We start from the raw sequence: 144179 nt of genomic DNA on the forward strand, positions 1-144179 counted from the left end.
CCGTTCTTCAGATTTTGCTCTTACTTTTTTTTTGCTTTTTTTTTTTTTTGCTCTTATTTTTTACCTAGCCGCTCCATTTCTGTGCATTTGCACATTCCACAAGGCTGGTGAAAATATTCCCGTTGACTAAATTGTCTGTTGTGGTTTACAATAAGACTTACAGCCTGATTGATGTGGGTGAGCTCCATTTTCCCTGGTTTGCACAAATCAGGCCTGGACCACACATCATATCAGCCCCTGTGGTCCCCGCTTGTGTTGATCTTTGCATTCAGTCCTCACTGACCATCAGTGTCAAAGGTAAATATGTAGACCCCACCCAAGAGGCACGGGGTCATTGACCTCTCTGGCAACTTCTCTTTGGTCTTGTTGACAACCATGGCTATGCCAGCAAGTAACCACACAGAGCTGTCTGTTCTCATGGCCAGTGTGGGCCTTGTCTTGTCCACCACTACTCTGACTTTGAGACTCACTGATCTCTCTGTTTTCCCCTGAAAGGGATTATTTATCCTATTCCAATGGGTTTGAGTGAGAAGAATAAACTTGCAAGCAAGAGACAGCTAGAAACACAATATGCCAGAAAACAATCAACTATTTTGTTTGTAGTTGTATGTTTCTCCAAAACTTTTTAAATTATCCTATGATTATCAGTCAAAAGATAAAAAATAATATGAAAAAATGTGCCTCGCATGTGCCATGAAGCTGCTGACTCTCCAGGAAGTCCTAAGAATAAATTCAAGTAGAATTTAAATTCAAATAAATAAGACAGAAATGTACTGACCTTAAATAGAAAATATCTACAGGGTGGGGCAAAAGTAGGTTTATAGTTGTGAGGACATGAAAGTTTACTCATGAATTATTATTTATTAATTATTGTATTATTTTCCATATGAACAACTGAAAACCTACTTTTGCCCCACCCTGTATATAATATCACTGAAGGACATAAAACCACATTGAAAAGCATACCATCTTCTTGAATGCAAAGAGCTTAATATTCTAAAAATGCCAATTTTCCCCAAATTAATATACCAATGCAATGCAATTTCAATTACACTCTCCACAGACGTGGCAGACGCGCAAATTCTGCATCGCTCTTCTTATACATGTACTCCATTGTCCCATTAAACTCCACTTAAAAAACAAGAGTTCAAAGGTAAAATCACTAAGAACTCAAGATGATGTCCGCGGAGTATTAAACCACGGAGGGCGCCCGCTGAGCGCGGGCCTCGTGCAGCTGCGCACATTGCACACACACAAAGCTGACCCTGCACCCTCTCCTCCGCATTTAAGAAGGAAGTGTTCCCCTGCCGTCTCTCCTTTTTCTCGATGTCCCGGTCTGTAATATTCTCCCCCAAAGCATTTATCTTCTAATTTATTGTACAGTTCGTTTACTAATTATATGGATTGGCTTCTGCTGCCAGAACAATATCTGGGACTTTGTTCACTGATGTGTCCCCTGTGCCTGTCACAGCGCCTAGAACATTCTAGGTGTTCAGGGAACACTTACTGAACTGAGTGAATGATGAAACGAACCCTCAAGTGCTGACAGGCCTCTCTTCCACCCAATAAAACTCTCTGAGGGAGACCACTGATTTTTAACTGGTGTGCCACAAGAATTTTTAAAACATGCAATACTTATTTAATCAAGGGCACTGACCTTTTTTCCCGTTAGATTGGCAAATTAAAAAAAAATGACTATAGCCAACACAATAGCCATCTGGTGTGAATGAGTAAAAATTATACCTTTTTTTGTCAGATCTGCAAATAATACATATTTTGGTGTGCCACAGAATATTAGTAATTTTGGGGTTGGCCAAAAAGTTTTAGTAGCACTTAGTTGTCTTTAACTTCATTTGAAACAATTTTGTTAGATGGTATTGTGACAGCTGTCATATTAGTGTGTGTTAAAAAAAACTTATCAAAAGTGGTGAATTTTTAGATAGCCATTTTAATACTGAATATGGAAGAAAATACGTGACATTTTTGGCATATTATGCTTTTTTATTTCAAGAAAGGTAAAAGTACAATGGAAACACACACAATAAGATTTGTGCAGTGTATGGAGAAGGTGCTGTGACTGATCGAATGTGTCCAAAGTGGTTTGTGAGGTTTCATGCTGAAGATTTCTCACTGGATGATGTTCTATGGTTGGATAGACAAGTTGAAGTTGATAGCAATCAAATTGAGACACTCACTGAGAACCACCAATGTTCTACCATGTGAGAGATAGCTGACGTACTCAAAATACCCAAGTTAGTAGTCACTGGTGAAAATGAAAAACGTGTCTTTTATTTTACAGGAAAAACCAGATGGACTTTGTGACCAACCCAACAGTCAGTGTGTGCCATGAGAAGGAAAAGGTTGAAAACTGCCGAGGTAGAGTTTTGTGGTGATTCCTCACTGGAAATGCATGGCATTGACTTCTGAACTTTGGACACCATTCCATGAAGAGCAAAGGGGACACTGGGCCTTTCCACTCACATGTTCATATTGCAGCTCATTTGCAGGTTTGTTAATTGAGTAAAAAAACCCTTAAAATGGGTCCAGGTTGTCTTTATTGCCCATCTTTGAACCTGGACCAAGCTCCGGGTCTATCTTTGCCTCATATTTAGGAAACATTAATATCAACTGGTCTATTCTTACCACTGGCTCTAAATAACAAAGCAAAGGCTCACTCCCTCAATTCTTTATGTTGGCTCAGGTATTTCCCCTCTGCTCATGCTATGAAGAGCCACATCAATATTCAACATGCTGCATATTTAAGTATGAAAAATGTGGATTTCTTTAAGTGTAAGAACAAGTTTGAGAAGCTACACCAATCAAAACCCACAGTATAACTATTGAGTTGAGTTCTGACAGTATTGGGATTTTTCACTTTGTAAGTGTTCTGTTTTGTTTTGTGAAATGACCTGGCTTTGGGGGGTTGCCGGGTAGTTTGGATTTCTGGTAGACAAATCCATTATATTCTGAGACATGCCCTTCATTTGCAGAAAATGATCCAGAATAGGCTCTTCTATTACACAAAATTAAGAGTTCATCAGCTGATCTTGGAGAAACATGTGAAGTTGTCATAAATCCAAATGCAGATATTATAATCTGAGCAGCTGATTTTCCAAGAAATGTCACACAGTAGTTAAGAGTACAGGTACTAATGTCTCACTGCCCATGCTCAATCCTCTCTCTCTACCTGCCCCCACCTGGGTGGATTTGCATTGCTTTCTCCACGCCTCAACTCTTTCATCCATAAAAAGTTGTTGACAATATATCATCTACCTCATAAAGTTTTTGTGTTGACTGACTGTGCCAATTAAAATAGCATCTGGCACAAAGTAAATGCTCCATGAGTGTGAGCTATCTTCATTAGGAGTTATTCAGTAACTGGATAATGGTGTTGGCTGTGCTGTGCTCTTGAAGAACTGGAGAAATGCTTTTCCTAAATGTAGATTTACTTAGGACTCTCAGTGTTCCTGTGTGGTGTTATTAAAATGAACTAATCTGGGCTTTGAGAAGTCTATGACTGGCCTTCTAGTCCCTCTCTCAATCACTTTAAAGCAGAAAACTAAATGGGCCTTGGAATTAGGAATGTGGGAGTGGGGCAGAAAGAGCCTCTTTGAGACTGGATTTGGAGGGTGAAAGTTCTTGGAGTTTTGTTGATGGGCATTAAATTGGCCTCAACATCTGGGAGCCTGATAGAAACTCCACAGGGTCCCTGACTTTGAATTTCAGGCTCATGAACCTGAGAAAAAACTCACTCCCAATGGCAGACTAAATCACTTTTGGAGCTGTTCTTTGGTTATCCCCCAACAGGCAGTAAAGCTTGATTAACCACTAGGGCCTTAGTTGGGAGTTCAAGGTGTTGGACTGAAGTCATAAGATTTTAATATTTTTTGAAAGTTGACCTTTTGTAGACCAGGCCAGTAAGGCACTGCATTATAGATTTCTGTCTATACTACATTGTATATTTCTGTAACATTTGAAGTATTTATAGCATGTATACATTACTTTAGAAAAGAGAAAATGTGTGTGTGTGTGTGTGTGTGTGTGTGTGTGTTTCAATCCATCTACACAGAAATTCCTATAGTGGGGTCTTATTATTTGAGGTCAGATGATGTTAATATTCAACAAACAGGACAAGCCAGAGCTGTAGTATGTCCAGAAAGTTCTAGAAAATGTGCCTCCGAATTCTACAGTATTTTAACAGCACCATTAAAGGTTATGAATACAAAAGTAAAGTAGTTCTGTTACATTCAATTACTTTCTTTCAAATAACCTTTTTATTAAAATATAACAAATTCAGAAAAGTGCAAATTATTAAGTGTACTGCTCTATGGATTATTACAAAGTGAACACATTCATGTAACTGTACCCAAGAAAGAAAACAGCACCCCAGAAACTACGCTCTTGAGACACAACCCTCCTTTCCTTCTCCTTAAGGGAAAAGAGTAGACTTGCTGGTATGCATATGCAATAGAAAATAGCAAATAATTATTCAAAGAGCAGTACATCCGTTCCCATTACAAATGTATATGAATTTCACCTGCTTCACATTTGCCAACACGTGGAACTGTCAAGGCTTCTTAATTTTTGCCATTCTGGGGAATGTGTAAGGGTATCTTATTGTGGTTCTAATTTGTAGTTCCCTGATAACCAGTATAGTTGAGCATGTTTTCGTATGTCTATTGAGCATTGGATAACCTCTTTTGTAAAGCATTTCAAATCTTTTGCCAATTTTTCTATTAGAGTATCTTTTTCTTAATGATTTGTAGATGTTTCTCATGTTTTGAATATGAATCTTTTCAATTATGCAGATTGCAAATATCTTTCTTACTCCTTTGCCTTTTCAATTTAACTCCCACCAATAAATTTCTTCAAGAATCTTCATTCCTTTAAATCTAGTTTCACAAATTCTAGGCCCCAGAGATTCAGAGGCATTCTGTCCTAACCCCCTGACTCTAAATTGCAAAATCCATTCATTTTCAAGAGTTAGCATGATTGGAAGTTCCTAGTTTTAATGTAATCCAACTTAAAGTTAATTCTTTTTGTCATTTGCAAAGATATTTTGGACAATCATGAAGACATTTGCCTATTATCTTCCAGAAGCTTTATTTTCTAACATTCGGGTGCATAATCCACTTGGAATTTATTTTAATGTATGGTATTATGTAGGGGGAATCATGAGTCATGTATACATCTACTCCTCAGCACTAATTTTATCACAAATCAAGTACCCATGCGTGTCAGTCTATTTCTGTATCATCTCTTCTGCTCGGATGGTCTGTTTTTCTATTCTTTTGTCAATATTGCACTGTTTTAATTATGGTAACTTTGTAATAAGTATTGGTATCTAGTGATGAAAGTTCTCAATTTTTCTTCTCTGGGAATATCTTGGTTATTATTGGGCCATGAAATTTCCATATAAATTTTAGAATCAGCCTACCAGTTTCCACAAGCCAGCTGAAATTTTGATTAGGATTTTGTTAAATCTGTACTTTGTGGAAAATTGATTTATAATACTGAGCTTTCTGACCCATGAATATAGCACTTCACTGCCTTTCTGTCAATGTTTTATAGTCTTATGCATAGTTATCTTGCGTGTGTTTCACTAATGTTATCCTTAGGCATTCGATGTTTTTGTAATAGGTATCATTTAAAAGTTTTTATTTTCAAATTGCTTATTCATGTAAAGAATAATTTGTGTAATTTGTAGTATGTTGAATTTTGAATCCAACAATCTTGCTGAAGTCACTATGAAAATATTTGCAAACCCTTTGGACTATGTACACAATCACATCATGTTCAACGTTTTATTTCTTCCTGTCTACCTTAAGAATCCCTTTTCTTACATTATTGCATTGCCTAGAATCTCCATTGCAATATTAAACAGAAGTGGTAATAGCAAGCATCTTTGCCTCATTACTGATCTCAGGAATGTTGATTTCAGTATTTCTTCATTGTTTGCTATATATAGGGATGGGTAAAATTAGGTTTACAGTTCTGAGTATGAGTTAATTCTTGTATTGTCTTAACTATTTTATTTACAACTGTAAGCCTACTTTTTTTCACCCGTATACTTTTTTGTAGATAGTCAGGTTAAGGAAATTCTTTTGATTCCTAATTTGCAAAGTGGTATTATTTTTATCAATGGGTATTGAATTTAATGTTTTTCTGCTTTGAGATTTTTGTTATTATAGTAAACTTCATGATTTTCAAATATTTGATCAACTTCATATTCTTAAACCTAATATGGCTATGATATATTTTCCTTCTTATATATCACTGGGTTAGGATTTTTAATATTTTGTTTAGGATTTTTAGCATCCATGCTCGTGAAAGAGACTGCTGTATAATTTTCCTTTGTTATAACATCTTAGTTTTTGGCATCGATTATATTGGCGTCACAAAAGTGTTGAAAATTTATTCTTCCTTTTCTATTCTGTATTTGTGAAAGTTGGTATAACTTCTTCCTTTAATGTTTGGGGGAATTAATCAAGGAAGTAATCTGAACCAAAGTTTTCTTCACAGTCAAGTCTTTAATTATGGACTATTTTAATAAATATAAAATAGCTAATGTTTTCTATTTTATATCATTGTTATTATTTTAATATTGTTTGAAGCACTTAATCTAATTTTTAAAGTGTTGGCAAACAGTTGGTCATGTTAAGCTTTTGTTTTCTTTTTAATGTCGGTAGACAAATACAGAAGTTTCCCTCTTCTTTTCTGACACTGGTTGTTTATGTTTTTTTCTGATCAGTTCTTGCAGAGGTCCATCAGTTTCATTAGTCTTTTCAGAAAACCAACTTTTTCATTGCTAAATTTATTAGGATATTATATGTTAATTACACAGGTTTTAAGTGTACAACTCTATGTATGGTATACATGTGAATATTACATTGTATGTTCACCACCCAAAGTCAAATCTTGTCCCATCACCATATCTGACCCCCTTTATCGTTTGCTGCCCCCATCACCTTCCCACTGGTCATCACCATAATGTTGTCTGTGTCTGTGAATTTTACTTGTCTGTCTTGTTTGTTCACTTGTCGCTTTCAGCTGTATATACTACTCAGCCATAAGATAAAATACTGCCATTTGCAACAACGTGGATGGATTTTGAGAATGTATCATGCTAAGCAAGACAAGTCGGAGAGAAAAAGTCAAGAACCATATTATTTCACTCATATGTGGGATATGAAACTTTTGCTTTTACTAAGCCTCTACCCTGTATGTTTTATATTTCATTCTTTTCCTTCTTTCCTTTCTATGTGTTTGATACTTTATTCTAACCTTTTAAAATGAATATTTAAATAATTGTTTTCACCTTTTCTTCTTTTCCAAAATATTTAAGGCTTTAAATTTTTCTCTATGCATTACTTTACTTGCAGCCCACCAGTTTTGATAAGCTATATTTTCACCATTCAGTTCAAATATTTTCTAATTTCTATTGTAATTTTTTTTACTTCTGAGTTACTTAGAAATTGTTTATTTCCGATTGTAAGAAAACATTTTAGTAAACTTTTATTAAGCTGGAATTCCAGCTTAATTCCACTAGTCACTTACACACTCTGAATAATTTCTAATTTTTGAAAACTGTTAAGACATTACAGTCTAGCACATAATCAGTTTTGTAAATTTCTACATGCACTTGAAGTAAATGTGTATCCTGTAGCCACATGTCACTACCACTTACTTTTCTTTTTAATTCTAATTGTTGTTCAAGTAGTTTTCTGCCTTTTACCCCCAACCCAGCCCACCCCCCAGCCCTCCCCACCTCCCTCCCGTTCCCACCCCCCCTTGTTTTTGTCCATGTGTCCTTTATACTTTTATATAATATCCTTTACAGAAAAATCAAAATATTAAAATGTTTTGAGGATACATGTCTTCACTGATTAAAGTTAAATATGTATTAATATTAAAGTATTTACTAAATATTTCAGAATTTTAATAAAATTTATATCCACAAATTTCATATTCAATATTCTATAAATGTTCTTTTGATCAAAGCCACTAGTAGTCACAACAAAAATAATTTGACTTCATTGTTAGTAAAACTGCTAAAGCAGAACAGGAAGCATTTGAAATATAAGGATAACAATGTGTGGGGTTCTTTTCTATCAGATTTAGAAATGAATTACATCTAGAGGATATTGCTAATCCTTTAGCTAACTAGTAGCCTGCTCTAGACCACCCAGTTATATCAAACTTCTAAAAGATCCAAAAAATATGCTTTCAAAACACCTGTCTGAAATCCATCAAATATAAGAAAATTAGTTTGTGGTATATCCGCAATATGTAACTACACTTTCCCCATACTATTACCAAGGGGTCATTTTTGTTAACCTCATTGAGATAACTATAATTTCCTTGGGATTACAGTTAAATATAATGGCTAAGAACTATGTTCTAGATCTGCAGTATCTCAAGCTCTGCAGTGTCTTCCCAGAAGAAGCTACCTGACATCCTCAGAATCAAAGCAGAAAATTCTGGCTCACAATTGGGAATCAAGGTGTAAAGCATTCCAAGCATGTAAACAGTCCAGCTATAGAGGGTCATCTATATACTTTCCAATTTAAACTTTCTAAAGGACTGACTTTGGGGAACAGGTGTCATTCCATTTGAGTCTGCCTATTATATCCAGACACTAAAGTGCTAGAAAGCCTTTTTCTTTTTTAAGAAAACTCAACAATTATAAATTTATCTAATGTATGAGTCAAATTTCAAAACCATCCCTGTGTTCCCAAGACATAAAATAACATGGATTTTTCTTCTGCCACATTTCTGGTATTACTGAGAAAAATGCAGATTTTAAAAATAGCTTAAATTCTTTTACATGACCTTAACAATGTTCTTCTGGTAAGAGAATAGATGTTCTTCCAGCATTCACTGACATTGCTCCTAAATCTACTTCTGCTAATGTATAATGTAGGTCAACAATTAGTATTCACCAAGATACGTAAGCTAAGAATCTTAGAAACTTCTTTGGCTCCTTTTCTTCTTTGCCCTCCACATCCAATAAGCAACGCAGTAAGTACTATTGGTTAAATCTTCCAAGTATTCCCCAAACCCATCAACTCTTCTAATGCAGGACTTCAACATCCAGATTAATGCAATGGCCCCTCCCATTCAACGTGCACACATTCCTATCAGTCATCTTTTTAAACAGCTGTTCATGTCATTCACCTTCTTAATCATTAATGGCTGGTTCTGTTATCTGTATGATAGTACTAAAGATTTTTAATAAGCTAACCCACCCAAGTATTCTAGCTTCACATGCCTGTTTTGATAGACCGTACACCCTGATCTCTACTCACAGGGGTCTAGGGCTCCTCCCATTAGTGAATATGCCAGTGACTCGTGCACCATACCTTTGTAAGTGTGACTCTCTTCAACCTGGAATGCCCCCTTTGCCTGCCTTATTCCCTGAATCGTTCCTTGCTTTTGTAAAGTTCAGCTGAAATGTAACCTCCTTTTGTGAAAACTTCTTAGAGGCAACAGAACAAAATAGTTAATGCACTGGTTCTGGAAATGTGCAAGTACAGTTTCAATTCTGACTCCATTACTTTTTAGATATGTAACCTTGGCCAAGTTATCCAATGCCTCTGTGCCTAAGTTCCCTCACTTGCAAAATGGGGATAATAATAGTACTTAAGTCCCAGAGTGAGGATTAAGTGCAGTATGTTCTTAGCAAGATGCCTGACACTTAGTAGGTGTCTAATAAAAAGTAACTTGAACAGCTTTAATTACTTACCCAACCCCCTACTTCCCCACAAATTGTAACACCTGTTCCCTTTGGGCTCTTACAGCACCTGGTCCCATGCTACTATTATAGCACTTATAGAGGACTATAATTTGTTGCATACATTAACTGTCACTAGACTAGAGTCTTGAGGGCAGGACCTTTGTATTTATCTTAACATCCTAACTTCTAGTGCAGTACCTGACAAAAAACAGAATTTCAATGTTTGTCACATGAATAATGACCAAATGAGTGATCCCACATAGGACTGAAAACACCTTAAAAAAAACTAATAAAAGTGGTATGATTAAAAATCATCACAAATGTCTTTTCTCCCCACTTTACAACAGTTGTGCAAAGTCAAGATGCACATTGTCATTTGTATGATTCAACAGCTTCAGCTCTTGATCACAATGGTATGTACATGAGGTCTGCCTAGAAAAAGTCCAGCCATTAATGAGAATGATTTGCACAACATCGACGTAAACTGGCAGCCAAGGAGAGTGGACTGGAAAGCATATGCGTAAAAAAGACTTCACTGTACTAGTCAGTGAAAGTAGACTCCATAGACTGAGCTTGTGTGCTGCTGCCACTGCATTCAAGATGACTGAGCAGAGCAATAAATCTGCATCAAATTTTGCGTTAAGCTTGAACATTCCTCTGCAGAAAACATTTGGATGATTCAGAAGGCCATAGCTCTAGGCAACTAGCAACTGGCAGCTTCATCACGACAATGCTCCTACTTGTGCATCACGTGAAGTTTTTTTATGAAACATCAAATCACCCAGGTGACTCAGCCCCCTACAGCCTACATTTGGTGCCCTGCAACTTCTGGCTTTTCCCAAAACTAATTATCCCCTTTGAAAGGAAAAGATTTCAGACCATTGATGAGATTCAGGAAAAGATGACAGAGCAGCTGATGGTGATTGGGAGAACTGTGTGAGATCCCAAGGTGCTGCTTTGAAGGGGACTGAGGTGTCATTGTCCTATGCATAGTTTCTTATATCTTGTATCTTCTTCAATAAATGTCCCTATTTTTCCTATTATGTGGCTGGATACCTTCTGGATAAACCTTGTATGGTCACTGCATGCTGGTGGTAATGTGGAAGGATTTGACTCTCAGATATTCTTAGCAGAATCAGATATGACTTTTCCGGCTAATCTATTGCTGACATCACTATAAGCTGTTAATAGGAAGCCTGCATTTTCTTGCATTTAGAATGACATAATTTTAGCTCTAGCAGTGATTATTAGAGACCTAACAAGGAAACAGAGAATCGAGTAATCTGTCCATGTATATAGACTTCTAGTTCACATAAAGTTTATTTTAACATGTATGAAATATAATCCAGATACAGACCCCTTTCTCACATAAAGTCTATCCTACCTACTGCAATGTATTTTTATTTTGTGGCCTACAAAACAACATCATCCTTTTTTGTTTGAATCTTATTAGTAAAAATATTCTATTCAGTCCTTAATGGGCAGATTTCCACTCACGCAATCAAGTTTCTCTGATGTTCTCTATCAATACTTAGCAACTATTCACAGTAGCAAGGAGATGTACTATACAAAAACATATGGTATTCATTTGAAATTTAATTCCTTCAAAATACAAGTTCCATGTTTTGGGCATAAACACTTTACCCTTCTCAATTCAGCTTTACTATTTTGCTCACTACAGTAAAAGGAAAACACACCAAAAAAGAGTTGTTTGTGAATGATTAAATTATAAATAATTTTTATTTAGACTTTTAAAATTTTTACATGTTTCCTGTAATGACCATTTTCATCCCAACTCTGTGCCACAGCCAAAGTCTTGGTGGCTGCATGGGGTGAGGAAGCCCTCCTCCTGAGTGGAGAGGGAAAACCCAGTATGAGGAGTTCAAGTGGGGCTAGAAGGGTATCACACAAAGAAAGGAATGCATGTATGTGTGCGTACATTTAAAATATATACATGTATGTGCCGCATGCACACATAAAGCTCCCTAGCACTGTCCACTGGGGAGGAGTGGAGGCAGTGGCATCCCAATCATAATAAGCACATCTCACACACAAATAGTGGCTTCTAAATACCAATTTCTACTAAAATGTGTAAAAATGGCTGATTCCAGTACTGAAGCAACAAGGCAAGTACAAAGTAAGATTGGAAAATCTGTGTGCTCAAAAGTAAAAAGTGCAAAAAATGATGACAACATGTCAAAAGGACACATAAGCCAGGTTGAAGGGAGTTCCCACTGGCCAACTGTGGGACAATCAGAGTCAAAAGAATTAACAGATAATCCGTTAACTAGAAAACCACAAATCACTAATATTAATAAATTAAAATTCTGATTAGTAGCAAGATATATACATAGCTTCTAATTACCTCCCCACAAAATACTCAAAGAGTGAAAAACAGTTAATTTATAGTAAAGGAGCCCGAAAGGAAGTGCCTTAAGCAACTGATCAGCCTGAACCTCATCAGAAATGAGGCAAACTGAAACTGTACACTACCTGATAGGAGGCAATGAGAACACAAAACTGCTTCTCTAATACCCCTGCCAAAAAAGTATGACTGGAATTTAATCAAGAGTAAACAGATAAATCCAAATTTAAGGACAGATGCTTTACAAAGTAACTGTCCTCCAGCCTACAAAAATGCTGAGGATGACTGAAGTCAAGGAAAAACTGAGGAACTGTTGCAGGGTGCAAAAGCACGGGAGCCTACCACCTAAGCTCACGTGTGATTTCAAACTAGTCCTCATTGGGACAATTAGTGAAACTCAAACATTGTCTGAGGATTAGATGGGAGGAACAAATCAATGTTAACTTCCTGATTTTGAAGCTGTATGTGGTTCTGTAGGAGAATTCCTTCTTTTTGGAAATACAAAAGCACTGAAGGGTGATGTGTCATCATGACAGCGACTTACTGTTTATTTGTACAATATTTACAACATTTCTGTAAGTTTGAGATTGTATCAAAAAGTTTTTTTAAGGATAATGGAGAAAACCAATCCATAAATTATTCTTCTTAGAGTTGATAGAGTAATTCATGATATATTAACTCTAAAAAAACCATAACTTTAATTACTATGGACTTTGGACAATTCCTGTGTACACATATGTTCTTCAAAACTGTATTAATTTTGTGTCATTGATTCACTCAGAAATTTTTCTCACAAATAACCTTCAGAATCTCATTTAAATATCTGCATTCACGCACACAAACACGCTCTCTCTCTTTTCCTGTTAGCATAGTGACATGTTCATAGGTGCTGTTTGGTAAAGAGAAGCTATGTGAGTTCTGTTTTTAAAACCAAACAAAAATGTAGGTATTACTATAAAAATAACATCTCCCCCATGTGGCAAAAATTAAGAATACATCCCACTGGAGAATCCTAATATAAAGGCACTTAGTAGTATACCTTATCAAGTATTTTCACATAATCCCATGTGAATCCTCTAAATAGCACACAGCATCTACAAACAATATACTTAGAGGTAGTTTCAGTTTTCTTTAGGTCAGCATTTTCCAGATTCTATTTGGATAATATTCTCTATAGCAAAAGGCTGCAGATTTGATAGAACTGCCCTAAGAAAACATCATAGTTCAAAGGAACCAAATTTACCCACAGTATAAAGATTAAAATGATAGGCAGGTAAAAAGAGACGGCCTCATTCAAAAGCACCTGCCTATTTAAGATAACAGGGACATCAAGAAAGCTTCCTACCTCTCCAAGTTAAATCTAAAAAATTTGAAAGTCCACCACTGGAGATTAATTTCTTGGAGTTGGTTCCATCCAATCTTCAGGCTTAGTTTGTTAATATGAAGATACTCTGGAAGGAATAAGACATTTTCCTTCACTTAAAACTGCCAAAGGTGAAAACAAGAGGAAGTCACTCATCTGAGCTGTAAATGAAACAACTTATCCCATATTTCTACCCCTATTCTTAACCCTCTATATTTCTTCCTGTTAAGTCACTAGTCAGTGATAATTCTGTTTTACTGACTTTCCAATGATTATAAAGTCAGTGGTTTCTGAAAGTAAACTTAATAACCAATTTGACTTTTAAATTAAAAGTGGCTCAGTTGGATACTGTCTCTTTGACACAGTAATATAAATATTAGTATCATGACTAAAATGAATTATTGACAATTTTAATACATGTTGCACAGTACATATTAATATAGAAAAATACATGTTATCAGCAGCATAATGTTGATCATGTTCTAATCCATTCCACCTGCTCAAATATTAGTGCAAATAATTATATATTTGTAATGCATCACTGCTGTCTAGCACAAATCTATGCCTTCTGAATAAATGACTTTCCTCTGAGACTGTTTGCTGTTTGGAGTATGATGTGATATATTCATATTTAAATTGGCTTTGTATGGTGAGGCAGACTGCAACCTTCTAAACCACTTAGAAAACGAGTAAGTATGGTTAATTACCTGTCTCTCCCTCCAAAAGTGATAGTGTTCATAAGAACTGGTTTACTGTTACCTCCCAAATAATAGTGTTAAAGTGTATAGGACCGCATTTAAAAATATCAATCTTGTTAAGCCCAGGGTTATCAGCCTAGCTGCTTCAAATCACCAAATAAATTTCTTACTCTCTAATGTATCAGGTCTCTATCTCAAACACACTTGAGGGGTTGTTTCTCCTCTAAATTTGAAAGAGAAAGAACTGATCAGTGGTAAGAATAAAAGTTAGAAGTTAAGGCAACTTTTAAAAAGATTAAACATGCAATTTTTGATACATAAAAATGCTCACTTATTGTTAATAAACTGAGTACATTTTCCCTCACATTTACACTCCTACATTTGCCATTTAAAAACTACCAATGTGCTAAATAATTAAATTAATTTTGACAAACTTATGACATTAGAATATTCTGTTTTTGAAGGCAGAAATACTGATTTCTTCTTATCTTCCAAAGAGTTGTCATTTGTTCCCATGTTACAAGATATGGTACAAAATACCTGGACTCCTGTTATAAAATTAAGTAGAAACAATATTATGATTATGTAAAATAATACTAAAGAGAACTCTTTGATGGAAATAGTTCTATTAGGTACAAATTTAATATTCAATTAAAATTTCATAGCCACTTATAAAATTTTAAAAACCAAATTTAAAAATTATTGATCACACATTAGACACACTAAAAAAATCCAATAGCAAATTAGATACTGAAATTGTGTATCAACTTCATAACCTAAACACTACAATGAGAACTAAACATTTGATGAAAAGAAAATTAGATTAAGCAAAATTAATAAGTCTATAAAAAAAAAAGGACCTTTTCAATGTTACATAAGAATTGTGCATTGAATAGTGTGTGCAAGAGTTAGGTTTCAAGCTCAGCCTTTTACTGGCTATAGACCTTGAACAGTCCTACTTAACATTTATTTGCTTTAGGTATTTCATCTGTCAAATGGATATAATAGTACCCAACCCCCAGGGCTGTTTTGGAATCAAATGAGATAATACCTGCAAAAGGCTTAGCATAGTGCATGGAACTTAAGTCAATAAATGTAGCTGTAATTATCTTTATTATGCATCAAAATTTAAAATTTCCTCTTTTTACTTTATGTAGAATTATTTACTCTAACAATATGGACTGGTCTTTTCCTCCAAAGTACACGTGTATTCAGGAGAGACTTTCTCAAACAAAAAGAAGTACTACAGGAACTGAATACGATTGAACTTAGTGGATGAAAGCACAGAATGTTTGTGTATCGAATGCTCCATTAAAAATCTAAGTCAAAATGGGCACTATATGGGTAATATGCAGAGTATTTTTACATTAAAAAAATTAAATTCCCAGATGTGAGCTTTTTAAGTCACTAACAAATTATGCTGAGTGAACCTTATTGTCACATACAGTTCAAGCATGCCTCAGGCACTGACTTATAAACACATAACTACCTTAAGGGGTTTTGTGGCATTTCATGAACCAAAATTTCTTTATTTGGTTACTTGTAAGTATTCAACATCACAGATGAGAAAAGGGAATGTTAAGGAAGTAGTATATTCTCCACTTTGAATCAATCTAGTGGCTGGTAATTCAATTATTTTACTAAGAGCCAGAAGGCTGACATTCAGATAGTGAAATATTTCTAATAAGAGAAATGGCCTAAAATATACCACAAATTAACCTACTTGCAAAAAATTAACCTTCTAATTAACCTATTAGTAGCTCTTTTTTAAAACAAGAAAAATGCTAGGGATTTGCAACCATGGTGATGCCCATAAAATGAGGCTAATAAGTAAGTTTCTTAGAATAGTCACATAGTCCACTGTTCCATCCAGCTGTTATTTAATAGTTCTTCATAAGGACTATTTAACTATTCTGGCTGAGTGTCTTTCTCCAATGTCATAAAAGCTAAATTTCCTTCTTAAACCTGTGTTCTGTATTTCACTTTCTGTACCACTTATGCAAACATAATATACTCGAGTTTTAGAAAAGTAATTAATTTACAGCGTTTTAGAGCACATTTTCAACTTCAACACATTACCTAAATATTGTTGTTAGCTCATGTGGAACTGCAGGAAATTGCCAAGATTATCTTTATTCAAATGTTGGCTAAAGTTACTAATATATAAAGTTCCATTATTGCTACCTAAAATTATCATGTACATATGAAACATTTCCCTTATTAATCATCTCTTTTGAGCCATAAATTTCAGGCAAAATTTTTTAGTGGCTGTGAATATCAAAAATATTTTAAAAATCAGAATATTTCTGCTAAAAAAGGAAGTGAGAAGACCTATGATAACAAAAAGAAACATCTTAAAAATTTAAAGAAAAATAATTTATAAAATTCAGTATGGATGTCCTTAAATGTAAAAAATAAAGTGAAATAAAAAAAAAAACAATTGCAGGGAATTTGTTTATTGAGCATTAATATTGACACTTCTAAATTAAGTTATCACTTATGAGTTTTCTTTGTCGCTGCCCTGTCAATGGACATAATGGAAAATATTGCACGGAACTCAAGCATGTAAATAATAATTAACAAAATATCTATGCAACAAGTATATGTCATACATTTTTAAAATTAATCTAAACAAAATAATTTGAAGTGCTTCTTTGTTTTGGAAGTCTCAAAATGTTTTCTCATGTTTTATTTGAGATCCGTCCCCCACCCATTTTTACAAATTGACACTGTATACAAAGAATTCAAATGGCCAGTAAAACTACTGGGTTCATATTGTTGGCTTTTAGTAACAGAGGTATAATGTGAATTCACATCAGAGCTTTCTAAAATGGCAATAGTACAAGCATATGACTTTCCCTAGTATCCAAAACCTCTTCTGGTTCTCTCTTGGCTAAGGAATAGAAAACTAGACAGCCTTCTAAAGCTGCTACAATCTCCTTAAATGCTTTAATCAATGTTGGCATAGTTCATTTGTCTTGATCACCTTGATAACACTGGGCTAAACAGAAAATAAAGAGAATTCAGTCAACAGTAACTTAAATAGTAGCTAGCTTTAGACCTGAAAAAGTTTTGGTAAAGTGGACGACCATTCAGAAACATTCTTCAAAAAAAAAGTAGTTTTCCAAAATTAGGCCAAAAAACCTACACAAGAGAAAATAATGCCAAGAATGACTTGAACATTAGAATTTATCTGTTCCCATAAGGTGAACAGCACAATGGGAACTGAAACACTACACAGAGTTAAGAATGCATTCTCACAGAGCAAGTTTATAGAGCTATGGCCTTTCTAAATTTCCACTTGATGTTTAAAATTTTATAAGTGATTTACTGTGTCACCATATCAAGCCAATTCAATTAACTACATTCAATAGAAACTGCTTCAGAAACGCCCTGAAAAGATAATGACAGAAACTATAGATATGAAAAGCAACTAACTTTGTGAAGCTCATCTCCAGACTTAGAATATGAATTCCCAATTCCCATTAAAACAGAAGACTATCTGCATGTTTAGCCACCCCATATTATTCCAATTTGACTTCAAGATTGAAATATTAAAGGACTACATTATTGCTAAACATTGTCAATATTTCTCATATGCACTATTTAGAGTATACCTCACTTTACTTCCCTTATAATATTAAAATAATGAATAAATATGGTCTTTCTGTTAAGGTCCTCCACCTTATCTTAACTGAAATATAAAACAAGGTAGTTTTATTAATTTCTTGCTAGCAATGACTTAAAATCTGTTTACCAAGAAACAGTAAACTTTAAATTGTGTTTTTTTACCCAGAAAGCAGATATATTCTAATCCATTCCTAATATCTACATAAAACATTTCATCATTTTAGTTTAGTATATAACATTTTTCTTGAAATAGTACTATGGTTGTACCTCAGAAAAAATCCAATCAACCAAGGAAATTATGCTCAATTTTTAACCTTTTGAAAGAGGCAAAAAGTTCTTTAGGAATACCTAAAATAACTTGATTAACAATTACTGGTGCTACAAGGTCATTAAAACTGATAAAATAGGATGGTGAAATTTCCCAATGGAATATGTTAAAGAACATGAACTGGAAAACTGGTAACACCTATTTGCCTTCTGATACTAAGATTTTCCAGGATGAAAACTGTGGCATATAGTTTCACAGAATTTGAAACTTATATGTTCAAAAATGGTATTAAAAATCAACTTAAGAGTAAAAAAACAAAATATGGCTACTAGTGTCCAAATTTAAAAACAAAAATCTCAAGGGTAAGTATGGCTGCTGCTTTTCCAAACAGTCATTTTTCCATAAAGTGTTGGCTATGTCGTAAGAAATCTCCTGTGCTTTCTATCAACCAAGGCCTGCTGAAGTACAACACACTTCCCTTCCAAATGCAACCTCAGCTGAAATGTCGAGCAAGACGGGCAGATCTATAGTCAGCACGAAGTTGTACGAAGGAGTGAAGAATGTTCTTGTCCAGGTTGGCAAGTTGTTCTCCTGAGCAGACTTGCTTTAAATTATCTGGGGCAACTACCAGAAGATTGCAAAGTGCATGCAGAGTATCAAAAAGCTGTAATACCAGTGGAATCTAAATTGAGATAAGAAAAAAAACAAAACATTGAAACAGTGATTTCTAGTTTTATGATTAGTAAATTCTTCTCATATACATAGTACTGGTCAGGGTTTACTAATGTGGGAGGGTTCAATATATTAGAACTTTTGAAAGCTCCTGAAGCATTAAAACTCAAATATTTCAGTCATTACATAAACTTGGCTATAATCTTTCTGGAAAGATACATATTTTGTGAATTTTTTTCAACAGTAATAATCATTTATATTTTTGTGGACTAGAACTAGTTATCTTTCATTTAGCACTTTTCTTAAATAATTTAAACCTTAGAAAAAGTGATTTCAGAGAGAGATACATAAGGAAAGGACATATTCTGCCAATGTGTGACATATACAGTATTAGTGATACTAGTGAACAAGTTTATTTGGACTAGGGGAAAGCAATATGGCTTTGTCTAAAAATAAAGCATGAAGCAAAAATGTGTCAATATGGAAATATCATTAGAACCATACTTTTTCAGTTAGTAAATGTTATTCTCATTAGGCATCAATAAAACGTATGAACTTTTTCACAAATGGTAAGTCAGTACAGATTTTTAATGGTCTGACATGTTCTTGAGCCTATTTATAAGTTTGATATTTGTGAATACATACCTTGAAGTCTTTGGCACACTTCCTATATTCAGCTACATCACAAATTGCTAACATGCCACCCATACAACTGTAGGAATATTGTTGAAGGTGCTCATAAATAAGTCGATGAAAACGTACTCCAAATTCCATCAAAACTGTATCCACATTCTTCCCATCCATGGAATTTTTAATCTTCTCCACTTGTTTTCTTACATAAGCACAGACTTTGACACATGCCTGTAAAATTTTTTCTACACTTATTACATAGAAATGTGTATCATGTTAGCTAAGGAGAAAATATATATTGTTTTTCATTAATCTCTAAGTATAAAAAGAAAAAAAAACTTAAGACTACAATAAGAAAAACCAATGAAAATGATAACAAATGCATTAAGAAAGCAGATATTTCTTACTAGCATATCAAACCATTCTACTCACATTAGTATACTGAATCAAAACATTGTTTTCATCTTCTGGCTTAAAATCTGTTTTCTTTTGTTCTGCAGCCAAGATATGCTTCATTTGTCCAATCATACAATTTAATGTTCTAAAGAATTGAGAATAGCAGATATTTGATCCATTTATTTTTATTATTTATACTAAATTAAATTAAAATTATTAAATGCAATATCACCATAAAACTGTTTTGCTATTGTTAGACTTTAGATTTCAGAAAAAATAAAATCTAGGTCTTGATGTCAAAGAACTCATGGTTCTATTAGCTTCCTGCTCAAAACGGGATAAAACTTCATTTGCCAAATACTTCATTTAAATCTTTAAAATATTAGAAGCCTGTCACTTATTTACTTACTTAACAACTACATATAAAGAATACTTAGGAAAGGGAAAAGAGAGGGCTTACGAAGAATGGCTAAAGTCTGGAAAATCAGGTGAGAAGAACGTGCGTTTCGTAGTCTAGAGACAAGCAGGAGGCTGGGGACAAGTGATACTGAAGACCCAGCTTAGAAATGAAAGAATGGGTTTATAATAGCAAACAATGTTTGAGTTTTATGTTGTCATCCAATAGCAATCAGCCACCCAGTTATGGGAATAAAAAAGACTGCACTGATCCACAGTTTAGGATCTTTAAGACAGTTATGGTTAAAGAAAATGGACTTTAGGGTAATTATGAGTAATTCAAGGGTGGAGCAAGCAATCAAAGCACAATAATGAAGTAAAACTAGGAAAAGAAAAACAGATTAGCAAAAGATGAAGAATTCCTGCTGAGGTCAGAAAACAGAATAGGAGATTATGAGCACTGAGTGGGATTATTCAGGTTCATGGGTTTTGTTACCAATCATAACAAGGTATAACAGCACATGAAAGTAGGTAGCTAAAGTGGAGGTGATTAAGAAAAAGACTTGTGTCACACACATGGAGGTGGAAATAAACCAAGATTTAAAGAAAAACTTTGTGAGCCAGATGCCCAAATCCTCAATAAATTTAGGAAGCTGACATAAATGAGTGAGACACAGCAGCAAAAGGAAAGGGAAGATGATGTGAGCTTCAAAGGCAAAGGAATCTGGCCTAACAGCAGATCGATGCTGGTCTGAGAGTATCAGGAGGAACACAGATGGATGCTGAGTTCACCCCTTGGCTTCGCTGTACATGGGTATAAAGAAGAACTGGAAGTTCGCATTCAAGAGACCACCAGAGACAACTGTGCCTTCAATTACACAACTAATACAGACTTTGAGACAAAGGCTCACATGCAAAGATGAAAAGAAATTACCTAATACATATATTAAAAAGGCAACTAGGATAACTGTATTTCCTATACTTTTGAAGGTTTAACATATTCAACTTCCCTACCTCCCAAATATGATTTTCAGGTATTCTGAGGCAAAGCCAAAAGAAACAAGTTAGTACAAGGGATTTATGTTATAAAAATACATACTTTCTTGAAGTAATGATTATAATGTATACATATACACTTTAATTTTATTTTAAAAAGTTTTGTATATGTATATCATGTGGTCCTAACTAAAAACAAAGGGAGAGATCAGTTTTTAGGATTCTTCTAAGCATTTAATTCTTCAATAAACTAGTCTCAGTAATTAATTCTATAACATCCTTATTTTTCCAATTTTATTCTTCCATTTTATTTTTCTTTCCCTTATTAGCACATACTCTATGGTAGTTCTTGGTCTTAGTAGGAAGTTAACTGAGAGGTGAGGTACAAGTTTGTCACTACTAATAAAGTAAAAATTATTTCTTTGTAATTTTCTATAAATTTTATGTAATTTTAGAGAGAGAGAAACAGAGGGAGAGAAACATCAATGTGTGAGACAAATATTGATTCGTTGCCTCTTGTATGCCCCCAGCTGGGGACCTGGCCCACAAACCAGGCATGTGCCCTGACCAGGAATTGAAGGTGACCTTTCGGTTTGCAGGCTAATGCCGAATCCACTGAGCCATGCCAGCCAGGGTTATTTACTTTTTAATAAAACAGAGTGGATTCCAAGTTTTCTTTATAACAGCACAGTAACTAACCTGCATTCAAATATGCTTTCTTAAATGGAAAAGAAGAATTACAGCAAATAAGAAAGATATGCCCAGACCTAGTAAAAGGGGCATCAGAATGAGCCTCAGCTCTACCAACATTAACTGAGTGATCTTGAGCAAATCGCTTACTTTTTTAAGCTTCCATTTCCTCATCTGTAAAATGGAAAGATATTTCCTACCTAATAAATAAAATAATACAAGCAAAGATCTTTTCACTATGCCTGGCCTAAAGCAAATACTTCATACATGGTAGCCATCATAATCATCAACAAATACATGACCACTATCACCTCAAAAGAAAAAAGAGAACCACTGCTTTACAGTATAAATAGGTAATTACACTATTACAAAATTATTTTGAATGTAGAGTTTGCCTTCACTTAAAAAAGTTACCTTCAGAAAATGTGTGTGTTTATTTACTTATTTATATTGATTACAGAAAGAGAGGAAGGGGATGAGAAAGAGAGGGAGAGAAACATTAGTACAAGAGACAAACATCAATCAGCTGCCACCTGCATGTGCCTTGACCAGGGACCAAACTCACAACTCAGGCACCTGCCCTGACTGGGAATCAATCCTGCAAACTTTTGGTTCATGGGAGGACGCCCAACCAAGCCACACCAGCCAGAGCAGAAAATTAGTGTATTTACTTAAAGCATTTCAGATGTAAGCCTAAAAATTCTAAATGAAAATAAAACCCTCTGTTACATACCATTTTTAAGGAGTTTGAAGAGAGAGTGTGTATGTGCAAGTGGAGGAGGGGATGATTACAAAAAAATGTTTTTTTAAACTAAATCTGGTTTAAAAGTAAATCTAAACACACTGACTTCTAAAAATAAGCTTACAAATCCAATAAAAATAACATTCTAATAAGGATGAAATCAACAGGTAAAAATAAAGTCAAATGGTGAAATGAAAACAGACGTTTTTCTTCCCTGAAAACCATTTTTATGGTGCTATAATTGTTTTTATAATTTTTAAAAATGTAAGAGGAAAAGTAAAACCAACAACTTGCCTATCAATGCCAGTATCCAATTTCATCTCCATTTGTTCAATTATTTCTTTTTTCTTCTGAAGGCATTCAGATAACTTAGGAGAAGAGCTATTGAATGTTTAAAGAAAAAAAATCCCATTAGTAGTCTTACAATTCTAAGTTTTTCATATTCATGTGTGTATTGCTATATACATTTATATAAACACACACATTATTTTAATATGCTCACAAATGGAACAAAACACAAGTAGTTAAGTAATCATAGTTGACCTTGAACAACATAGGTTTGAAATGTGTGGGTCCACTAAGTGGACTTTTTTTTCCCCCAGTAAATACTATATATGTGTTTTCTCTTCCTTATGATTTTAATAACATTTTCTTTAGCTTACTGTAATGTAAGTATATAGTATATAATACATATAACATACAAAATGTGTTAATCTACTATTTATCTTATCAGCAAGGCTTCCAGTCAATAGTAGGCTATTAGTAAAGCTTTTGGAGAGTCAAAAGTTATCCACAGATTTTCGACTGCAGTGGTGGGTGGGGCAGAGTGGGGATAGCGTCCCTAACCCTCTCATTATTCAAGGGTCAACTGTACTTAGTATTCATTATAATGGTCACACTAGTAAAACTTAACCAGTTAATGAAGAAAAGGAAGATTTAGATATGTTACTTTCATCTCTGAGAAGATATCCCTTAAGAATATAAAAATGTGATTTTGAAATTTTGGAGTTGGTTTCTTTGTTAATTAAATTTCTGGTATAATAGTAAGAAAAGTCACAGACTATCACCAGAGACTTAAGACCACAGTAAATTACACTAATTAAAATCTGGAGACTGAAAGTTGTATTTAGCTTTCTTATATTAAAAAACAAACAAAATACCTGACAGTCCTATTTGCCTTCTGATGCTACCTAAATGTCAAAAACACCCAAAATAATAAGGAATGTGCTAATAGTATATGAATTCTTTGCCATGTGGCATTATAGCTCTTTAAAAAGCAAATTTCCTTTCAAAGTGATTCTGAGATCACAAGTAATCTTTATCTTTGAGACTATTTTTGGACTAATTTCTTAGCATATCAATGTTATTAGCAAAATGTCTGAAATTTTACTTTACATACATTCTTCTTAATAACAACAGTACTACACATATAGTTTTATAAAGCAAGTTAACATATACACTACTTAATTTAATCCTCATGTGGTTTAAAAGTTCATATAAATTGATAGGAACATATAAACCAAACCTTACTTAATGCCTCATCAAAACCTATCCTATTAATCTCATAAAAATTTGTATTGATGTCCTTATATGACAAAAAGTGGTTATAAGCTAGAGGTCCTCTTTCACATCAGATGTAGGTTGATGACAGATTCAGTCTTTTCAAATAAACCAAAATTAATACCACAGAAATGAGAGAAAATAGGAGGCAAGGAAGTAGGAAAAGAATCTTTACTTTTTATTTCACACTTTCCTGTCCTGTTTTATGTTATTATTAATATGTATTACTTTTTTAAAAATTTATTTATTTATTTATTTTTATTGTTGTTCAGGTACAGTTGTCTCCATTTCCCCCTGCTGTTCCCCCAATCCCAGCCATCCCCACCTTCCACCCTCGATCCTACCTTCTTTTGGCTTTGTCCATGTGTCCTTCATACATGTTCCTTGACAACCCTTCCCCCTTTTAATATTTAACAAAAAGGTATGTAGAATATTATAATAGTTATTAAAATACCAATAAAAATTTGACTAACCTTATTAGTGGCATAAGGTGGTCATTAAACTGCTTGTCAAAAAGATGGAAAATCGTATTGGCCTGTTGCACAACATCCAGAAAATAGAGATTTGCGTTCCGAGAATCTGAAGAGGGAATTCCTAAAGTTGGAAGGCATGTAATATGTTAGAGTCATACTTGAAGAAGTTCACCTTGGCAACAGAAAAATGAGTGTAGTTTTATGTATACAACATGAACAGAAGTAACTGCTGTTTTAATAAATTAGCAATGATTTCTGTATGTAGAAGAGTAAAATTAAACTTGTTCATCAGGTAACAAAATGTACCCAAAGTTTTCATGCCCAGATTTTCACCACTTACTCAGTCTTCATTATTTGCTGAGATAAACTGAAAAGTAGATCAATAAATGTAACATCTTAAACTATACCTTCTCCTTCCTCTTCCCACTCTCTTGTGCCCAATGATTCACTTGAGCCATGAACATATATCTACCATTTTTCTAATAGCCAGGCCTCTTTATTTCTGAGAACAGTTAAAATAGTTTTCTTACTAGCTTCCTGGTTCAAATCTCTTTATCTGTTATGCCGTAACAACATACTTACATTTATTCATTTCACTCACCATGTTCCCCACTACTACCTCAAAAATATTCGTGCATTTCACTGTCTAGAGAATAAATTCTTAATTTTCAGTATGGTATTTAAGCCACTCCACATTCTGGTCCCCCCAAAATAGAGCTGACCATCCCAAATTTCAATTCTGTCTTTTGTGTAACAGAGTAATAGTAAACTCTTAAGGTCCCCCTAATCCTAGATACTTATGTTTCTAGTTAAAACTAAAAGGTATAAAAGACTAAGAAAAACAGTCACAGCAAATGAGGAAAAAAAAATTTAACACTCAGAATTTTTTATAGGATAATGACTTTTTTCAGTTTTAAAAATGAAAATCAAAGGTGTTTTATTTTCCCACAAAATACAAAATTACCCATCTACAACAAAATTAAAGGCTCCAACACAAACATGCAAGAGAAAAAAGTAAGTCAACACACATGTAGGAAAAATACTAATCTGTGTTAATAACGAAAGACATGAAAATTAAGGTAATAAGTATATATATTTTAATCACTAAAGTATTAAATTTTAAAAAGTAATATTCAATAATATGCAGAAACACTGGTACAGTCATACCTGACTATAACAGTGTAAAATAGTGGGGGAAAAACAGTTTGTATGTATAAAGATTTTAAAAATTTGTACATGCTTTGATCTGGTTATTTCATTTCTGGGATTTTTATCCAGAGAAAATAATTTAAAATAAGGAAAGCACATTAAGTACTACAATTTCATTGTTGCATTATTTATATTAATAAACTGCTGAAGAGGTTCAATATGTCTAATAATTAGAGATGGTTAGTTTTATAATATATACATGTGACAGAATTTTAGATAATCACTAGAAATAATATCAGTAAGTAGTAACTAAATAGATGCATGGAAAATATTTATGAATATAAGGGACATTCTTATTCTACCAGGAAATTTTCTCAGCCCTTCCAAATTGTGAATACTGCTTTTAAAATGAAGAGGCTAGTTTTCCATACTAGCTAAATAACAAATCATTCCTACTATCTGGATTTTAGTTCATGTTACTTTTTTCATTACCTTTTTAAATCTTTATACCTCTAAGGTATTATTATCCTAATACAAATTACCACATTTTAAAGTCATTTGCAAAAGGTAAATATTAAAATACTTGATGTCAAGAGACAGCTGTAATTAAACAAACAAAAAGAATGCAAATGCTTATCCATATCATGAGAGCAACTATACAAAAAATGGGTAACAATAAAGCACACAGTTACTAAATTATAGGTAGTTTTGCTTCAGTGTTAGAAACTTTATGGAATAATGTTATAAACAGTCAATAAATATTTTTGAGTGTCTGCTATGTGCTTTCTAGGTGCTAGACTATAATGGTGAATAACACATATAAGATTCCCATCCACAAGAGCTTATATGCTGTTCTCTGTACTTAAAATACTCTTTCTCCAAATACTCAGTTTCCTCCTCAACTTCATTTAGCTCTCTGGTATATGTCTCCTCAGAGAGACATCCTTCCTAAAAAAGCCCTCTGCCCTTGAATATCCCTTCCCACCTCCCCATTACTACTCTCTATCTATCCCTTATTCAATTTTATTTTTCTTAGTCATTTGGCTACCTTTTCCATAAGAATGTAAGCTCCTTGAGTACAGAAGTAGGCACTTAAGTATGTACTGAATGAATTCTGGTGAATGGAGGTATACATTAAAAGATGAAAATGTCCCTGTGATAAGTGCTATGAAAAAAGCTAACCCAGTGATGAAATGATGAGTAGGCTAGGAGAAGAGGGCTACTTTAGCTAGGGTGATCAGCAAAGGCCTCTCTGAGAAGGTGAGATCTTAGTTGAGATAAGAAAATTGAAAAGCCAGACATGAGAAGAGCTGAAGGAAAAGGACTGGGGATGTGGAAAAGCCAAGTGCCAAGAGCCTGAGTGAAGAAAGAGAATGAAGGCCAGAAACACTAGGGTAACAAGGGGAAATGCCTATAAGGATGAATACGTATGAGGAAACTGGATCAAAAAGCCATGCTTCTATAAAGAGTTTGTTGTTATTTTCCCCGTAAGAGTAATAGGGAGCCACTAAAGGGTCTTAAACAGAAAGATAACTGTTACATGGAGTCAGTAATTTGGAGAGGCAAGAATACAGGGAGACCAGTTAGGAGCAGACAGAGATGGTGTTTAAATTAGAGTGGCATCAGTGGGGATGAAGAAAAGGAGATGAATTTGAGTTATGTTTGGAAGTGTGTATCAGGGTTGAAGAAAAGGAGGAACTGTGGCAAATCCACACTGAATTCAGGACTTGAACAACTGGTAAATAGCAATGCCCTTTAAAGATGTCGGGAAGAATAGGAGAGAAATAAGTTTAGGTGGAAGGTAAAGTGTTTCATTTGGGATATGTTAAATTTGAGATGCACAGTGAACAGGCGGAGAGGTCAAGGAGGCAACTGGATTAATAGGCCTAGAATATAGGGAAGAAGTCATTAATACCCTATTAATGTACAGCTTTCAGCATCTGACAAACCCTTGCATTACAAAAGCTCAGAATACATTCATTGCACTGAACTGAATTTGACATGTAGCGTTGAATATATATAAAACATTACACATTCACATTTAACCACACAGGATCAAAGGAATTTAACACAAATTATAACACAGATAAATATACTTACCAGCAAGTCCTGTTTCCAAAGCATAATCAATATGCTCAATACATAAAAATTCCACAAGAATGGTAAAAATTCTAAAGGCATTCCGTGGTAGATCAGACGGATCAGAGAGCTTTAAAACAAAAACCAAATATATCACATCACAAGTCTACCTTAAAAAAAAGGGCAACTCTTTTTCTTAAGCAATCAACTTTGTATAAGTGGTAGTGAATATTAAGGTACCAAAATAACAACTTAGACTTCTTCCTCCCCATTTCCAGTGCCTCTCTCACATTCATATAATGCTCCATATTCACCTAAAACTCTCCTGGCTTAAACTAGATCAGTGTTTTTTTGACCTGAGAGAGATAACCAACAGAAAATAAAGTGTAATAAAAATCCCTTTTAACAGTAAAACCAAATATAGTTTCATGAAATATACATGAACACATATACATATAACAAAAGTACACTGGGCTGCCCTGACTGGTGTGGCTCAGTGGGATGGGCGCCAACCCACAAAGCAAAAGGTCGCCAGTTCAATTCCCAGTCAGGGCACATGCCTTGGCTTACAGACCAGGTCCTGGTTGGGTGTGTGCGAGAGGTAACTGATCAGTGTTTCTCTTGCACATGGATGTTTCTCTCCCTCTCATTCTCCCTCCCTTCCCCTCTCTCAAAAATAAACAAAATCTCAAAAATAAAACGTACACTGGGCTGCCACATAAAGTGCATTTCTTATTGTGGGGCATAGTCAAAGAAGTTTGAGAACTACCAACTGAACAAAAGCTATTCTAGCAATACTCAAAATAAAAAAAAATACTCTTTATTTTACTGGGGGTGGATTAGAGAAATCAGTAAACTGATGCACTATAAAATATGAAAGGCTCAAATCCCAGCTTCATCACTTCCTGGTTGAGTGAAACACCTGAGATGTTATTTAACTCCACAAAGCCTCAATTTCTTCATTTGTAAGGTGGGAATAATATGAATTATACTTATATCCTAGCCTTGAGGTGAGAATAAAATATGAAAATGGATTTAAAGTACCTTCAGCAGTGTTTAGCACATAGTAAGCAAATAATAATAAATGTTCATTTTTATGTTGATGCTGGTTAACTATTCAGTAAAAGAATTATTAGTAGATAGCTGAAAAAATTAAATCCCTCTTAAAAAGTAAGAAAGTTACCTCTCAACTTCTTATAAATGCTTCCTTCATTATTTATCAATTGATCGTTACCTACTTGTAGTCTCTATTAATGCACCCTGTCAGAGGAATGCTTATTACCTGATATCTACAGCTGGGAGTGAAGTATATAACCCACCTTAAATCTCCTAAGTCTCCATTGGTTATAAATACAGATTTGGTATTACTCAATTCCACTCAGGGTCTTCTTTAATACCATCCAACTTTTACCCTCCATACCACAACCCTCTCTACCACAGCTCCCACCTCCCTTATTTGCTCACAGATGCTCTACAACAGATACCCTTAATAAGCCACAAAGAATACAGAACTATTAAAACATAGTGACAACCCAATTTCAAAAATGTACAAAAACATACCAAAGAATATATATATGGATGGAAAGATGTCAACATCATTAGTTATTAAGAAATTCAAAATAAAACCACAATGAGGTATCACTACACACCCTATTAGAGTATCTAAAAGTAAAAAGACTCATCATACTAAATGCTGCAGATCATGTGGAACAAATGGAACACTCACACACCACTTGTAGGAATGTTGAATGAAACAACAACTTTGGAAAATAGGTAGTATCTGAATGAGTACTACCATATTGTTACTAAGTATATACCAAAGAGCAACTAAAGCATTATCTGCACAGAGACATATGAATGAATTTTCATAGCAAATTCATCCATAATAGTCAAAACACTGGGACCAATCTAAACCATCAATAGGTAAATGGATAAAATGTGGTATATTCATGCAATAAAATAGTACTCAGCAATGAAAAAGAACACACTAATTAATACACACAACATGGATGAACCTCAAAATAACTATACTGGGTGAAAGAAGCGATAATCACATGTATATACTAGAATATACTACAATTGCTCCTATAAAAATAATTCTAGAAAATTAATCAACTCCTTGAAGACATCCTATTTAGCTTCTAAGACTTAGTCATCAAATGTTGCCCTTCTTTTACAAATCTAATCTATAGTGACATATAGCAAATCTGAGGTTGCCTGAGGACAGAAGTGGAGAGAGGGGAACAAGAGCTTATATCAATAAAAGGGCAACAGTGAACTTTTTGGTGTGATGAATCTTTTTATTATCCTGACTGCAGTTATAGCTTCAAAAATGTACACATAATTTATCAAAGTTAAATTGTTTTAATATAGTTTACTGAATGTCAATTATTAATATATCTCAAAGTTATTTTTAAATAAGGAAATAAAAATCAATCTGCTTATTCATTACACTGCCCTTGTTTAATATCCTTTAAAGCTGCCATCATCAACTACGAGGTCAAGTCCAAGTTTCTAAGCTCAGTATACAAAGAGTTTTTCCCTACCTTTTCAACCTCCTTGTATTACTCTTCCCATGTACATTTTAATTTCAAGCATTTTATGCTGCATGACTGATCTTTTATGTCTTTGTACTATTTTCTCTGCCTGAAACAGCCTGCCAGAATCATTTTCTTAAAGATATCCTATTTAGCTTTGAAGATCCAGGCCTCACTACTTTTGCCCCACCCTGTATAATGTTGACAGCTACATGTAGGATGGCCCAAGGCTTTAGAAATGTTTTAACATACTTCAGCATTCATCAAATTAGAGATATTACTGTATCAAATATGTCCATCCACCCACCCTGGCATATGATACCTTAACATTTTTACAAATGTACTTCTAAATCATTTCAAAGTAATTTAGTCCTCTAAAACAAAAGTCCTGTATATTTTTATTATAAAAAGTTGTTCCTAACCAGAGAGCAGATCTGTATGTTAGTATAAACAAGGCAAAACTTAAAATATACAATTATATATAAATAAAATAAATTTATAATTACTCTTACCCTATGACATCTTTCAAAGGCTTGTTTGGTTTCTTGTAGAAGATTAACCACCACTTCTTGGGATAGAAAGGTTTCCCCATGAGTATCGATACTTGGCCCCAATGGTAAGTTGGTACGTTGTCTAATTCTCTCTTTCAAATCTTGAATACTAGAGCATCATATCAATAAATTAAAAAAAGAACACTTCAGTATACACAGATTTCCACTTTAAATACTCAAGCTTAGTACATATCAACAACAAAACTGACCAATAGCCAGGAGACCTAAAAGTTCTAATTCCAATAATTAGTTCTATAAAGAAAGGTAAGCTTTAAATCTCTAAACAGAAGACTGTCCTCTGAAAAATTAGGAGATCTGGAGTCATGATCTCTATTTAAGCTCTACGATTCTGACTCAGTAACCAAAAACTCTGTTCAGTTTTATAGGAAGTAGGCTATTACAAATAAGGTAATATTCCACATAACTAAATGGTCCTGCTTAAAATAAGCTTTAAAATTTTTCTTTTTAAAATATATTTAACCATTTAAACACAACAGTTATAATAATCTCAACAAATATATTGCACATTTCTTCATTATTAAACAGGATATATTAAACATGATTTAGCTTCTCTTAATGACTAAGGATCACTTTAAACATTATATGGTGGTATCATCAGAAGGTTAGACTTCTTTTTTTTTTTGCTCCTAGAACATATAACTCCAGATACTCTTCTTTAATTTTTATGACTGTTCTTTAGTTTTTCTCTTCCTTTATTTGCTACTTCTTTCAGATGTCAATTTTTATTCCTAATTTTAACCTCTCCCTGATCATTATTTAACATACAACAAACTGGGAAATAAGAAACTGAATAGGGTGTGTACACAATTGGACTCTGAACCCTGATTATAAGATTCCAGAGAAGTCATTCTGCTTCCTCCTAGAATCAACTGGGGTTCTAGACAGTTGCAGTCTGGATTAGTGAGGTGCCAGCCCTATAAATCACAAAGTGATTTATAGCAAATCACTTTCTTCAAGTGTGTGAACAATCACAAGTTTTAAGGTACCAATTAATTTTATGCACAAGTCATTAAATAGTTTAGGGTTTCTTTGTTTTTCACACCTACAACAATCAACAACAACAAAAAAATATGTGCCTCCTAGTTAACAGCCTGGAACACTTTACTGAGTTTGAAAATAAAACAGAACCTATAGAGCTCTAGATAGTACTGGTATTATGCTTTACATTTTAATCATATTATGTTAGGTCATTTTCAGCAGGTGGTTCAAGAGACAGGATTTGATCAATAGTATAAACAAACTGGGTTGAAAGAGTTTTTCATAGAAAATTCCAATGGCTCAATATTTGACAAGTTTGTGCAAATATAATAAAGTTCTTAATATATTTAGTCTTATTATATAATATTTAACAGAAACACTCACCCTCCTGTTCCAATGGATCTCTTTTGATGGTTTTTTGAATCATAATAGCGCTGTAGGATCATAGCACTTCTGCTTTTCAAATATCCAGTCTCCACCTCAATATAGTTCTCCAAATAGGAAATGAAAATGGATTTGATAAGCTTCGTCAAGAAAGTCTGTTTATCAGTACCTAAGTTAAACTCCATCAACTTGCTGGAAAGATTGGTGGTTCTTTTCATGGAAGAGGAGGAAAAAAGATCAATATATATTTTAGGTATAGTAACAATAATAAGGAATATATATTTTAACAATGTGACTTTAATAACTTATGTTAAACCACCATTCTTAAAATTTGGTAAGGTACTTATCAGGAAGCAGAGAAGAACTGTATAGGGTTATATAAGGTAGAATGAACATTACAAACAACATTATGGGGTTTTTTTGTTCGTTTCATTTTCTTTTTTTGCAGTTTTTATTAAATTATTGAAGTTAAACTGGTTAATGTGATGATAGGTTTCAAGTGAACATTACGGCTTTGAAAGCTGCCATGAACTCCTAGGGGTGACTAGCAGAAGAAACTGAGGAAACCAGAAGTCTAGAAACGGCAACCAGTGGCACATGGCTTCAAGTGTGCTCTAATGCCATTCGTGCATGGCATGGTACACAAGCCAGAATACTGAGAGGTCTACTCTCTGATCATTCTATTTTACATTTATCCATGTGAACTTTACTCTAATTTTGTTTCTCATTGTTGAAGATAGGCTCATAATAATGTTGTTACTGATAGAAACTTTCAGTTAGATTATGAATACTTTTTAAAACTCGCCTCCCAAAAGGATGACACTGAAGAATAAGCAATAGGGTTGGGTAAAAACTCTCTATGAAGCTTCTGATATAACATGTCTAAGTTTTTAACATTGCCGTTTACAAAAATAAGGACAAATTCTCACATGAGACTTAAGGTGGAAATTGTCATTTTTAAAGAATTTGTCACTTTCTCAATTTCTAAAGTTTTAACTACAGATAAATGTAATTATACTACTTCTTGGAGAAAAAATTAAAGAATAAACTAGCTTACAATTCAAATCAGAAACAAAATTCTCAAGTCTTAGTTTAAAGAATGTAAACAAAGCTTTGTTTCATTCAAGTACATTAATATAAAGCATAATATCCAATCACTTAAATTAATATACTAAGAATACTACAGAACACCAGTCTATATAGCCAAGCATTTAATGCTAAAAGGCATGTTATGTTGCTATCAGTTATTCAAAAATACCTGAAAACTCCCCCATTTTCCAAAAAACAAAATCTAAGGTCTGCTATTATTTTCTAATAATTAAAAATATACCTTGTATATAAATCATAGAGATTTTTGAGATACTGCTCTGCATCAGACTTCCTACATTCTTCTAACTGGTCTTTCACAAAACTCTAAAAAAAAAAAGTCAACATTTTGTCAATTAGGTAAATACTAAATTACATAGCCAAGGTGTATTTTTGTCTGAAATTAACTTCACATTCTTCAAATGTTTTGACTTACAATTCAATGGAAAAGACAACGCACAGAAAACAAGCTTGTAAAAATGTAAGAAAATAGGTTTAAAATTTTACCACTATATTTACGAGCCCACCTATATCAGTCTTGGGAATAAGTATTAAGAATTTCAAAATATCCTTTTTTAAAAATAAATGGCCTGACTCATTAAGTACATTTTTAAAAAATAACAACAAAAACCCCAGAACAAAACCCCATTATACCAATGCAGTCAATTCCTGAAAGCAACATTTACCAACCTACGGTCTTGGTAGCATTAGTGTCCACTGAGACATCGACAGGCATTACTCTGAAGTTGGGAAATGTTATACATTACTCCACCACTTTCAGAGAACCACATACACATTAGTACCTTTAAAGGCTATTTAAGAACCTGATTTGTGTTTTAAAAACACTTATTTAATGTTTCTTAATCCAGTGGTAAACATAGTTTAAGAAATGTTGCTTTAAAGTATAGTGCTGAGAGTAAAAGCTGCAAATTAAATTCCTGTGTTTCTTTCCTTTCAGTTAGTACCCTATTACAAAAATTTTACAGACTGCATTTGTAATTCTTGTTCAATTTCACAAATGCCATCTATTGGTCAAGGTGAGGACCCCCCAAAAATAAAAATCTAAGGGTACCCTTCTATAACCTGTTGCTACTGCTACTGCTACTACTGGTAAAGAAAATTAAAACATGTGCTCTGATGGCACGTAGTGTTTAGCATATTTTTTCCAACAAAATATTTTTTAAAAAGCATGAGGCTATCTTTCCTTTCCCCTTCACTGAATAGGCAGATTACTACTTATGGGCATTAGATAGTAAGATAATTTTTAAAAAACTTTTAAAACATAGAGAAATCATGCATTGCTTTAAGAACTACTTAGTCATTATTTAAAATTACCTGTAGTTTGATTTCAAATACATTTTGAATAAGTTTAGCCAGTACTGTCTCTGGATTACTAAAGATATCTCCAACTTGTTTGTTCACCCGTTGACAGAGTATTGCTGCATCTTCAAATATATCATTTCTCAAATAAGCACCCTAAATAGCAGAGGCATTTTACATAGTGAATACATAATTTTTAAATGGCTTTTAAAACACAAATTAACATAAAATAAAGCGAAATCCAATAAAGTGTGCTGTTATGTTACCTCCTGGCACTGCTTTATATAAACATCAACACAATGGGAATAACCCTATGAAGAAGAAAGAAATACGTTATCACTGTTCTGGTTAAATCATAATAATAATCTCAATAAAACAGGTATTATACAGGGTGGGGCAAAAGTTGTTTATGCTGTGAGTACATGAAACAGAGTTTATTCTTGTATTATTTGTTAGTATTTTCCATACGAAAGACTGCAAATCTACTTTTGTCCCAACCTGTATGTAATAAAGCTATGACTATGTCCTAAGGAGTGACCAATAGTTATTGGGCTTGAAAGAAGAAATGGAGGTATAACTGGTTCTTTATAGTCATTTTACCCAGTCACCACCTAGTTCTTCAAATCTAAAACATGCACACGAGCACACACACTCACAGACTGAAGGTCTTGAGAAGGTTTTATGTATCTACCTTTCCTGTCTTGAATTCAAAGCAGACAGAGTTGTATTTAACTGGCATTCTGGAAATTTACTTTAAATACATTTTTTCCTTCTTACCCGAGGACATATATTTTTTCATTGCTTTTAGAGAGAGAGAAGTGGGGAGTGAGGGGGGCAGAGAGAGAAAGAGAGAGAGAGAGAGAAACACTGATTGGTTGCCTTCCCATACACACCCTAACTGGATATGAGACCTTTTGGCCCACAGAATGGTCCGACCAACTGAGCCACACTAGCCAGGGCATGAATAAAATGTGTTTAAATAAAACAATTTGTCATATTAAGCTCAGTATGAGATTTTTGCTTTTTAGTGAATCATACATATAAACAAGTAAGGTAAGCAATAGAAAGGATTGTCTCAGGAGCCATTCTTTCTTTTTTAATTGAATTATTGGGGTGACACTGGGGTAATAAAATTCTGTAGGTTTCAGATGTACAATTCTATCATCTCCCTAAGTCAAGTCTCCTTCCATCACCATTTATCCCCCTATAACTTCTTCTACCTCCCCCTACCTCCCTTCTCTCTGGTAATCACCATCTGTTGTCTGTGTCTATGAGTTTTTTTAATTTTTTTTATTTTTGCTTTTTGCTTAATCCCTTCACCTTTTCCTACCAGTTCTGCAAAATCAAGAGTCATTCTTAATACTTAGATATAGTACTTAAATGAAAAGTCCAACAAATGGCTTATATTTCCCTAATCTGATATGAATGTAAAGAAACAGACTGAAGGAAGCACTATTTATTTAAGCATTTTGTTTACAGAAATGCATTCCCATATAGGAAATCTCTTCCTAATTCAAATTATAGGAAGACAGTTCCATAATAGAATATTCCTTTGTATTATCACCTGAGATCCTCTGATTTAATTTAAGTCTTTTACTAGTCATATTCTATCTATTCCATGGTTCCTATACTCCACCAGATACTTAAGGTCAAGTCTTCTTGCTTTTGACCTATTTCATATCATGCCTGACTGAAAAAAAATACATTATAAACCAAGAAGGCAAACAATATGATTTTCTATGTCGAACTATATAAAAATTCATATATAGCTTGATATATACTGATATCAAATATATACATTAATGTTTGATAAAATATTGTTATAAACTATAAAATACCTATTTAAATATTGAATACCTAAAATTCAATGTCACTTAAGGAAAGAGATAATGACATGCATATTCACATTATTCAAAACAATAAAAGTGATCATTGTGAAGTCATACAATAGGGGAAAATCAGAGACTATAATATATAGAATTTATATAATCTCCACAGTTTCAAAGACTAATCTTCATTTTTAATTTTTACTATTTACCTTAAAATGAAGTAAAACTGCTGCTACTTCTCTCATTCTGGAGATTTCACCTCTTCTTTGAGCACTAGTAAACTCCTGAATCAGTTGGCATTCTAAATCATGGTATTTACCTAAAAATAAAAAAGAAAGTCACTCAGCTACAATGAGATAGACACAGTATCTAAGTTATTTGCCAGTATATGAATTATTTATAAATATAATGACTACAGATCTATCATTTTTTTTGAAAGAATTAGAAAATAATATGAGATTACAGGCAGCAGAATCTAGACCCTACAATATACTTTGGTATATAAATCTATATTTTTAAGGCACAAAATCTTCCTAAGCTAATAAAACAGCTGAGTTCTCATAGTTTGACTGTTATTTACCACTATTACTTTAAAAAGCATCTGACTGAGAAATACCTCCCAGATGGAATCTCTGAGAGCAAGAGATAGGGAAAATCTTAAAAACCACAGGAAGGGAGAAGACGACTTTGGAAATGTTTACTTGAGTTCAGATGCCTTTACTCTGAACAATGGTGGATTCAACACCAAATTTCACCTTAAGATAAAATGTGATATTTGATTCACTACATTCCTGAGGTTATTATGGTTTTGAATAACTGAACTTTGGACTAATCTATAGTGATCACAAACACTGCAGGTAAGTCCAAGTGCCAACCTTTTTCTAACAACACTTTTTGGGAAAATAGCTCTTTGCACCTTCTATGCAAAATGGCCTCTTAAACAGTGATTCAGGCTATCATGAGAGCCTGCAAATACAGTGGCTGTTCCAGAAACCTAGAATGATCTACCCAAAATATAATCCAAAGATTGGTAAGAATCAAAACTAGTCATATAAGGAATTAAATAGGTACCACAATGCTCATATGAGCTTAGCTTTTTAAAAAAGAACCCACTTTAGAGATATATGTATGAATATAAAACAATCTCCAAAATACATTGTTAAAGTAAAAAAGGAAGGTACAAGTTATTTGTATAGTATGCTACTAATTATTTTAAAATAAATGGGGACAGTAGAACTAAATTTTACACATGTATACATGATTTATGTTCTATGCTTATACACTCAAATGCTCTGGGAGAATACCAAAGAAACTGGAAATGGTTGTTTCAAGGAAGAGCAATCAAACTCAGGAACACGGGGGAAGGGTGACATTGTTTCCACTACCCGTCCTTTTACTAATTTTTTCTCTTATACAATAATTTATTACTTGTTCAAAACAGTTAAATAAATAGAACCCCACTTACTTGCAATTTTGGATTTTACATCTGAAAATCTGAAAGATAAAAACCAATGATGAAATCTGTTAGTTGTGACAAATGTACCAGAGTAATATAAAGTATAAATAAAAGGGGAAACTGAGTTTAGAAATATATGGGAATGCTTTGTATTAAATGTCATCATAAAAAAAAAGGAAAAAAAAAGCCAAAACCAGAAGGCAGAGAGTATTGACAGAAAGCATACCAGGTGACAAAACTAAATTTCAGCAATTCAGATAGGGTAGCTGGTTCTCATTTAGGAAATTCACATTGAATAACCAATTCCCTTTTTAAGCAGGAAGAATTATATGAGGCATTAACAATTCAGTCAGCCCCAAAACTGAGCTATTGTCCCTAGTCATATTCACTTGCATTTTAAATTCACTTTTTATTTGCCTATTTCCTCCCTCTGTTAGGATATTTTCATATAAAGTTCAATTATTATTATTATTTAAAAGAAAAACAATAAACGGTATATACAAATTAATTCTTTTAAAACTAGTACAGAAGCTATAAAAAAGGACCCAGAAATGTGCAGAGTAATCATTCAATCTTTGCAAATTCAGAAACTAAATATCACACAAACCAGACTAGAATTTTTTCAAATCTTAAATATCAAGAGGGATGCATATCATGCAAAATTGATGCTGAGAGATCCTACACAATCAGTATGAAGAGAAAAGAACGTGGCTGGCAGAAGAGATGCCAAAGACAGATGAAAAAAGTAATAAAAATTTAGAATTATCCAAAACTAATATAGAGTCATGTGCCACTTAACAGGAATATATTCTGAAAAATGGTCCATTAGGCAATTTCATTGTTGTGTGAACATCACAGAGTGCACTTACACAAGCCTAGATAGTATGGCCTACTACATGCCTATGCTATATTGTATAGCCTACAGCTTAGCAGAGGCTAAAACAAAACTGTAAGAAGTATATGATTGTATAACTGAGAAGTGGGAGAAGATGAGTATATGCATGTGTGTTTTATAGAGGAAACAGGGGAGAGAGAGGAGTGGAAGGGGTAGCCAACAACTATTATGCACCTATCATGAGTCACACATTTTACCACTTAAGTAAATGGCCCAACTATGAAATGCCATAAAGTTAAAAGAGAGGTTTTTGTGGGTCACTTTAAAAACAATTACTCAACATGCTAGGCAAGTATGAGATTATTAGTAACAGCTAAGTAATAGATGACTATTATTGCTAACACTTTATGAAGACACAGAGTTGAGAGTAAAATAAGATGTATTTTGGGGGTATGTTTGGGGTATTCAATCTCTATGTTTGGGGTATAACAGTCAGGCTTTAAGTATAGTAATAAATTTACATTTTATCTGTACTACAGGATCTTCTAACATTACCAGTAACAGATAAATTGTCTGTCATGTGGGAAGGCATATTTCTTTCAAGATATTCACATGAGGAAACCACTACTACCAATATTTTATTAAAGTATGTGACATTCCATGGACTAAAGGAAATCATGCAAAAATTTTTTGTCTCAGTGAAGTTTTTTTAGGCTAAAACCGTTAATACCTGACTTAGCAATGGCCCCAGGACCTGGTAACTAAAGCAAGGGTTCTTAACCTGAAGTCCCTAGAGAGGAGTTTGCAAATAAGCTAGTGAGTATAAAATTCCATGAAACTGTATACAACAATCTGTGTATCTGGATTTTTTGAAGAAACTTTAGAGCTTTCAATTCACTTTTCTTTTTTCTTTCAAAGAACCCTCACATTTAATTTTCTCCTCACCCAAGGATATGTTTAATGATTTTTAGAGAGAGAGGAAGAGAGGAGTAGAGAGAGAGAGAAACATCAATGTGAGGAACATCGCTCAGCTGTCTCTCTCATATGTGCCCCAACAGGGGATTGAACCCTGAACCTAGGTATGCACACCCTGACCAGGGATCAAACCTACAACCTTTTAGTGCACAGAATGTTCAACCAACTGAGTCACCTGACCAGGGCGCATCAGCTTCCAAAGGTACCTTAGGTCTTTAAAAACTTAAGAACTTTCATCTAGAGATTAGAAAAAAGCAGCTGAATGGTCCTATGCTTAACCTCTCCCTATCTCCTCCCATCTTGGTTGTCAAAGTCCACAAAATTAAAATTCAAACTCTCACTTGAGTAAATTTCAAAACTCTCCCATCATTTTTTCCCCAGAAGGAAAACAAAGGATTGAAACTATTTCAAGGTATATTACTAGGTTTAGAAACTGGAACCATAGTTTTTCATTCAACTACAATATACTATACTTTGTACAAAGGATTTATAAATCCTTGTTGAATTAATGAGCAAAATCATACAGGGAAAAATATAAGTTTATTCTATTCATTGTACCATATATTCAAATTAGCTCTTGAAAAATAAACTTGCCTATCAAAAGGTAACTCTTGGGCGATTAGGTGCAACTTCTGAATGATGTCTGCTGCCTCCTTTATCTGTGAAAAAATAAAAGCAGTCATTTTTAAAAACCCTTATATATAAATAAGTTTATATTTGAAAATAATAATATTCTCCTATATATGCCCACAAACCCTCACCCAAACAATTTTCTTTTAAAATCCACAACAAATAAAAATTTTGAGCAACAGGAATACATCCAGGGTATCACCAATGAGTTAATAAAGCATATATTTGTCATTCTGGCACCAAAATCTTATGATTTTATAATGGTACAATCACCTTCCCAATGAAACCTTCCCTGCAGTTCATTTACTCTGAAAATTTTCAACTCACTGCTTACTGAAAGCAGAATTGTAAGTTTCTTCTGAGTTTATGAATCCAAAAAGGGTAAACAAGATTTAAGAAAATTACTCAGATCATACTGCTGCATATATCCACTTTAAGCTAAGTGAATAAAACAACAAAAATGCCACTTCAACTTATCAATGATTTAGGTCAGACAACCCTCATCCAGCCAAATGTAACTATTCAAAAACTACAGAACTTCTGTTAATATTAAAAATCAGTTACAGAAAATGTTCAACAGCTCAGCATTTCTAAACCACACATAATTTCATAAAGAAAAATGCCAAGCAATCCAATTAATAATTAGAATAAAAATACTTCATCAGCAATCTGTAGGCAAATAACACTAACTTACATTTTAGAACAATAACAACTTTTAAGAAGTCAGCTACCCAGTGATTGAAATTCTTCTCTGGAAAGTAATAATTGCAGTTTAAATTAGGACATTGTTATTAATGCTGTAGTTTGCTTTTATCCTTCTGACAGTGCTTACCTTTTCAGAATTTGTAAAAACATCAGACTTCAATTCTCCATCCAGAAACTCATTAAAGTATTTCATCAATTTCTGAGCCTCTACTGCTCGCTGTCTGGGTGTGTTTACCCCTTCCAACTGGTCTCCAAGGTGACAGACCTTGGTTGCTACATAGCTAATGTGTTCATCTAGTTCTTGGAAATGTTGGAAGGCAACCTAGGAATAAAATGTGCATATGCATAAAATACAATGGCATAACCCAATTTTTATTTATAATACAATGACAGCACCCATAATTAGCTTATAATTTGTATCAAAACTAACACACCAACTCATCACTACTCTCAAACTTATGTAGCTAAAGATAACACAGAAGTTATATAGGAGATGATCTACAAAAACAATTCATGCTCATTTAGATCAGTACATAATCTAAAAACTTAAAAGTTGCAGACTTTTATACTTTTATGTATAAAAGTATATTTTATAGTCTATTAAAATCATATTTTATCATGAATACATTTGTTAATCAACAAGATAGCAAACCAAAGTTCCCAGTACCACTAACTTGGAAACAATTCTGATAACAATGAACTAAGTATCAAAGAGACCAGTTAACTGAACAACTCACTTGCTACTACACTAACATGAGTCATAAAAATGTTAGAAGAGACACTGATTAAAAAGAATATTTAATATATCTTTACTTTAAATATCTTAAGAGCAATGTTAGTATCATAAACAAGGTAAAATATTTTTTGCCCAGTTTTGAAACCAGAAAAGATAATTATTCTACTTATGCTAAGGTACATTACTTCCTAGAATATCCCTTTTCCCAGGGTACACTGACTGTGGAAGATAAAAACTATGTAGCATGAATGCCTTAGAACTGCCAATAACAAAATTGCTGATCATTCAGTATGATACTTTTGTTCTAACCTTAAATTGAGGGAGGAAAGCAGCAAACATGTACGAAGGACTTCCTCTGTGCGAGACACTGTTCTAAGCATGTTACGTGTGTTTATTGTAATTAATTCTTACAACAACCTATTTCATATGTAGATGAAAAAGCTGAGGCAAAGAAAGATTGAGTTGCTTGAGTTTATACAGCTAACATTTGGCAGAGCACATTAGCTTTAGAACTTGTTAGATTAACTATTAATACTATTATTATTACCAAGGGAAAACTGCCTTAGAAGTATTTGGAATCTATCACCTTAACTATTTAAAAAAATTTTATATCTTATGCAATTTACTGACTTTTTAATTAAATATTTTCTTGCAACTATCCTTATGTGAAGGACTCTAAATTAATGAAATCAGAGCAGAGATCAGTTTGTTAATTTCTAACATCAAAGAACAGTCTCCGAGAGACAGCAGAGCTAAACAACGTCCCTCAAACTAATACACTAATAAAGGGAAATCAATTTCTAGATCAGGCCCAGGTTGTGAAAGGCATTTGGAGGTTCCAGATTAAGTGTAGGACCTAAGAAGATTGGTCTATTTAGCCCTAGGACCAGTCCAGTAATTTGTTTGTAATCCAACATGGACTGAGGAAGAATTCTGCACCTACTTTTCCCATAGTTACATTATAATTCTTATTAGGATACACCTGATGACTTTGGTGAAACTTCCCCCACTAGGGTCCCCCTAGAGAAAAACCTCATCCAGGTAACAGTTAGTCTGGTACTACATTGATGATTAAATAAGAATGTAAATCACTACCTAAATGTCCAACCTAACAATGAACCCCCAAAGATACAGGTCTGCTGAAACATCATTCCCAAAACACTGCACTGTTAGAGGGGAAGCAAAGACCACACTGTACTGGATAGCACCCCATCCTAGAAGGGAGTGCTGTGATCCCAAACCAACACTCAGTAGTTAGCCACTGCCAAGAGTGTCTAATAACAATTCACTAAAATTTTATCCAATGGCATGGGAGCACTAGAGAAAAATTCAATAGTTGTTATAATTTGACTAGATTTTTATTAAGAACTTAAAGCTAGAAGGAAATAAAGATATTATAGCTATATAAACTATTCATTGGTTAGCTAAACATTTACCTGATTGCTTTTCTGGAGCTCTTGCACCTTCTTGGCAAATTCCTTGGCTTCTTTCTGACACTGTTGTTCTAGTTTCTCTACTTTCCTTTGAATTCTTTCATCCATTATCTGTAGTTCTTGAATATGATTTACAAATTCTTCTAATAACCTAATAGAGAAAAAGGAGAATATGTATAAACCCATCTGTGATTAATTTTAGGAACTAACCAGTTCATTTATAGTTGTAAATTAAGTATTAATAGAATGATCATGTTAATCTTCTCTATAGCATCTTGTTGGGATCATCTCAGACAAATAAAAACCTCACCTAGAATCTCCATTAACCTCCAAAACAAAACCAGTTTCAAAGAAACAGTCAAAAGGTAAATGTACTATATAAAAATAATATTGTGCATTCCAGGATACATTGACTTTCTGTTCCCCCAATTTATAGCTAAAAACAATACATTTGACGTGTTTTTATTACCAACTCTAATTTATTACTAATTGAAGAAAATATTAAATTATTACATTGTAACAAAATCCCTTCTCTCATACCAGTTAAAATCCTCTAAAATAAAAAGGAATGTAAAGGGGGAAAAAAAATCAGTGCCCAACTTCTAATGTTTATGTCTTTTAATGACCAACAATTAACTGATATCCCTTTACATGAACGTTAAAAGAAATTCTAACAGTCACATTTATCTCAAACACAAATTTGTACTAGATCAGGTCTATGAAAAAAATTTACTTCACCTTTTAGGATCAAAGGCTTCAGATCCCCCTCTAGAGCCTCCTCCTGGGGTTCTCCATACAAGACGTTCAATATACTCATCTGCCACAAAAGGCTCCTAGTTTACAAAATAAATGTTCTTTTAAAAATTTTTATAGAAGATAATACCACTTACAAAAATGAAATAGGTTCTACTATGCGAGAACTTAAAATTAAAGTACTAATACCAATTAAAACATCCTAACAGAAAAGTATGTGAAGGACACAATTTACAGAAGGAATACAAATGATCAAGAAACATGAAAAATAAGATGCAATTTCACTAATAATCAAATAAGTAACATTATCACATTTTTATCTCACAGTGACAAAGTCTTTTTTAATTATATGTAGTGCAGGAAAGGGTAAGCTGAAATTCACACTCTCATTACTGCTAGGAATGTTAATAGGCACAGTATTTTTGTGACTTTTGGAGGGCAATAAGTAATACTTCAGTAACATCAACAGTATTACAAATGTTCTTATACCTTAACCCAGTAATTCTACTTTTAAAATTTTAAGGGAAAAGCAGATATGAACACATAATTTTTTGCAGAATGCTCACTGAATACTACACACATTAAAAAATTTTCTACAGAAATTTTCAACAAAATCATTATTGAAAAATCATGGTAAACTTATAAGGTAAAAAGCTATGTTGCTATTAAAATCATGTTATAAAAAATTTAATGAGAAAAAAGTTCACATAATATCGGATGAAAAGGGCAGTATACAAAATTTTCTAAATGTTCTCAGAAAAAAAAGCAATAATTAAAAAACAAAAAAGAATAGAAGGACCAATCAAAAAATGTTGAAATGTTCAACATCAGTTTAATAATTCATTTTTATATTAATATATGCTAATTTACCTATTTCCCATACTACCAAATTGCAAATGAACATCATATATTGCCTCCCACTTAGCATGTAACTTCAGCTGATAGCATTTCCTGGTGATTCCAGTTTAAATTCTTATACCTGTAAAACTTTCCATTTGTTAATCATACTTTTAAAACATTTTCACTGATAAGCATTCATTGAACAAAATTTCCAGTGTCAAGCACTCTGTTAGGCTTTGGAATAAAATAAGATGTATAAAACATAAATTGTACCTCTGAGAAACTCAGTCTAATAGAAAAAAAAATATATATAAGTGCAATAGTACTTATAAGTAATAATAAGTAAAATTAGTAATAAGTAAAATTAGTAATAAGTAAATAATAAGTAAAATAAAAAATGTGTTCATAAATCTCAGTATTAAAGTTGCTGAATGAGTTGTAACTCAGTAACTAGTTGGGAAATGAAAACAGGGTACTCATTAAGTCAGCAAATGTTCACTGATGACCTACTATGTGCTGGAGAAGGTGGCAGGTGCTAAGAATACAGATGTAAATTCAACAGATAGGATCACTGCAAGGCCTCATAGAAATGATCTTCTAAGAATGCCAATATTAAGCAAGTAATTACAGAAATAACAAATTTCAGTTGTGATAAATGTGGGGGACTTCCAGTCAAGATGGAGGCATAGGTAGACATTGTTTGCTTCCATGTACAACCATAAGAAGAATCACACCTAACCTCAAAACAAAGTAACACCCAGAACTGCCAGAAAATTGAACTGTATGGAAGTCTGACAACCAAGGATTTGAAGAAGACATAGTCATCCAGACAGGTAGGAGGGGGCAGAGACGGGGAGCCAGGGCAGTATGGTAGCAGTGAGGTAACAGTGGCATTGGTGGAACAGGTGGTCTCACATTCACCTGTGGTGGATAAAAATTGGGAGGGATATCTTGGGAGGGAGGGATCCCAGCCCCAGGCGAGACTGCCCAGCCCCAGGCCAGACTGCCCAGCTTTATTTCCAGAACTAGGAAATAAAGCCTCATAACTTCTGGCCTCATAACTTCTAGTGGGGGTTGAGGCAGCGGAAGAAACTGCCAGTCTCTCAGGAGAGTCCATTAAAGGGCCCACACAGTCCTAAAAAGTAGGCAGGCCCACACACTATGGGATCCACCAACAGGGCAGCAGCAGGAGGGGCGGCAGTCTCATACAAGAAGGGGGTGAAGAGAGTGGAAATGGGGTGAGTGCCAAGCAAGCTTCCAGCAGCCAGACAGTAGCACTGTTGCCTCTCTAACCCTTTCCTGACATACAGAGCCACAAAGTAGAGAAACAGGTTGCCCTACCCTGGAGAATACCTAAGGCTCCACCCAATACAACTTAACTGGTACCCTAAGACAACAAATCAAAATTCTACCTAATACATGGAAACAAACACAAGGAGGCTGCCAAATAGAGGAGACAAAGAAATATTGCTCAAATGAAAAAAGAGGACAAAACCCCAGAAAAGAACTAACTGAAATGGAGACAGTCAACCTATCAGATGCAGAGTTCAAAACACTTATGATAAGAATGCTGAGAGAACTGATTGAACACAGTAAACATATAAAAGAAGAAATGAAGGCTACACTAAGTGAAATAAAGAAAAATCCACAGGGAACCAACAGTGAACATAAGGAAGTCAGGGTTCAAATCAACAATTTGGATCATAAAGAAGAAATAAACAATCAGCCAGAACAGAATGAAGAAACAAGAATTCAAAAACACAGGAAGAGAATAAAAAGACTCTAGGACATCTCCAAAAGTGGCAACTTCCAAGTCACGGGGCTGCCAGAACAAGAAGAATAGCTAGAAGTTGAAACTTTATTTCAAAAAATAATGAAGGAAAACTTCCCTAACTTGGCAAAGGAAATCAAAATAGAAGTCCAGGAAGCACAGAGAGTTCCAAATAAGTTGGAGGCAAAGAGGACCACATGAAGACACATCATACTTAAAATGCCAACAGTTAAAGAGAGAATCTTAAAAACAACAAGAGAAAAGCAGAGAGTTACCTACGAAGGAGTGCCCATAAGACTGTCAGCTGATTTCTCAAAAGAAACTTTGCAGGCAAGAAGGGACTGGCAAGAAGTATTTAAAGTGATGAAAAGCGAGGACTTACAACCAAGATTACTCTATCCAGAAAAGCTATCATTTAGAATGTCAGGGCAGATAAAGTACTTCCCAGACAAGGTAAAGCTAAAGGAGTTCACCATCACCATGCCCTTATTATATGAAATGTTAAAGGCATTTATTTAAGAAAAAGATCAAAATACAAACATTAAAATGACAACAAACTCACAGCTATCCACAACTGAATCTAAAAAACAAAAACAAACTAAGCAAACAACTAGAACAGGAACAGAATCATAGATATGGAGATCGTTTGGAGGGCTATTAGTGGAGAGGGGGACGGGGAGAATAGGGAAAAGGTACAGGGATTAAAAAGCATAATTGGTAGCTAAAAATAGACAGGGGGAGGTTAAGAATAGTACAAAAAATGCAGAAGCCAAAGACCTTATATGCACAACCCATGGGAATGAACTAAGGGGGATGATTGTGGAGGGAAGGAGAGTACTGGGCAGAGGTGGGCAAAGGGGGAAAAAACTGGGACGACTGTAATAGCCCAATCAATAAAATATACTTAAAAAACTATGATAAATGTAAGGGAAAGAAAAGTCTTGTATATTTTAAGAGTATACAGAAGTGGGCAAAAGTAGGTGTGCAATTCTAAGTACATGAAACCGTTTAATATATAATAATATATATTATTATAATATATAATATTACAAGTTTATTCTTGTATTATTAATTATTATTAACATACTTTGCCCACCCCTGTGTAAGAGAAACAGAAAGGACAGGAAGATGGTGAGGGACAGAAGAAGAACAGCCAGAAGTGGTACTGCAACAAGTAAACTTTCTGTAAAGGTGATACTAAGCTGACACCAGAGGAAAGAAGAAAATTCAGCCAGGCATAAATGGAATAAATAGTATTCCAGACCATTATGGAAGGGAAGATAGAGCTGAACCCATTAGAGGACTGAGACATAAGCATGGACTAGATGACAGAAACCACATGTGAAAAGGATCCAGTTAAGACCAATGGATGATAACCTTGTACTTTTTATCATCACCATTATTATCATATTGGGCACTTGGTCTATAAAATAAGGGCTATTACAGTGAGGAAATCTAAATAGAAGTCTTTAAAATTGCCCCTCTCTAACTCAATATAGTTAGTAAATCAAGTGGGATGGCGAAAATTAGGGCTATTCTTAAAGCTCTAAAGCAAAGATCAGCAAATTTTTCCTTAAAGGGCCAGACAGTAAGTATTTTAGGTTTATAGGCCAGTCTCTGTTACAACCATTCAGCCCTGCCACTATAGTACAAATGCAGCAATAGATAATATATAAATAAATGGGCATGGCTGTGTATCAATTAAACTTTAAAAACAGGTCTCTATCCCATGAGCTATAAGTTTACTGACTCCACATCGAAAGAATGCAGGGGTGGTTTTACCCATCATTTTCATCAGTCTGGATTTTTTCAGAAACCAGACAAATCTGGAGAATAACTACCTCAAAATCAACCAATGTAACATCTCCCAACATCATGGTACATGGCCAATGATTTGGCAATACATACTTTTCTATCCCTATCAGCAAAGAGGATCAGACAATTCACAGTCACACAGAACTGACAACAGTATACATTTAGTTTTGCTTCAAGGCAGTGCGAACTCTCCTACACTGTATTATAGCATTATCTGTACCATAAGACATTCTCAGAACATCTTATTAATCCACCATGCTAACTGACATCACAATAATTGGGCTGGGTTAAGCAAGCAAGTGGCTACCACACTGGAGGAGCCTTGATATAATAATTATACTCCAGAGAGTGGGACATAATATTGTACAAAGATTCAATGGCAAAGTGAATCAGTAATATTTTTAAGGTTGTCAGGGGCGTGCTGGAGATCTCATCCAAAGTAAAGAACAAATTTTTGCACCTCCCATAACAAGGAAGGACACACAACACCTGGTAGATTTTTTCGAGTTCTAGAGGAAGCCTATTCCACACCTGCTCTGGCACACATATCAGGCATTACAGAAGCAGAAAAGTGTTCTGTAAAAGTGGGGGCCATAAAACCAACCCTGGCTGCCTGAGCCATACAACCTAGCAGACCCTACAGTGTTAAAGTAATCAGTATTTACTAAAGTATTAAAGGTATCAGTGTTAAGAAACAGTGTCATATGGAGTTATGGCAAGGTCCAACGGGATAATCACAGCACAGACCCCTGGATGTGAAACAAGATCACACCAGCAGCAGCAGCAGAAAATTATACATCTTTTGAGAAACAACTCCTGGTGGGCTACTGGACCCCGGTAGATGGCACACCTGACCACAGATGACAAAGTGACCATGCATCTGGAACTATACAGCATTACCTGGGTTCTAATACACTTAGACAAGTGGACAAGTGTAAATGACAAGTGGACTCAGGAACTATCCATCATAAAATGGAAGTGGTAAACGCAGAATCAAACACTCGAACAGGACCAGAAAGCAAACTGCCTGAGCAGGTAGCCCAAACTTCCCTGTCTTCCACCACTATCGCACTAGCATCCCTCTCTCAATTTACACCTATGGCCTTATGAGGCGATCTTTTACAACCAGCTGATGGACAAGGAAAAAGCCTGAACTTGGTTCATGGAGAGCTGGCCAGGCCTGTGAGTGCTTACTAAAACTGGACAGCAGCTGCAGTCACAACCTCACTCAGGGGTGGCCATGAAATTCAGTGGCAAGAAAAGTATCTTCCCAAGAGGCAAAGGTTCAGAAATATACCTGGTCATCCTCTTCAGTGGACAGAGAACACATCTGAGGTTAGAATATACACAGACTCATAGACAATGGCAAAGGGCCTGGCTATCAGAGGACCAAGGTTAGAAGACTGAAGACAGCCCCGGCTGGTATGGCTCAGTGTACTGAATGCCAGCCTATGAACCAAAGGGTCACTGGTTTGATTCCCAGTCTAGGGCACATGTCCAGGTTGCAGGCCAGGTCCCCAGTAGGGGGTGCACAAGAGGCAACCACACATCCATGTTTCTCTTCCTCTTTCTCCCTCCCTTCCTCTCTGCCTAAAAATAAATAAATAAAATCTTAAAAAAAAAAAAAAGGGAAGACCGAAGACAGGGAACCGGGGGTAGAGTCACGTGAATGGATACATGAGAATGGGCATGAAGTATAAAGATCTTTGTATCACATGTTAACACCCCCAGAGGACAGACATCCACCACAAAAGAAGAATTAAACAACCTAGAAGACAAAATTCCTCTGCCAGCCAACATCAGCCAGCCTCTTCCCAGCATTATTAGCACCCCAAACAGAGCAAACACAGTATAGACACTACATGGCCCCAACAGCATGAGGTCCTACTTACCTAGGCTGACCCATCTATTGTGAAAACCAAACATCTAGGCTAACAGCGACAGAGACCAACTCCGAGCCCTTACACAATCCCATCCTTCATGTAGACTAATCAGCCATGTGGTGGCAAGATGACTACATTGAGCCCTTTCCAGTCTGAAAAAGTAATTCATTCTGATGAAAATTAAAAACATTTCAAGTTGGGTTTGTCTCTCCTAAGAGGGAGTGTTTGTTTTCTGGCATGAGATCCCACATATCATATCAGACCAAGAGACCCATTTTACAGCAAAGGTGGTGACCATGGGATCCACTGGTCATATTACAAACATTACCACCCAGAAGCTACCAGTCTGACAGAGCACTGAACAGCCCGCTGAAGGCACAGCTGAAGCACCAGTTCAAGGACAATACTCTAACAATGGAGCACTATCCTCCAAGATGTAGTATACATTCTGAACTAAAAACCTTTATATGATGCTGTGTCCTCAAAGGTGGAAAAACACAAATCTAGGAACAAGGAGTAAAAGCAGAAGTGGCCCTGCTTATAATGATCCCTAATTTGTGCTTGCTATTCCTGCATTTCTGGCATCTTCAGGGTTAGAGGACTTACACTCCCAACAGGAAACACTTTTGCCTGGGAATGTAATAAGAAGTCCCTTTAAACTCTAACTACAGATACTACTTGTACATTTTGACTGCTTATATTCGGGGGGGGGGTGGGGGGAAGGTGAAGAGTGGCCATCTTTGTCAGGGGCATTCAACACTAATCATTATAAGCAGGGCTGCTATTACACAATGGGTACAGAAAATATGTTTGACACATAGATCTCCTCATGGGAATATCTTGATATTCCATTGACCAATTCTAAAGTACATGGACAAATGTAGCTGCTCTGGCCTAAGAAGGGTATGGTAACCAGTTAAACCACCAAGAATAGCAGAAGAACTAACTGAAGGGGGGGCAGAAGCAGGTGGTTAGAATGAAGAGTAGAGGAGGGAAACAGTGTATGTCAGTTGCAACCCAAGAGCTGCAGTTCATCCCACTAAATTTCTAATTTTCCTCTAAGATAAGAACCCCAAGTAGAAAGCTAAAGGAACTGTTCCTCAAATGTATATGAAGAAGTGGAGTCTAGTGGTATCAGGTTGGTCTGTGGTGGATACAATGATGTGTCACCCAGGTCACCTTTCAAGAAGGGATGTGCTCCAGGTCTTAGCAGTGCTATCCTCAGAGAGCCTTCATCTGACAGTATTTTCAGAGATCTCCTAGGCTGCAAAGAGACACTTCACTCAATGTTATACCTTTACTAATGCAGTCTATATCCAATGACTGACCAAGATGGGGATTATAAATGTCTGACCACTTTGGTCCAAAGCAGGACAACTCTGATAGGTCATTTTAGTTCCAGAACTCCCAAAAGGGGCCACCAACACTGTCACTGGACCAGCATTGTAGCTCTACTTTTCCATAGGCCCAATTGTGCATCCTTACTCTGCTTCTTCACAGTTGTTCATCCCAACGGTACTTCCTAATAAATATTCTGCACACTAAACTCTGTCTCAAAGTCTTCTCAGAGAATTCAACTTGCAACACAGCAGTAGTCCAGTTGGAGACACTAATGACTCAGCTATAAGTGGAAGTGGAGGGGTGCTGAAAAATGATCAGGTATGTGACATTTTAAAGGATGTACTCATACAAATTACTTAAGGATTAATGTGGGGAGAAATTTAAAAAAGGAATTGTGATTACTCATAGAGGTTTGCAGCTTGAACAACTGTGTGAACGGTGGGTGTGCCATTTCCTGAGACTGGGGAGAGATGGAAGAGAGATTAAGGGAACAAGAGTTTTATTCAGTATTTATGTTGTAGATGCCTATTAGATATAAATGAAAGCACACAGTCAGAAAAATAAGTTTGTATTACAGGGAAAAAACTGAAACTAGGTATAATTTTAAAAATACCGTTTAAAACCTCTGAATTGGATGAGATCACCTATAAGGAAGAAGAGCGCGCCAAACTTTAGAGATAGGGGAGGAAAAAGATTGAACAAAAGAAACAAAGCAGGAGAAACCAGTGATGGAAGAGGGAAAATTAGGAAAGAACAATGTCCTGGAAACAAAGTGCAGTTTTATCTTCAGAGGCAATCAAATCACCACAAAAGTTTAAGATAAATGAACCTAATGTAACCAAAGTTCCAACAAAGCAGAAAACAAATAATTCTCCACAACTTGCTTTCTGCATTTAAAACCAAATAAATCTCCATAACTTGCTTTCTAATACTCAATATTGCTACAAAGGCATTTACAATGAGAAAAAGCCAGATTAAAAAGTTCTGTGACCTCCAAATGACCAAGTCCTGCCAAGAGGATTCTCGAGGACACTTGCAAACAAGTACCACCTCCAAAAATCTTTCAGAATTTCGTGAACCTGACAAAGGTATATCTTTCACCTTCTATTTTACTATAGTAATTAAAAGCAAAAATGGCCAAAACAAAAACAAAAATTGAAGTATACACTACAGACTAAGATACTATCATATTAAATTCAACTTTACATAATTGGTTACTGTGTTGCTCTATTAAACTGATTTCATTTATATTCCTTACATATGCTACCAACTGTTAGGAAAACTTGGAGTTTGGGATCATTTCTATTAAAAATTAAGACATTAAGCTCTTGGACAAGAATATAAATCCCTAATTTAACACTGTTTCTTTGAGATACCCAAATAAACTTTTATATTTTCTTATAGCATCTTCCCCACAATAGATCCAATACAATGTGTTACAACCACCCATATCTGTCTCTTCACTCCCCCTCACACACACACACAAAAAAGTCACATCAGATCCCTTAGACATGATCTTATAAAGCCTTCTCAAAGCTTCTCCCATCTGCCCCTGTGGTCACAATGCCTTACTATGAGCCACCACTCCCACACCTAATGCTTATACAGATCCTCTGTCTTCACACTATTTCCTGAATACTCTTCACCTTACGAACTGGAGTCATCTTCTATCTATGCCTTGGAATCATCTATCAACATGCAATATATATGTCATTACTATATGAAACCTTCCCTAATTATGCCAGAAAGAAATTCTGTACTCCCACTGCACTGCATTATCTCTTAACCAATATCCCCTGTAATGGTGTAATATAAGAAATACACATTTTGTTCTTTGTACTCAGTTCCTGACCAGAGCTCCTAAAACCTTTGGAATTACCTGAATGATAAAGGTGCTAGAAGCATCTTTTATTCTAATATTTAATCTTTGACCCCTGTTCCTGACACAGAGCTCCTAAATCCCTTGGAATTTTCTGGATGATAGGAGTGTGTCTTTTGTTCTACTGAAAAAACTCTTGCTGGGCTCCTGGATGGTGCCTCATCATCAGAAAGATCAAACATGATTAGAAGACTGGAACTTTCAGCCTCACACCTCATATTCCAGGGAGGGGAGATGGTCTAGACATTGAGTTAATAATCGATTATTTCTACATGATGAAGACTCCACAAAAATGCCTAAAGCAGAGTTCAGAGAGCTTCCAGGTTGGTAAACACATCAAGATGCTGGTAGGGTGGCCCACCCAAAGAGGGCATGGAAGCACTGCACTCCTTCTATACGTTGCCCTATGCAGCTCTTTCATCTGGTTGTCCCCAAGTTGTATCCTTTTATTATAAACCAGTAACCTAGTAGTTTTCCTGAGTCCTGTGAGCCCTTCTGGCAAATTATCAAATCTCAAGAGGGGGTCATGAAAACCCCCAATACACAGACAGTCAGTAGGAAGCACAGGTAACAACCTGGACTGTAACTGGTATCTGAAGTAGAGGTGTCTTGTAGGACTTGAGCTCTTAACTTGTGGGATGTGATGCTAACTCTAGGCAGGGTATGTCAGAATTAAATTGAATTGTAGGACATCCAGTCAATGTCTACTGGAAAGCTGAACTGTGGGGAAAATCCCCACACATCTGGTGTCAGAGGTGAAGTATTGAGATCAGTGGCAGAGTGTTGAGGGAAGAAAGTGTTCTTTTCCTTTCATTCCAACTAGATTTTCAACTCAAAACACCTTTTGACTCCAGTACTTGGAATGACTTCTGGACTAGGGTAGGTAAGGTATTCAATAAAATGTTTGTTGAATGAATACATTTTCTCACATACATGGTACTCACATACATGATAGCCAGGTTCCACAAACATTTATTTAACAGCTAATACGGCTGAAAACAAGTGCATTTCAGCACCTTAAAGGTAAAGGAGTGGTCCTTACTTGAATATCTCATATTTGTTAATATATTTTAGCTAGTTAACACTATAAGAGATAAATCTGTTTAAACAGCTTTTGTAACTTAGTTTGAAAATTTAAGACACAGAAATTTGTTTGTATGAGAAAATGCATTCTTGACTACTCAAATTCTAATCTGGAAGTCAATGAGCCATTGTCAAATTACACGACCTCAAACACTATCATGAGCAAGGCTCCTGCATTTACAGTAGAGAGAAAAAAACTATTTCCTAATTCTGGCACTCAGGACATCTACAATTAAAATTCAATATACCTCACATGCCATTCCTCTTCTTCTGCACTCCAGCCAAAATGAACTCTTCTCCAGTTATCTTCTTTTATGTCTTAGATTTCACTGCCTGCTATATTAGAAAATCCCTCCACCCAGTTCCACAAACTCAAATCTAACTTATCCTTTGTATAGCATTTAAATACCATCTCCTAAATCTTCCGCACTTCTAGAAGTCTTCCCATTCTCCCAAGTCCTACAGGATTTTATCTAGACCTCTTTGACTCCATTTATAGCTTTATTTCAAGAGTATGTAGTTATATATCTATTTTCCTTTCTCTATTTAACAATAAGGGCAGGTTCTATATACAATTCAACATTTTCCAAAGTATGTTCATGGAATTCACAAAATTAATAAGCACTACAAAATAAAAGTATCATAATCAAAAAAGTTGGGAAAATGAACTTCTCAGAATTTTTAACATACTAAGGCATATTATAAAACTCTAATGAAACAAAGTATGTCCATTTCCAAAACCTACTTGGCCTTTAAACCATTCTGAATTTTTTGCAGCACATAGCATAGAATTAGTATTTCTATGGCATGCAGATTCATTAATCTTGGCACCTCATCTTGAACTCCGTAGGTACTTAACAAATATTTGCTGGATAAATGAGTAATTGACCCTAGTTAACAAAGAACTCTCCCATTAAGGTAACTTGTGCAGGGAGAAGTGAAGACTCCAAAAGAATAACAAGACAAAAAAAAAAAAAAAAAAAAAAAGCAAGTAAGGGAGTACGATGTCCTCAGTAGTGCAGTAAGAGAAAAGAATATTTGCAACAACAGAAAAGGAATTCAGTACCCTAGTCCCTTTTTATATATGGAGGAAACCGCAGAGACTTCCCGTTTAGAATGTCCATCCAAAGGTGATCATTTAGAAACACTGCACATAGATCCTTTTAGAAAGGTGTGCCCATGTGGGCTGAAACTAAGAAGGTATTCTCATGAATTTCTAGGATACTTCACTATTTTTAAAAAATATTTTATTTATTTATTGTTAGAGAGATGGAAATGGAGGGAGAAAGAAAGAGAGGGAAACATCAATGTGTGGTTGCCTCTCACAAGACCCCCACTGGGGACCTGGCCTACAGCCCAGGCATGTGCCCTGACTGGGAATAGAACCAGTGACCCTTTGGTTTGCAGGCTGGCACTCGATCTATTGAGCCACATCAGCCAGGGTGGATACTTCACTATTAAAATAACTGAATAATATATAACTAATCATTTCTGCAAACTGAGAAAATATCCTATAATTAATTTTGTGGTTCTAAGGTGTTTAAGTAAAAAAAAAAAGGCAGTCTCATGGGACTAATAAGATTTTAAAAGCAGCAGAGTTAACAAATGAGATTTCATGAATTCAAAGCAAAATTTGTATTGATTGGACCACTTTCAATGGGGAAAAATGAAAGCACAATTCAACTTAATAGTGCACTAAAACCAGGTTGCATAAAAACAAAATATCCTTGACTGTGTTCTAACCTCTACTTCCCACAATTCTCCAGCTGTCCAGTTGTGACTAAGAAAGGGAAGCAAGGGAAAAGACACTCCCTGACTTGCCCAGCAACCTAGGGCCTATCCAAGTAGCAACAGGAAACAGCAGCAAAGCCTGAGGTTTGGATTTTTATCTCTCCTCCCTCTTAAGCAAAGGGGCCAATTTTTCACTTAGGACTGAAAACTTATTCAAGCAGACAGAGCCCACTCTAGGGATGAAAAGGTAAATACATTTTAATCATTCTTAACATTTAACTTTAACAATATAATAATGCTTTTTCATATTAATGAAACAACAAACCACAAACATATGGTCAGGAAAAAGAAAGTCACATGAGTTAAGATCCATAAGAATGTTTAAAATTGCTCTATGAACCCTCTGGCCAAAGAACTAGTCTGTCTCTATCATTACCCTATCAGCAGCAATTTTCAACCTTTTTCATCTCATGGCACACATAAACTAATTACTAAAATTCTATGGCACATCAAAAAATGTATTTTTTGCTGATCTGACAAGAAATAGGTATAATTTTGATTCATTCACATCAGACAGCCACTGTTGTATTGGCTGTTGACATTTTTTTATTTGACAACCTCAGGGAAAAGAGGTATGTGCCCCTGACTAAAATAGTCAAACACTACAGGTTTTAAAAATTCTTGCAGCTCACCAGTTGAAAAATCGCTGCTCTCTCAGTAAGTGAATTATTACCAGCTATCACATAACTGGGGTCACTGAGTTAAGTTAAAGCCTAATTTGGTTTAACTACTTTACTAAATGATGAGACCCTAGAAAGCAAAATATATATTTCTGTACCTCCTCCCCTCCTCCCGGGGGGGGGGGGGGGCATAAATCAAATACACTTTCATGTAAGTTATGTGGAACTCATGTGATAAAATGGTTAAAGAAAAATAGACATAGTTTTGTCTGAAACACAACTGGGAATGACATGCCGTATTCATTAACTCAAAGATTAATGCCTTAGGAACTGTATGATAAAGTACGGTTTCTATTAAAAGCTAGCTAGCCAAGTATTTCATTAGGTATACTACCAATCACAACTTCAAAAATAGTTTTCTACCTTTATAAGATGTAAAATGAATACATAAATAAATAAAAAAGACAAAGAACTACAGAACTTCATACTTCAGTATCATGCCCAGCAACACACAGTAAAAGCTTTTAGCAAAAAGAATGTCTCCCTTCTCCTATGTCAATCAATATACAGATGGAATTAGGAAAATTAATGTACTCAATACTTAAATATGAGAAAATGTAATTAGTATTTCCAAATTCTTTCTCGTAACTATAAGCCTTTCACTCACAAATCACCATTTTATTACAAATTATTATAACAATAGCATGATATTCCTCTCAACAAAAACAGTATCTATCCAAAAGCTGACAGAAACCTGAAATATAGTAACGGTAACAAACGTGAAAAATTCCCAGCTGTAATAAAAACGGTGGAATTTACATTTTAAGCCAAAAAGAAAAGAAGTAATTGCTGAATCTAAAGCAGAAAAAATTCTCCAATTTTCATTTTTGGAGAAATTCTCTATTATCAACTGCGACCTTCTCAATTCTCACTTAGTTACTCAATATGAAACACAAACACGCACAGAACGGGTCTTCCTTTTTCTTCATATCTCGTTTCCATTTCTTTCACAAAAGGAGACGCTTTCTTCATACGTTTCATTGTTTTGTGGTCCAGTGAGAATTTCGCTATTCTGTTATCTCGAGCATTACAGCTTTCCACGCTGCATTCCACTACATTAAATGTTAACTTTTAGAGACTGGGAACTCGCAAGGAAACAAACACATCAGCACGCTCGCCGTCTCCGCGTTAAGGACCCCCTCGCTCGCCGCTAGGGGAGGTTTGGAACACACACCAACTCCCTGAGACCCGCACATAAATGTTCTTTTTAGCTTTGCCTCCAATGATTCTGAAGGGCTCAGCAGGCCTTTACTGTCCCAAAAAATACTTCGGCCTTTTCCATCATGAGGGTAAGCGGGCAAGAAGCGAGTGCCACTGCTACCCACAAACGTTGTGATTACAAAGAACGAGAAGCCCCCCATCGTCCGGATCTCTGGCGGCACCCTGGGAAAATTACGCGAGGATCCCAGCGACAGGACCGGGCTCGCCCAGCCTGGGGCTCCTGACTCCTCTTTCCGCGCCCCGGTCAGCCCTTCCCACCATTCACCCCGAGTACATCTTCCCAAGCCCCCACCTCCCAGGCCCCCTCCCTCCTTTCCGACTCCGCGTTCCCTCCCCTGCTAACCCCCGTCCCAGTGCCACCCCTCCCCCATGTCACGCTCCACTCGCGCCGACACCCGAGCCGCCGCCCCACCCCTCGGCTCCCGCACCATTCTTCCGAGGGCTGCTCCCGGGTCGCGGGTGACCACCCGCTCGCTCCTCAGCCCGCCCTTCTCGCTACCTGCACCCCGGGCCTGTCACTCCCTGAAAGCTGCCAGGACCCACCTCGAAGAGCTCGGCCGTCGTAGCCATCCCGGCCGGCTGAGAGGCTCGCCTCGCGCTGGACGCCGTCTCCTCTTCACATGCTGCGCCTCAGCGGCGCCACACACAGGTCCCCGCTCAGCTCGCCAGCTCCGGCGCCAGGACGCTGCGGGCTCCCCGACTTCCCACCGAGCCCAGGCGGGGCTGGAGAGCGGCCATGAAGCGAAGCCGCAGACGCCTGTCAGCTGCCTCCCGGCGCCGCCCGCGCTGCTCCCATTGTCACCGCCTCGCACGCCGGAAGTGGAGCTGCGCGCGCCCACAAGGCGGTCGGGAGGGGCAGACGAAGGAAGCAAACAGCGGGCAAACTGCAGAGGCTTGTCGTTCCGGCGAGTGGGGAACCTTGGTGCTTGCGGGCCACCATCCCGGAAGTGGAATTTGGAGGAAGCAACTCCTAAAGTGGTTGGGGTATAATAAGTTCTCTAGATTCTAGGTGAGGATTCACAGAACTTTTTGTCGTTTGGGTTGGCCTGGACGAACTCAGAGGTTTTATTTCTCTTCATTTGAAGGAACTAACTTCTCTGCTGAGCCTGACGTGTTTGTGGTGGGGCAGAAGGTGGTTCGGATGAATGAAAGTCCGTCTGAGGAAGTTGGTCTGCGCTCTTCCTCCCTGGCGGCTTTAGAAGTGATCTGATGCTTTAGCGGCTTATCATGGCCCAGCGAGCAGTGTGGCTCATAAGCCACGAACCGGGAACTCCACTCTGTGGCACCGTCAGATTCTCCAGGTAAATGCAAGTCTGAATCGTCAGGGGCGATCAGTCGGAGGGATGGATCCTGAAGCATAGTTTTGTGATGCAGTGTATCCCTGGTAGGCGAATCACTTAATCTCTGTTTCATCTGTCAAGTGAACGTTTTAATACACCTACTTCCTAGTGTTGTGAGAATTAAATGAGTTGATGTGTGGCACATATTCAGTATTATGTGTTTTCTAATACAGTGTTATTTAGTATCACGGTATCTTAAAATTAACTCCACCTGCTTGGCATTGATTTGGAGATGATGAAAGGGAGAAAACTTACTGAGCCCTATACGTTTTAAAATTTTTCTTTCATTAATAAAAATCAGTCAACAATGCTTTAACTCATTCTTGTGTAAAACCCTTGCTGAGCAATGCCAGGCTGTTATTTTCATCTTACCATGTTTCTTTTTTCATTCCTAGAAAATTTCAGATAGGTTAACGTTCCTGATTGTTGAATAAAGTTGAAAAACTACAAAAATTAAATTGTACTCACTTTTTCTTAGATAATGTAAGCTGATTTGGTTTCATTTTTAGAATTTGCTGCATTTGATCAGAAGAGCTCTGTGAAGAGTACTATACGATAACTCTTGGTAAAATGTGGATACGATTGAGTAATTTGTTTCACCTTTTATTCTCAGTGCCTTTGACAATTTGGTCTTGCCAACAAATTCTTCCCTGAGGAAAGCTCTATAGTGAAGTAGTGTAGCTCTGAATTGAGATTGAGACAGATAAAGATGAGTGCAATTTTAAGTGAAAAATGGTTGGCAATGTGAACATGAAAAATTCCCACTTTGCATCCTAAACAATTTTTGTTAGTAAGGGCATCACAGTTGGAGTTTACATTTTCCCCCAGGGTACCAGACTTATATTTGTTGTTTTACCTGAAGTGAGGGGGTTAGTAATATTCTTCAATATGGTTAATTAGCCTCACTGGTCTATAAGAAGTACACCTCATTTTACTTATATATTCCCTTGGGTATCTTTATTTCTGCCCTTCTCCCTGCCTCATAGGTAACTTGTATCTTTTTTTGCTATCCTTGTAATTGTGTGTCTGTGTATGCAGTTTTCAAATTACATAATTGTTCTATTGACTTCACTACTTTTCATATATTTGTTAGATTTCTCAGCATTATTTTAAAGAAATTTTCATGTTATTTTGTGATCATCTAGAGCAGCACTGTTCAATAGACTTTTCTGCAGTGATAGACATGGGAAATGTTCTAAATCCATGCTGTCTGATACTGTAACCACTAACCACATGCAGCCTCTGCAATGTGGCTATTGTAACTGAGGAACTCAATGTTGTTCATTTTAACTTTAAAAAGTAACATATGGTTAGTGGCCTCTACACTGGAGAGTGCAGGTCTAGGTCATTACTTCTGCTTGCTCTTTAGTACTCCATATTTCACTCTCCACACTTTGCTTATCCTCTTCCCCATTGAGGTATCCCAGGTTGCCTCCAGCTCTGCCATCAAAACAGGGCTGCAATAGATATCCTCAAAAGGTCCATGGGGCATATCTACGCTGATTTTGACTAAATATTGCCAAATAATTGGCTCTTCATAATACTTTCTCCAGTCTGCACTCTCATCATTAGCAGAGAGCAAAGGTTTCCCGTATCTCCTTTCTTTCCTAATACTGTTTTTGCCAGTATAGTATTTTATTTTCATTTAATTTTCTCTGCCCAAGGGCAAAGACTGTTAGCCCTTGGGTTTCTTCTTCTGTGAATTGCCTGTAGATACTCTTTGTTCATTTTTTCTTTCAGATTTGCTGGGGAGGGTGCAGTGTCTGTTAATGTGCAGGAGTTTACTGTGTATTCTTGACATTAGTCCCATGTTGTTTTTTTAGCTATTACAGGTACTTTATCATTGCCAGTTAACTTGATGTTGCCTTTGATTAAACAGAAATCACTGAGTTTATTGCAAGCAAAGTAGTTAGTGCTTTGGGAGATTTGTTGAAGTTTTTCCCTACCCCTGTCTCCCAAGGATATCTCCCTACCTTTTCCTAACTTCATCACTTTATCTGTTAAATTTAGTCCATCTTGGGATATGTTGTTAATACAGGAATCCCAGTTTGTTTTTCTCTGTACTGTGGGCCACTTTCCCAACATCACCTTCCAAACAATACATATTTTTTCATTGATTTATGGAGCCATTGGTAGTTTATTGTGTTTCCCATATAAACATTGATCTGTCTCACTTCTGTTACTTTATTTATCTTTTATTGTACCAATACCATACTGTATTTATATCTGTGGCTTCATAGCATATTTCAATATCCCACAGAGGTCAGATTTTTCCTGCTTACAGAAATAAGCTCCTTAAAGAAGTCATGCTTGTTTTCAGAATTTCTCTCCACTGTGCTCAGAATATTTCAAAAGAAAAAGATATGTTTGGTTGGGCACTTCAACATTTCTATGGAAACAGCATGTTGGGTTCAAATAAGTCATTTGTCATTTATTAATTCTGTATTATTGAATGAACTAGTTAAGTTTTCCTATTTCAGTTTTCTGACCTCTCAGGGCTGGGGGTAGGGCTAAACAGATATGCACTGGAATATTATCCACGTATATGCCAAAGGATAATGGCCATCACTTAAGATTTAAAAAGGCAAATGATCTTTCCTGTATCTATCTACTCCCCACTCCTCTCCCCCACAAAAAAATCTTGGTTTAGATTCTATTTTAGAGGTTTGCTGCCCAGATAGATAGTATCAAGTTAAGTCTGGCTGAGGTTAGTATTGTACCTCATAGTTGCAGGGCCATTTAAGGTGTGAGTCCTATTTTAGAAAAGGCTTTGAATAAATCTAAAATGACAGGTTGAGTCATCCAAAAAAAATATTTATTGATCACATATTGAACAATTGTAAAAGGTCCCAGATTAACTTCTTATGTTTACATTCAGTCATGAGATTCTTGCCCTTAAGAAGAAATTTAATTATTCTTTAGAGGATAAGACACTGTACTAGAGTTTAGTCCAAAGTTCTCAACAATTCTTATTCAGAGACTCAAAGAAAGAAATGGCATTTACCTGATACTACCTTACTGGAGTGCTAATTCTTTCCCCTTCTCAATTTAAAAAAAAAAAAGCATCAGAATGTAAATGAGTGAGCTTTACTAATATATTGATAACTTTGAATACATTCTTATTTTCTTTTTAAAGAATATTAGTAAACATCAGTATTTTATTAGTAGAGTTAGTGAAAAAATAATCTTGGCCAGGTATGTTCTTGATCCTTGATGAGAATTACTGGTATATTCTTTAGCCACCCCTTTATTTTACAAATAAGAAAAAAAGGCTTGGGGAAGTTAGGTGCTTTACAGAGAAGTTAACGGACAATAGGTGACTTTGTTCTGGACTGTGGAATAGAGAGGTGAGGAACAGGGAAAACACATGTTTTTTGAACTAGGAAAACACGATTGAACATTTCTGTAAATGAACAGAAGCACCTTTTATTCTGATTCCCCACGTGAAGGGGTGAATTAGAAACTTACCATCCACCCTAGAACATGCAAATCATAAAAAAATTATTCAGATTATATTCTTTTTTATGACCTTATACTATCTTCCAGGGCCAGAAAGGTAAACCATTATTACTGAAATGCTCATATATTTTTGTAGGGGTTGGCTAGAAAACTCAGGGTACCTATTATTCATTACAGGTTGAGTAGACTAGAAGATTCCTTTTACAATTGTGTCATCTCAACTAGTGAATTCAAAATTATTGAGAGTTAAATTGAACCACTGCTTTTGATCCTACTCTTCTAAGATGGAATGGGGGTGGGGGAGTTCTTGTAGATGCCCAAAATGTGTCCAGGTGTAAAATCCTTGCCTGCCAAGTGGGAATCTGAATGGCTGAGAGACTAAGATTTCGAATTAGAACCATGTGCTCTACCTGTTTTAAAAAATTAACTAAGTTGAGTTATTTTTAGAAATAGATAATGATACTTTATCATTTGAGATAATATACTAAGTATACAACAGTTAATTACTATAGTCAGAACTTAACATGTAATAAAATGTTTTTTAGGTTGTGGTTTTTTTGTGTGTGTAGCTATTTATTATTGTGTATTTCATTATTACTGTTTGCCTTCAGTTTTGAGGGGGGGCATTGGATTCTTTCATGTTTATTTTATTTGGAAGAATCATTTATAATGTTTTTTGTTTCCATACTGCAGGCGGTATCCAACTGTTGAAAAACGAGCCAAAGTCTTCAATGGAGCAAGTTATGTGCCTATTCCTGAAGATGGTCCCTTTCTTAAATCACTGCTCTTCGAACTTAGATTATTGGATGAAGATAAGGACTTCGAGGAGAGTCGTGATAGCTGTTCTCACATCAGTAAAACGTCCGTCTATGGACTTAAAGTAGGAGGGGAAGAACTCTGGCCAGTGGTTGCTTTTCTGAAGAATGGCATAGTATATGCTTGTGTTCCACTAGTTGAACAAACTTTATCCCCTCGTCCACCATTAATTAGCATTAGTGCAATTTCACAAGGCTTTGAATTTCTCTTTGGGATACAGGATTTTCTTCACTCAAGTTCAAAAAATGACACTGAGCTAAATACAAAATTGAGCCAGTTGCCTGACTTGCTTCTACAGGCTTGCCCATTTGGAACTTTGTTAGATGCCAACTTACAGAATTCGTTGGATAGTATTAATTTTGCCTCTGTGTCTCATCCACAAAAACAACCAGCCTGGAAAGCTGGAACATACAAAGGAAAACCACAAGTTTCTATTTCTATCACTGAAAAGGTGAACTCTATGCAATATGATAAACAGGATATAGCAGATACATGGCAAGTAATTGGAGCTGTCACTTGCAAGGTGAGATTTTTCTCTGGTACTTGTTTTATCATCTATGGAGAAAATAAAATTTGCTAACCTTAGTTTACATTGTTATGTGACATTGTCGATTTTTATCATAAACAGCAGTCATTAGATGTTAGGTTCATGTCAAATTTAGTAAAGTTACCTTTTGCATTCCTACTAACTGTATTAGTTAATATTGCTCTGTAATGAATTGCCCACTGTCCCAACAAAGAATATTTATTATCCTCAAACTTTCTGTGGGTCAGGATTTCAGGAACAGCTTAGCTGGAACTTCTAGTGTAGAGTCTGTCATGAGGTCACAGTCAAGGTATCAGCTGGAGCAACATCACCCAAAGGTTTGATTGGGGCTACAAGACAGACTTGCAAGGTGGCTCATTCACATGACTAGTTAATGATGGGAGGACTTAGTTCCTTTACACGTGGCCTTCTCAACAAGCTGCTAGAGATAGTCCTCACAGCTTGATGACTAGTCTTCTGTAGACCAAATGATTAAACAAGAGACAGATGCAGGGCACAGGTAGAAGCAATTTTTTATTACCAAGACTGAGAGGTTAGAGAGCATCACTTCCACCATTTTCTGTTTGTTAGCACAGGTCACTAACTCTGGTCCACACTCAAAGGGGCTGGACTTAGGCTCCACCTTTCAAAAAGAGTAAAAAATTCGTGGAAATATTTTAAAACCACTATACCTATTTTCCATTTTCTCTAGCAGATGTGAAATTGACAAACTTGATTTAATATCTAAAACCATTTTGAAGGGCTCTTGTTTTATTTAAACAAGTCAATGAGTTAATATAGGGTTATCTGGTTAGAAAATAGGAAAAGACAATAAAAATAATAATACAGTTAGCAGTGATCAGTACCATGTTGAATAATGATCCAAAATAAAACCTTCCAAGTACAATTTTTAAAAGTGTGTGTTAATATTCTCAAATATCTTTATTTTTCTGATACATTTCTTTATTCTCTGCATTATGAATAGAAATTTTTTATATCTCAAACTTAATATTGAGTAGCTATGTACAACTTCATAGATAAAAGTAGATTGCAAGAACAGAGAAGTAGAACAGTCCTGTCAGACAAATTGGGTCTTCCTTTTCCCTTTTAACCTAAATTGATCTAAAAGTTAGTATATTAAACTCAATTCCATCATGATCAAAAATATGTAGCTGTTACTGAGGTCACTAGAAATAAGGTGTCATGAAGAGCTTTGAAATTGCGGTGTCCATGGGTGGTTATTTGTAAGTCTTAAAACAGTTTAATCCTTTTTTTCTTATAAACTCTGTGAGATAAAAGTAGGAAAATCCATCAATTCTGTTTTTTTCATTCTGTGACTTATAGGCAATATGTTATATATCATTTACTACTAATTATCATGATGTTTAAATGTCTCAGTTCATTAATAAGCCGATCCTAGTTTATTGTGTGTGGGAATTTTGGATTGAGTCCTATTCTTTGTCTGATACAAATTATCATGATGGAAAACTTTCTTCTTTGAAAAATTTTATTCTAAAAATAAAAAGTGCAAGGGTGCACCTTAACCCACACACTAAATATTTCTTTAAACTTATATGTAAATAGTGTATCTGTTAGCCAAACATCTTTTAAGTACTTCAGGAAAATAGTATTTAAAGGAGTTTTATTGTGAAGCCTATTATAAATAGAAGTAATTGTCTTCATTTTGTCTTAGTCCTGGTAGTCAACGGAAAGCCAATGGACTGAAGTTCCAGTCCCCACTCCACCACTAAATCTCTGTGTGCCTTGGGAAGATTCATAATGTTTTTAAGTCTTTTCTGATTTTTAAAATCAGATAAACTCCTAGGTTCCTTCTGTTTTCATAATTCCTAGTTAAAAGTCTACATTTATATATGCTAGATTGATTTAAAAGGTAGTACATAGATTTCTTCTGGAATAGATGTCCTCATTCTATAGTAGATGACTGGTGATCTGGTATTTTAAATTCCTAGGAAGTGGATAATTTGTTGGTGGTTTCCATAATGGCTATAATTTTCTGATCCCTGTAAGTATGTTAGAAGCTAATTTAATAAGTATAAACTGAATATTTTAAAATTTTAATAGTATTTGCTGTTAATATTTGCTTATTTTATTATCCACAAATACCTGTCTAAAATCATAACTTTTCATTTTTCTTGCTAGCTCATGTGGAGAAAGTAAAGTAGCAGATGTTTAGAAGTTGAAACATTAAAATATTTTAAAGTTTTGTAGTAAGACTATTTGGCATTTTTATTTTCAAATGTGATAGATTTTATTGTAACTGTCACCAAAAGACCTTTATAAGACACTAAGTATACATGGTACTGTTAATATGCTTGCCTGCTCCCTATGTGCTTACATTTTATAGCATGTATATTCTTGAATTCACACATATGTCAAGCAGTAGATAAAGAGGTGAAATATTTCGTATTAGAATGGTAAACAAAGGTAGGCTTCTAAATTAGAAAACAGTGACCCATTCAGCAAACATATTTTGAGTGTCTCTTATGCATAGCCACGTGCTAGACACTAGAGGTACCAAGAAAAATAGAGGTCTGTAAAGCTGTCAAATTTGGCTTCCATGGCCTTCCTAGAATATTCCTTTTCCCTTCTACCTCCCAAGTCTCTCATGAGTACCTCTCATTGGCAAACTAACCCAGACCACACAGGAGAAAGATCCTGGGCTTCTCTCCATTGGAGGGGTAGGCTCTGGAGGTGACAATACAGAATGTAAGGCCTCACACAAAGCATCAAATAAGCTGAGGTTACAAAGAGAAAAGAAGATTGTAGCTGGAGGGAATAGCACATACAAAAGCATGGAGGTAAAACACTTTATAATTCATTCAGGAAAATTAAAGCATCCTATGTCTACAGCATTAGTTGCAGGGTAGACAAATGATTAAAGAAATGAAAAGCTTTAAAAGTAATACAAAACTGAGAGAAAACTACTGAAAGGTTTTGAATGTGGTCAAAATATAATGAGAATTATCTTTTTATTAAGATAACTTGATACTGATCAAGGGTGGATTGATTAGAAGAAAACAAATCCAAATACATTTAGAAGACTATGACAAAAATTGTAAGGGCCTGTACCAATGCGTTTGCAACAAGAATGGAGAGAAGTCAGTGGGTTTGAAATAGCTTTTTACGGGTTATAAATATAGGCAGAGGGCTCCAGGAAGGTTCTCCTGGTCTCTGGGTTGGATGTCTAGAGCATGATCAAACTGTTAACGAGAGCACAGAAAGCGCAGAGAACGATACTTTGAGAGAAAAGTGAGTTACATTGTGGAAAATGACTCAGATAAAGTCAGAAAAGCCTCACCCAGAAGATTTATGCTTCTAAGATCTTGGTAATGTGTTTCCTTTTGTATTACAGTGTGATTTAGAAGGAATCATGCCAAATGTTACCATCAGCTTGAGTCTCCCCACCAATGGATCTCCACTTCAGGATATTCTAGTTCATCCTTGTGTGACTTCTCTTGACTCTGCCATTCTGACTTCTAGTAGCATCGATGCAATGGATGACTCTGCATTTAGCGGACCTTACAAATTTCCATTCAGTCCACCTTTAGAGTCATTCAACTTATGCTACTACACCTCCCAGGTAAACAACCTTAGAAAAGTTGAGACTTTGCAAGTCATACATTCGGTCCAAAGGAAAACTTTTTATGAGTTATTTACCAGAGAGTGATTGATGATGATGAAGTTTCAATTCTTCGACCTGGATGCCTCTTAATCTCTGGTGCCTGTAACAGCACTGAATGGTTTTCAAAATCATGGGATTTTTTTTTTTAATGTTTTTGAATAAGGAATTCATGCTCATAAGAAAGAACTTGGTATGATTTAGTCATTGTTTGAACTGTGAACATTTAAAAATACCTCCCTAATCCTAGGCAACTGTGATTACAAATATATAATATTATTAATAGCTCTTTATTGCTTATTGAATAACTGCTGTGTGTCAGACCTTGTCCTAGGCATTCACTTGTATTTTCTCTAGTACTTTTAAAGCCCCTGAGAATAGGTATTATTTGCCCCATTTTACATGAGGAGAGTCTCAGAGAAGTTAAATGACTTGTACAAGGTCATATAACTGGTAAGTTGCAGAGCCTACATTTGAACCCCACATCTTTTCTACTGTACCATTTGTTTCTTGTAATTGTGAATCTGTAGTTTAGAAAAACATACTCAAGCTAGCTTAAGTAAAGAGAGTTAATTTTGAGAATACAGGAGGCGATCTCATTGTCATTCAAGGATAAGAAGTAGAAGACCCAGGCCATAATGGAACTAGAATCAGAAAATTAAAATCACTCTGTACTCAAGGTCTACACTGGCTGTCTCATCTCTGCTTCTCAGTCTGCTCTTCCGACTGGCTTTCTCTGCTCGCACGTGTCCTCGAGCTCTAGGATACATACTGTAAAATAGGTTCTTCCTGCTTTTTACTTCATGTGTACAGAAATAGTAATTGGCTATTCCACCCTACAGATTGTCTCCCTTTCAGTCAATTAGTGATAACCAATTAATTAAGTCACTGATGGGTAGTGGGTAATCACAATTTTCAAATAGGGCAGCAGGAACTATGGGCAGTGTGTTAGTGCATGTCCTGAATTGCAGGTCACAGAGAATCTGGAGGAGGGGAAGAGGGGAACCTAGACTAACAAGAGTAGGAAGAAGAATGTAAGAATGTACTGCACACCTTTGTAAGCACCTTTCTCATCTCTGAAGACAGAAAGAGATGGAAGAATCCATGTACTTATAACAAATGTAACTCCATCATCTATTATCCAAACAACTTGGAGTAACCCAGTAGTCATTAAAGACATGCCTGTATATATTGAGCATATACTGCGAGACTTTTTTTTGTAAATCACCATTGATATTTTAGACTTAATTAACCTTGGTATTATAGAAAAGTTTGTTTATGTTTATTTCCAGGTTCCTGTCCCCCCAATTTTGGGCTTTTATCAAATGAATGAGGAAGGAATACAACTAAAAATAACAGCTAATTTAAAACTTCATGAAAGTGTGAAAAACAATTTTGAATTCTGTGAAGCTCATATACCATTTTACAATAGGTAGGAATAAAGTAACATGATGCCATAATTTCTTCCTTCCTCAGTGCATTTTCACTGCCCCGCCATAAATTACCTGTCTTTGTTTTTCTACCTTATTTTTAAGATTTTTTATGTCTCTCAAATGAATGCTGATTCTGAACCAAAACGTAGTCAATAAAAATAATCTCTTTACCTTTACATGTGTCTTTATTTTTTGGTTAAACTTGCCAGTAAATATAAACTTACACCAGTGTAGCTTTCTCAGAGACTGTTTCACTCCTGGCTTTATTTCTAGCAATTTCTCTGCACTCTGCATACAAGTCAGGTCAAGCCCAACTATCAGCTACCTGGTGAATTAAGCCATTCGTATCATAAGATTACAGTTGACCCTTGAACAATCGAGGGTCTGGCCACTGACCCCTGCGCAGTGGAAAACTCCACCTATAACTTCTGAACCCTCAAAAGTTTAACTACAATTGCCCCTCCACACCTGTAGATCCCAACCATGGATGTGAAAGGTTGACCCTTGAACAACACAGGTTTGAACTAGGAAACCTGTGTTGGTCTAGGGTCAACTGTATCCTCATAATTCTCTTAAACTTGTTCTACAGCATGGTTCTTTTCAAAGGGTATCTAGTGTATAATAAAATAATAGTTTTAATGTTATGTCAATCCATATGACTATATATTCTTTATGATTTTTATAGATGTCTTTAGAACTAATAATAAAATGTAAATCACCACCAAAAATGTCTTCAGAATTAATAATGAATATATGTCATCACCAAAAATATTTATTGTTTCTGGTGTTTTTTTGAGATATAATAATTATTTGTTCTACTCTATTCTGTAAACTTGAATATTGAAATGCTTTTATCTTGTATTAAGTAACAGTAGCAAGATTTGACTTAGATTTCTTAAAATTATTGTATCTGTGATCATTTTTTTTTATTGTGTCCTTTTTTAAAGAGGTCCAATCACACATGTGGAATACAAAGTTAGTTTTGGCCAGCTCGAAGTATTTCGAGAGAAAAGCTTATTGATCTGGATTATTGGTGAGCTGGGTTTTGTTTATTGATTATTTCTCATTCACTAGCTGTAGAATCTGCTTAACTTAGGATATTGTGTATTTTTGTTTTTAGGACAGAAATTCCCAAAATCAATGGAAATTAGTCTTTCTGGAACTGTAACTTTTGGAGCCAAGAACCATGACAAGCAGCCATTTGACCACATTTGCACTGGGAATACAGCATATTTAAAGGTAAATATACTTCTATGACTCAATATATTAGAAACCTTTCCTTTGTTTCTAAATTGCATATATCTAATTAATTTTTAATGTTTTCTAGCCACTGTTTTATAAATTCTGGGTGTGTGGGTTTTGTCTGTGCTATTCTTTTTTTATTTTTGTGAGATTCTTTTTGTTTAGTATTAGTCAATTTCTATTTCACTTTATACTTTAAAACTTTTAACATGAAACAGGTAAACATGGCCTACCTACCTGAACGCAATCTAGTTCTGCCTAACTGCAATTATCATATTTGAGATTTGTATACGGAAAATGTAAGATGTAGTCCTTTTCCTCTAGGGATTTTTTTCAATGGTCCGTGTCAATAATTGATCAGAGCTAACTGTTTTTGGTGTTTCAAGGAAAGAGTGAGCACTTCTGACTGAAGTGGTCAAGGAAAGCATTACAGTAGAGATGGAATTTAAACAAAACTCTGAGGCCCAGCTAAGCATGAATATGAAAACATGAAGACTGACTAACATTTGTATAGGTTAAAGAGGTAACAATCACAGGAATGAAGGATAACAAAGCATGTAGGAACCAGTATCAGGAACAATAGTAACACATACAGCTGGATAAGATTTAGATCTGGATTATAGAGGGTTTGAATCTGACTTCTATTCCTTTGTTAGAAAATATTATTTTTTTGAGAGGGGAATGTTCTTTCAGAAAGTTATACTATATGAAGATTAATCTAGAATGTATGTGAGGAAGGCAAGAGAAATAATAACTATAAACAAACTATTTTTTAGCTCTAATAGTATTCTGGATGAAAGGTAATAAGTTAATCATGCTGAGCTCCTGTGGTATCACAGAAAGAGAAAGGAAGAGACTTCTATAGGAGTTGTAATAAAGGTAAAGCCTTGGTCACTAATTAAATATAGAGACAAGAGATAGTTTTAAATCAAAGATGGTGCTATTTAAAACACAGGTCCCCATTCCCCTAAGCTGTGGACCAGTACCACTCTCCACTGCCAGTCTGTGGGAAAACTGGTCCCTGGTGTCGAAAAGATTGGGGACCACTGATTTAAAAAGGGTGTAACTGAAACCAGACTTCAAGCGCCAAGAGAGCAGAGACCATGCGAGTCTCATTCATTCGTTGTTGTATTACCAACATCTAGACCAGTACCTGCCACATAACTATTTGATGAATGGATCGATAAAGTACTTAGAAGATAATATGGATATGGAGAAAGTTGAGAGGGAGTGCGTTTCATGTCATGTATGGTGCTGTTGGTAGCAACATGTCCCAGTGTAAGTGTCTAGTAGGTAGCTAACAACTTGGAACTTGATTCTCAAAAGAGAGCTCAACTGTACACAGGATTTAGGAGTTATCCATAGATAAGAAATACTGTAGTTGAGACTGTAGAAATAAGATCAAGAAAAAGATAAAATAAGGAGGAAGATTTGGAAGAACCGATGAAAGAACTTGAAGGGGTGATCAAAAAGGTAGCAGAAAAACCTAAACAGAGTGGTATCAAAGAAGAGAGATTGAAATCTATACATGAGAGCATTAGGGGAAATGGTAAAGTCCGAAGTATACTTGTGATACTTCTTCTGTCTTGGTTTCAGCTATGTCCACAAGCTTTGTTTCAAGGATTATTTTAAAAATTACTGCTTCCAGATATTTTTCAGAAAAAAATGTGGGGTGTCACTAAACTGTATGTCTTTCAAAGGTGGGGATTATGACTTTTCTATTCATTTCCATCACCTAACCACTTATAATTTAATCAGAAGTATGTACTACCTATCTGTGTTCACTAAACAGATTTATATAATATCTAGTTTTGTGGAAATCAATCTTGTAACTTTAAGCATCCAGAATTATATTAAACAAGCAAGCAAAAGCCCTTTAGTATTGAGATAATTTGAGGAAAAATGTCAAAGATCTGAAAATTACATTCTACGTAAGTGATCAGTTAGGTTGGTAATTGGGAGAAGAAAGTGAGGAAATAGGAGAAATTTGCAGAGAAGGGAGATGGGAGGGGAAAAGCATAGTAAAAGATATCAGGATATTGCAAAATCAGGCACTTTTCGCAGCAACAATGAAGAGAAGCACAGCAAAAGGAAACTGGAGCCGCGTAAGTTGCAGAACTTTCGTAGCTCCCGTGACTATCATTGTGATGCAGGCACCCAGCACTGCTTTCAGAGAAGGTACTAATGGCCCTTTCTATTACAGTGCAACATAATACTATTATACTATTATGCCATTTATTATACCGATGATACCACACTATTAATTAAACCTAGGAAGTAAGGATTACATTTTAGAAAGGTTTGTGAGAGAAAGGGTGATTTCTAAGCTTAGTTATATAAAAGTTGAATTTCAGTTTTCTAGACCATTAAGTACAGCATCTCGTTTCTTCCAAACACCAGAATAAACTGGTGTTTCTCTTTTAGTAATTGCATTCTTGTGTTTTGGTAGAATATGTATATGTCTCTGCCTATAGAAGAATTATGATCTAAATATACCACATAGCCTAGAGATAGAAAAGAATATACAGAGCATCAGCTTTTGTAATCAGTCAGGACTGAGTTCAAATGCCAGCTCTTAGCTTCAGTTCCCTTGTTTGTACAATAGGGATACTTTGCAGGATTAGAGTTCATGTTAGCAAAGTGCCTGGTACATGTGAAGGACTTCATAATGCCAGCCTTACAAAAAAAATGGCCCTAATGCAAAGGGGAAATGATGTGTGTATATTTGTAAATATGCACACACACAATATTCAAGTTTAATATTCTGTGATTTTAATTTTGTGAACTGTGTGAAGTAAATTCCTAAAATTATGCCAAAGGAAAAAGTGTGACCATTGTTTTTACCAAAGAATCACCTTAACTTTTGGTACATTTCTCTTTTTCTAGCTTCGTTTTAGGATCTTAGACTACACACTTACTGGGTGTTATGCAGATCAGCATTCTGTTCAAGTTTTTGCATCGGGAAAACCAAAAATAAGTACACGTAAGTTGTATAGATTCATACTGACTTGAGGGAATTAAAATGGTGTTATGCAGTTATTACCTAAGGTAAAATTAAAATGTAACAAAGAGATGAGGGAGCAATCCCAATTTATAAAAATTTTGGTGTGATTCTGTTCTGTGCAACATTTGATGTACTTTACATTGCCCTCTGTCATCTTCTATTTGTAAACTTGTCTAGATGAGCAAGGATTGACATAGAGTTGGGCTTTAGTATAAAGTTAGATTTATTTTACTCTGCTAATATACACTTTCATGTAGGGGTTGCTCACAGGGGCTTTGATGTTGAACAGACTAGAGGTTTAATTCTAGCTTAGACAGTTTGTTATCTGTGTGATTTTAGGCAAGTAAGCAAACTTCTCAAAGTTTTAGTTGCCTCATCTGTAAAATGGAAATAATAGTATTATTTACCTTGTGACTGTCATGAGGTTTAAATAAAATTATATTGGCCAGGCACTTAGCATGATGCTTAGCATGTAGCATGGATTCAATAAATGCTACATATGATTATTTAAAATTTTAACTTTCTAGCAAATGTTGTAGGCAATGAGCATTATTTAGTACCTTCTCTATTTTACAAATAGGAAGGCAATAGAAAGAAGGTTTCCTGCCTTTGGTGAATTTGTTGGTTGTAACAAAATATGTATACAATCTATATGAAAATTTAGGGAGACAAAAAGTAATTTATAAGTGAATTCAAAATTATTTAATCCAGAACAAATACACATATGCAATATAGAACAGAAATGTAGCTAGAATGAGGCAGAGTAAGCTAATGTAAGCAGAAATGGTTTACCTCATATATTAAGGAGAAAAGAACTACTGTATTTAGATAAGTTTTTTTAAGCTAAGGATTAGGGTCCTTAAAATAGAAAAGATAGGACAGGACTTCTTACTTGAAATTTTCAAAAGAATTCTGGAACTCAGAACTACAGTATTCTAAGCAATTACTTGTGAAGAGCAATAATAAATTTTATGTAATTCTGTGTCATATTCTTTACCTCCCTAAAGTTTTTCCTGTTTTCTACTATACCATTTATTTTTTGACAGCCTTTTAAAGAGATACATGTATACGGAATAGTCTTCATAATGTAAGTTGTATGTATGTGGAGGCATAATATAGTAATGTCAGTTTGGACAAACCAGTAGTTTTGTCTAAATTCAAACACCAATATTTTAGATTATATCCATGAGTTATTGAGTGCAAAATGTTAATTTAAATAATAATAGCTAACATTTATTGTTTACTGTATGCCGGGCACAGTTCTAAATATTTTATATGTGTTAACTCATTAATATTTACAACATCCTATTAAGTTATCTCCATTTTACAGATGAGGATGCTGACAGAACAGAGAGGTTAGGGTCACATGATTAGTAAGTGGCAGAACTGGCAACCAAACCCAAGTAGTCTGGCTCAGAGTCTGGCTGTTTAAGCTGTATGCTGTGTTGACTCTCAATGTTGTTGAGTTCCCAAACTGGAGGAAAAAAAAAAAAGGATAAAGTAATACATCCTAGCTATCCTACCTGTATTCTTTCATTAGGAAGAAGAAGAGTAAAAAAAGGCAGAATTGGATATTTAGTGATTCATATGATAATAAAAATTTATGGGGCAGAGGGAGGTGGTGGGGTAAAAATGGAGACAACTGTACTCGAACAACAATAAAAAAAGAACTTACCATATTTTGGACCATAAGACACACCTAGGTTATAGAGGAGGAAAATAGGGGGAAAATTTTTGAAGCAAAAAATGTAGTAAGATATTTAATAACATAAATAATATAAAATTTCAGCAGTGTAAATGTAAACAGAACTCAACAGCAGCATTAACAACCACTATTCGGGGGGCGGGGGGGGGGGGGGGGGGCGTCTTATAGTCCGAAATGTGCAGTACATATGTCTAGCTCAAATTAGCATTACCTTAATTTTGTATATCAGAAAACTTTAGTTCATTTGTCTAAAGCTACAAAGCTATTAAAGCAAAAAGCTTAAATTTGATCAAAACTATAAGAAATCATTGAAGCAGTCTTTTAAAAACATTGTTAGAAGGTTGTATATTTATATCTCTGAAACTTTGAATGAGTAGAGATTAATTACAAGATCAGAATTAGGACCTTGGTAAACAGGTTACAAAAAAGAGTATTTGTTCTCGAAATAATGGTCCATAAGAAATAGAAGTTAGGGAAAATGTGAGGGGGCAAATTAGCAGATTTGGCATAAGTAAGGCATATTGACATAAATTTGTCATAAATAAGCTTAAAAGTGGATTACTTAAATATTTTAATGAACTCATGTTTTTAAAGTGGTGAAAGTTAAGTATGCCTTGATAAAATCAAACAAATATTTCAGAGTGTTGCCTTACTTGAAATAATTGTGTTCCACAATTTACAATATCAGTCTCTTACTAAATTTTTGTTAATATAATATAGCCTTATCATTTCTTTCTTTTATTTTTCAGACCGGAAACTAATTTCTTCTGATTATTACATATGGAATTCTAAAGCTCCCGCTCCAGTAACATATGGATCATTATTACTGTAATTATCTCATATCTAAATGGGATTTATGCAATAGTAACATAGCCTACATTAAATTAGTCTTTAATTTTAATGTGTATGCATATAACCTGTAAGTGAGAAATCATTGAATGCTTTAATCATTAAAAATGCTCTTGTTTAATGTTTTTAGTCTGACATAGTTTGAAAAAATTTTTTAAAAGATTAATGTCTCCAACTTCGTTACCTTTTGATTTTACTCAAATATAATTCAGAGCATAAACCACTAGTGATTCATTTCAGGCTTATTTTAGAGTAGTCCTGGGTCAGCCTGCCACATGGTCCTTCCTGTACCTGTGGCAGACATGGCTAATCAATCACAGTCCCCTCTGTCTGTTGGGAACCGCCCTGACTGGTATCAGAAGCTGAAACCCCCCACCTAGGCTAAGGCTAAGGGAACGCCCTTGGAACCGTAAGCTAGCAAGGGGACAAGGGCTTGTCTCCCTGGCAGGAATGCCGCTTCTGCTGCTTTATTCATAACTGAACCCCAAAAAGCTTGGTCGGTTAGCCAAAGACGGGTAAGATTCCCCACGGGGGGAACGACCTAAGCCAGGCACGATCACTTTGGGAGGCCCCCCAAAAGAAGGACTTGGGGGGCTGCAGCAAAAAGGGGGTGATGGACCCTCACTCCTCGGCTTTGACATAGCCTGAGTCCTCATCATCTGGGAGAAAATCTCCTTATTGCCTTAGTTCCCGTGCTAAGCCTGAAACAATGACAGGGTGGTGCAGCTCTGTGCTGAAAAGAGCGGATTCCCCCGGTGATCAGGCCTAAGAAAGAACATGTAAATTACTGTGAAACCTTTGTTTAGAATGCTTTCAGTTGAATGAGAGGGGTCCAAGGAGGAAGTTTGTTCCTCAAAGTCTTACAGCTCTTTGACCCTGACTCAAAAATAGACCAGCAGAGTTCCTTGTTTTCTGTAGTTTCTTACTTCCCCCTAATGAGTACTGTACTTTGCCTGAATTATTATACAAAATGAGCCCAATAAAAGCATGTATGGATGGTAAATCAGGGCCCTCCCCACTAGGGGGGGTGGCTATTTCGTCCCTACTTCCCCACAAAAACTAGTTTGTCTCTTTGTATGTTTGTTTCTCGCGTGTTTTTCGGCGAGCCATCCACAGTGTTCCGTGGTCACTGCTGGCCGGTGACCCACGCGCAACATCTGTCCACTGAGCTTTCTGGATGCAGGCTCAGGCTCCTCTTCAGTGCAGAGCTACAGGCAGCCACCCCCGATGAATTGTAGATGACATGCAAGATAAAAAAAAGTATTTGTTCTTCCAAACCTGAGTACTAAGTACCTACTACATTGTGTTGATATAGAATACTAGAGACCATATTAGAAACAACTATAAATCTCTTGAAAAAATAGCCAATGAAAACAAAGGGAAATTGTCTAAATAGTAGCCTGTTCTTAATCAGAACTATCCAGTTGACTTATAAAGAATCTGCATAATTCTACTTAAGGTGTTTATTCTTACTCTCTTACTAGCATTCTTCTGTATTCCTCAGAATCTAGTCATGCTCTTTATTCTCTACCTGTCTTGACAATTATATGTCTCATTCTGTTTCCAAAGCAGTTCATTGTCAAGTTGGACTTGAAGTGACCCTTCAAGAAAAGGTGAAATCTCAAAATAAGCCAGGCAGTGAAAGACAAATACCATATGATCTCACCTTTAACAGGAACCTAAACAACAAAACAAAGAAACAAGCAAAATATAGTTAAAGACCTGAAATAGAGGACAGGCTGACAGTGACCAGAGGGGAGAGAAGAGGGGGGGATTTCAGGGGAGAATGGGAAGGGTTTACAGGAACAAATTTAAAGGACATGTGGGCAAAACCTAGGGGAGGGGTGGTAATGGGAGAGAAGTGGGGAGGGATGGGTGGGTAGGCTGAAATTGGAGTAAAAGGCAGAAAACTGTACTTGAACAATGATTAAAATAAAATTTAAAGAAAAAAAGAAAAGGTGAAATCTCAAGATTCTCAAAACTTAATTCATGTCAAGTTTCTTTTTACAGAATTAGAAGTGTTATGAAAAAATATACATTATAGATTAGTATTCAATTAAATTACATCTTGGTTTCTATTTTTTAATGAGTTTCCTAAGGAAAGGCTTAGAAAAAGCTGCTAAGTCCTTGAAAGAGAGTTTGAAGGAATATTGCATATAAATTTAGGATTTGAAATATGATTTTTAAAGTAAAGTCAATCCTACTCATTATAAACTCTCATTCTCTGCAAGGCATTATCATGGCATAATGTTCTCCATTCAAAATTATCCCAAGTAACAAAGGAAATAGAATAACTGCCTAACCAGGATTTTTAACTTGTTATTCTAGCTTAATCATAGATAATCAGTAGTAAAAACCTTTTTTTTTTGAAAGAATAAAAAAAATATTCCCCCTAAGTTATTTGATCTCTCTTAAACTCAAGGAAAGCTTAACATTTAACTTACATTAATATTAATGGAGCCATTGGGCATCGTGATTGTATAAATGTTTAGCAAAGCACACTAAAACAAGGCAAGAGGCATTTATCTAGTGAGTAGACAATGATTCGGTATAATAATCCTCTAGGGAAAACTTGCTTTGTAAACAATCAGAAAAACCAGTGAATGTTTGATTTGACGTTTCTAGAAACCTGAGGAAAATCTAGGGCGTCCTGGAAAAAGTGTGGGCCGTGGGCAAGCTGATGCCATCTGTCACCATCCCGCCCTAATGTTGCACTACAGAACTGAAACCAACTCATGTTTTCATCCTGTTAAGATCAGCTGGACACATTGTGATGCTTTTGATTTTGTCTAGAAACCTGTCACTTCAGGATAATTTCTGAAGACAAAGTCCGTTTCCCGTTTGGTAGGTGACCTGTTTAATGTTTTCCCTGTGTCTGGGAACTCCTTAGTGTAATTAGCGACCTTTGAACTCCACAACTAATCCTGAGCTATTTTGTATTCCTTACTCATCTTTAAGGCTGGACCTTTCTTTTCTTGAGAGTCTGCTGCCACAATTAAAGAAGAAACAGCTGCATTTCAAAGGGATTCCGATTCCAGAAGCTTAATCGTGATTGACATGCTCTTATTCTAAGCTATAAGACACTCTAAGAGTCCTTTCTTGGGTTAAAACTTCAATCATTTTCTAAAAAATTATCTCACTATGGATTTTATTCATTTTCTTTGATAACTATTCTTTGCATTTTTAACTTGAAAGATACTTTGCGTTTGCAGTGAATATGAGCACCTACTTCCACAGATTTGGATGGTATCACACCTACTCTAGATGCAAAATGGCTAAATTCCCTTTTAGTGCAAAAATATGATTATGAAATATAATATCTATCATATAAGTAATTATGCTTCAGTAGACTCAAAAGGTACAGAAAGTGTTACATTTCTGAAAAAAAGTGCTCCAGAAAAGATGGTTCATGATTTCGATATAACCCTTCTTTTCCAAACAGTGTTTTTAAAACTTTTTAAAGACAGTAATACACTTACAGGGGTGGGCATTTTTTTTACTTTTTTAAATAATTAATTTGAAGATCAGGTTTGAAGTAAACAATAGCTTTGTCAAAAGTTCTTTAAAAAAACTATTTGTTTAAAAATGGTTTCTTAATTAAACAGTCTGATAAAATTTAAGTTCTTTTTACATCAACTAAATATGAGTTAAATTATTGTGAGTTTATACACTGTATGAAAGCACAATTTTATACATAAGAACAACAACTAATATTTTTATTATAGTATTTCAGTATTATAGTATGTCACTTTAGAGCCACACATAGCTCCTGCTCCACCCCTGGGAGGTAGGTAGGTGGGGCTTTCATCCAGAGCCTGGGCCGGGACTGCTGCCGCAGCTGAACGGTTGTTTTAAGACAAAGGTCAGAAAAGGGATGTTAATAAACAGTCCTCAGGTTTAAGGGACTTTTTTAGGATTACATCTTAAATTCCAACAAATCAGATTTAGGAGTTACTGAAAGTGAAATTGATCCATCCCTCATCCAAACTTTGCAATACTTTCCTGTTCTGACATCATTTAGATAGTTAGCTGTATTATCAGATTAGAAACCATTGTACCACGCTGCTGAAAGGAAAAGGAGGCAAAAAGCTAAACATAGGATGAATTCTGAACCTTTTAACCTGGCTGAAGTGCGTTGGTCCCTGTTATGCAAATACCTTCAATCCTCTGCTAAGTTCAGTGGAAATAATTTTCTTGAATGACAGGTTTATTCAGCAAGGATTCAGTTGGTGATTAATCCCCCTTTGATCTAGGGTATTTCACTTAACTACCAGTTACCTCGTTCTGACAAAGTGCAACTGAGATTAGGGAGATCACTAGAACACTACCAGGGTGTGCATTTATTCTCTCTAACCTTTTAAAGCAAGGGCCAAGAATGTAATTTATTTTCAGTATTTGGAGATGTAAAGTCCTGTCTGCTAAGTTAGAAAGTCAATTGAATACCAAATGAAGTTTATTTCTTACGTAATAAAACAAACATTTCTTTTTGCTTTGCCTAAGAATGAGTTTAGAAAACAAGGTTTGAAGAAAGAAGAAACAAAGATTACATTTTAGGTATATTTTCTGGTTTTGTTTCATGTGCTGGAGTATACACTTATCGGCCCTGAGATAACTCAAAAATCAAAGCAGTGGCTACAACTTAGGTTGAGAAACATGCTTCTGTTTTCTTAAACTGCATGATTTCTTCCCACTCTCCTCCCGTTAAAAAATGCCCTGCTATGTGGTGAATCCAACTGGGGAAAACATGTAATACACAATTATTCATCTTAAGGCTTCTGGTTTCAAAGCTTTATTTGTTAACTTTGTTCTTTCTTGAGGAAAACAACTTATTTTCCCAACTTAAGAATAATTGCATCCATTTTCTTTTATTCTATTTTAATTGTTCATAAAGAAGATTTTTGTTCATTAAAGGTAAATGATGCCGTTACAGAAATACTTCTAAGAATTAAATTATCAAAATAGCCATTTTCCACAGTACTGTTTACCATTCTTCTACCTTCTTTTCATTTAACCGTGTATCTGTTCCATACCTTTAAAACTTTTAAATATTCTATGGAATTTTGCACAATATTTTAAGAATAAAATTTTAAGATGTATTTCATGCTAGGGCTTCTCAAAAAATTCCTGTTTAAAAGCTTACCAATGTCAATATTTATCTTGCAAGATATCAAATTTGAAAATCTATTCCTCACATATTTCAAGACCCTTAAAAAAGAAACAATGATTTTTAACAAAATTTGTTTTTAAATATTAAATTATTATTAGTGATTAATTTTATTATATACAAAGCATTTTTAAATACTTTATAATTGTTCATTATTCTAGTAGCATTTTGCAATACAAGGTATTTAAATAATTTTCTTACACATTTTTTTGGCTTAGGGTTTTTATGACCCAATTTCTAAATTGAAACAATGACTAAAAGAAGTAGGTTTCTAACTTACCTTGGTGTCAGCCTCTGGAGTTCCATTTAAGTAACCAAACTTTCCAAATATCTTTTGATAGTAAGTTACTTAATCACAGAAATTGAGGATCAAAATATAAGATGAAAGGCAAGATCCCCTTGCCAAGTTGCTAAGATACTAGTATTTTTAATAATTCATTATGCAGTAAATATTTAGTTAATAAAATGCTACAATGTATTTTGAAATATGCCATCAGAGAAGCTATATAAAATATGTATAAGGAGCTATATAAAATATGTAATATACATAATACATAGTGTGTGTGACTTGGTGGGTTTTCTAATGAAACATTTCAGTATCATGTCAGAGGAAGAACATTTAAAGTCAGATATTTAAATATCTCCCCTCCAAACACAATGTTAGCAGTAATGAAACAGTTCATTAAAATAAAAATTGCCAAAGAACTCATGAAATCACTCTTATAAAGCGATTGAAAACTCTTATGAACTTTCCCACTAGCTTCTAATTTTTTTCATCAGCCATTTTATGGTTATAGTATTGTTTATATGTACCCTGGAGCAGTGCGAGGCCTTACCTGTATTACTAGTGTACTGCCTTACGAGGGGGTTACTCTGAGGTCCATGTTGATTTCTCTAAGGCCCCGGCCAATCGGCATGACTGTGGGCAATGCGGTGAGTGTGGTGGTAACGTATGATGCACAGCATTTGCAGGCTGACACACCCTGGGATAGAAACCACCTGCTGAATTGTTTTTCCAATAGGACGTGAAAATTTGTATATTTTAATAATCTATTAAACATTTAAAGTCAATGTGTATGTTTCCTTTAAATGTATTTTTAAATTGTAGTTTTGTTTAAAAATGGTTTAGATAACACTTTTAATAATAAAAATGAAAAAAGTTATCCCTCTTAAAATTTTTACTTTTTCTTTCAAGGGGCTAGAGTGCCCTCTGCAGGTTATAAAGAGATAATTTATGGCTGTATTTACTTTGAAACCCTGTGATTTTTCTCTTTTAGAAGCATAACCTGCGTAAATGTGATCTATTTTTTTTAAATTATTAACTTTGTTAATTTTCCAGTGTCTGAGAGAGGAATTTCTTTTCCTGGCCTGTTCTGTAGTTTTTCTAGTTGTGTTTAGTGTGAAGAATGTAGTACCATTGAATTTTCCAAATCACCTAGCTAGGGCTCTTTGAATGTTGGAACTGTACACAATGGAACTAACTGTACAAGGTTCCTCACAGAAAAAGAGATTGGGAAAATTCACCTATTTTGAAATGTATGAAAGATGTGGAAGATAATGTGATTACTTCCCATTACATTTTTAGGATATTAATACATTTAAAATAAGCCTTACTTTTTTGCAATATGCATCACTCTTAGAATTTCTTTATTTAAACAGAATTAGGATTGAACAGATAATGCTCTGGCATTATTGTTGCATAAGTCTACTGACTACAAAGAGTATTTCTGTTTGATGAACAAAGGGCAGAGGTGTCACATCTGAGTCACTCATTTCTGTACCCACCTTTCCCAGTGGGTATGACAGATTCGTTTCTCAAGGATATAGGAGTTTGTTATATATATGAAATTACAGAACTTGAGCACTGGTGGCACTTCCGATTCACTCAAAGCTTTCAGGGGAACTGTATATGGTGAGGACAAGAAGAATGATTGAATCAAATTAATGGAAATAAGATCTTTTTGCAAGCAACATGGTGATCCTGATCATCAACCTTGAAAAGTAAATTAAAACAGGCCAATTGCTGTTGAAAAATTCTTTCAGCACTCTGCTGTTGCTACTCAGTCACAGCTCAGCCAGAGGCAAGGAAAAAATGCACTCAGCTTTGTATTAACAAAGGAAACATTATTAAAGTGAGTGTTTACATTGTGTTTGTTGAAGTGTTCAAAGAATATTTGTTGCTATTCTCCCTGCTATTATAGTGCATGAGTGATAATAAAAATAAGACATTTGTACATTTTAGAAAATAAATGACATTTAACTTAAGTGTTTGTGAACTATCTTCAAAATATTTAAGTATTGAACTTTATACTTTCCCTTTTAAAGATTTCTTTAAAGGAAATGTGTCCCATTACAAAAAACTCCTTTGCTTGAATATGACCTCGTTATTTTCACACTTGATCTTATTCCAAATGCCAAGACGCAATCCAATTATTTACAGGTGCTTTATGTAACTTTCCTCCCAGAAACTGCAAAGCATAAGAAATAATAAGCAAAAAAATCAAACAAAAGTAAAAAAAACAATTATGAAATTACTGATGTGTGTAATTGGATATATAATATGTTCATTAGAGAAATAATTTGGTAATTGAGAGATCTTTTGTGAGCAGTTATCTTGAGCTACTTTGTAAAAACTGAATTAAGAATAGACAACAATTGAAAACACATGCCAATCTGACATTTAAAAATTAGTAAGTACTAGTAAAACAGGGGAAAGTTAATTAAATATTCAGAATTTAAGCTTACGCCTATCTAAAATGAACAATTTAAATCACCTGCATTTTAGAATTAAGAGAAGTATAGAATTAAACAGGGATTAAGTACCATATTTTACTTGATCTCTTAGCAGGTGTTTATTGAATACAATTCAGTATTCTGTAATTTCTTATGAATTAATTTTGAAGAACTATTTTATTAGATTCACCAACAGTGAAGTCAGTCTTCTATGTTTCAGCCTAAAAATCTTGATTATTACAGCAAAGATTATTAGCTCATGCTATATATAGGCTCTTGGGAACCTTTTAGCCAGTTACTTTATTATTTACCCTTTCTGTAATATATTTACAGAGCATCATATTAAAATCTAGAAAGAATTTATAAAAATTATTTAAAAGTTACAAATTATTGTATATCAGTTTACATTTAAATATTTTACTTAACGTTTTTAAGGAACTTCAATTTTTGTACATAAGCTAAAACAAAATATTTTTGAATCTAAAATAAAGCAAATAGCAAGCCACTAAATCTCCTTTTGCTAGGGAAGTAACCAAAAGTGATTAGTGATGCTTATGGCTTATAACTAATAGTGCCAAGAGAACTTTTAACTAATGTAAATATCAGTGGCTTCATGCCCATAATACGTATTTCCCTTATACATAGTAAAATAGCACATGCCGCTTCATTTCATTTTAAAGGCCTAGACACAATTAAACATAAGGTATGACTTGGGATTTAAAACCGCTGAATAATCTAGTTGGAATGGAAACCTTAATTTGGCTAACAAAAACTTGTAAGTAATGTTAAACTTTTATTGTGCTCCTGTTGTATGCCACTCCAGAACTAGACAGAGACAACAACAACAGCAAAAATAGTACCTGATTTTCAGTGGTTTAACTTCTAGAGCCATGTCTAGTGTGGCTCAGGGGACTGAGTGCTAGCCTACAAACCAAAGGGTCATTGGTTCGGTTCCCAGTCAGGGTACATGCCTGGGTTGCAGGCCAGGTTCCTGGTGGGGGACATACGAGTGGCAACCACACATTGATGTTTCTCTCCCTCTCTTTCTCCCTCCCTTCTCTGAAAGTAACTAAATGAAATCTTTTTTAAAAAATGGAATGTATTAGCATTGTAATATTGGAGACTTACTGTAGACATTGTTAATTAGAAATTGTCCAAATGAGTGATGGTTAAGTTCACCAGGCGGACAAAGGAAAGAAGGGCATTCTAAGGGCAACATCGTATCTCTGCACATCTGTCTGACAAGCAGAATTCCAGAAACCTGAATATTCTATACTGTAAGAATAAGCATGCAAGATAACAGTTTTTTCTTCCAAATGTTTGAGATTTGAGTATTTAAATATATACAAATTTCTAAGGAATGTAATTGCCATATTTAATGTCCAGACTAATATACACAGAAACATGAAGGGACTCCTACATACTAAATGTACACTCCACCACTGTCTACCCCTTTGTTGCTGATTTTGAATGCATGTCCACATACACTAATATGAGTTTTCCCTCTGTTACAATGAAGAAAATATGTATAAATAGGATTAGGAGGAAACTATATAAGACAAGTGAACTGTTAAATAAATGAACTGTTTTATTCATATATGTGTATGTATAAAACAAGAAAAATGCAAACCTTTCCTCCATCTTTCACACCATTATTTTGAACTTTTTTGAAGGCAACATTCACCTTTGCATTGTATTCTCAGTGCCACCAGAAACACAAAGAAGCTTAGTCTTGATTCAGTAGTAAAATGTTTAATAGGTAATAAAATAGGTCGTTTTCCCACCAAAAATAAAATCAATTATGTTTGAGTGGTGGTTTCACACATTTGTAGAAAAAGTCCATTCTGCAAACAGTGGTAGAGTCTGCAGGATGCACAGGTGATTTCGGCCCTGTGACTGCCAGCTCTGGCACCAGCAGACCTGTGGCACCGTGGCGCTGCTCTGCAGACGCGCTGTGCAGGGCTTCAGCTCCACCTGTTAGACTAGCACCAGCAGAGGCCTGCCATTGCTCCTCGTCACAGGTCACATTCTTTGCAGTTATGCTCCAGTGAACCTTAAAGCGTTTGCACTCCGATCTTAGAAATGCCCTTCTGGCACTCACCGGACAACAGCTTTGTGAGCTCCCCACTGTTCCCAGAGTTGATCTTGACTTTAATACAATATGACCTGGTATGTTGGACTCTTCACACCCTGTAAAGCCACAGCTTTTCAGTGATTCCTGCATACGGATAAAATAAAGTTGCCAGTATCCAAGAATTGTGATTATATTGAATGTTTTCATTAACCATAAAGGCAGAGTGGTATAGAGAAAATATGCAGTCTTTGAAGTCATACAGGCTTGACTTCAAGTCCCAGCTCTGCCATTTACAAGCTGGGTGGTCCTGGATAAATTACCCTCTGTGGTCTTTGGTTTCTTCCTGGCTTCATAGGGTTATTGTGAGCAGTGAATGATGGTAGTAAGTTCTAAGTGCAAAGGTATTCAATCAATATTCACTCTCTTCTAATATCAAGGTTAAAAGATGGCCTTTTCATGCAACTGTTAATGCCTAGAATTAGTTATTCCTTAAAATTATCAAAGTTGTATGAATTATCCTTCTGACCTTAATTTTGAATGTTCAGCTATACGTTGTATTGCAAAAATGCCTACTCTGTTGTTTGAATGGGTCCTTGGAGTTAAAACAGCCATAAAATTAAGTGGGCTTGAGTGTTCTATAAAAGTTGCTGAAGTTTAACAATTCATTATTATACATGGGAAGACATTTACTCAAAATTCACGAGATTTGAAAAAAATAGCCATGTTCTAACAAAAGTAGGGTTGAACAAAACTGAAATTCATCAGAACATAGAACAAATGCAGTAATGACCCACAAACTATTAATAGAGCTCAACTTCTGGAAGGCTTTCTGTTGTCCAAGGTATGACCTGTGCAATTCATGACTAATTACTACAAGTGAACCACAAAATAAACCATATTAAACCTAGTTTGATGTCTGGTAAGGAAATTAATACATTCAGAATATTCTGACACAGACACTTATGTAATGTACTATGTTGGGCTCTAGGAAAAAAATGTAAACCCAGCTGTGTACCACTGGGTTTTCTTGAAAATTTTTTCCTAAATATAATACAAAAGTATTGATTTAATTGACCACATATTGAGTTGTCCAAAAGGTTTGTTTGTTTTTTCTTTTTTCCTTAACATGGCTCTAGTAGTGCTTAGTTGTCTTGAACTTCATTCAAAACAATTTTATTAGATTGTATTGTGACAGCTGTCATATCAGCATGCATTTAAAAAGACAAAAATCAGTGAATTTTTGTGTAGCCATTTTAATATTGAAGATGGAAGAAAATATGCAACATTTTTGGCATATGCTTTATTATTTCAAGAAAGGTAAAAACACTGAGTTAGGTAAAAGCACGTGAGTCCTCTGAGTTAGGACTCACGCAGACAGCTGGAAGGGCACCATGGCATATGGGGAGAAATTTTGATTGGCAACAAAGCAATTGCCAAAAACTCCAGAGCTCTCACCCCCAGACAGATTAACAGAGTGGTTACACAAGTTGCCCACCCTGGCAATTACCTAAGGCTCTGCCCCACACACCTTAGAGGTGCGCTTTTCTACAATAGTCCATGCTACTAAGGGAGTCAAAGCATCTCTACCTAGTACACAGAAACAAACATGGGGAAGGCGGCCAAAATGAGGAAACAGAAATATGGCCCAAATTGAAGAACAAAATAAAACACCAGAAAAAGAACTAAATGAAATGGAGATATGCACTCTATCAGACGGAGAGTTCAAAACACTGATTATCGGGATGCTCCAGGACTCACTGGGTACTTCAACAGCATGAAAAAGACCCAGGCAGAAATGAAGGTTACATGAAGTGAAATAAAGAAAAATCTACAATGGAGAGGATGAAGCCAAGAATCAAATCAATGATTTGGGCCACAAGGTGTGAAAAAGTATTCATTCAGAACAGCAAGAAGAAAAAAGAATTCAAGAAAAAGGACAGTATAAGGAGCCTCTGGAACATCTTCAAATGTACCAACATCCTAGTCATGGGGGTTGCCAGAAGAGGAAGAGCAAGAAATTGAAAACTTATTTGAAAAATAATGAAAATCTCTTTCTTAATTTGGTGAAGGAAATAGACATACAAATTCAGGAAGCACAGAGAGTCCCAAACAAGATGGACCTCAATAGGACCACACCAAGACTCACTGTAATTAAAATGCCAAAGGTTAAAAAATAAAGAGAAAATCTTAAAAGCAGCAAGAGAAAAGCAGAGAGATACCCTCAAAGGAGTTCCCATAAGACTGTCAGCTGATTTCTCAAAAGAAACTTTACAGGCTAGAAGGAACTGGCAAGAAGTTTTCAAAGTGATAAAAAGCAAGTACCTACAACCTAGATTACTCTATCCAGCAAAGCTATCATTTAGAATTGAAGGGCAGAGAAAGTGCATCTCAGATAAGGTAAAACTAAAGGAGTTCATCATCACTAAACCATTATTATACTAAATACTAAAGGAAATTCTATAAGAAAAAGATCAAAACTATGAACATTAAAAAGGCAATAAATTCACAACTATCAATAATTGAATTTAAATAACAAACTAAGCAAACAAGCAGAACAGGAACAGAATCATAGATATGGAGATCATTTGGAGGGTTACTGGTTGGGAGGGGAAGGGAGAGTGGGGGAAAAGGTGCAGGGATGAAGAAGCACAAATTGGTAGGTGCAAAATAGATGGGGAGGTTAAGAACAGTATAGGAAATGGAGAAGCCAAAGAACTTATATGCATGACCCATGGACATGAGCTAAAGGGGAGGGAGAATTGTTGGGGGGAATGAGGGTACCAGGTGGAGGGGAGTGAAGGGAGGAAAATTGGGACAATTGTAATAGCATAATCAATAAAATATATTTTTAAAAAATTAAAAAAGAAAAATATGTCTTATTTTACAGAAAAACTAAACAAACTTGTTTGCCAACCCAATATCTTTTAAGTGTCAGATTGCTTGATTTATTAATTTAAAGAAACATTTAAGTTGTCAAATTTACCTTCCTAGAAATGAGAAGTTTTAGAACAAGAGCACTTAAATCTTAGTAATGCTAAAACGATCTGAAAATAAGTTGTTCTCTTCTCATAGAATAGAGACATTTTGTTTTGGTTCATTCTATCAGCCCTTTTTGCCCAAACTAGCTTTATTGAATAAAGTAGTCTAAGCTGCAGCTGCAATTTTCTAATAGCAGTGGGCATATTCCTTCACCTTCCCTAGAGCTGAGTCTCTACCACAGTACCAAGCCTCTCGGACCCTCAGGAAGCTCCTGCTGAAGACCTGGACCCTAAACCCCAAGAGGAGAAGCGCTTACTAACTTCCCAGTTCTGCACCTGCCCAGTTGGTGGTGCCTGAGAGCTTTCTAAGGGCTGCACGGGTTCACACCTGTTGTTAGTTATTTCTCTTCATACTTCATTCTATTTCTAGCAAAGACAATGGTTGTACATTTTTAATAGTGACATAAAGTTTCCTTCTTAAATTGAAAAATAAATACACATTAAAATATTGAGTAAATAATAGTTCAGGTCCAAATGGCTAACAGATAGGTCTAGACTCAAGTGAGTGCACAAAAGTTATCTTGGGCTTTTTGAAAGTCAAAGATTGATTCTCAGAGAATCTGAAGTAGGAATAACTTTATTATGCTACTTAAGACACTTTTCTCAGTGAAGCCCTTGGAGGGATTAATAAGCAGTGTCATCAGTGGAAAATACACTCTGGATTTCAGGTTAGGCAGACACAGTTCAAATGCTACATCTGTTTAAGTGAACCTTGGACCCAGGATCCTCATTTGTAAAATAGGAATCTTACTTCATAAGATGTGCATGAATGAAATGACACAGCCCATCTAAAGTGAGTGGGACATAAGTGATGCTCCTTCATATCCTTTGATTCCCCCTCAAATAACATATCAGCTGTCTCTATTTTCTTAAAGACTTAGGAACTGCTAGTGGGTCCCAATTATTTACACTCCACTTTTTTTTTTAAATGTGCTAGCCAAATGGGGAAAAGAGAAATATTAAATTCCCACATTTACTGCAACACAGAGAAATTAAGAGTTTGTGTTAAAGGCAAAGTTGGGTTTAGATTTGTATCCAGTTATGCTAACCAGCCCTACTGCTTCTCTCTCTCTCTCCCTCCCCCTCTCTCTCTCATACACACACACACACACACACACACACACAGAAAATGAACTCTTGTAATGGGTAATTTTCCTCTCTGTTTTGGTAACTAAAAGCTGAGAGCTGAAATTTTGACCTTTATTTAATTTTTCCAGAGCATTTTTATATGCATTTTTGGTTATTACCTTTGTATTGCATTTATTTTACTATTCTATATTTTCCCTTTGCTTCAATTTATTTATTTTTATTCTGTTATATTCTACTGTCCTATACTATTCTATTATATTGATCTTTATTAATGTTATACTATTATATCTTTTATGGTTTCCTCACATTGTTTTTGGAATAAGGTTAAGCATAATAATTATATAAGCAAAATAGTGTTACTAGTCCACCACTGATAATGTTCTAGGCAAAATTTAAAAGACAAAGATTGGAGAAAACTTAATATGATCCTAAAACTGATCAAGTCAGACAGTTCCCTGGTGACTTCTAACTTGAAGCATTTCATTCTTGCTCAAACACAACTAACTTATGCTCCCAATCATTGCTTTACATCAAATGCCATTAGAATCTATTTCACTATTTTTTAAATGACACTGACATCATTTACAATTGTACCCATCAATGTATTCAAATAGATACAATCTTTCAAATTAGTCTCCCCTACAGAGGATTCTTGTGAAGCCATCCTAGCTAGGAAATATGTAGGGGACTTCCCTTTGCAGAAGCCTTCAAAACTAACGCAGAAGCTACAGAAGAAAAATGAACCTTATGATTGCCTCTTCTTTTTAAATAAAAACCACTTCACTGAGCTTAATCAACCATCTCAATAAGAAATCAAATATTTTGAAGACTATGCCACCTGGTTTGAAGGCCATTCACAAGAAAAAGGAATTCCCAGAAAAATAACGCAATGACTGAATCACGGAGTAAGTGTGTAGTTAGTCAAAGAGAATACTTGGAAGCTCAGTGGCAAGGTCTGGTGTGTTTACTTTCAAATGACTTGATAATAAGTGCAACTTATACAGCATAATCTTACATGTTCCTAAGAAGCCAAAATATTTTTGATATCTGGATTTACTTGGGTTATTCTGTATAAAGCATAAAGATAAAATTTTTAAGTAAAAATAATAATTTGGGGGTCCTTTATAAAAAAGGTCTACTCTGACAAGAAAATTATAGCAATTGTACCTGTGGTATACAGGTTTGGGGCTCCTTAAAATGAAAGGAAAGGAAAATGAAGGAGTATTTATTTGTGCTTGTGTTTTTATATTCTAACTTGGGTGCTCTAGCAAATGCAACAAAAACTGTGTTGGATAGATTGTTCTCATGCTTACGACAATCTTGTGATTATTTGTATTTAATGGTTAATATTTCCTGACATTTTTACTTCTATTATTTTTAGCCATTCACCCACAAATGCAATAAGACTGACATAATTACCCCCTTCTAATTCACAAAAGACATGTATTTACCTATTTGCTATAAGGCTTTTTTTGCTAGCGTGCTGTTACTGTGATAAGACTGCTTTGAACAACACGATAGGTAAAATAATATCACATATTGCACAGCAAACCCAATAGCTGAGTGTTAATTTAACCAGTAAAGACTGAGTAATTACAATCATAGGATTCTTACCTGCTGATGGAGTTAAAAATGGAACTCAAATTGTTCTTGTATAGCCCATTGCTGGCTTTGAAATCACTAAAAAAAAATCAACCAAAGTGCAAGTGTGTTTTCAACGTTGCAAATAGTTACTACAGATCCTAAGAGAAGACCTCAGTGTAGTGGACATTCGTGGCATACCAGGAGTATTTGACACCCTGCGTGGATTATTTTGAATGCCCATCACCTCCATGTGACAAAATTATTTGCAGTAATAATCATGAAAGGAATAAAAATGAGATTCAGAAAAGGAGCACTGACAGTGAAAACTGCCCTTCATGTATCGTAACAATCATGCCCATAAAGTGTAAAATTAAATTATTTATTACAGAGCAAATGAAGAATAATACACTAATACTTTTAAATTACATGAATATGTTTTTTAAAGGGGACAAATTTATACATACAAACTGGTGTGTCACAGTAATGCATAATGACATTATAGTAGCTGAGAGGCAAACTTTAATAAAACTAAAACATCTATGAAAGGTGCAATTTAGACAACAAATCATACCACTGGCCAAATGTTCTGTTTTCTTGAGCTACTCTTTAGTTTAAAACAAATAATTAACAGTAAAATATCAAATTTAGTAAAATATTTGAGGTTTGCTATAAAATTGACCTCTCTCAAACAAAAACGTCACAGCTCTAGGTTAGCATGCTGTTTCACTGTTGCAATAAGAACTGCATGGAATGACCAAGTCAAAGGGACTCAAGTTCTATCTCTTCATCTTTCAAATCACTGTGCTAAACGGTTAATCTCAAATACACTTTTTAAACATAGGACTATGTAGTACCCAAAGTTTGGAGATAGAAATCACTTCAAAGCAAGCAAGCTTCAACAATCTGCCATCATAATGACTCTGGAAAAAATGGGTGCAGCCAAGTCCAAGTGTAGGGGCTGACAGTGTGACTGGGAACTCCCCAAATTAACTTATATGCAGGATGCAAGGCTTATGAAAGGATAGGTTATCAATATGTGCTAATTTGAAACTTTCATGTATTTTATTTCAACTCAACTAAAGCCACAGTAATTGCTTAGAATTTAGACTGATAAGAGATAGTATGGAAGAGGATTGATTCATCAGTAACATTGTTTAGAATTGCTGGCACATGACACTAATGAAAAGAGACCCACTTTTGGTCAGTTTCATTCCTGTGGCTCAGCTTCTCCACAGACTGTGCATCCCCTCATTGCCTCCATCAGGAGGGACCACACTGCCCCTAACACATCCCCACCTACTCTAATTTCATCCCTACCCACAAAACCCGCTTTGTTCTGTGCGAGCTACAACTGCAGAAAACTTCCAGAGCTGTCCCTCATGCATCCCAAAGTTCACTTTATGTATTCATCAGTATTCACTGAGGAGATCCGGGCATGCTATCTTTTAGTAAAGTTACAACTGTTAAGTAACCCTGTCACTGCATCCCAGTGCTGTTATACAACATGATTAGTTCTGCATTATATCCCACTATTTACACTTTCAAGATTTTTTTTTAAGTCATTTAACTGGGAGGGAACACAGAGTTGGGTGTAAGTGAGCAATTCACCCTCAACCTTTTGCTTCACCTTTGAGCAGATTCCTAGTTCCCATTCTGTTCCCTCCCCAAACCTACAATCTGTGTGCCTGTGGTCCTAGATTTCTGGGGTCACTTTGAAGTTTCTGTGTCCCCACTAAAGTATTAGAAATCTGTGTATCTCACCACTCAGGGGATTTGCTTCTCAAATAGGATTGTGGAGTGAGTAAAGCTTAGCACAAATGCCAGTGGTGCAATTTCTGACATGGGGTGTATTCCATTTTGGGGTTATAGGGCCTCTGTGCTACCTCTCACATTACACCATATCTAGGACTCCTTACTCATGTGGTCCACCGTGCTAAAGTGACTCAGCCCAAACGATCACCTCATGATTACAAATGGGGAATTAGGGCTCATGAGCTTATGGGGGCTTATATCCTGATGAGGACAGGTTTTTCAAATCTTTCTGTAAAGTCAGAAGACTTCTATCCTAAGACTAAAACAAAACCCCCCAAATTCAGGCTGTGTTGATAGCTATGTGGTCACAGCTACTGCATTGTTTATTGTCCATTTCCTCAGCTGGAAAATGTGGGAACGAGGCAAGATGCTTGGATGATGTCTAAGGTTCCTTTCACCTTCTTTGCTTCTATTATGTATAGGTAAACCAGAGGTTACATAAACTAAATGTTACCGTGTGTAGCCATGTAATTTTGAGAAAGAGAGGAGACAAATTATTAACAACAGGGAAAAAATGATGGTGGTGAGAATGATTTCAGGGATCATGGTTAGGAAGTTGTGGAAATATAAAAATCTTTCCCTAATAGAATTTTCCTGGTTGGGTCACACATGCACACACACACACAAATTTTGATAAATTTTCTACCTACAGATTCTTCTTTAATTTAAAACTTATTGATTAAGCATCTGTTATGTCATTATTCTAGAGACTTCGTTCTACTGCACGCCCTGCCCCCACCCCGTGGCCTCTCAAAGCACTCTGTGTGCCCTCCAGGACCTGTGAGTAATAAACTCCTCTATTTCACTTTCCCTTGTGGCCTTTATTTTGAACCTTCCGCCCACCACCCGACATCCTGGGGCTCTGCTTAACAAATGCTAATTTAACAAAGTCGTAACGGTAAAAGATGTAAGTCTTCCAGGTAGTGATAAATTCTTAGGGTTTTTTTTAAAAAGAAGAAGAAAGAGAAGGATGAAGGGTGAGGCATCTGGGAGGGTGGAAGTGGGTACAATTTTTACAACAGAATGCATAATTGTCAGAGAAGCAGGGGCGTGGCAGGGGCAACACCAAACCTTCTGTAATCAGGAAAAGAGCACCGAGTCCTGTGAAAAGTAGCGTCCACACTATTCGGGTCAAAGAACCGGCCCTTGCTTGTCTCAAGGACAGCAGGTGTCACAAGAACAGGCGAAGGTGTAACTGAGAAGGACTTCTTCTCAAACTCCTTATCTGGATACAAACTAAATGATACAAAAACAGCTGCAGTAATTCCACAAAACATCTAAAGCCTAATTGCAGTTGCAAACTACTCTCTGACGCACCAGCAAAATCAGACACTAAGCATACTAACACTTGAAACACTGGATCCCAGGGAATACTCTCTCTCAATAAGGTACAGTCTATTGCACTTGTCATTTTTCTTTTTCAGCTTTCTGTTAGTAATGTATTGAAGTCAAAGGTTGGAAATTTGCAACACAGGAAACCCCTCTGAGGGTGTTTTGAGGGTTTAAACTGAGAAGTTGCCCAATTTCTGGAGGCGTGAACTCCAGGGAAGGGCGGAGAGGGTTCTAGGCTGAACCAGTCCCCACCCAGAGGTACTGGGCCAGCTGGTGCGCAGGAGCGGACTGGCAGGATCAAGGTCAGTTGTATGTTGCTTCATGGGGTGAAACTGAGCTAAAAAAAAGCCCCTTGTGCTCTGAATAAAGGGGGGTGGGGTGGGGGAGGACCCATTATATGCCCATGTTTATCCATATATTTCTGGATAATTTGAAGAGCAAGTCAGACATCTTCAAATCGCACAAATATCTCTTACTTGTTAAACGGAGATGAAAGCAAGTGACTTTTCACTGTCTACCACCTAAGTAAAGTTTAAATCCTAGTCTCCAGATGAAAATTGTGAGAGTATTATCACATAAATATTTACTTATCCCATAGAAATTCATAATGCTCTAGGCTGATTCTGAAGGTAGATAACAATAACTAACATTTGTTAAGCACTTTCCATTCAGTGATTAATCCCCAGCCATTTTCTCTTCAGTCCTCCCAAAAACCCATGGAAGTTTGGTACCTCCATTTTGCAAAAGAGGAAGGTTGGAGCTTGACAAGACTAAGTTGGGGTGGGGGCAAAATCTGAGCACAGGAACCCAGTCTCAGGAAATCTCTTCTGCCTCTAACACAGTGCCTTCCAGGGGCCAGACTGCATTCTTTGGCAGTGGGAGTGAGAGCCCTCAGAGGTACTCTTTTTTCTTGTGGTCTCCTTCGTAGCATGGGTACGCCGAAGCTAGACCATTCATTCACATTAACCCAGTTACAACTTTTCCCTGCTCAGGTTGGCGTGAACGCTTCTCTGCTGTCACCGTCCTCAGCCCTCCCTGTTACTCACAGCGCCACTCGCTGATGTGTGCTGACCCCCGAGCCTGCCAACAGTACTTCGGAGTTATGTGTAAACTAAACTTTCGGTCCTGACTCACTTCGTTTCCACAAGCAAAAGACTCACTCCAACTTCATAAAGAAGAAGTGAAGAAAACATAAATGTGCTGCTTTGAAATGTCTCCTTCAGGTTCAGAGAACGTACATTGTCGGGGCTAACTGTCAGGGTTTCGTTGTTGGCCCGCATCTCGAGCGCCCCTCGTGTGCTGGGGTGCACCATGGGTGCTCCCAGTGAGGAGCTCCACTGGAGCCTGCTGTGCTCTCTTCATCCAGCTAATGGAACATTTTCCTCTCATTTTCTCCCTAGGGTGGCTGTAGGAGTACAACCTTATAATTGTCGTGCTTACTGTAATTGGAGGTAGTAGGAGTATAATGTAATTTTATTGTCTTTCCTATGTGGTGGTAATTTATTTATGACCTATGGATAATTCCCAGCCAGCAGCAGAAAACTCAGTGTGTATTACATTAGTGTTCCCTCTTAGGGAAGTGACTACTAAACAAACACTATTATTAACCACAAAGAACACATGCAAGGGATGGCCCAGCACACCAAACACAAATTCACTACTGCAAAGACTGGCCCCTCTGGCTATCATGGGTGATGGTTTTTGGCCCTAAAATTAGTGGACCCTGAATCTTTACCTTTCTTAAGATACATGAACGGAGCTTCATGAATCTTTTAGAGAGGCTCTCAGAAGCCACCACACACCTTCTTCAAAGTGATGGGGGCTCTTGTTCAGCTACCGTGAAGTCCCTGGAGTGTAATGAGCCAGGAGAAAAACATCAACATTCAGCATCCACCCTCCTGACTCAGGGCCACTAGGCTGTGCTGAGCACAGTTTGGAGCCAGCAAGACCCTCCCCAGGGACAGTGGGTCTCTCTGGGAATCTGGGAAACACAAATGAGGGGACCCGTTGAGGCACAGACATCTACATTGTCAAATCTTGAACTCCCGCCACATCTTTTACAAGATGTGACAGGACATTGTGTATTCTCCGAAAATTCTCCACAACCTATGTGTTGCATTTAGTCTTCATTAAAGAGTAACTGAAGAGAGCTTGGATGTTGACTGTTTTGCTGTTTAAAATGGGCCCATTCAAGGACTGTCCTTTATTTTTGGACAGAAAGTATCTACTAAGGTCAGTACACAGAGCTCATAAATGCAAAAAAAAAACAAAAACAAAAACAAAAAACAAACAGGTTGGCATCCTTGCAAACATAACATTATATGTTCTACCCTTATTAGGATATTTAACATCTAAGGATTTAATGCTAGCCAGGATGCATACTAGGATAAGTACCTGGATTGTTAAAAGTTACAAACTGCACATTGGCATTGCTCAAGTATCTAATATGTGGCAAACACAATGCTAAGAATTTCACAGATATCCTTTCATTTTATACTACTATAGTAGGCAGAACAATGGCCTTCTAAAGATGTCCATGTCTTAGTCGCTGAAACCTCTATGTTAACTTTATAAAGCAAAAGGGACCTTGCAGTTGTGATTAAGTCAAGGGTCTTGATTATTCTAGATGGTCTGGGTGGGCCCATGTCATCACCAGGGTCCTTATGAAAGGGAGGTAGGAGGCTCAGAGTCAGAAAAGAAGACATGACAAGGGAAGCAGAAGTCAGAGTGATGAGGTCAAGGAATATGGGCAGACTCTAGATGCTAAAAAAAGCAAGAAAACAGATTCTCCCTCTGGAGACTCCAAAAAGAATGCAGTTCTGCCAACCTATTTTCAATTTCTGACCACCAGAACTGTAGACAATACATTTGTTTTTTTTAAGCCATTAAATTTGTGGTAATATGTTATGGTAGCAAGAGGACATGAATACAACTCCCAACAATTTTGCAAAACAAACTTACTGTCTCCATTTGCCGATGAGGAAACTGGTATATCATGGGCATCAAGCAGCTTAGCTCGCCCAGCTTCCTCTCGCAGTGCATGATGTGTAGCTGTTTTTGAGTGTACCTGTGCTCTCTCTTGAAGCAGATGGGCTCTCTCAAGGTTCTGGAAAGGTTGCAAGATGCATGAGTTGGGTAACTCACTAACTGACATGCTTTTGCCTTCAGTCGTCAGATTAGATGACTTTTTAATAAGCTTAACTGAGGTTTTTATCTTCTAAAAATGTGGCAGGTTTGTGAAGGGTAATTTAGCATTTTTGATATCTGAGCTTCTGGTATTATGCCTTCTTTTGGCCAACATCTTCCTTTGTCTCATCATTAACATTTTTACTCAGTAACTACTAATACAGAAGGGAATGAACAGTCTGTGGAGGGAAGGGGTTTGATGTGTTTCCCAGTTTGCAATGACTTTAACCAGGCAGGGTTTTAGAGAGAGATGGCATATTGCAGTTTCAACTTCACCACCCATATAAATGGAGAATACACTGTTGAAGAGGTAATGGTCATTTTCAATGTCTCTAGCATCCTGTGCTTCCCTGAGTTCTTCAGCCAGTCTAGACATGATGGTCTGTGCCACGGGGATTTAAGTTTCTTCTGGCTTTAAGCACATTTGGCTTTACAGTAGATATGTGTATTGCCCATTGCCCCTGCCTTGGGGGTATATTCCTCCTCTTTCTATGTGGTACAAGTGAGGGCAACGTCACCATCCCTATGTGACCTAGGCCTAGCCAACCAGAGTGTTCTACCTCCTAACCACAATGAGGTTCAGGGATCGAGAAGGATATGGGATCCGAGCCAGTCCAGAGTTCATCTTGAGACTTAACTGCCAGAGCAGGAAAGACGTTTTCTCTTCCTCATTGACAAGCTATCAGAATAATATAAGCCTCATGTATCTTGTGGCCATTTTCCCTGACCCTTGGGGGGCAGCCATCTGCTACAAAAGAGAATGCAGCCAACACCTAGGACCTGAGAGTTAGAGACAGAGAAAAAACCAAGTTCTGATTTACCCAGCCACGCCTTTCCAGCTGCCCTGCCATGGGACTCTTCTAGCACACAGCCAGCAAACAGCCCTTTCCAAACTTAAGTACTTGGATATGAATTTGTGATTAAAATAAATTTTTAAATTTGATTTTTCAAAAAGGTGATATCATACCTGAAATAACAGGTACAGGGTGAAACCTTCTCCTCCATATTGTCCCATCTGCCCAGTTTCCACCCTGTAGGTTAACATTCTCAGTTTTTTAATGTAACCTTATAGATTTTCTTCATGCATATACCAGCAACTATAAAACTATTTCTCTATTTTCCTCTATTTTAATACAAAAAGTATCACATTAAACATATTGCTTTCTACCTTGCTTTTTTCATCTAACAGTGGATCTTGTCAGTCTTCTCCTGTCAGTGGGCAGGGAGCTTTGTCACTCCTTTCAGCAGCTAGGTAGTGTTACAGGACTCATTCTGATCAGAAGAATCTTGGAAATGTGGGTTGGTTTTGAGGAGCTGGGTTAACGCCATGAGAAAACAGTTTCACTCCACGGCAAAGAGCATACAGAATTTCTAGACCCATCTTTTAAGTAAATCTAAATCTCCTTTTTTCTTTAACATCTTAACAAGCTTATTATTTCTCAGAGGTTAACATCAAACTTTAAGGTTACATTTGCCACAGAAATTTTGAATAACTCCTATATTATCTTGAAAAATGAACCCAGGGCAAATAGGTTATAAACTGAAGGCCTGTGATTCAATTTGGTTTACAAATATGTGTTCTTTGTACAGTATTTTTAAATTTTTGAAAATTATTTGGAAATGGTTAAAATTTTTTAATTGGATTATTTCATAATATTTAAATGTTTCATTTGATATTAAAATATAGACTTATGATTTCCACGGACAGCTTGGATTACTCGTCGCCACAAGGCAACAACAAGCTGAAGTTCTGCAGCGCGCACTCACCTAGAGCACTTCCTTTACAGTTCTCCACAGCTCCTACCGCTTCCTGTAGTCCCCAGCTGTAAGGCCAAAGGCTTCTTGCCATATGTTCTTATTACATATTATTATTTCTCCATAATGTGACTCAATAAGCACCTGTGTGGCTCCTATGGTCATTAGATTGTGTGGCTTTAATATATTTGAATTCTGAGGATCTTCAAGAAGACCCCTTCAAAGAAGAGTTATTTTTCCAAGACAGTATTAGACATACTCAGGGGAAGAAACAAAGTCATTCTTTTTTTCCATCTTCTTCGTTAATTTCTTTAATCTAATAGTGAAAAAAAAGGAAAAAATACTACCATGTAGAGAAAACTCAATACATAAAGTACTTATATAAAGGTTTTCTTGCTCATTCTAATTGGCATAATTATTGCATAATCAGCTTTCTTTCTACCTTTGATTTGGTTCTTGATCATGGGGAAATCAGCATCTTCAATTACTCAGTCCTTCCTAAGGTCAACTCTAGATTTCAGGTAAAAGCTGAGACCCAAGAAAATATCTGTATTCCCCACTGTTCCCAGCACAGTATAGTCCAGGGCAGATACTCAGTAAAGACATGTTGAACTACCACTTAAAGATGGCAAGTTAAAAATGAGACATTTCCTGTGGCAACCTTACAAAACACACATACACACAAAGGATTTTTTTTTAAAAGGCATAAGTCTCAAAGACAATGGGGAAGGAGGTGATAGCAATAAAATGTTGGAAGCTGGAAAGCAGGAGACAGGTATGTTACCTAATAAACCAAAGAAAGTTGAATCCTAATGCAATGATGGGGAAAGCAAAACACCAGCGTCCATCCCTTCTTCTACCTGGCAGAGAACTGGGGCCTGGTTCCCTCAGAGAGCTAAGAAAAGAGGGCTTGTGGACTGGGGCCTTTAGGAACAGTTAGTGGTATGGACACCATACTGAAAAGAGGAGAATTAAGTAAAATCTGTATGCACATGAAATGTTGAAACCACCGCCAACACTCTTCCCCAGCTTGGCTCCCAGAAAGCAGACAGTGAGGTTCATATCACGCAAGAGTGAGAAAGTTTCTTCTTTGGAAATCTGACCTCACCAAGAAAAATGACCTAGAAATACTGATGTGAGCTGGACATTCTCATACACAGAGCTGCCCAACCATGCCACAGTGAGACCCACAGTCATCAGGCCTCCCTGGCTAAGCACAGACCTTCCACCGAGCTTTTAAGTGATACAATCTTAATTATTACTGAGCAGGCAAGAATCCCCAGGTATATGAGGAAGACCTTCAACATCAAAAACAAAGTCCAAATGAACGAAAGAAAAAAGAGATGAATTGCAACTTGGAAGAAACAAAGACTATAGGAGATGAAAGCCTTTTTTAAAATAGCTATCATTAAAATGTTCAGAGAAATAAGAGATAATATTGCAAACATGAAACTAGAGCTTCTAGTACAAAGAAACAGAAAGATATAAAAAAAGAATTCTTGGAAATTAAAAGTATAATAACAGAAATTAGAATTTAATGAATGAATTAGAAGAGAAACTGAAAAATTCTCCTAGAAATTAGATTAAAAACAAATAGTAAATATAAGTATATTTACTTAGTCATAGGAAAATTAGAGAAATACAGGAGATCTAACACCTGAATAATAGGATGACAGGAAAAATGAAAATTTCCCCAAATTATGAACATAGAAAATGCACATAGAAAATGTCCAATATAGTTAATAAAAACAGAATTATATTAGGCTTATAAATGTAAGGTGTCAGAACTCAGAGGACAGTGAAAAGATTCATGATGTTTCCAAACAGAGAAAACAGATTAGATTGAGATTGAAAACCAGATGAAAATTCTCAGAGGAATACAAGGAACTAGTAGAAAATAGAGCATTGCCTTCAACTATCAGTGAAAATAACTTCCATTCTGTAATTCTAGGCTCAGTCAAAATATCTCTTAAATGAGACATTTTCAGAGATTCAAGGTCCCACAGGTTTGTTTCCTATGAATCCTTTTTGATGTAACTTTTGGAGGAGGTCCTTTCTCCATCACACAAAAAAGGGGGGACAAGGGGAGAAAGCCAATTAAGAACAAACTTGGAGTCCAATAAACTGAGGATCCTAAACATTTGAGAGGCAAAGAGGGTCTGTGGGACAAAAGTAGTCAGATGCCAGCCTAGGCCGTGTTGGAATAACAGTTCTCCCTATATTCCACATGACGGGCATATCCGTCATGTTAGCCATTCGCTTAACACAAGACACACACTTCTCAGACCTGATTCACGTCGTGATTGCTGATATCCAGGCAGGTAAGATGGGTGTGGGTGCGAGTGTGGGTGCGGGATGGGAGTATTTTTCACAAGTCTCATACACTTTTTAAAGAAAGGATTAGTTTTGGGGTCACATTTTCCTATTCCTCTATCCCCAACTTCCCCCAAATCTATAAAGACCTATGTAACAGAAATAAAATCTTAAATATCCTTTGTTTTCAATCAGTTTTTTTAAATTTTAGAATACCTTTAGAATACTCTGGGGGGCTTACAGAAAAGTCACAAAAATACTAGACAAAGTCCCCCAATGCACCTCACACAGTTCCTCCATTGTTAACGTCTTATAGCAGCTCATTCGACAGAACCAGAGAGTCATTGTCAGGACTTTACTGTTAAGTGAACCCCATAGTTTACTCTGTTTCACTAATTTTTCCCTGTTCTGGGATCCTATTCCAGGTTATCATGTTATATTTATTTATCATGTCTCCTCAGCCTCTTCTGGTCTGTGACAACGTCTCAGGTTCTCTTTGTTTTGGTGACTTTGGCTGTTTTGAGGAGTCCTGATTAGGTATTTTGTACAATGTCCCCCAGTTTGTGTTTGTCTGATGTTATTATCATGGTTAGCCTGGGGCATGGAGATGACGTATCCCTCTCTTCATGTCATATAAGGGCTACACACTGCCAATATGACTCATCACTGATGATGTTCACCCTGATCACCGGGCCCAGACAGCTTGTGGCCCCATTTCTCCGTTGGAAAGTCACTTCTTTCTCCTTCCCAGAAGCAAGTCACTAAGCACAGCCCATACTCAAAGAGTGAAGAGCTCAGTTCCACCTCTTTGAGGAGCTGTGGTAAGTACCTACAAAAACTATTTGGAACTCTTCCTTGGAAAAGGTCATTTGTTCAGTTGTGGATTCCTGGATATTTATTTTATACTTTAGATTATAAGCTAGCTTGTTTATTTTGTTGCCCAAATTGTTCCAGGTTTGTCCATTGGTAGTTCTTTTATTAGGTTGACTCCTATTTTCCTTTAACATGCCTAATTTTTTGTTTCTTTGTTTGTTCGTTTTTGTTTTTTAAGCACTTCCCTACTCTTGGGCAGTACAGGATGCTCCAAGTTCATGAATAATCACTGCCTCCACCCTGAATCCCAAACGCCATTTTCCCAAGGAGCCTACTTCCTTTTATTAGAAAAGGTCACAGACCCCTAATTTATTGTGAGTTTTCTAAGGACTCCCCCCACCCCACCTTAAAAGCTATTTGGAATACCAGGGAAAGAAAAAGATGTTGATAACGCACTTCAGGATTAATACAAACTTTATTTAACACCTTACTACTAGACAGAGACTATATTAGTTGTCTCTTATCCTAGAAAAACAGTACTACAAATTGAAATTTTCAGTCTTAACCTTATACCTTTAGAAATGTTACTTAACTAATATGTTATAATCCATCTGAAGAAGGCTAAATAGGTATTCCAAGAATGAGTTTCAGTGATATTAAGTATTTTAAAAGCAGGAATCCCATAAGTATACAAGATAGTCTTCACATTTTCATTAGGAATAACGAACAGATTTTAAATCCTATATTCTGAGTCTTTCACTGTGTTCATTGCCAGTGCCATTTTTAAAAATCTATATTAAGGGGGAAAACAGATGTTTTCACTCTACACATAAAATGAATAACCAACACTAGAATTGAAAAACTGCTTCAGAAAGGGGCAGTTACATTAAATTAATCTGAAATCTATACTACATAAATGTGAATTCAAAGTTAATTGTATTTTTCCCTAAAAGCTCCATCTGTACTTATACATACAAGGCCCAACTCAGCTGTCTGTGTCAAATGACATAATCCAGTTATCAGACTTACGAAGGGATGTAAACACTTTAGTGAAAGGGGAAATACGTTATTATTTTTGTTAAAAGTAAGTTTTGCAATTCAAAGGGTTTGTTCATTTGGGTCTCCGAGTTCCTCCTTTCAGCATGAGAGAGTCTTGAAGGTGGTATCTTTGCTTCAAAGGATTTTGCTTTCAAATCTAACTTTTGCTTTGAAAACAACCAAAAAGAAACTAAGTGTATCAGAACCATACCTAATCCCCTAGGAGACAGCATTGCATCGAGTTTATTAAAATTAAACACTTCTTTTTTTTTTCTCTTCCCCAAACAGGCATCTGGTAATAAAGGCAAATCAGCTGGGTTAGGATAAAACAGGCAATGCTTTTCCTTCACTAGTTCATTTGGAAAAGTTGCTTTGCTAATTAAGAAAAATTTAATGGATTTTCCTTGTATTAAAATAAAGGTGATTGCTTCATGGCAACAATGTACTCATTGGAGAAAGTCATTACATTTATGTATTGTGTTTTCATGTAAATACTTCTGCCAAAACGTATTAACAAGGAATATAATATTATGGTTCATGGGCCATCTGAAAAGAGTGATTGCATAACTAAGTAATCAGTGAAAACAAAGTAAATGTTCCTCTTGAGTTTGTGCAATAAAAATGGAATTAGAATTATCCAGGCTCAAAAATGCAAATATAAAGCATCTCTACCAGCAGAAAAATGAACATTTAAAAGCAAAACTTGTCTATTAAGGCCAGTGTTTTAGTTCCTCTGGAAAGTCTTAGTTTGATTTCAGAACCGATCTCATCAGAATTCACTTCATGCATTTTTATAAAGTAATCAAATATTGCACTCGCTCTTTTTAAAACAATGAAATTATCATTCATTCTCCTGAACACAAGCTCACTGATATTCTGAACACATTTTGAGGAAAATTAATGCTAATCAGTGTAGCGGCAGCTAGCAAAATAGCACTTTAATGTATTAAACAGTAACATAAGATTAAACTCACAGTAAACTCAAGAGCAAATAACCAATATCAATTTAAACAGATTAAATCCTGAGAAAGAGCAAAGGTTAGAAGAGATCTGAAGCAATAACCCAATTCTAGTGAGAACAATAGGCCTTGCACTAGACAACAGCAGCCCCTGCCGGAAGCTCGAGGCCACCAGGACAGGCATTCTCCAGGCTGCAGGGCAGGCTGGGCTGGGGGACAGGCACCTGTGCGGGTGCGCCACCGGCACCCACCTGGCAGGTGAGGCTGCGGCCATGGAATGCAAGTGCACCTTCAGTTCCAGAATCGTTTCTTCTCTGTTGGCGTCATCATAAACCGCAGTTTGATCACCTAGCTTTTTAAAATTATTTCTCAAGTATAAGTGAAAAAGAAATTGTTTCAGAAGGTTTTGTTAATAAACATTTAGAGTGCCCTTTTTAAAGAAAGCTTAAATGCTGTGATAAATACTTGACAGGAACCAGCACTCTGCTCATGGAATATTTTTAATTAGGTTTCCTAAGAATTCCCCCAGAGCTCAAAATTGTTCCTGTTGCAAGTCGAGAATGTTTCTGAGGGCACTTTAGTCTGACACCCCAACAAGCGTAGTGGTGGCTGTACATATACATCTGTACACAAATACATATGTACACACATATGTGTATGTGTGTGTGTGTGTATATATACATATCATGCAACCCATGGTTCAAAGTTGAACCTGGAAAAGCCTTACTAATTGGAAAGTTCACCCTCAGTTTGCCGCTTAAGTGTTCATACTTATGGCTTTTTTTTTCTATTTTCTGTTTTGGGGAGTGGGGGTATAATTAAATATCCTTAACAATCACTTATAAAAAGAAATATGAAAACATCTGAGAAATGATAAAAGGCAATGATTTGACAGACTAACCATCTATAAAACATCTTCATTTAAAAATTAATGCAAAATGCCCTGGAAGGTATGGCGCAGTTGGTTGGAGCATCTTCCCTTAACCGAAGGGTTGCAGGTTCGATTCCCTGTCAGGGCACATACCTAGGTTGTAGGTTTGATCTCCAGTTGGGGCACGTGTTGAGAAGGCAACTGATTGATGTTTCTCTCTCACATCAATGTTTCTCTCTCTCCCTTCCTCTCTCTCTAAAAAAAGCAGTGAAAAAAAAAACTGTCCTCAGGTAAGTATATTTTAAAAATTAATGTAAAATGCCCAACAATATTTTGAATGTAGCAATTCAACTAAATCAAGTATTTAAACTATTATGTCATATAACTAAAGAAAACCTCAGTCAAGCTGACTTGCTAAATGTGTATAAATCCCACAAGCACAAGTACAGCTGAACTGGAAACAAATAATCAGGCACGATCATTTTAACAGATGGGGCCAGCGAGAGAGAGTGAATGGAAGAAAAAAGGAAATTGAACCAGGCACTAAAACCAGATTTGTCTTGGAAAAAAAGCATAAATTATTATGAAAAATGATCATGAAACATCTCTCAACTTTGCATTTTACTTTCTGAACACCCACCCTACCACCTCCAGCACCAAATGCTTTAGTTTCATGACTTACTTGTAAATGGTTTTTATAAAAACCTACCAGGAAGGCGCATCACCCAACCAAGTCAATCCTATCTCAGAGCCCATGTTCGTGTTCCCAGACAGATGAGAGGAGAAGATGACTTTCCTTGGAATTTCAGAGGTGTATGGAGGAGGCCAGGGGCAGCCACATTGTCAGGTGCCACATTTAACTCTCCTGCCTGAAATACGAACTGAAATCATTTCAGAAAAAAGTTCAATATTTTCTGAGAGTTGTCTGCAGGTGGAAGTGTTCATTTCCTGAGGCCAGAAGCACCAAACACATTCCTCAAAGAAGCAAGATCAAAAATATTTGGAATTACAGGCAGTTGCTCTATGGAGGCAACTTCATAGCTGGGAGAAAACCCTGGGCCCAGGGCAAAGGAGGCTGGGAGCCGACATGGGCTCAGCCCAGCTGTGTGCACCATTGACCCCCTCTGTGTCTTCGCTTCTTCATCTGTAAAAATGAAGACATTTGACTATTTTTCCAGTTTGATGGCAAAATACATTTTACTGAGGATACAGTATTCACACAAGACCTAATTTAGCAGTGCACCACAGAACCCTTATTACTCAGAAAGAGAATGGGCTCACAGAATCAGGGAACTGAAGTTAGTGATGCATCTTCCCTGGATCTGCTCATTCGTTTTTTTATTCTTCCATAGGCACTTAGAAAATGGGTCTACTGTGAATCAGAATCCAAGCCAGGAAACAGAATACAAATTTAGATTGTGGTGGATACCATCCAGCAGTATCCAACTCTGCTGCAGATGCTCGTCAAAACATGAGAAAAACATACACAGAGACAACCAGATCCTGTGGGGAAAAAGGGACAGAACAGCCACTCTCTCTAGTGGACAGCATCCCGTATCCATTCCCAAGCAGATTTTTATTGAGAATACAGACTTAGTTTGTGGGTTCACAGTCTGGCAGAAAAGATCAAAAGAAGTAGGTGACTTACAAAGGTGCAGCAAGAACCCCCGCTGTGATTCTGGGCAGAGTTTGAAGTTTTAACATATGGCTCAAAGAGCTAGTTTAGGTTTCCTGTCTGTGCCTTCAAATTCTAATCTAATAACATCCTCCAGCAAACAGATCTCACAGGATCTTGCATATTCTATGTCCCAGGCCTGATTACCCTGGGGGTCTGCCATTTCTGGTCTGGGCTGCACCGCCCCTGCTATTTCCACAGGCCTGAGTTAGAGGAGACAAAGGCAGCCAGGAGACTTGGATTTCTCACAACTAAGAACAAGGACTCAAGCTTTGACAAAACCGAGGGGGCAGGGGTCAATGTCCATCACCCCTTCATTTCCACAGCCCCGAGTCTCTTCCCAGAGGCCTCCTCATGATCATGCCTGTCTTAGGCGAGTCCCTCTGTGGGAAATCTTACCTGTCATTGGCTAACTGATCAAGCTTAGGAGGCCGGGCACAGAACAGGCAGCATTCATGCCAGGGAAATAAGCTTTGTCTCCCTAGTGGCTCCTGGTTCAGAGGTCTCTCACTCAGCCGAAGTTACAGGGGGTTACAGCTTCCTGAGACCAAACAGGGTGGTCCCCAACATTAGATGAGATTCAATTTTTTCCCTAAAGAACTTGCAGCATAGTACGGAAGACAGGCAGCTCTGTTTTCACAACACAGGGCAGCGAGTCCTCTGCTAACATGCCGCAGTGCTGTGAGAACATGTCCGGGAGGATCTCAACCAGGAAGGCAATGGTGAAAATGTCAGCAGAGGATGCCCAAGGGGCAATATGCAAGGTCCATCTAAAGCAAGAACAGAAGTTAGCCTCAAAGAAAACAGGGCACTTGAGGCAAAGTGAGGAGCCTTTGAGCTAAAGCTAAAAGCAGGGAAAAACCCATGGATGGATGGTTCAGGCACCTGCAAGCTGTTCAGTGTGGCTGGCGGGCAGGGCTGTGTCCTGGGAAATGGCTGCAGAACAAGCAGGAGCAAGCCCTGAGGTTCTGAAGGGAAAGGCTCTTTCTGCCCAGGGTGAGGGTGGGGTGGGAACAGGAAGAAGCAGATTGGAGATTTTTAAGACTGGTGGCAAGAAGACCGGTTAAGAGTTTGTGATAAGGATCTGTACTAAGGCTACAACAGTGGAAATAGAATGAGGGGAAGAAATTTGTAAATATTTATAAAGTAGAATTAACAGGTTTTACTGATTGATTGTGTCTGAGGGCTAGGGTGAAGGAGAGGGAGAAGTTAAGGATGACTTCCAGTGTGGATGCCTGGAGCCATGGATAGCAACGAAGGATGGAGATCAGTTTGGCTTGGGAAGAATGAAGATTTCTGTGTTGGCCATGCGTTAATGCGACATTCAGATGGAGATGTCTAAAGGGATTCTAGAGGACAAAGGAGATTAGATTCACAGATATAGATCTGGGAGTGAACTGAAGCAATGTTCCAGGATCGTATTTTACCATTTAATGCCCAAGAAAGAAACTCCCTTCTTCTCTCTGCCACCCATTTCTCCCACCAAGTATTAAAACATCCTGTGGAAGAATTCTGATTGGCTTGGTTGATAGGCCCAACTCTGTGACCAAGAGGGTGGACTGCATTGATTGGCAGCTTCTACCAGGATCATTTATGTGGAAGGATTATATCCCAAAGGATATAATGGCACTATGCAAAGCCACCAATGTCCCTAGCACCCCTCCATCCATTATCTCCTGAATAAGAACCCATTCTCATGACCACATCCTGAAAATGGATACTTCTGGAATTCCTTCACCTCAGAAATTCCATTCTCCCATCACAGCTTTCTCTGACCCCACATTTGTCTCCACCCCTCAGTCTCAAACATGCACTTAACTCATCTTCAGCTTCATCCAGGTGCCAGTCTTCAGTCCCTTGCTCATTTGTGCATTGTACCAAGCTCCTGCCAACTTTACTTGCTTCCCTTCCCAGTCAGGACCACAAGGGTCATCATATTTAGTCTGATTATGGGTCTGTATAGAACCACAAGGAACTCACAGCAGACACTGACCAGCCTAAGGGTGGGCCATGGCCATCCTGATTGATCCCTTGGACTGAGATCTGAATATTCACATACTCTTGCCATGTCCTGGTTCAGATGATACCCAGCTGACTTGCCCACAACCACTCTGCATAGTCCCAAACCAAGCAGTTATAAAGTGGTCCCAGGCTGAGTTCCTGAGCCAAAGCCTTTCCTCTCCCCTTAGGAAAATCAGAAGATGCCAGTGAATGTCACCACGATTTTAAAATGACAGCTCCTCCATGCCATTAAAGAAAGCTACAGTTCCTGGACTTACAGTTCCTAATGAGTTACTCCACTTGTTTTTCAGTAAGTATTCAATAATATTTGTCCAGCAAATAATATTTTCAAGTTATATTCATTGCCTTTAAAATTTTATTCTGTATTTTAGTAAGTAGGCTCAAACCTTTTAATTCTCTCTGCTAAAATGCTCTGTCTAGCAGGAACCATGGATAAATATGGTGATAACAAGAAATATGGTTATTTAGTAACCTCTAAAGCTAAACTAGTAATACATATAATGAACATAAACAGCCATTTGAGGAAGTAAACCAAGACTGTGTTAACAAGTGACTTAACCCCCGCTCCCCATAATCAGGAACCCCCACAACTCCAATCAAGGTAATCTTGAAAATGTGTAAAGAAAGGGCAAACATATAGTGAATTATATGGTAGCAAAACTGGGGATAGACTGTACTAACTCTCTGGAAAAGAGAGTGGTCTATCTAAATGACAAGGCTGCATACACATTTAAATCTTATCTGATTTTGTTTTTCTTTTTTTAAAAAAATATTTATTTATTTTTAGAAAGGGAAGGGAGGGAGAAAGAGAGAGAGAAACATCAATGTGCGGTTGCTGGGGGCCGTGGCCTGCAACCCAGGCATGTGCCCTGACTGGGAATCAAACCTGCAATGCTTTGGTTCGCAGCCCACGCTCAATCCACTGAGCTACGCCAGCCAGGGCTGATTTTGTTTTTCAATAACCCTCTCAGTTTCATTTTGGTGGGTTCACTACAGGAAGAGAATATATTGGTTGTGCAGGTTGAATGCACCATCTTTCTGGTGGTTATATTCATCATTCCCAATTAGAATTTAATTCAGCCATCTCTACTGGGTTTAGTTATCTGATGAGCTGGCATCTCCAAATTCTGACTATGTAGGTAGATGCAGGTTCTGCAAAACCTCAGGTTTCAAAGCCATAGAAAAGTAAATGCCACCTGTAGAAAGAACCCCCTGGCAGAAGACTTGCTCACCCCTCCAGCCATACACTCGATTAGGACCCCTGCAAAACACCTTTTGTAACATGTGAAGAGCAACCCAGTTGCTAAGTCAACAAAATATCAACCCACTAAACTTAGGTGTGGTTTTAGTGAAAATGATAATTCCTATGTGTTGAATGACTACACTGTGTCAAGAGCAGCTCTAGGTACTTTTTGTAAGTATACAAAAAAAGTATGTAAGTTTTTATCCTTAATCTCTTATTTTCAACAGTATTACATACTGAGTATTTGTGTCCCCCTAAAATTCAAATGTTGAAGCCCTAGTCCCCAGTATGATAGTATTTGGAGATTGGGATAGAAACCTCATGAATGAGATTAGTGCTCTTTAAGGAGAGACTAGAAATCTGCTCTGTCTCTTTCTCTGCTCTCCACCATGTGAGGAGGCAACCAGGGGACTGTCTCATCGGACACTGAATATGCTGACATTTGACTTTGGACTCCCCAACCTCCTGAATTGCAAGAAGTAATAAATATTTCTTGTTTAAGCCACCCATTTTGTGGTGATTTGTTATAGCAGCCCAAGCTACGACATTCACCTAAACTTGGAATTGACCCAAACATTCAACTAACAGAAAGCACAATCCCAATTGGTACAAACCTATGAATGAAAAGACTGAAGAACCACACATCAAAAAATAACAGACAGGCTCAGGTGTCTCCTTCTTTTTTTAATCATCTGCTTTGTTCTTTTATGTATTTAAATTTTTTTCTACAGTGAATATATGTTTTCTAACTGAAAAGATTTAATTCAAAGTTAATTCACAAAAAATTTCAAAATTATTGTATGTCTTCAGAATCTTCTCTAGATACTAATGCAATGTAGGAGACCTTAGCAATGTAGGAGACCTTATAAAATCATATTGAATTTTTAGGTGAAATATAGTTATACTGTCTCTTTGGTTTACTAAAGACTTAATTGGTAATTCTGCCTGCATGTTTTTGGTCCCTCATTCAAAACAAAACCAACAGAGCAATATCAGCCTAATTTTGCTTCATTACCATAGCAACAGAATGGTGACAAAAATCACACAGCTTCTTCCCTCCCTCTCACATACATGCCTGTTACTGTTTCTCTTTCACTTACTTTCATGCATTGCCATTTTCTTCCAATTAGTTTTTTCATCTTTTTTCATATGCTTGCTTCCTTCCTCCCAAAAACATTTGTGTATATGGCAAAGAAAGAGCGGAGGTAACTAATCAAAACACCCTAAATGCCCATTTATTTGCTCTATTTTATTCTCCTTAGGGATCCTCCTAGTCAACCATAAATAAGGGACACATTTTTCCTGAGACATTTATCTAATATGCACTTCTGAATGAAAATAACTTCAACATTCAGAATTTAAATCGGGTGAGTTTTTAGGTAGAAGGAACGGGTATTGGGGTAGCCACTCGCAGTAACTGAGTCTTATTGGGCTTTGTGCCACTCCCTTCTCTCACCCCCCATAGAAGCAGCCGTGAAGAGATGGACGAGTGACAGGAGCTCTCACAGATAAACATTTCAACGACACTTAAAATGAAACCAGGGACATGGACACCGTTGTGCTCCATACAGAGAATGTGCAGGTGATCTTGCCTACCAATTCTACTCGGCCCCTCCTTTCCCCACACCCCTTCCTCCTTCCTAAGAATTCTGACTTCATTCAGGTATCTATCTACCTTTTTTTTGCAAAGATGTTCCTAGCCCCAAGCCTAGATAGTGAACCTTGTTTGATGTGAGCTAATTATGGCAGTACTATTCTTTGCCAAGATTTTGGCTTAGGCATGAGCAGGCAATGCTCTTCCAGCCAATAAACAAAGGAAAACCTGCTAGTGGCTTGTAAGAAAGCTTGTTGGGAGGCACAAGAATGTGGCAGTGACTGTTCGTTGTTACCCACGATGCATGCTCCATTTAGTCCACAGCAGTAGGAAGTTTATCCGTGTACGTGGACATCCAGGTTAAATAATACATTTCTCAGCCTATTTTGTAGGCCGTTTAGGCTTGAAAGCTTCTGACCAATAGCAGAAAAGCAGAAGTGCAATGTGGCAACTCCTGGGAATCTTCCTTATTAAAAGCTGACAAGTGCTGTTTACCTGCTCTTTCCTCCTTTTCTGAGTTTGGCTATCTGGAATGGGGATGTGACAGCTGGATGCAAAATCGCCACTTGAGATCATGAACAACCTCGGGAATGAAGAGCATGTACGGAAGAACAAAAAAGATGCCACACTTAACCTACTGTTATTTTGGGTTTTCTGTCCTTTGCAATCAAGCCAAATTCTAACTCATTCAGAGAAAGCGATGGCCGGCGTTAAGCCTCCACACGTTGTTGTGTCTGGAAGTAACGCCGGGAACTGCTGCAGCTGCTGTGCCACCAGGAAGGAAACCAGCCAGAGGCCAGAGCCAAACAGAAGGGCTCAGGTGATAAGACAGAGCTGCAGTATCAACCAACCCTGCAGCTACCTTCCTGTGGATTTTTTATTACGTGAGAAAATATATTTTATTATTGTTTAAGCCACTGAGTTGGTAATTTCTGTTTTTTGGCAGCTGAAAGCAATCTAGCTGGTACAGAGTTTAATGGTTTATAATGATTGTAAACTACATGATCCTTTAGAAAAGATTCAGCTAACCAATGACTTAGAAGAAGAAAATGATTAAAGCTAAAGGGAAGCTGTATTATAAAACATTTAAAAAATAGAAAACAGAGGGAAAAATAATTTCACCAGTCCAAAATAGCCAAGATAATAATTTTGCCCTTTTGGTCTTTTAAAAAAACATATTATGTATAATTTCATATATTTTTACATTTATATATACACATATATGTAGTCACACTATATGTTTAACTTTCTCTCTCCCACTGAATATAAATTAAAACTCTGGGCAAAGGATAAGAAGCAACTACCTGAGGACTATGAAAAGTAAAAAAAAGAACACAGCAGTTTAAGAAGAGAATTCAAAATTTTAAGAAAAACTACTATGGTGATTTCTGCTCTTTTGGTCTTTTTTTTTTGTTTTTGGCTTTTTTTTAATTTGTTTATCTTTCAGCTTCTACTGGAGGGTGGGCCAAATCGATGCACTGCTCAGGAGATGCAGACCACAGAGACTTCTGACTAGAGTACTGGGATGGGAATCACTGCATGCCCTCCCTTGATATACCTTTTAATTTATTTACTTGCAGATATTAGATGCTTCATTAGAGAGAGAGGAAGAGAGATAGAGGAGGAGAGAGAAACATCTATTGGTTGCCTTCTCCTATGGAGATCCAACTGGCAACCTGGGTACATGCCCTGACTGGGAATTGAACCCATGATCTTTGGGTCCACAGGATGACGCCTCTACAAACTGTGCTTCCTAAGAAGGGATTTTATTTTTCCATTTTAAAAAAGACAGACAGAAATGTCCTAATACCTAAGGAGTACCTTCAATTCACTTATTAGAAAACTTAAATTTCATCAGTAGTTTTTCTGTGTTGCTAGCAACCACAGCAAAGATTTCCCATTTAGCTAACCTGACATCCAGCCAATTTGGCCTCACAAAGCAAGAATATCCAATTCATTATTTATTTCTGTCTACTAGGAAAGGACAAAAAACACTTGGTTTTGCAATACAGGAGGCAGAAGCAAGGCCCAGAGTTGGCCTGGCTGAGTTTGGCCACTTCTGGACTGTTTTCTCCCATCTCCTGAACTAAAGGATTCCTGAGACTAGATGCCAGGCCATGGCTAATGCTGATGGCCTCACTCTCACTGCCAACTGGCAAAGAATGTGAGGAGGAAAAGAAAGAAACTGAGACGACAACACTGGGTAAAGAGATAGAAGACTGGCTCATCTTTGCAGCAAAATGCACATCGATCCCCAGGAGCTGCTCTACATCAGTGAGAAGGCTGGCTCCTCCTTGTGATACCCCTCTCCTTCCTCCTGGAATAAATTTACTAATAATCACAGCTGAGAAGAGTTGTTCCTTTTCAAGTCACAACCTTTGGGTGCTTCTCTTTAATCAATTCTGAGTGATGCTTGTTTTCAGATCACATGTTAAGACCAAAAATAAAATTTTAAATATTTTCTATGTTTGTGCTCTGGCTGGTGTGGCCCCATTGGTTAGGGTGTCATCCTGTGGACCCAAAGATCATGGGTTCAATTCCCAGTCAGGGCATGTACCCAGGTTGCCAGTTGGATCTCCATAGGAGAAGGCAACCAATAGATGTTTCTCTCTCTTCCTCTATCTCTCTTCCTTTCTCTCTAAAGGCAATGAAAAAAAATTCCACAGATGAAGATTAAAATAAAATAAAATAACCGGATTTAAAAAATACTTTCTATGTTTAAGGTGTATACATGATTGTTTTTTACAACTTTGGTGTTCACATTGTTTTAAAAATAGTCACTTTATGTGTAATAGGGTGATTCTGTTTTTTAAAGATTTTATTTATTTATTTTTAGAGAGGGAGAAAGAGAGGGAGAGAAACATCGGTTGGATACCTCTTGTAGGCACAACAACCAGAGACCAGGCCAAAACCCAGGCATGTGCCCTGACCAGGAATGGAACCAGCAACCTTTTGCTTTTTGGGATGATGCCCAACCAGCTGAGCCACACCGGTCAGGGCTGTAATAGGGGAATTCTGATTTCTGACATTTAAGCAATTCATGCTTCTCATGTTTTATTGCTTATAAAGCAACAATGTTCTGTCAAAAGTTCAAAATATTTTTGTAGACATGAACATTTTTTTTAAAAATGTAGTTATTTCAGAAAATATCTGTCTGGACAATTTTTAAACAGGATCTGTATAGCACAGCAATGCGTATGTTGATATTTGAACTATTTATTAACTTTAAACACAACAAATTGAAGATTATTAAAGTTTAAAAAAATTGTATTTGGTCTGACAATTTGCCAGACGATCACGTTTTGCCTAGCATACATATTCCTCCTAGTTTTCTGGAACAGAGAAGCTAGAAAATGTTCACAAATGAATAAAAATTGGGGAGAATTTCAGGCACAAAAAAAATTAAAAAGAATGGAAGTTGATTTTTCTTTTAAAAAAAACACTTTCCAATGCATTCATGCTGACAACACTATAACAAAGTGATTGAAATGTTTGTTGTGGTGAAGAAATTGCAAATCGATGAAAAACCAGGTAGGTACACGGGGAGCTTAGCTGCACTACACTAAAACCGGGCCTGCCACTCTCTGTGGAGAGGCGGAGAGCAGGGCAGAAGGGCAGGGAGCCCAGGGGAGTCTGCTCTCAGGAACACCAGCTTGTCACCTAGAAAAACATCCATCTCCCTTATTACCCCACCGCGCTTTTCTGCCCCACATCAAACACCAGATGGACAGCCAGCTGTCAGAAAACACTGTCTGCCTGCCTCCTCAATGGGAGTACAGTGTGTGGAAGGTACCGTTTTTTGAGTCTTGTACTTTCATGTGAGAAGTGCTGGTAAAGGCAGCAGGAGCTTGGGGTAGGGGTTAGGTGTTACAAAAATGTCCGGAAACATCAAACATCACTCTCTACGGAAAGGTAGGCTCCAGCTTCAGCAGCTGATTCTTTGGGCTCCAGCTGAGTCGAGCACTACACAAAGGATAGACAAAAGCCTGCAAACGACTGGCGGCCACCATGGGGTACGCCAAACCAGTGACGGCAAACTCCGACACTTTTCCTTCTCTGTGGAAGAGCAGCTGCACCTGCACCCAGCTGAAGCTTGGACACATCTCCCCTGGACCTCTGGAAAATTCTCCACAGCAAGAAGACAGCACTCTGGTCTTTGAAAGCCCTTGTTTCTGTATATGTTTGAATGCTTATTCATATGGAGATTTTATTCCTCAGGCTTCACCGATTTTAAGCTTGAGCTTTTTTTTTTTAATGAACTATAAAATGAGGCATGACACAACTGTTAAAAATAATTCCTTCTTCAATAACTAAACCCAAATGCAGTTTTCTTTTTCTGGAGGCCTATGGAATTAGCCACATGCCTCTATTATCAGCACATATCTCCCGCATCACCCTTTGACAACCCGAACCCTTTCAATTACCCATTGACTATTTACTGCCACACTAATCCCCACAGGCCACTCTTTTGAGTGTCTCCTGCCAGCTGGTATATCAACTTTTTAAAAATATCACTGTTTTCTGTAATAAGAAGTAAATGAAAAACATTTTCTTTCATCTAGTATTATGGATATCAAGAATAAGAAGATACTATGGATATTAAGAACCGTCTGCCCGTAGGGTTCATTTCTTAAATGAACATTTCTGAAACATGTATAGAACATCCTATTGTATTGGAAAGAGGCACCCATTACTCTTTCCATTTTATAGAAAAGGAAATAAAGCCCAGTTGCATGATTTCTGCAGATCCCTATTATGTAGTGGGGATGTGAAAAATTCCAGGAAAACCATCTATAAAATGATTTAACTGCTTTTATGGTGTTATTTATCAATGCAGGAAAGCATGGGAGAAATCTACACCTTTCAATACTTAATGGAACATAAAATCGTAGCAAGAAAAAACATTTTTCTCACACCATCCTTTTTGGATTCTCTCCTGTGGCAACTCTAGGATAGGGTTGCTGCCCACCATTCGCAGCTCCAACGTGCGGCTGGGTGTCTAAAACAGGGCCTCTCCGAACAGGAAACACCTACCGGTTAGGAGGCCCCCAGCACACTGGAGAAGCAGACACCAAGCAAAGTGGTCTGTCATATTCGGCTTTCTTTCTTATTTGTAAGTTTGTGGTTAGAAGATCCTTATTCCAGGCAGGTATTTGTCTATTTTTATGTTCAGAAAACAGTCTCTTCAAAAGTCAGCCTTCAAAGATCCTTGAAGTTAGAAAGGTAAACAGATACGCTATTGTTCCCTTAGATGCCACAGCACCCCCAATGTTTGCTCTAATCTGCTAATAGCTGGTGGCAGACGGGAACAGTGAAAGGAATTCCCAGGAGAGCCACTTTCTTATTTGAACAAGATGGAAATGGCACTGGATTAAGTTCAAATATTGTCTGTGACTCTAGCAAACAGAGTCATTAAATAGTTTATAATAATGCAATGACTAGTCTTGCAACTAATACTACCCCTTAAGATATACCCCAATAACTCATTCTCACAACTTGCTAAGAAAACATGGTGTGAAAGGGGCAACAACATGGCTGCATCACAGTAGACTTAGTAATCATTCCTAGAGCCCAATTTAAAAAATATAAAACAGGTGATGATGAATGACAGTGACTGTTTCATTCACGGTCCATCACACAGTTCTTCAGTATGGACCATGACCTTCACCATGAGACATGGTGGGGCACCAGTGGCAGTGATGGAAGCAAAAGGCATAAGTCAATCACTTGCCGCAAATAATTTCTATGAAAAATCACAACTGGACAGCCCCCACACTAGATGACTTCCCAAACAACGTAGTAGGTAATCTGGTTTCTGAGTATGATTAGACAACTGAACGTAGAGAATAGAAAATGCACAGATCTTGAACAGTAGGTATTATAATACAGATGAGATTGTAAGTTTCATACAATTTGTACAGTTGTGAGCCAAGAGACCCAACACATGTTCTAACATTTTACAAAATCAATAATTTTGGAGAAGTAACTGATATTACTGTCTCTGTAAACAATCACAAAAATAAACAAGATGTTAGTTTGGGCAAAGGAAAAATTATATGAAGAAGCATAAAAATACGAAAGGTTATCATCTTGGTAAATCTTTGGTTTCATACAGACATTTTCATGACAATTCAGCAGATAATATCTTAAGAATACTTTTTGCTTGCTTCCTTTCTGCCACGGCAGCCTTTGAGGAACAGCAGCCATGGCTCTGCGCTACCCTACAGCTATGGCCTCGACAAGGGCCACAAGGTGACCAAGAATGTGAGCAAGCCCGGGCACAGCCCCAGCGGGCACCTCACCCAGCGCACCGAGTTTGTGCCGGACTTGATCGGAGCCATGAGCGGCTTTCCTGCTATGAGTGGTGCACCATGGAGCTAGCTGCTCAAGGTCTCTAAGGACAGGAGGGCCCTGAAATTCCTCAAGAAAAGGGTGGACACACACATCCGTGCCAAGGAGAAGAGAGGGGAGCTGAGCCATGTCCTTGCAGCCACAAGGAAGACAGCAGCCAAGAAGGACTGAACCCCACCCCCTGTGTGTAATAAAACCTGTTCAGAAAAAAAAATGTTTTGATTACAGTAATGGTTATTAAGTACATATTGTTGTATGCTTATAGCTGTTTCAACCAAGGAGCAATTGTTATAAAAACATGAAAATATAGGATATAGTATTTCTGATGTCTTAAAGGAAATTAGAACAAATAGATACAGCCTTTATTATAGAGCCAACACAATTTTAAACTTAATTCCTTATTAAATCATTATTATCTCTGCTCCATGTTCTGAAAGAAAAGTACAAATTGAGGAAATGTGGAAAATAATCTGAATAGTATAACACATCTTGCTGCAAAACACTATAGTGTTATAAGACAAAAAAGAATATGCCCTAATTACCAAGAAAGATATTAATCGGTGCTAGTCAACGGGAAAAGGAAAGAAAAAAAGGAGAAGAATTTTGATCACAAGGATAAAGATTTTCCTGAGGTAGCCGTATTCCAGAGAGTAAAACAAGGGAAAGTAGAGACTGTGAAACAGGAGTTAATAACAAACAACAGTTGAAAATCAACTTTGGTTTAAAAATAATTGGTAGAAGAGATGTGAATATTTGGTTGTTTTTTCTTCAGTGGAAAGAGGTTTTTTTTGAAAAGAGATTTTTTAATTTCATGAATACATATGAGGTAAAAATAAGTCATCATTTTAAAGTTGAGAATAAAAGAATATAATAAATGTGAAAACACTTCAATAAAAGAACTACATAACTGCAAAGTATATTTCCACGGTATTTTGTGTTTATCAAGATGCTTTTCGTGCCCAGATTGGTGTGGCTCAGTGGATTGAGTGCTGGCCTTCGAACCAAAGGATCTCTCTCCAGTTCAATTCCCAGTCAGGGCACAGGCCTGGGTTGCGGCCAGGTCCCCTCCTGGGGGTGTGTGAGTGGCAACAGATGGATGTATCTCTCACACACTGATGTTTCCCTTCCTCTCTTTCTCCCTCCTTCCCCCTCTCTCTAAATGGTAAAATAAATAAAATCTTTTTTAAAAAGATGTTTATCTTACATGAAAAAAGATGTTATTTATAATTGTCAATAATGTAATGCTGGGTGTTTTGACAATAATAAGCTATGCAAATTTAAACATATATTTGCCATTAATGGTAAGGCCAATATAAATGTAACTGTTCTATTAGAATTTTTGAATAAGGTATTATTTCCTTGTATATGCTTAATTATGCAATTGTTTTCAGTTTTTGCTCAGAAGGCATATTAATTTCAATTAGGAACTTTAAAAAATTGTTTTTACCTGTTCAATAAAAATGAAACTCTGACCATAATCTTGGTAATTTTATAGTATTCCAGGGAGGTTATCTTGCGTAATTTATTCTAATCTTAGGAAAATGAATATGTGATAATTTTTATTGTAAATAATCCACGCCTTCAAATAGCACTATAGCTGAAACAAAGGAGCTAGTTCATGGAGATGGTCATTTGAAAATTTAGAATTTAAAAATTCAGTTAGCCAATTGCATAAACCCTGCTGCTTTGGTTTACTGGATAGAAACACAGGTGCTTACTTGTTTCACTTTGAGATCAGTCTCCATATTGTATTTTTTCTATTTGTTATTTTTTTCTCCTTACTATTTCTCCAAGAAATACAAAGCATAAAAAGGATCTTATATGTTAATATCTTGAATTTCTTGTTTTGACTTCTAAGTCTCCATCTTATAATTTTTCTAATTTGTGAAAACCTGGAGACTGTGCTACTGAAATACATAATTTAAACACATTTACACATGCTTTTATCTCCAGGTGAGAAATGAAACAGTATTACTGAGAAAATTATTAGAAATGTGAACTACATCTCAGTTGTGATTGCCTTAAAATCAACATCATTTTATTTGAACAAACAGTGGCAAAATCATTAAGATAGGACCCTACCAAGTCAGGTTAAATTATAGTTCAATCATGAATTTGTTAGATCATTTAGACAAATTGCTTCAACAATTTCCATTTCTGCTTCTTGTAAGTATAGTAATCATAATTGTCCTTGCTGGAAGCTATGACATTGAAGAACCTGTGCTTGGAAAACTTTCCAGATTCTTAGGTATCTAATATAAAAGAGAAAAGATACTATCTACAAAAGTACTATCTGTCACGAGACAAATTTTTATTACATTTATTTGAAGCCATGTCCTTATGGCCATGTGGTAGCATTCACATAAAACTTCAGAGAAACAAGTACTTCATGAAATAAAATTATTTAAACAATAACATGGACCCTGAGGAATAAAGCAGATGAGTTGACTTACAGTATCTAAAACTTGGCAACACCTTAAGTTCTTTTGTTGGTCTTGCTTTGAATTTCCCAAGTGAAAAACCTAGGCAAGAAGCAAAATTCAATTTAGAGGTTGGCTGGACCAAGAGCCATGGACATGACTGGTCATGTTCAAAGGCTTGCCTGCTTCTGCCTGTGTGCACTGGCCACCCGGCTGCCCTTCAGAGCGCCCAGTTGTCCCAGGGATGGTGTTCCCATGACTGTCATCTACCACCTCTCTGCTCCTGCAGCCTATTAGGCAAAAACCCTCCACTGTTTCTGAGTAACAGAGCACTTTAAAAGCCACTTAATGATATTTCATACCTTCAATTTTCCAAGAATTTGACCTCTAGGTAAAATAGCCATTTACTTGTTTTCATATTTTTTTCAATTTTATTATTTTAATGGTCTTTCACATTATTACATCTGCTATCCCTTCCTCCACAATGCACATCACATTTCTATCAGCTGTTGTCTAAGTCTGCTTTAAATCTTAGCTAACAAGATTGCCTGTGTCTAACTAGCCATTCATTTTCTTTGAATCTTCAAGACAGACAAACCCCTGTGAAGACACCTGCTGGCTAAAAGTACACCATCAGGCGATCATACCACAGGCAGCAACTGCTAAGAAATGCTAGAGGTTAAAAAGAAATTCTGCTTTTAAGAAAAGTAAGAAAACAGCTGTCTTATAGTAGCACAGAATTAGCAGGTGTTGAGCCTCTAGTCATTGCTAAAGGATGTTCCTAATCATTGACCTGGGGGTGTTCATCAAATTTATCAGAATATTTTGGTCTTTCAGTTCTGCCTATTGTATTCCCAAGGAAAGAAATTAGCTAAAGGTTAGGTTTAGGACTAAAAGAGATTTGTATATTCATAATACTTTCCCTGTGTCAAAGAGCTTCAAGCTGTTTCTTTTTTGTTTCAAAGATTATTATTGACCCATTTGAAATAGCAAAAAGAAAAATAAAATACCTAGTAATAAACCTAACCAAAGAGGTAAAAGACCTGTATTCAGAAAACTACATAACACAGGAAATCAAGGAATCAAGAAAGAAATCAAGGAAGACACAAACAAATGGAAACATATACCGTGTTCATGGATTGGAAGAATTAATATCATCAAAATGTCCATACTACCGAAAGCAATTTACACATTTAATGAAATACCTATTAAAGCACCAATGGCTTACTTCACAGACATAGAAGAAACACTTCAAAAATTTATATGGAACCATAAATGACCCCGAAGAGCTGCTGCAATTTTGAGAAAGAAGAGTAAAGTAGGAGGGATCACAATACTTGACACTAAACTATACTACAAGGCCACTGTAATCAAAACAGCCTGGTACTGGCATAAAAACAGGCACATGGACCAATGGAACAGAACAGAGAGCCCAGAAATAAACCCAAGTCTCTATGGTCAATTAATACTTGACAAAGGAAGCAGCAACATAAAATGGAATAAAAATAGCCTCTTCAACAAATGATGTTGGGAGAGCTGGACAGCCACGTGCAAAAAAATGAAACTCAAGCACCAACTTACACCTTATACAAAAATAAATTCAAGGTGGATAAAAGACTTAAATATAAACCATGACACCATTAAAGTCCTAAAAGAGAACGTAGGTAGGAAAATCTCAGATATTTCACGCAGAAACTTTTTTACTGACACGTCTCCTAGAGCAAGGGACATAAAGGAAAGAATAAACAAATGGGACCTCATCAAAATCAAAAGCTTTTGCACAGCTAAAGAAAACAGTATCAAAATAAAAAGAGAACCAACTGTATGGGAAAACATATTTGCCAATGATACCTCAAACAAGGGTTTAATCTCCAAAATATACAAAGAACTTACACGACTCCACTCTAAGAAGACAAGTAACCCAATTAAAAAATGGGCAAAGGACTTGAACAGGCACTTCTCCAAGGAGGACATACAGAAGATCCAAAGACACATGAAACAATGTTCAATATCGCTAGCTATCAGAGAGATGCAAATTAAAACCACAATGAGATACCACTTCACACCAGTCAGAATGGCCATCATAAACAAAGCAACAAACAACAAGTGTTGGAGAGGTTGTGGAGAAAAGGGGACCCTAGTGCACTGTTGGTGGGACTGCAGACTGGTACAACCACTATGGAAAGCAGTATGGAACTTCCTCAGAAAACTAAAAATGGATCTGCCTTTTGACCCTGCAATTCCACTGCTGGGACTATATCCTAAGAATACTAAAACACCAGTACAAAAGAACCTTTGCACCCCGATGTTCATAGCAGCACAATTTACAATAGCTAGGTGCTGGAAGCAACCTAGATGCCCATCAGTAAATGAATGGATCAAGAAACTATGGTACATTTACACAATGGAATTCTATGCAGCAGAAAGAAAGAAGGAGCTCCTACCCTTTGCAACAGCATGGATGGAGCTGGAAAGCATTATGCTAAGCGAAACAAGCCAAGCAGTAAAAGACAAATACCATATGATCTCACCTTTAACAGGAACCTAAACAACAAAACAAAGAAACAAGCAAAATATAACCAAAGACACTGAAATAGGGGACAGACTAACAGTGACCAGAGGGGAGAGAAGAGGGAATTTCAGGGGAGAATAGGAAGGGTTTACAGGAACAAATTTAAAGGACACATGGACAAAAGCTAGGCGGAGGGTGGTAATGGGAGGGAAGTGGGGAGGGTTGGGTGGGTGGGCTGGAATGGGAGTAAAAGGGAGAAAACTGTACTTGAACAATGATTAAAATAAAATAAAAAAAGAAAAAAGATTATTATTGAGTGTTTAGCAATGTTAAATACATCTTTTAAAAAATCAGACCTTTTAAAAAGTGAAACATGAAGTTTGTTGATTATTAGAGCCCTTTTAAAAATTAAAATGTGTTCTTTTTCTATATTTTAAACTTAAAAACTAATCCTGGCCAGGTAGCTCAGTGGGCTAGAACATTGTCCCAATACTCCAAGGGTATAGGGTTGATCCCCAGCCAGGGCACATACAAGAATCAACCAGTGAATGCATAAATAAATGGAACAACAAATCGATCTCTCTCTCTCTCTCTCTTTCTCTCTCTTCCTCTTTCTAAAATCAATAAATAAAAATGTTTAAAAAACAGTCAACTAACAAGTATTGGCAAAAATGTGAAGAACTTGGAACCCTCACACATTGCTGGTATTAATGTAAAATGGAGAGGCCACTGTGGAAAACAGGTTAGTAGTTCCACAGAAAATTAAACATAGAATTGCACTTCCCTCCTATACTTTCTTTTAAAGCCTTTTATTGCTTCTATTAGTGATTATCAAAAACATTTCAATTGGTTATAAGGACTTGGGAAAATAAGATTTACACTTTCAGGAATCTTTAATTTTTTAATTGATTTTATAGAGAGAGTGGGGAAGAGAGGAAGGGATATAGAGAGAAAAAGAGAGGGAGAAATATTGATTTGTTGTTCCACTTATTTATGCATCCATTGGTTGATTCTTGTATGTGCCTTGACTGGGGATTGAACCCACAACCTTAATATATCAGGACAATGCTCTAAACAATTGAGCTACCCAGCCAGAGCATAGGAATCTTTTTTTTTTTATTTTTAGAGAGGGAAGGGAGGGAGATATAGAGAGAAACATCAATGTGTGGTTGCTGGGGGTTATGGCCTGCAACCCAGGAATGTACCCTGGCTGGGAATCGAACCTGGGACACTTTGGTTCCCAGCCCGTGCTCAATCCATTGAGCTACGCCAGCCAAGTGCATAGGAATCTTTAAAAGGACATTATTTATCATTAGCTAAGTCCAGTGCAACATTGATTATGAACATTTTTGGATATTTATTCAACTGAGAAGATAAAAATATATGAGTTGAATTTGTAACATAACTTTAACAGAATAATAAACTTTAAAATAATGTAATACTGAGTAATTTATTAGCCCTACATATGACAGAAGTAAGCACATAAAGATAGGGTGTTGAATTATAAAGCCATAGAGCCTCATAGAGATTTAAAAAAATACGAACATGGTCAGTATGAGTATAGTTATTCTCAGCATCAAAAGAATGAAATCAATTGAATGAAATGTATCTATGATTCTATTACTCAAAGACATTGTGATAAAGAGAAAATAAGATTATATAAATTCTTAACATCCAAGCAAAAAGGAACCATTCAAAGGGAGTAGAACAATTCTGGGCAATTGACAACCCTCCTATATTTTTCAAAGCAACTCAGAGAGACCAAGTAGAGTAATGATACAAATGACTACTCAGAGCACAATGTCTTAAAGTGTTGGCCATTTGCTTTTTGTTTTGTCAAATTTCAAAAAATTCTTAATGTCCTGAGTCCTTTACCCTGGAGAAAAGTTTCGAAAGTGATGGTAATTTTGAGGATAATACACATAATAGTACTCAGGGTCTGAAAAAGCAAATGCAAGACACATGTGTGGTATCTCTATGGTCCAGAATCTTTTTCAGCACAGTACTGCAGGCAACCACTAATTTTCAGCTGAATTTGCCTCAAGAGAGGCATTCCAGTATCTCCAGGGAGCGAGGGACAGGGAGTAACTCATTAAAAAGAAGTCAGAGGCTTCCGGTCAAGATGGAGGTGTGAGTAAACATGCTTCATCTCTTTGCACAACTATGGCAAAAATTACAACTAGACTACAAAATATCACCCAGAATCATGAGAAAATCAAATTGCATGGAAGTCTGACAACCAAAGATTTAAAGAAGCCATATTAATCCAGAGGGGTTAGGAGAGGCAGAGACACAGAGATGCAGACCAGACAGTCCCACATCCACGTGTGGTGGATAAATATCAGGAGGGATACCTTGGAAGAGAGGGATCCCAGCCCCAGACCAGATAACCTAGCCCAGGGTTCCAGTCCCGGGAAGATAAGTCCCCATAACTTCTGGTGGTAAAACCAGTGGGGGGGTGGGGTGGCAGAAGAAACAGTGGGATTCTCAGGAGACTCCTCCCAAAGGATCTGCAATGGACTTAGGGCTTACAAAGACTCACTCCTTCTGGGATTTAGCAACAGGGAAACAGCTGGAACGGCACCAGTGGCATATAGGGAGAAACTGAAGTAATTGGCATCAGGGCAAGGGCTGGGAGACAGCTTCCTCCTGGGAAAAACTCCAGAAGCCAGGCAGCAGCATTTTCCCTTGTCCAAGCCCTCCCCAACACAGAGCCACAAAGCACTGACATGAGTTGCCCTGCTCTGGCAATTACCTATGGCTCCAACCCATACAAATTACAGGTGCATTTTTCTAAAAAAGACCATGCTACTAAGGCAGGGAGTCAAAGCAGCTCTATCTAATACACAGAAACAAAGACAGGGGGCTGCCAAATTGAGGAGACAAAGAAATATGGCCCAAATGAAAAAATAGAACAAAACTCCAGAAAAAGAAGTAAACAAAATGGACATAAGCAACCTATAAGATACAGAGTTCAAAATACTGGTTGTACGGATGCTCAAGGACTTCACTGGGTACTTGAACAGCATAAAAAAGATCCGGGCAGAAATGAAGGTTACATTAAGTGAAATAAAGAAAAATCTACATGGAACTAGCAGTGGAGGGGGGAAAGCCAAGAACCAAATCAATGATTTGGAACATAAGAAAAAAAAACAGCATTCAATCAGAACAATAAGAAGAAAAAAGAAAAATAATGAGGATAGGTGAAGACCCTCTGGGACATCTTCAAATATACCAGTATCTGAATCATAGGAATGCCAGAAGGAGAAGAGGAACAGCAAGAAATTGAAAACTTATTTGAAAAATTAATTAAAGAAAACTTCCCTAATTTGACAAAGGAAAGAGACATACAAGTCCAGGAAGCACAGAGAATCTCAGACAAGTTGGACTCAAAGAGGACCACACCAAGCACATCATAATTAAAATGCCAAATTTTAAAGATTAAGAGAGAAACTTAAAAGCAGCAAGAGAAAAGCAGAGAGTTATCTACAAAAGAGTTCCTATGAGACTGTCAGCTGATTTCTCAAAAGAAACTTTGCAGGCTAGAAAGGACAGTTAAGAAGTATTCTAAGTGATGAAAAGGAAAGACCTACAATTTAGATTACTCTATCCAGCAAAGCTATTATTTAGAATGGAAGGGCAGATAAAGTGTTTCCCAGACAAGGTAAAGCTAAAGGTGTTCATCATCACCAAGTCATTATTATATGAAATGTTAAAGGGACTTATTTAAGAAAAAGAAAAAGAAGATCAAAACCATGAACATTAAAATGATAATGAATTCACAACTATCAATTGAATCTAAATGATAAACTAAGCAAACAAGGAGAATAGAGACAGAATCATAGATATAGAGATAATTTGGAGGGTTATCAGTTGGGAGGAAGAAGGAAGAGAATGGGGGAAAGATGCCGGGATTAAGAAGCACAAATTGGTAGATACAGAATTGAAAGGGGATGTTAAGACCAGTATAGGAAATGGAGTAGCCAAAGAACTTACATGCATGACCCATGGATATGAAGTAATGTGGGGGAGGGGGTGTTGTGAAGGGAATAGGGGTACCAGGTGGAGGGGCAACTGGGGAAAAATTGGAACAACTGTAATAGCATTATCAATAAAATATTTAAAAATAGAAAGGGAGTCAATAAGGGCAGAGGAAGGAGAAGTCTTAGAGTCATACAGAATTCTAAATTTAAAAAGAATAGTTTACCAAATCTAATGGTTCTCCCCCTTGCATAGATAGACAAACTGATCCTATATGTGGTTTTCACAAGAGTATAAATGGTGTTAGAAGAAAAAGCACATTATTCATACGTTGAAATATTACCCAACTGCAAAAAGAAGGAAATCCTGCCATTTGCAACAACGTGGGTGGACCTTGAAGGTACCATGCTAAGTGAAGTAAGTCAGACAGAGAAAGAAATACAGTATGCCACTTATGTGTGACATCTAAAAAACAAACAAACAAACAAATAACAAAACTCATGGAAGAAGTGATCATGTATCAGGCTCGTAGTTATCAAAGGTAAGGGGGGGACGTGGGGATACTGGATGAAGATAGTCTAAAGATACATATGTCCAGTTATAAGATAAAATTGAGGATATAATGTACAACATGATGACTATAGTTAACACTGCCATATGATATATTTGAAAGTCGTTAAGAGAGTAAATCCTAAGAATTCTCCCCACAAGGAAGAAAACAGTTTTTCTATGTATATGATATTATGGATGTTAACTAAATTTCTTGTGGTAATCATTTCACAACATATATAATGCAAGTAATTACGCTGTACACCTTAAACTTAGTGCTGTATGTCAGTTATATATCAATATATATATTGGTATACACACACACACACACACACACACACACACACCAACAGGGTGAGGGAGAAAAAGCACACTAGACCTAAAGTCAGGAGACCAAATATTATTCCCGCTTTGCCTTCACTAACCACTCTGGTTCACCTGGCACTTTCCTTCGAGTTTTAATATGTATTTACTATACTTGCGTGTGTGTGTGTGTGTGTGTGTGTCTGTGTGTGTGTGTGTGTGTGAGCGTTCCTGCTAACAAAAACAATTTATTCTTAATTTGAAAATTGAGCTGTTAGTAAAATATATAATGAGGAAAATTTATCTCATTGATCAATTATTATTGGACAATTGAGTTGCAATACAACGTGAGAGCAATGGAGAAGAAAGCTCCAATGTACAGTAAAATTAAAATTACATTTGGCAGGGAAGGGAACAACATAGAAAAAGACCCTTATAAATCTTAGCAGATACATGCTGAGCACAGAAAACTCTTGCAGTTTGTAGACAGAAAAATGGCATCACTGAGACAAAAGAAGTGAAGGGAGAAATTGATGTTGAATGCACAAAGGGGAGATGAACATTTGTTTCACTACAATACGAAAGTATATTGTATTTGTATTGAAATGCCAATTCTGAGCAAGACTTACTGTGTACCCCAATCTCATAACAAAGGTGTCATCCTTGGAGCCTATTGAAGAAGTGTCAGAAAGTGAGCAGATACAGAAAAGGTGATAATGAAGCTGCTTGATGCATATGATCAAAAGTAATGAAAGAGATGAAGAGGTGGTGAAGCACCTGTGCAGCAAAGCCCAAGCAGGGGTGTCCAGCCTTTTGGCATCTCTGTGCCACACTGGAAGAAGATCTGTCTTGGGCCACACATTAAGTACATTGAGACACGTAATCACAAAAAATAATCTCATAATGTTTTAAGTAAATTTACGATTTTGTGTTGGACCGCATTCATAGCCATCCTGAGCCACATTTGACCCATGGACTGCAGGTTGGACACCCCTGAAAGGAAAGAATATCAGGTATTGTTGGTGTGGTCTTTGGTATTTAATGCATTTACAAATTAGAATCCATCTATGTTTGCCATTCTTCCTCAGTTTGAACATTCATAGTTTATGAAACTCAGTTCCTGAACAAAATGTTGAATGTTCAGTCATGCTTTTATTTGAGAAAAAGATTCCTGGAGAAAGTAATATCTTAGAAATGAATTTCTGAGCTTTAGGTCTCAAACTATCCTTCTGTTCAGGGTCTTTAATTGCTTTCTGTCAAATTGGGAAGTTAATCTGGAATATTTTCAGGATGCTGAAGTTCCTGCAAGCTTTATACCTAAAGCAGATTCACAGCTGTGCAGAGAACTACCTTTGAAGTTACCATGCTTTGCTAGTTTCTAAAATGCTTTGCTTTGATCTGTAGGCACCATTTTTCCTAAGGAACTTTCTTGTGATTGTTGTATTTTTTGCCACCAAGTAATTTTATTCTATAATGTCACTATTTCTTATGAACCAAGAGTGATAAATATGAGCAAATATTTTGCCAGATGTGTTATCTTTGGTAATATAAAGGTAAGAGAAATGATACTGCTAAAGCTATATGATTTATTTTAAATTCTCATTATAACTGACTTTGATTAAATAGTAATTTTATATATTTTTTTATTTTTACCTTCTGGTATTTGAATAAGAAAGGTGGAGTCATTTGTCTATAATATGTAAAATGAGAAACAGGGAGAAAAACAATTTAATTTCTTTTTTTTAAGATTTTATTTATCTTTAGAGAGAGGGGGAGAAAGAGAGGGAGAGAAACATCAATGTGTAGCTGCCTCTTGTGCACCTCCTACTGGGGACCTGGCCCACAACCCAGGCATCTGCCCTGACTGGGAATTGAACTGGCAACCCCTTGGTTCACAGGCCAGCACTCAACACACTGAGCCACACCAGCCAGGGCACAATTTAATTTCTTGATGAGTTGTCTTTTTTCTTACAGGCTGAGTTCTGAGAAGATTTTACTAAAACTTCATACGTATTTAATATATGCTTAATATTTAATAAAATAATTATTATATTACATATAAAGTTAAGAAAGAGATGAAAAGTCAAGGAAAAAAGAGAAAGGAAAGGAGAAAAAATTTTCACAAGGGAAGATGAAAGTAAAAGGGAAAGCAACCAAAATCAAGGAAGAACATGAAAAAAAAAAAAAAAGAAAAGAGAAAAGGAGATAAAAGAAATGGAGGGAGCCCTGGCTAGTGTGTCTCAGTTGGGCATCATCCCTCAAACCAAAATGTCATGGGTTTGATTTCCAGTCAGGGTACATGCCTGGGTTACGGGTCTGTTCCCAGGTTGGGGCTTACATGAAAGGCAACTGATCAATGATTCTCTCTCACATCAATATTTCTCTATTTCTTTCTCTTTCTTTCTTTCTTTCTTTCTTTCTTTCTTTCTTTCTTTCTTTCTTTCTTTCTTTCTCTTTCTTCTTTCTTTCTCTTTCTTTCTCTCTTTCTTTCTTTTCTATTCTTTCCTTTCCTTTCCTTTCCTTTCTTTCTTTTTCTTTCTTCCTTTCTTCCTTTCTTCTTTCCCCTCTCTTTAAAATCAATAAGCAAGTCCTTGGGTGAGGATTAAAAAAAGAAAGGAATGAAGGAGAGTAAAAAAGGAAAAAGGGTACATGTGGTTATTCTCTACAAATCTTACTACTGTTGTTGCTAGTATTTAAAAATATACATACATACTTCTTTTTTTATTTTTACTTTTTAAAAGTTATTTATTTATTTTAGAGAGAAGAGAGAGAGGGAAAAAGAGAGGGAAAGAAATATCAATGATGTGCAAGAAATACATTGATCAAGAGGTTGCTTTTGCACACACCCAGGCATGTGCCCTGACTGGGAATCAAATCAGCAACCTTTCGGTTCACAGCCTGGCACTCAATCAATACCAACCAGTGCTTCTTTTTAAAAATGTATTTTATTGATTATGCTATTACAGTTGTCCCAATATTTTCCTCTTTGCCCCCCTCTGCCTGCTACCCCTTCCCTCCAGCAATCTGGCCCTTAGTTCAAGTCCATGGGGCATGCATATAAGTTCTCCATTTCCTATACTACTCTTAACCTCCCCCTGTCTATTTCGTACCTACTGATCATGCTTCTTTTTTTTTTAAATATATTTTATTGATTATGCTATTACAGTTGTCCCATTTCCCCCTTCACTCCCCTCCACCCTGTACCCCCTCTCCCACCCACGTTCCCCCTCTTTAGTTCATGTCCATGTGTCATACTTGTGAGTTCCTTAGCATCTACATTTCCCGTACTATTCTTGCCCTCCCCCTATCTATTTTCAACCTACATTCTATGCTACTTATTCTCTATACCTTTTCCCCCTCTCTCCTCCTCCCACCCCCCTGCTGCTAACCCTCCATGTGCCCTCCATTTCTGTGGTTCTGTTCCTGTTCTAGTTGTTTACTTAGTTTCTTTTGTTTTTGCTTTAGGTGTGGTTGTTAATAATTGTGAGTTTGCTGTCCTTTTACTATACATGTCTTTTCTTTATCTTTTCTTAGATAAGTCCCTTTAGCATTTCATAAAATAAGGGCTTGGTGATGATGAACTCCTTTAACTTGACCTTATCTGAGAAGCACTTTATCTGCCCTTCCATTCTAAATGAGAGCTTTGCTGGATAGAGCAATCTGGGATGTAGGTCCTTGTCTTTCATGACTTGGAATATTTCTTTCCAGCCCCTTCTTGCCTGTAAGGTCTCTTTGGAGAAATCAGCTGACAGTCTGATGGGAACTCCTTTGTAGGTGACAGTCCTCTTATCTCTTGCTGCTTCTAGGATTCTCTCCTTCGTTTTTACCTTGGCTAATGTAATTATGATGTGCCTTGGTGTGTTTCTTCTTGAGTCCAACTTCTTTGGGGCTCTCTGAGCTTCTTGGGTTTCTTGGAAGACTGTTCCCTTTGCCAGATTGGGGAAGTTCTCCTTTATTATTTGTTCAAATAACTTTTCCACTTGTTGGTCCTCCCCTTCTGGTACCCCTATAATTCGGATATTGGAACGTTTAAAGGTGTCTTGGATGCTCTTAATCTTTTCCTCAATTTTTTGAATTCTTATTTCATCATGCTTTCCTGCTTGGTTGATTCTATCTTCCTTCTGGTCCACTGTATTGTTTTGAGACTCAGATTCCTTCCTTTCACTATTGGCTCTCCTCCGAGTATCTTCCTGCATCTCTTTTATGGTGACCTGCATCCTTTCATCTAATTTGCGCCCAAAGTCAACCAATTCCGTGAGCTTTCTGATCACCAGTGTTTTAAACTGTGCATCTGATAGATTGGCTATTTCTTGGTCGCTCAAAAGGATGAGTCCTGGGGGACTGATCTGTTCTGCTGGAAACATGTCTTATGTCTTTCCCTGTCTCTCCTATTATTATTATTTTTTTTTTCTTTTCCGGTCTGGTCACTCTTGTTATGGTGGGGGGCGGAGCCTTAGGTGTTCACCGGGGCTGGGCACCCCAGTCGCTAGATTGTGACGTTATATGTGGGGCGGGGGCAGGGGTGGGAGCGGGGACAAGAGGGAAGGATGGCGGGCAGTTCCGGTCTCCTGGGCTCAGACACTTCTTTGCTTGGGATCCTGGGCCGCAAGCTCTGCCCTGGTCCACAATCGCTGCCCCACTGGTTCCCCCAGCCACAGCTTGTGTACTCAGGGATCACCGCTGTGTTCTTGCACCCCAGATGGCTGTCGTGCCGATTTTGCGCCAAATTTCCCCCGACCTCCGCGCGCTGCCGACCAGCGCCAGCCCCACGCCCACCCGGCTCGTCGTTGTCTCCTACCAGTCTGGATGTACGGGTCTACTTCAACTTCTTGGCTGTCCGACTTCCATTCAGATAAATCCTCTGACAGTTCTGAGTGAAATTATGCCTGTAAATTATTGTTGTTCTATTCTTGGTTGTGCGAGGCGGTACGGTGCATCCACCTATTCCTCCATCTTGCCAGAAGTCCTGTCCCGATCATGCTTCTTAATCCCTGTACCTTTACCCCATTCTCTTTCTTCCCCCTCCCAGCTGATAACCCTCCATATGGAGATATGATCTCCATATCTATGATTCTGGTCCTGTTCTGGTTGTTTGCTTACTCTGTTTTTGTTTTTTAGATTCAGTTGTTCATAGTTGTGAGTTTGTTATCATTTTAATGTCCACAGTTTTGATTTTCTTCTTCTTAAATAAGTCCCTTTAACATTTCATGTAATAATGGCTTGGTGATGATGAACCCCTTTAGATTTACCTTGTCTGGGAAGCACTTCATCTGCCCTTCCATTCTAAATGATAGCTTTGCTAGATTGAATAATATGGGTTGTACATCCTTGTTTTTTATCACTTTGAATACTTCTTTTTTAAAATCATATTTTATTGATTATACTATTACGATTATCCTGATTTTCCCCCCTTTGTCCCCCTCCACCCAGCAACCTCCACTCACTCAGGCAATCCCCACAGCATTGTTCATGCCCATGGGTCAGGTATATAAGTTCTTTGGCTACTCCATTTCCTATACTGTACTTTACATCCCCGTGGCTATTCTGTAACCACCTATTTGTACTTAGTAATCCCCTCACCTCCTCACACATTCCTCCATATCCCCCTCTCATCAGGCAACCATTAAAATGATCTCTTCCATATCCCTGATTCTGCCTCTCTTCTTCTTGTTTCCTTGGTTTGTTTTTTAGAGTCAATTGTTGACAGATATGTACTTATTGCCATTTTATTGTTCATAACTTTGATCTTCTTTTTCTTAAATAAGTCTCTTTAACATTTCATGTAACAATAGTTTGGTGATGATGAACTCCTTTAGTTTTTTCTTGTCTGGGGAATTCTTTACCTGCCCTTTCATTCTAAATAACTTTGTTGGATAGAGCAATCTTGGTTACAAGTCCCTGCTTTTCATGACTTTGAATACTTCTTGCCAGTCTCTTCTAGCTGGCAAAGTTTCTTTTGAGAAACCAGTTGATAGTCTTATGGGAACTCCTTTGTAGGCAACTCTCTGCTTTTCTTGTGCTGCTTTTAAGACTCTCTCTTAATCTTTAAAGTTTGGCATTTTAATTATGATGTGCTTGGTGTGTTCCTCTTTGAGTCCAACTTGTCTGGGATTCTCTGTACTTCCTGGACTTGTATGTCTATTTCCTTCACCAAATTAGGGAAGTTTTCTGTCATTATTTTTTCAGATAAGTTTTCAGTTCCTTGCTCTTCCTCTTTTCCTTTTGGCATCCCTATGATTCAGATGTTGGTATGTTTGGAGATGTCCCAGAGGATCCTTACACTATCCTTGTTTGTTTGTTTGTTTGTTTAATTCTTGTTTTCTTCTTGCTCTTCTGGTTGAATGCTTATTTATTCCTTATGTCCTAAATCATTGATTTTAATCCCAGCTTCTCCTGTTTACTGTTGGTTCCCTGTAGATTTTTCTTTATTTCACTTAGTGTAACCTTCATTTCTTCCTTTATGTTGTTGCCATATTCAGTGAGTTCTTTGAGCATTCTGATCACTAGTGTTTTGAACTCTGTATCTGATAGGTTGGTTACCCCCATTTTGTTTAGTTCTTTTTCTGGGGTTTTGTTCTGTTCCTTCATTTGGGCCATATTTTTTTTGTCTCCTCATTTTGGCAGCTTCTCTGTTTTGTTTCTGTGTATTAGATAGAGCTGCTTTGATTTACTGTCTTACTAGCATGACCTATTGTAGAAAAGGCACCTGTAAATTGTGAGGGCCTTTGGTTATTATCAGGGCATGGCAATCTGCTTTGCTGCTTTGTGGCTCTGTGCTATGGGAGGGCTCAGAGAAGGGAGAGTGCTATTGCCTGGCTCCTGGAGGTTTCCCAGCACCCACCTTGTTTCCAGTCACTTTACCCATTCCCTGTATATGACTGGTACTCTTCTCACTGTTTCCCTGGTGCTGGATCCCAGAGTGGTGTGTTTTCATGCATTCTAAGACCATGTGGGCCCTTTAAGCAGAGTTTCCTGAAAATCCAGCAGTTACTTTTACCATCCCAACCCCCACTGGTTTTTACAGACAGAAGTTATGGGCATTTATCTTCCTAGTGCTAGAACCCTGGGCTATGTTGTCTGGCCTGGGGCTGGGATCACTTCCTCCCAAGGCATCCATCCTGATTTTTATCCACCACCTGTGAATGTGGGACTGCCTGTTTCACTGCTGCTGCAACCTCTCCATGCCACTCTGTGTCTCCTCACCTTTCTGCCTGTCACCACGTCTTCACCCCTTCTACTAGTATGAATGAATATGGCTTCTTTAAATCTTTGGTTGTCAGACTTCCATACAATTCTATTTTCTGAGGGTTCTTGGTGTTATTTGTTTTGAGGTTTAGCTGTAATTCTCTCTGAGGTTGCATGAGGAGGCAAAGTGTGTCTTCCTATGCCCCCATCTTGACCAGAAGTCTATACCTATATACTCCTTTGAATAAATATCTTTATGTCCTGAGTACACACAGGACTAAGAAAGAGTGGTCCTGAGTGCCTTTCTTTCCTTTTACTATGTTTTAAGTGAAAGAGACTTTTTAAAGTGATCTTTATTTCTCAATGTTCTTGAATACAAGGATAAAGTAGTGTGATTAGGATTTATGGTTAAAAAAAAAAACAGCATTGCTTGTGTAGATTTTCCTATGCTGATATTTTCTGTTAAGGTGCTCATAAATTGTTTATTCTAAAAGATAATTGAATAGCTTAGAGTATACTTTAGTTCCCACTGATGAAAGGTGCTAAAAATGATGAATAACTGAATAAACTACAGATTAGTGTCTACAAAAGCCATTTCTATTTCAAGTCAAATTACATATTGAAAAACTGATATCCAGTTCTTCCAGAGGGCAATGAATACATCTGGAGTTAGAATTGATAACATTGCATTAAGAAAACATACAACAACCAAGAGTCCTAATCTTGATACAAACACTTTTAGCGTAGATTTTATGTTTTGAATTACAAATGCTGTGTTAGCAGTTAGACCTTAGATTACTGCATTCACTTCTATATATATGGACAATAGCTTTTTGGTCTATTGTATACCTTGAGCATATACACTGGCTGCAAAGTGTACAGAAAGATGCATGGTGTCTGGCCCAGCATACAAAATAGCTTTAAAACAAGTACTAGCACTGGAATTTGGATCTCAGTATAAGTTACCTTTTCAAGATTTTCTCCTTGCATAATGGTGGCCCTTGAAAATCAGCCAGCTACTTGCAACATTGCATGCTCAGGGTAACATATGTCAGGCTTATAAAGTTTTGCTCTTTTTTTTGCCCTGACTGGTGTGGCTCAGTGGATTGAGCATTAGCCTGCAAATCAAAAGGTTGCTGGTTCAATTCCCAGTCAGGGCACATGCCAGGGTTGCTGGCCAGGTCTCCAGTTGGGGGCATGTGAGAAGCAACCGATTGATGTATCTCTCTCACATTGGTGTTTCTCTCTCTCCTTTCCCCTCTCTCTAAAAGTAAATAAATAGAATACTTTTTAAAAAATAAACTTTTGCTCTTTTTGTTCCCTACCTCTGTGTTGGCACATTGTGTTATATTCCAGCAGCAGAAGCAACTAGGGATCAAGCCAATTGGCTACATGACATTGAAAGTTAATTTCTGAGAAAAATTAGCCAAATATAGCTTTCCCTATAAAAAAGAGCCAAGAAGATTCTAAATGTATTTGAGGATCTCAAGGCAACAGGTCTAGACAGGAACACTACCTAGTCTTAAAGGATAGCTGATACTTTATTCGCACCCAGTTTCTCTTTTTCTTGGAGCAGAAAACAGGACATTTTGAAATGTGCAATGCCCAGCTCCTGAATACAATGCTACCTTTCATCTATTTCTGGTGATTCATTTTCTTTTGTTGCTGGATCCCCTACATAATTGTAAGCATACTGCGGGGAAGCACAATGGTAAACGGTGGGGGGACACTTCCTCCGCAGATGCAGACAATATCCACCTGGCTGGCACTGCTTAATTTGGCCCTTAACCCACTTTTATACATTCTTTTGAGCAAAAGGTGTGAAAAAGCTCCTAAAAAATTAAAGGAGAAGATGCTTTCCAAATTTCATTTTCTGGTCCTAGGTGTTTTCGTGAGTCAGCCTGAAAATGCTAAGAGAAAAAGCAGGAAGAAAGGCTTTCCAGAGACTCATAAAGAACCCTGGGGCCCCTTTCAGAGTGAGCAACACATGTAACCTTTGTCAAAGTGTAATACTGCCACTCAGAAAGCAACCCAGTCAGATGAAGAAAAGTATGAGTATATTTCAAGCAATTTTTCTAATGGGGCAGGGCGATCCCTCTGGATTATGGAAATGTACAAATCAAAGTAAGCAACAATTTTATACCCCAGCTGGAGAGGGTCTAACCCACTGTCTTTGCAAGTTCATTGTTTGCTGCCTGACCTCTCCAAGGTAGCTACAATAGTTTCCTCTCTAGTCTTCCTGCCTCCACTACTTTCTTCATCCAATTCATCCTCCACCCAGCTACAGCACAATCTCCCTAAGGCCTGATTGAAAGCTTTAGTGATTGACCATTTGGTGGAGCTGAATGGGATAAGACCCTCTCTCACAGTTTCCTTACCTGCAGCATGCTCTAAAAAAGCTGGACTAAGTATTTGATGTGTTTGGGACAAGCTACCTGTGCATCCTGCTCACAGGTTTTTACTCAATTTTGTTCTCTTCTTCTAGGATTCCTACACTGCACCCACTACCCTCCCCACCCCATTCTCTCCTATTGGAATCTCATCCAGTGTAAGGATTAAAACGGAATTCCTCCCCAACCCACCCCACACCCAAAAAGTCTTAACCCCTGTACCTGCGAATGCGACCTCATGTGGAAATAAGGTCTTTGCAGATGATCAAATTGATATGAGGTCATTAGGGTGGGTCCTAATCCATACGACTGGTGCCCTATGAAAAGGGGAAACTGAACACAGACACAGACATGTGCAGAGGGAAGACGATGTGAACACAGCCATGTGATGACAGAGGCAGAGACTGGACTGACACAGCCATGACCAAGGGATGCCAAGTATTGAGGGCCACCACCAGAAGCTAGGAAGAGGCAAGGAAAGGTTCTACCCTGAATCTCAGAGGGAACATGGCCCCATCAACACCTTAATTTTAGATGTTTAGCCTCCCAAACCATGAGACAATAAATCTCTGCTGTTTTTCAGACACCAGTTGGTGGTGCTTTATCACAGCAGCCCCGAGAATCTAATATATTCACCCTTCAAGGCCCAGTTTATATGGCACCTACTCCATTAGAACTACTCCAACTTCAATCTGTCTAAAGTAATCTTTTGTGCTCTCCTTTGGCCTCATAATACTATTTTAAGAGCATGTCTTTTTTACCTACATTTTCTGTATTAAATTGTGAGTTCCCTGAGATAACCCTTTTTCCAATTAATCTTTCTGTTCCCCCAGAGCATACAATTCTGCACTTGGAAAACTTTCCCTAGATGTTTAGTGACCTAAGTAAAATGGAATCTACCTTTTTAAAGATAACAGTGATAAACAACTTACAAGAAACCAGTTTTAGATACCATTTTATTATCATGTGTTAACTCATTAACCACTTTGGGAAGAGCTCCTAAAAACACAATGGAAAAATGAGAAGTGGAGAGTAACAGGCAATTCTCAGAATAGGGTATGAAAATTTTGGAAAAATATCAGATTACTCATGATAAAGCAATACCAATAAAAACACGCTACCATTTTTTACCTATTGTATACATAGAAGATCCAAGCTTGCTAATATACCATGTTGGCATTGATTTGATAAAAGCAGCATTCTCATACATAATCATTGAAAATTAAATTAGTACAATTTCTTTGGAGAGTAATTTGAAAAACGTCTGCCAAAATTTTAAATGCGCATACCTTTGACCTAATAATTCTGCTTCTAGGAATTTATCCCCTAGGAGTACTTAGTGCTCGAAGATATATAAACAACTGTATTCAAAGCCACATTGCTTGGAATAGATAAAAAAATATTTTGGAAAAATAAGTGTCGATAAACATGGGACTAATGGAATAAATTATGGTTTAACCATAACACAGAATGTTGCACAGTCCATAGAAAGAAAGGAGTAGAACTACATGAGCTGATAGGAAGTGATCACTGATACATATTATTGAGAGAAAATAAATAAAAATATACCATGCTATACAGTATTCCTCTACTTGGGGACAAGAACATGTAAATACATACAAGTATGTATATATCACACGATGATTTTGTAATGATATGCAAGAAACTAATGATTATAATTGTCTTTGGGAGGCTGGAAGTCTCAGATAAGAGGAAGATTATTTTTTATTCTATATTCTTTGGTATTATTGGAAATTTTACTAAAAGCAAATATAATTTTTTAATTTAAAAATTTAATGAAAAGTCTTTTTACAGAGAATTTAGTATTAAGTATGGACATAAAATACTTGGAAGTGAAATCTACTAGATTCAGTTTGCTTATTATAGTAAATATGTGATTCATCTAAAATGATTTATTAACTTTTAATTTTATAGCTGTTAAACTTTATCATTTGCAAATGACCTTAAGTACCTGCTTTAGAATCAGACATTTTTTAAAATTTCATAATTTTGTTACAAAAGCAATACATGATCAGCCCTGGCTGGTGTGGCGCAGTGCATTGAGCACTGGAATGCAAACCAAAAGGTCACTGGTTCGGGCACACGCCTGAGTTATTTGCAGGTATGTGAGAGGCAACCAATCTATGTTTCTCTCACACATTGATGTTTCTCCCCCTCTCTCCCTCCCTTCCCCTCTCTCTAAAAAATAAATAAATAAATACAATCTAAAAACAAAACAAAAGCAATACATGATCACCGAAGAAAAATTAGAAAATGAACAAAAATAAATGTCCTTATTTCTGTCACCCAGAGATTAGCAGGTAACAATTTGATGAATACCTTTCCAGAATTTATTTTATACTAAAATATATATATACAAAAGGTACTTACATATATTTATAATTTTTCATTGATAATATATCAGTAATACATTTCCATGTTTAGAAACAGAATTAGGCTTTAGAGCTATAGGAAACCTTAAAATTAATTTAGAACAGTGTAACCAAGAAATAGGACCTACATTTACCACCATACATACGTCACCTACCTCCCTGCATGCCCGTGACAGGTACTCTGGGTTGTGACAGCACTGTCCTGCAGTGTTGAGACAGAGCCTCCAAAGCCTCAACAAAGCGCTACGGAAAACCACGACCAAAAGATTAAAGTCATGCAAGTTGAAACTGATTATTAACTAATCTAAACCAATAATGAGGAGTCCATTGATTTCTTGACCCAAACCACACAATTGGCCATAGATCCAAGGCAAGAAACTTCCTTTCCTTTCACAATGCTACTCACATGTCTTAGGAGTAACTGCGAAGTAAATCTCTGAGGTCCAGTCCCAGTTCGTCCAGTTGGGCAGATGGTGAATTTTCAGAGCCACTTCTATAATGAGATTTACAGAACCTTGAAATCACTTTTAAAATGCTAAAAATATATTTTTGGAAGATTGTAAATACTATTTTATGAAATATACTTCAAAATACTCATTTTTAAATATGAAATTGGGGGAAAGGATGAAATAAGTAAGTACAGCTTAATTTTTATTTATTCTTTGTGTTTAAGCCACATTTATACAATGTGGCAACTCCACTTCTGCTATAGCACACTGTCAAAGGAACACAACATACTACTTGATATTTTGAAAGACTGCCATAGATAGATCTAAAAGGCCCTTCCAAACTCCTGTTTATGGGAACCATTGAGTATTCTGAAGCCTGTAGTGTGCATTTTAGAAATCTGACAGAGTACTGTCCCCACTACCCCTGAATTTGGGAACTCTGGGAAAAGAAAACTGCGCATGATTAATATCTTAGGACTCCAGAATTCTTAAGGAACATAGTAGCCTGTGGCCTTCACATGTGATTTTTAGTGATATCTTAGGCCAGGTTCACATACTTTATTACCAATGTGTTGTTGCCTGGAATATACATCCTGGGTCTGCATTCTACCAGCTCAACATAATACTGCCCAGTTGAGTCGACAATACTTAACAAGCATTTACTGAGCACTTGTTTTGTGCCAAGCACTCCAACAGGTTCTGAGGCTACAAAGTCAGGCAGAGACACAGTTCCTGACCTGAAGGAGCTTGCAGCAAGTTCAGCAAGAAAGATATAAACAAGATGTTTTTTTTCTCTTTGGACTTTTTCTATGATTTATAGTTATCTCATGGATAAAGAAATAAGAAGTAATATTTACAAATCAAATCTAAGTAATAACCTATTTTTCCTTAATATTTTAACAAATAAATGACTGGAACATCAAGTTGTAAATCAATGTCTTTTTGTTCTTATAATTTTTTATGACAAGCTTTCTTTTTTTTTTTTTAAAGATTTTTTTTATTTATTTATTTTTAGGGAGGGAAGGGAAGGAGAGAGAGAGAGAGAGAGAGAGAGACATCAATGTGCGGTTGCTGGGGGTTATGGCCTGCAGCCCAGGAATGTACCCTGGCTGGGAATCGAACCTGGGACACCTTGGTTCCCAGCCAAGCTTTCTTAAAAAAAGGTTTTATTTACTTATTTTTAGAGAGAAGGAAAGGAAAGGAGAAAGAGGGAGAGGAATATTGATGTGTGGTTGCCTCCTGTGTGACCTCCACAGGGGACCTGGCCCACAACCCAGGTATGTGCCCTGACTGGGAATTGAACCAGCGATTCTTTGGTTTGCAGGCTGGCACTGAAACCACTGTGCCACACCAGCCAGGACCATTCTTATACTATTTGTAACCTATATTATTTTACTATTATTATTTTTTTTCATTTATATGTATTAGATAAATGAAAGGTAGACTTGTTATTTCAGAGGAGAGGTACTGCCTGCCATTGGGCAAAGAGGGAAACTCATGCTTATTCACTATTTTATTATCAGGTTTGATTTGTAAATAAAATACATTATTTAAGAACTTTAAATAATAAAAGATATCTGTATATAATTTTGATTATTTCAAGAATAATGGTGTGTTTTCCTGTGGGATGCCCCATCCCACGGAGCTCTCCAGGCTGCCTCAGATGAGAATAAGTTGTCCCAGACACAATCTGTTGTTCTGGGACAAAAGGGGTCCTGGAACAGGCAGAAAAAGGGGTGGAGATTCCTTCCAGAGGAGAATGCCCCAACCCCTTCTCCAAAACGGCTTTTACTGGGATCGGTATATGCAGGGGTATGCAGCATGCGTGCATAGCTCATTGAAGAATGACCAAAGGCTGTAATTAATAGAAAACAGATATTATCTATAGATAATAATCGAAGGAACACAGATATCTGCCTCAGGTCAGGGTCTGTTAGACGTGCTGAAGGCTGTTGGTTGTTAAGGTGTTTCATGAGATAAGGAGTTTCACTCCTTCTGCTTTCGGACTTAGATATCTGATTCCTGGCAACAGGAATACAAACCAAAGCAAGCCTCAAGGGGTATAATGCATTCTTTAGGCCTGATGTCCTACGGAAACCCTCTGTGCTAGTATCGGGTCATGCCTGCCACCTGCATTCCCAGCGTTCCGGTTGAGACTTGCAGGCTTCTTTCTGGGACAAAAGGGGTCCGGGAACAGGCAGAAAAAGGGGTGGCGAGGCATTTCAAGGCATTGCTCGTGCGGGGGCTACAGTTTCTGATATCACACAAAGTGGTCCCCAACATTTTCTTATAATCCTTTTAAATCAAAAAGCAAGTTCTTGTCCTGACTGGTGTAGCTCAGTGGATTGAGCACAGGCTGTGAACCAAAGAGACGCCAGTTCAGTTCCCAGTCAGGACACATGCCTGGGTTGCAGGCCAGTTACCCAGTATTGGGTCCTCGGGGGGCAACCACACACTGATATTTCTCTCCCTCACTGTCTCCTTTTCTTTCCCTCTGTCTAAAATTGAATTTTTTTTAAAAAAGCAAGTTCTTTAAGAGGTTTAGCTAATTCTGAAACTCATGAATTGAGTTTTTTCTCCCTTATAAATCAAAATACAAGGTATGTCCAGAAAGTATCCAGCCATAAAACATAAAAAATAGAAACATTTGTTGAAGATGTAAGATAAAAGAAACATTGCACATAGAACAATGACACTTCAGTCCCCCCTTTATTTACAGCAAGTACCTAAAATGTTGTACAGAATTTATGAAGTCAGATTTATATTTCCTTTGAATGTATCTCTCATTTGAGACTGAGCCACATGGAGCCTTGGGAATTATTTAGATTAAATTAAATGTTACAAAATATAAACATGTTTTCTAATAAAATATCAATGTATCAATGTCAACCAATTACAGTAGCATAGCTTTTAAAGACAGTTTTGAACATGATTGAAAAAAAATATGCATAACTAGACATA

At 36.7% G+C, this 144179-nt stretch overlaps 2 protein-coding genes and 2 long non-coding RNA genes across 5 annotated transcripts; 2 read left to right on the top strand and 2 right to left on the bottom strand.

Moving 5' to 3' along the window:
- The first annotated feature begins 14911 nt into the window (after positions 1 to 14911).
- Positions 14912 to 15480, top strand: LOC118497003. The gene is made up of 2 exons (XR_004899545.1): positions 14912 to 15114; positions 15185 to 15480. It is a non-coding gene; the product is annotated as an uncharacterized LOC118497003 (long non-coding RNA).
- A 550-nt stretch (positions 15481 to 16030) lies between these two features.
- EXOC5 (exocyst complex component 5) lies at positions 16031 to 59228 on the bottom strand. Its single transcript, XM_028505624.2, has 18 exons — positions 58920 to 59228; positions 44058 to 44152; positions 43323 to 43470; positions 41278 to 41472; positions 40410 to 40474; positions 38015 to 38043; positions 36759 to 36868; positions 34987 to 35031; positions 34736 to 34876; positions 33645 to 33727; positions 32315 to 32524; positions 30893 to 31040; positions 27865 to 27973; positions 24616 to 24736; positions 22877 to 22963; positions 19795 to 19903; positions 19378 to 19593; positions 16031 to 18742 (listed from the first exon to the last, which is right to left on the bottom strand). Exons 1-18 carry the CDS (start codon positions 58944 to 58946, stop codon positions 18554 to 18556), a joined length of 2127 nt encoding a protein of 708 aa, XP_028361425.1. The 5' UTR covers positions 58947 to 59228; the 3' UTR covers positions 16031 to 18553.
- Positions 59229 to 59269: 41 nt separating this feature from the next.
- AP5M1 (adaptor related protein complex 5 subunit mu 1) lies at positions 59270 to 81161 on the top strand. Of its 2 annotated transcripts, XM_028506721.2 has the most exons (9): positions 59270 to 59677; positions 63869 to 64514; positions 67891 to 68118; positions 69450 to 69589; positions 70538 to 70623; positions 70711 to 70829; positions 73719 to 73815; positions 76291 to 79234; positions 79349 to 81161. In XM_028506721.2, the coding sequence occupies exons 1-8, from the start codon at positions 59604 to 59606 to the stop codon at positions 76371 to 76373; spliced, it is 1473 nt and encodes a 490-aa protein (XP_028362522.1). In that variant the 5' UTR covers positions 59270 to 59603; the 3' UTR covers positions 76374 to 79234; positions 79349 to 81161. The 2 variants fall into 2 exon arrangements, with proteins under 2 accessions (XP_028362522.1, XP_035866223.1); XM_036010330.1 differs by lacking the exons at positions 73719 to 73815; positions 79349 to 81161 and having other exon boundaries at positions 76291 to 76436.
- Positions 81162 to 98789: 17628 nt separating this feature from the next.
- LOC118497004 lies at positions 98790 to 100007 on the bottom strand. Its single transcript, XR_004899546.1, has 2 exons — positions 99571 to 100007; positions 98790 to 99182 (listed from the first exon to the last, which is right to left on the bottom strand). It is a non-coding gene; the product is annotated as an uncharacterized LOC118497004 (long non-coding RNA).
- Positions 100008 to 144179: the final 44172 nt, after the last annotated feature.

The sequence above is a fragment of the Phyllostomus discolor genome, chromosome 1 (assembly GCF_004126475.2).
Source record: "Phyllostomus discolor isolate MPI-MPIP mPhyDis1 chromosome 1, mPhyDis1.pri.v3, whole genome shotgun sequence".
NCBI lineage: Eukaryota > Metazoa > Chordata > Mammalia > Chiroptera > Phyllostomidae > Phyllostomus > Phyllostomus discolor.

Coding starts and splice junctions, on each gene's coding strand:
- EXOC5 (XM_028505624.2), bottom strand. CDS start 58,946: ATGGCTACGACGGCCGAGCTCTTCGAG. Junction 34,877..34,986: donor ATATAAAGCAGTGCCAGGAG/GTAACATAACAG, acceptor TCTGCTATTTAG/GGTGCTTATTTGAGAAATGA. Junction 18,743..19,377: donor AGTGTGCCAAAGACTTCAAG/GTATGTATTCAC, acceptor ATCTCAATTTAG/ATTCCACTGGTATTACAGCT.
- AP5M1 (XM_028506721.2), top strand. CDS start 59,604: ATGGCCCAGCGAGCAGTGTGGCTCATAAGCCACGAACCGGGAACTCCA. Junction 69,590..70,537: donor CATATACCATTTTACAATAG/GTAGGAATAAAG, acceptor CCTTTTTTAAAG/AGGTCCAATCACACATGTGG. Junction 70,624..70,710: donor CTTATTGATCTGGATTATTG/GTGAGCTGGGTT, acceptor TTTTGTTTTTAG/GACAGAAATTCCCAAAATCA.